The sequence below is a fragment of the Netta rufina genome, assembly GCF_964035555.1.
Source record: "Netta rufina genome assembly, chromosome: 1".
NCBI classification, from domain to species: Eukaryota; Metazoa; Chordata; class Aves; order Anseriformes; family Anatidae; genus Netta; species Netta rufina.
In genome coordinates, this window is record NC_140123.1 from 17,151,939 (window position 1) to 17,261,833 (window position 109,895).

At 39.9% G+C, this 109,895-nt stretch overlaps 1 protein-coding gene across 1 annotated transcript; it reads right to left on the reverse strand.

The window, feature by feature from the left end:
* Positions 1 to 20,547: 20,547 nt before the first annotated feature.
* Positions 20,548 to 88,285, reverse strand: CWF19L2 (CWF19 like cell cycle control factor 2). Its single transcript, XM_084307036.1, has 18 exons — positions 88,179 to 88,285; positions 78,692 to 78,802; positions 77,862 to 77,981; positions 76,355 to 76,462; positions 74,308 to 74,427; positions 72,736 to 72,829; positions 71,468 to 71,583; positions 69,234 to 69,931; positions 64,390 to 64,486; positions 61,387 to 61,476; positions 44,224 to 44,349; positions 42,891 to 43,028; positions 31,212 to 31,424; positions 29,554 to 29,670; positions 25,864 to 26,019; positions 24,408 to 24,488; positions 21,990 to 22,091; positions 20,548 to 21,100 (listed from the first exon to the last, which is right to left on the reverse strand). Exons 1-18 carry the CDS (start codon positions 88,260 to 88,262, stop codon positions 20,960 to 20,962), a joined length of 2,712 nt encoding a protein of 903 aa, XP_084163162.1. The 5' UTR covers positions 88,263 to 88,285; the 3' UTR covers positions 20,548 to 20,959.
* Positions 88,286 to 109,895: the final 21,610 nt, after the last annotated feature.

Below are 109,895 nucleotides of genomic sequence, written 5' to 3' on the forward strand. Positions count from 1 at the left end.
GAAAGAAAGAAAGAAAGAGGGCACTCTGGAATACACTTAGACAAAACGGTGTCATTCTTGTCATGACTGCCCCCAAAGGATTTGCATTACCTTTGTATTATTATATCACTTTCATATTCCTCGTTCAATTAAGTATGTTGCTGTACACATCACTGATCCTTTACATGGCATTAAATATAAAACAGATGCTATGTCTGCATGGCAGGTACCTAAAAAAGCACTAGTCTTAGAAGCTATTTCTTGGCCATTCTGACTAGCTTTTGGCCCTCCCCATTAATAAAGAAAACTCTTAAATTGGCTGAATCCAAATGCAACGGAATGTCTTCTTGAATAATAAATAACCCTGCTTCTGGGCTGTGAAGATCTAGCAGTGAAATCCTGGGAGAGAAATCCATGCCCATTACTCCTTCAAATTTATTATTTGACTAATGTAGGATTTTGTACTGTGTATGCCCCTATTCTACAACTCTGAACCTTAGAGCTTGTTGGGGTCCACCATATAGTGACAAGGCTCACATCAGCTTCTCACTTTCTATCCATTCACACACACCATCCCTTCAAAAAGCAGCTGTAATTCACAGCTGCATGTGGTTCTCTCTTCTTAGAAAACCATGAATTAGATACCAGATGGAAACCCAAGACTTTACAGTAATGGTTCTGTTTCTTGTGCAATCCTTTACCCTGTTGCACAACAAGAGCTTTTCAAAATGTTTAATCTTACATTCCTGAATTCATGCCTATTTTGCCTTTAAGTCACCTTTGAAGTCAAATAGTCAGCCCCATCCACTCTTTCCCCATACCATTGCCTCTGTGGCACCATGTGGAAGACAGGAGCATTGATGTGACAGCCACTTAGAGAAACATTCACACTATATGATTTACATCTGAGAGTCCTTGTATTGATGGAGGAGCTCTGTCTCATATTAACTGTCTATTCTGGTGACAGACCTAATAAGTAAAAACCCCTTTAGCAGACCAGGGTCCCCATGGTGCTTGGCTTTGTGCAGCCAAGGAGCAAATGGATATTCCATGTTCTAGTCTTTTTTGCAATCTGAACACATTCATATCCACATGTTTGCATGCATAGAATCACAGAATGGTTTGGGTTGGAAGATCACCTAGTTCTAACCCCTTCAACACCCTGAGTTTTTGACACCTTCCACAAGATCAGGTTGCCCAAAGCAGGTTTTGTTTCATCAGTGCATTAAGCAGCCTTTGGACATCACTCCCAACTGAAAAAAAAAAAAAGCAATACTAGCCATTTGCAAATTCTGAAAGGAGTGAATTTAAATCTGCCTATGGATCAAAGAAGCTTAAATAATTAATATTAAAGCTGAAAAATAGGTGCCTTCAACACCTTGCAAAATGCTCGTGTCATGCAGCATGACCTCACCTCTGGGCATTTCTAACAAACTACCTCCATGACAGCAGTTACCTCCAAAAATGCCCTAGAAAGTTTCTTGTTTCCTCCTTCAAATCAACAAGTGTTGGACTCTAATCTGAACTGGAAAATAAACTGCATCAGAAGACACTGCAGTCTAGCAGCTCCTCTATGGTTAATGGCATTCTTCTTGCAACCCACCACATTCCCTTTAGAAACAATACAATGCATCTCCAGCACTGCAAAGTTTGAACTTGGATCCTCATTAAGCAAATGTCACCAAAGTTCAGAGCTCTTACAAGCCAGCTTATTTCCTCTGAGAACATTTTAATGAAGTACTTATTTATATTTTCCCTGTAGTAGAAATATTGTATCTGATATTATCTGTTATTTTTTATTTTAGTAGAAGTTTTGTTTTTGCTTCCACAAGTGTTTCTTTGACCTGTAATAAAATCCTTACTGAAGTAATGTCTAATTCTGAACAACCAAGTAATTATTCCAGTAAATCCAAAGGAGGGTACAAACAGCTACATCCCTCTGACCTCTTTGTGCCTTGTTTCAGAAACGAACATGTACTTAGCATGGTAGAACAAAATTTCTTGTGTTGTGTGGTTCTGCAGGGTCATAGCAGAGTGCTGCCTATATTCATGCAATTAAAAAGGAGGTTAATGAATTGCTAAAATGCGTGTTTCTAGTGGGTAAAACAGATAGAAAACATATTTAAATGGGCTGAACGCTTTATTAAATGAAATTATAATAGATACTTGTCCATTGTCATTTCAAGATGAATTGCTGTAATTCCTCACCTCTGCAAAGTCCATTAGTTAAAAAAGGGCCATAGTCTCTGTGATGTAAATCAGTATCATCTCTCGTTTCTTTTGACCTAAACTATTTCTCTCTCTCTCTTTTTAATCCTTGTCCTTTGATGTTTCACATCCCCTTTCTGGTTTTTCTAGCAGAAAAAACAATCGGCCTCAACCATGATTTCATATATGCGCTTTCCAGTGCCCATTACTGCATCTGAGATTTCGTTGTTTTGCCCAGCTTCACTGCAGTGTTTGCACAGACATTTCCATGGAGTGCAGCTGCCTTCCCTAAGCAGGCTTCGGAAGCTGATTTAGGAAAAAGACAGTCTTTGGGGTAGCTTTCAAATGCTGCTGTCCTGTTGGACAGAAGATTGGAGGGACATCATAACACCCCTGCCAATTTGCCATATCTGGAACAGGTTCTTTTGTACATCTGTGAAGGAGGCCTATCCTATGCCAAGGTCTGGAGCCCTTGCTGAACAGGACCAAGCAAACAGCATTTACTCCAGCACTGCTGCTCCTTACATCCGTGTGAAGCTTTCATAACATTTTCAACAATGCATTTTACCCAGGGCATTCTAGCAGTGGTGATTAGAGTTTTTCTCCTTAAGTTATGATGTCTGTATAACCGGATTTGTTGAGGGAGAATGAGGTTTCCTCTTCCCATTTCAGAGGATAAGGATATGTTTTGAAAGAACCAAGCTGCAGCGGTAATTCAGCTTGGGGAGAATCTAAACGCAAGGAAAAAACAGCACCTAATCTTCTTTCTTCTCTAAAGCGTGATTATGAAGGATATTTTAAACAGAAAAAAAAAAAAAAAAAAAAAAAAAAAAAAAAAGGGTTGTATCCAGAAAGCAGATAGCACCATTCACTGTTCTCACAATACTTTCAAGCCTCAAGTATGTAGAAGTAACATCTGGTTTTACAAGAACAAGTCTCCAAAAAAGTGCTACAATTTTAACACTTTGGTAAAATCTGTGTCTTGATTGTAGTTGTAGTACAATCCAAAGCCTCATTATGCATCTTTTTTTTTTCTTGGTTCATCACAAAGGCCTGTCAAAAAACAACTACTGCCTAAACACCCAGTTCCCCTTCTTCTCTAAATGTTGCTTGTCTGCTGTTTCAGTTGTCTAAATGCACCTCTGTCATCTGTAATAAGGTAATAGACCTAAAAATTACTTAGTGTCATCTTGTGTCTTCCACTTAGGTACAGAAGATGTTTTAAACCTAAATTGATGCCTTTATTGCATCTTTTTCTTTCTGTTGCTTGTAGCACTTTTAGATATCAGCTCCCAAGGACTACAAGAGAGAGAAAGAACATAAAACCACTCTAACGTTAGTGTTTATTTCTTGTGGTGAAAAATCGCAATACAGAGTTCAGGTTCAGCTTGTACTATTTCAGTTCTATTTCAGCCTAACTTGTCATTTGTGTTTGCTGTATTAATTAAACAACACGCAGATATTCCACACGATGAGGTCCGGTAGGAGCTGGTGTCCAGGCCACATTGCCTGGAGCCCAGATAATGAAGCAGCCTTGCTGGAATTACACGTTCATTAATAGCTTGTGTGCTGAAGTTAAGTGGAGGGGGGGGAGGCGTTGGGGGGGAGAGAAAAATAATATCATGGCCTGACAGGAAAGAAGAGCAGGACAAATTACCAGTATCCGTGTTATTAATTGCCCTCAGCAATAAAGACAAGGTACCCTGTGCTGCCCTGGCAGGAGTTACTGGCCAGCCAGGATCCTTTCTCGGCTGTCCAGTGCTGGCAGGCCTCTCTCCTCCAGCACTTCTCTGCTCATATGAATATGATATTGTGGTGGTTTCACATCAAGGGCTGTCTAATCTCCCCCATACTGCTCTCTCATTCCCCCTCCACCAAAGGCCAGGGGGAGAAAATATAATGAAAAAAGTTTCAAAGGTTGAGATAAGGACAAGATCACTCACTAATTACTGTTACAGGCAAAACAGATTCAGGATAGGGAGACTGACAGAATTTATTGCCTGCTGCTAACAGACTGGAGCAGTGAGAACTAAAAGCAAACTAAAAACACCTTCTCCCTTGAACCTCCTTCTACTTCCTCACACCATGATACACAGTGGAACAAGGAACAGGGGAATGGGAATGGATCAATCCATGGCGTTTCATCTCCGCCGCTCTCTCATGGTCCCTCTCTGCCCCTTCTCCCCGTGGGGTACCTCCCATGGGATGCCATCCTTCCCGAACTGAGCCTGTGGGGGCTGCCCACAGGCTGCAGCTCTTCAGGAACTGCTCCCACACGGCTCCGTCCCACAGGGTCCATCCATCAGGATTAAGGGCCACAGGGGAACTTGTGCTGCCTTGTGCCTGGAGCGCCTCCTGCCCTCCTGCTGCACTCACCATGGGGTTGCAGGGCTGCTGCTCTCTCAGCTCTCACCCCTCTCTCCCAGCTGCTGTAGCACAGCAGATTTCCCCTTCCTTCAATCCACTCTCCCAGAGGCCCAACCAGTGTCACTCATGGCTCGGCTCTGACCAGCAGCAGGTCCCTTTTGGAGCCGTCTGGAGCTGGCTCTGATCTGACCTGAGGCAGCTGCTGGGCTCTGCTCACAGAGGCCACCCACGCAGCCCTCCTACTACCAAACCCTTGCCTCATAAACCCATTACCTATATCCCCCAAATTATTTCCTTTTCATTGTCTAGAACAACTCCCTAGAAAATAGTAAAGTTTTAATTCCAATGCACTTATCTTCTATCCCCCTTACACCGTACTGCCAGTGTAAATGGACTTTTTTGTTTGTGGAAATGGACTTTCACTTAAGCCAGTTTTATATATATCCTAAGAGATGCAGGCTTATTTTGCTGTCCAGTAAACATAAAACACCAAGTCAGTTTACTGAGCACATTTTCTATGGATAAACTCAGTTAAAAAAAAACACCTGTTTGCTATTCACCCCACTCAAACTATGCTTGTGTTGCTTAAACCTCTTAGGATCACTTACACAAGGCCTTTCTTGAAATAGGCACTACAGACCATTAGTTCACTATTTGTATACCAGCAGAATGATGGCAAAAAGATACAAGTACCTGAAATTTCTCCAGGTCGTCAAGAATGATTCTGCAGCTGGACTGGGAGGACTTGGTCTGGTACACACAAAGATCATTTTTCCCCTGTCTTTTTCTTCATCCCTCTTTATGTCTGTAAGCTGTTTGGGCTAGGCTCCATATAATTACATATGTAGGGTGTCTTCTGTAAGAACTAGAGCTTCAAACTACCTCAAAGAGCTGTTGGGTTTCTGCTCTTGCCTCCCTCCCAGGACTTTTCACATGAACTTCAATAGCTCTGAAAAGAAGAGCTCTTTTGGGAGAGCTTATCTTTGAGTGAGATAACTGCACTAATACAAGGGTTTTTTTATTTATTTTTTTTTTTTTTAATACTACTGAAAAAAAATTCTAACCAACATCCTGAATACTGAATGTTAGTTTGATGATGCTATTTTCAATGAGCAAGTTGAAAGTACCTTGAAAAGACAATACGAATAATGGGAGTGAGCCAAAGACTACAAAATGGCTATAGAGCAGTCATGTGCTTCCAGCAATATTTTTTCACATAAAGCGATTAATAAATTTTGTCAACCACAGCTACCAAAACCTGGGTCATAATTATATTAGAAATCAAAGTGTGCTGAGGCTCTTAATGTAGAAATGTAATTGATGATAGATTAACACAGCTCCTCGTTAGATGATGCTGTCCTGAGCAGCACAGAAAGTTGAGAGCTAGTGTTGTCCATGGACTAACCAGAAAATCTTTATTGTTGAGTGGTAGCGTATGTGTAAAGTAACCCATACTGTTGGAAAACATGACATCTCCAGCTCCTAGGGCTGAATGTGCAGGAAGTTAGCTATTTCTTACTGCATTTTTCACTTAGGTGTCTAATGAAACTCCTCCCAGTAGTTTCACAAAGAACAATTTAAAGATCTTAGGAAAAGAAAATGGAATTTGATTTTCTTTAGGAAAATCACCTTAAAAGTAGCTAGAACATATCCTGTGCCAGGGAAACACAGCCTTTGTTGTTCCTAACCACAGTGTTTAAAGTACTAATTAACTGAGAAAAAGTTTCCAGAGACACTATGATCTGTAGGTTCAGATTAATTAGGATAACACTCTAATTATTCAGTGGTATGACGTGTCACCTTTGGAACCAAAATCAACAAAAGTGGGTGTTTGCAAGTTCAGCAACTACCCCAAACCCATTTCCTTCTGGCAGCACTTAATGCAATCACAATTTTCTCTGCAAAGCCTAAAACCACCTCAGTTAGGCAGACTAATTCCCAGACCCTGAAGCATACCCTCAAGAGGAGAGAAGACTTTGCAGAAAAATAATTCACCCCCACATTAGAAGAAATGACTCAGACTTGTTCAAAACTCTTTTCAGTCTCTCCTAATCTTCACACTGCGCAGGAGTGAAAATAAGAGAGGAAAGCACTCAGTCTCAGCCTTTTCTCTCAATTGCTCTTCCATTTTTTCCCTTTCTTTCGTATTCCCAAACACCATTTGTGTACTTTCTCTAAGCAGCCTCAGCAGGTTGCCCAGTGTATTTTCAGGGCTGCCAGAGTCACTTTGTCATCCTCTCTGATCAGCTTTCTCAGCACTCCTAGACCAGCTTAGCCTTTTGTGCCGTGACTCTCTTTTGGGGTTAGCTTCTCCTCTGGCTGGCAGATCTCCTATCACACCATGACCAAAACCTATTAATCATGGCTCTGCCACAGGTAGGAGTGCACATTAGTCTAACTAGAGGCAGTCAGAAAAACAAGGTTATTTTATTAGCAAGATTCAGCTGAAGTTTGGACATCGCTCAACTGGATAATTACAACAATTCCTTCCGGCTTCCAAGATGCACAGAGTAAAACAACATTATTTTCAAGAGGCCATATCCCTGCAGCAAGGGAAGCAGAGGGGCAGGCGCTGAGCTCTGATCTCTGGGGACAGCGACAGGACCCAAGGGACCAGCATGGAGCTGGGACAGGGGAGGGTCAGGCTGGAGGTTAGGGAAAGGTTCTGCACCAAGAGGGTGGCCAGGCACTTGGACAGGCTCCCCAGGGATGTGGTCACAGCACCAAGCTGACAAAGTTCAGAGAGTGTCTGGACACTGCTCTTAGAAATATGGTTTAATTTTTAGGTAGTTGTGCGTGGAGCCAGGAGCTGAACTTGATGATCCTTATGGGTCCTTTCCAGTTCAGGATATGCTAGGTTTCTATGAAACATGCCATGGAGCAAAGTCATTATGGAAGCGATGCCAGATAGATCTAGTGCCATAAAATCGAGAGAGTCACATACAAACTTTGTAATTAGGAAATAAAGGGAGGCAATGAGTCATTACATTCAAGGCTGTGAGAGTTTGAGGGAAGGTTGTTTTCTGTAACGCATGGAAATAACACATGACCTTTGACCTAGCTAGGGTTTTTTTATTATTATTTTATTGTTAGCAGATGTCATTGCAGTCAAGGGAAGCAGGATACCATATGGACACAATTTTGTAAGAGTAATTCATTTAAGTCCATGTCCTTGATAACATATAATTAGAGTTTTCAGGAATGCCAGTCAACTACAAAGCAGACTTCAAATATCTCAGATGCAAAGATTCCCAAATTAGCTCAGCTTTACTAAATGTATTTAGTATTGCTTACTGTGGTCTTACACTTAAGCAGATATCATCACCAAAGAAGGATTGAGACGGCTTGACTCAATGGAAAAATTGAATGAGAAAAATCACAGGAGCAGTCAGCAGTGGGACAGGTACTTTAATCAATGCTCTTTGACTCAACATCCTTGTATATTCTGACCTAGGTTTAGCCTAGGTCAAAAGTCAGTCCTTTGGGTACTGTGCAGGTAATGAAGAGAGGCGATACTTCCTGAGGGCAGTTCCTACAGCAGCCCTTGGTGCCTTTCAGGGTGGAATGAATCATTCCTGTGTTAAGGATGTTACCGACTGCCAAATCCAGCTAGCTCTGGTCTCAGAGGACACCTCCTGCCTGGCCACTGGATCTGGGGACCTGAAGTCAACCAGTGAGAATATGCAGGCCTTCAGCCTCCAGGTTCACAAGCACACCCACATTCACGGAGCCCTCAAATAGCACAGCTCCTAGGTCCACCTAACATCCATGCCTGTCCCCAGGACCCTTACCCACCCACTGTCCCAGACCTCAAGCCTTTGCAGGGGCAGGTCTCTTCCTGCAAGTCCAGCCAAAGTTAGCTGGCAGATGTGTACGTATGCACAATGGATTAACCTAACTGGGGAAACGTTAACATAGGCAGTTTATTTCCAGTCACTGCCGATTAGGCTTCTCACATACAAGCTGCTCTCTCCACTTGCTGACATCTAGACCTCCAGGCCCTGTGACCTGCAGCCCCTCCACCAGCTGCTGGCGCTTAGACAAGCAGCATTCACACACGGCACAGAGAGATGAAGGAAAGAATAGTCAAGAAAAGCCTTAAATAGGAAGATAGGATAGATTTGTCCATCAGGCACAGGGCTCAGCCAGGCGAGCACACTGACCAGCAGCTTTTTACAATTGACCCTTTTTATCCCTCCTTCTCTCGTGTTTGTTGCATGAGACGGAGATTTCCTATATCAAGTGTAATATAAGTCCACAAAGCCCTTCTGATAGCCCATGATAAGCTTCACAGAAGCACACAATCCCCCTCAAATAACCAACAATATTCACAACAATCATGTTTTCCCTCTTTGACAAAGCTGAGGCTGACACCTTCAAGGAAGTGCTATAGTTTCTATACTGGCCCATTGATCACCCACCAGAGAGTTTGCATTCACTGTTGTCTCTGCTACCACCTGCTCATTAATGCTTGTGTGCCCTTGGGTTTAATTTATCATTTTCCTTAAATTATTTTTTTTTCCAAACTGAATAATCCTTAAACAAATAAGTTAATGAACTAGATGTTCTTTTGTTCCACCTACTTTATGTCCTGTAAGTACCTTTCACTCATTGTTGGCTGTAGAAGCCTGAAGAGCTCTTTAAGCAAGACAAAGCAAGGCAGATTGCTGGAGCTCAGATAAGGTTAAAGGAACCCAATCTGCCAGGTGTTAGTGCACCAGCCAGGTCACAGGGTATTTTGAGTGTCCACCATTTAGAGCCACTGAAGAGTCTTTAGCACATTTCACAGGAGGTTTGATGTGAGCTTTAAATTCTACCCAAATAAGTCACCAAATGTAAAGTAGTAAAAGATACCACAGTGTTAGATAACCTCCAGTCCACCCTCCTGCCAGGGCAGGGACCCACCATTTTCTGAAGATTTTAGCCTTTATTAATCCAGCTTAGCCTAATTCTAATTGGCAACTGCATTTTGTCTAAAAAGCAGTCTGCAATGCTGGTACTGGTGATGACTCCAGTGGTGACTCCAGTTGAATCACTGTCCCTGGGGGTGTTCAAGGAAAGGTTGGACGTGATGCTTAGGGACATGGTTTAGTGGGTGATATTGGTGGTAGGGGGATGGTTGGACCAGGTGATCTTGGAGGTCTTCAACCTTAATGGTTCTGTGATGTTACGATACTGCCTCAATTGAAACAGCTGTTTGTCTTACCAAAGGAGGGACCTATAAAAGTCACTTTGTGTGACCATATTAGTTGCTTTGTGTGACCCTTTATGTGGGACCATAAATCCTTAAGTTTAGGAGTTGAACAAACCCAACAATCATGTTAAACACAACAAACATCTCTAATCACAGCTGCAATGTCACAGGAAATGTTATCTTTTTGTACCTCGATTTCCCATCTGCAAAAAAAAAGCTCACAGTCCTTCCTTTCCAATGGATGATGATTTTGGGGGGACAGAAACTATTCCGCTTCACTATATACATGATATTTCTGTTCTAGTATTTTTGGAGACCTAAGCAGCAATAAAATAAAAGTGTGGTTTTTTTTCCTCAGTTCTTAAAAATGACTTTGGTTTCATCAAGGAAATTACTAGTAGATAATAAAGTCATCATACCTGTGAAAAATATGGATTAATAGGCTGAAATCTATCTATTCAGGAATGATGAAACTCAGACTGGAACATTGTCGTGGTTCCGCTCGAGTGGGCAGCCGAGCTCCACCACAGCCACTCTCTCACTCCCCCTCCTCAAAGAGGAATGGGGAGAAAATATGTGAAAAGGGCTCAAGGATTGAGATAAGGACGAGAAAATCACGCAGTAACTATTGTAACGGGCAAAACAGACTCGGCATAAGGAGATAGTAAGATTTATTGCCTACAACTAACAAGCGAGAGAAGTGAGAAAACAAAGGAAAAAGCAAACCAAAAGCACCTTCCCCCCCATCCACCCTCTTCCACCTCCTCCCTCCGAGCAGTGCAGGGGAACGGGGGAATGGGCGTTATGGTCAGTCTACAGCACTTCTTCTCTGCCGCTCCTTCTCGGTCACTCTCGTCCTCTGTGCTGTGGGGTCCCACCCACGGGATGCAGTCCTTGATGAACTGATCCGGCGTGGGCTTCCCACAGGCAGCAGTTCTTCCAGAACTGCTCCAGATATGGGTCCGTACCACGGGGTCCATCCCTCAGGAGAAAACTGCTCCAACCTGGCTCCCCCACGGCCAGCAGCTCCTGCCAGGTCACCTGCTCCTGTGTGGTCTCCTCTCCACGGGCTACAGGTCCGGCCCGGAATCTGCTCCGGCAGGGGTCTTCCACAGGCGGCAGCCTCCGTCGGTGCAGGGCCACCTGCTCCACCGTGGTCTCCTCCACGGGCTGCAGCATGGAACCCTGCTCCACCGTGGTACTCCATGGGCTGCAGGGGGACATCCTGCTTCACCATGGTCCTCACCACAGGCCGCAGGGGACTTCTGCTCCGGCGCCTGGAGCACCTCTCCCCCTCCCTCTACACTGACCTTGACATGTGCAAGGCTGTTCTCTCACTCCCTTGACTCTCCCGGCTGCTGTGTGGCGCAGCGTTTTTTCCCTGTCTTAAATATGCTCTCACAGAGGCGCAAAACAACATCGCTTATTGGCTCGGATCTGGAAAACAATGGGGCCCTTCCCAAACATGGGGCAGCTTCTTTCTCACAGAAACCACCCCTATGGCTCCCTGCTACCAAAACCTTGCCACGTAAACCCACTACAAACATCACTGTGTATCATTTCCAAATGCCTGAACAGTTCTACCAGAATAAAGTTCTTTAAAAAAATAATACAAAAAATAAACCTAATTATACATAAACCTTCATTCTTCTGATACAGTTGTAATCACAAGTGAAGACAGAGGCCACATCCTGGGCTCCTCAGCCCAGAACCAGAGGTTCTTCTCATCTCTTTGACCAAAAGTTAAAAAGAAGAGAGTTTAGTTTTTTAAAAACATAGGCAATTGTGATGCACAACCAAACTCATGGTTTCTACAGCTGCATGTTATTATTTAAAATAATAATAATAATAATCTATTTCCTGCTGTATTTTTACATGGTATTAAACTGCTGAAATTGGTATACTAAAAACATCTTCTGCAAGAGTTTATTTTTGTTGTGGTTCTTGCAGTGCCTCCAGAAATACCAACCACAAGGAACACTAGATCCTTCAATGATATATTTCATATCTGAATTAAGGGGCCTGCTGTCAGCTAAAGCATCCGGAGCTCCACACCTGCACGGCCTCTTCTTGGCTGTGTTCAGGACAGGAGTGGAGGATCGAGCTCTGCGCCTGAATGCCTGCCGGTACCTGATGACCCGATGGAAAACTCTGTCAGCATTCTCTGTGCAACCACAGTGGTATGAAGCGAGAGGATTTCACCCATCCCTGGGCAGAGACCTGTATCAGGAAGATAAAAAACGTCTAGATGATGTTGTTAAACTAAATGGTTTCTAAAAGCCTCCTCAACAGGAGGACTGAGTCAGTCAAACAAAGAGGCTATGGACATAACCTATGGAATAGCAGCACTGTTTGTGTAAGAAGGATGTGAGAAATGGAGCTCAGCAGAACACAATTATCATATAAAAAATAGGCCTAACTTAAGGGGAAAGACATAAAAATGTGAGCTGCTCTTCCCATGTTCTTTTCATTGGGGGTAGGAGAACAAGGACTGTGGGGAGGGACTGCTTCTTTTCATGAGTTAGCCCAGACGATGCATAAATATACGTGTAACCACAGCTTGTCTCATTCCCAAGGGGCATTTTCCTGTGGTGCTGAGAAAGTACTGTAGGAGTCCTGTCTGGTTACAGTAGCTCTTAAATACAAACTCTACAGACAAGATTGGTTTTCATTCCAGCAGTGGTAGAGGACTGTTGAAGGACAAAAAGTTTTAATAAAAAGTTATAGTTTTTTTGAATATACCACTTCTGAAATGGATGTGTGTTCTTTGTTTGTAGGGAAAGGGCACACGGGTGCCTTTTGGGATCGAAACATGTTGCTTCTAGCCGCGATGTGTTTACCTACTTCAGGGGATTTGGGACTGGAAAAGGAGCCTGATGGCCACAAGAGGGTGCAGAATAGCCCGGTAGAAAAAGATGTGCACTTCCAAACAACCTTTCTGCTGCACAAATCGTCAAGAGGAAAGTGATTTTCATACTCTCTTTCTTGGGCTGTAAAGCTCCATCTGAAAGAACTTTTTCACAGATGAACTTTAACGGGCCTGCAGAATTAAAAAAAAATAATAATTAAAAAAAATAGTAGAAATATTACAAGCTTTGCTTGGAGTGAAAGGTAAGGTCTTCCTTTGGCTTGAAGGAATGTGAAGACTCCCAGGAAAAGAACTTCAAAAATTCAATTCTTTTTGAAACCTTCCTTAATTTCTTTTTTAAAGCAGGTCTTTCACAAGAGGAACAAAGCTATGGGACATAATTGTAGGTAATTGTATGCACACTTTAACATTATACTGTAATTTATAGTCTCTTTGTAAATATTTAATAGTCTACTGTAACAGTATTTTTACATTCCCCAAAGTACTCCAAACCATCCAGACAGTTTATTGCCGATTTTTCAGAGATTGGCATGCATATAAGTTGTTTAACATTTTGTTCAACCTCTTCTTTCCTTACTCTTGACTTGACTATTATCTACTTGGTAAACTTAATTGTATTATGCATCTGGTCAAAACTAATCTTTTTTTTTTAAAAAAAAAAAGTTAAAAGCAAAACTTACTTCATCCATCCTTTGCACCATTGATTAATTGTTCTCCCTAACTCAGCAATGATCCCATGCTCCCATTGCCTTCTTCTTAGCGTGCACGTAGAAAACTCTTTCCTTATCTTTTACGACTGTACAAGTCATGAGGTCAGCGTTGCATCTTAAATCCTCTGATTTTGTCCCTACACATTCCTTCTATGTCCATGCATAGATCTCATGATCATTTTTCATTTCCATAAATTAGAAGTGGATTATCATCTTTCCAATTAAATGTTGCCCTGTGCTGACCTCCTCTGTGCAGGAGGGACTGCACTGTGTCAAGTGGCAATTCACACAAGCTCTCATCTTTCTGTGGGTCATTGCTCATTAGCAAAATGGGAGTGCAAAGTTTGACTTCTCTGCTCTGAGTTTTTTAGCCAAAGCTTAACCTCTTTATGACATGGCTGGCCTGGTTATGTGACTACGTAACAGCCAGCACAACAGCTGAGTTGGTCTGCAAGGATACCCGTGGCAATACAATATTAATAAATTCTAATTTATAATGTATTTGTTGTGTTTGAAAAACAGTTTCAAAATACTAATGCTAATACAATTCATTTCCTATTCTAATGACAGAAGTCATTAGCCATGACGGTATTTTTCTGTTAACAGCTCTAACTTTTCACTAGATGCTGTATATATGCAATTCTTCTAAGCAACCAAGTACCCAGAAGTTCAAATACTGTGGTTGAATATTTGCTACTTCAAGAGGACCTTGTTCAATTCTAAAAGTTCATTTCCCATCTCCAAGCTCTGTCTCCACACCTTTGGAGCCCCTCTTCCAAAAACATCCATCAGGAAGACAGCCTTCAAGGGGATCAAGCCCCTCTTTATGACTGCATTGGCCATTCATGGCTGTTACAGATCAATGCAGTCATCTTCTGGCCTTTAAGCAATGAACTGGGAGTAGATCTTCAAGCACAAGGAGACCAGGCATCTGCAGCCCAGCATGGCAGTAAGAATTATTTTGCCCAGAAGTGTGATGGCTTATTACATTTACCACAAAAGAAACCTATCCAGTTTCAATGGACTGGAGAAAGAATGAACCATGCTAGTGGCTGTCAGTGGGAGACAGACTTTAATAACTCTAAACAAAATAAAATTCTGTATTAATTAAATTCTTTAATCAAAGAATTAAAAGGAATCAAATTTTTCTGTCAGGCATGCTGTCAAACTGACAAAGTGACTCAGCAAGCAAAATAATCGGTCTGTAATGTGATTATATTTGGGGATTCAGGCTGGGGTTTAGACATGCTATTAAAGACTAAACTGAAATAACAGATTTAATGCAAAGTTGTCAGACCTGCAGTTTTAAAAGGTCCTGCTGTCTGTCATTAAACAAGTAGGAACATAGCACAAAAAAAAAAAAAAAATAATTAGCTGCTATGTCACCATGCTAGGGTTTCGTTAGTAAATATCATTAATGCTGATCCAGATGTGGAACATGCTCCCTGAGGAATTGGGAGCGATCACATTTAGATTAGTCCCCAGTACCTGTCTTCTTGCATAATGCAAGAAGCTCTCCAGAGCTTGGTGAGAATCGGAACCGCACCCCATCTCCAATAAACAGATGCCATCTCCAAAAAAACCACCTGTCAGGAAAGGAAAAGGTAGAGGTCTTCAGGGACTCCCCAGGATCTGGATAGGCCAATCTACTTAACTAAGTGGAAGTCAGATACAGGTGATAAGCATTATACCACTCAGAAAACACTTTAACCAGATTAACCAAAGTGCTGGTGCTACCTGGACAAACCATAAGCATGTCTCTTTTTGTACCTTCGTTATTATGCAATAGTAGCAAACCCTCTTCACCACCCATGGGAGAGGTTGATTCAGGCAAAAATGCGGTGTGTTTGTGCAGACTGGGCAACCTTAGTGGCTCACTGGCAGGACTTGCCAGTGCTGGCAAATATTACTAAGCCTTACCAAGTATCACTAAATCAATATAATCAATTGAAGATTGGCTTGAATACAAAAATGAAATCCTACTTCATCTAATAGCAGCCAAGAGAGAAGAGAAAGGGAAAAAAGAAAACAGGGTCACCATTTCTGGTTGAATTTGTTCACATTCATTCTAAACTCAGCCTATATAGTTCCAGTCAGAGATGCTATCATAGCCACTATTACTGACTGTTGCCTTCTTCCACCTCACGGGGAAGTTGTTGTGAGAACTTGGACCTGCTGCTGGGGTCACAGATTCAAAGAGCTGTTCTGCACTAAAGGGGAGAACTCTGAAAGAAATGGAGGCGTTATAATGGTCTCCAACAGCTACAAAGCATGGGCCTGGGTCTAGCTATGACAGGCACCTAGACATGAGAAATCAGTTGGCATCCCTGAATGAAATCTTGTAAACCTGTGACAACAGCAATGGAGAAGGCGTACAGTGATAACTGCATTAAAGCAACACTTAACATGCCAGCTTTGTTACGTGTTCATGTCTTGTCCTGCAAGTGTTGTTCTGAGCCATTTTAAAATCCAATACCAATATTGAAGAAGGTAATCTTAAAATCAACAAGGAAAGATCTGGGAGGGCCTTTGAGAAGTCATGTTGTCCTATCTCAAGACAGTACAAAGTATAACTTTATCATTCTAGATCGACTGCTGGTCAGTGGTTGAGCATCAGTGACCAAACAACACAAATCAGAAAATCTTGAATAAAAATACTGACCCCAAAGACACTGGTCTGTGGAGGATGCCTTCAACTTTAATCTAAATGGCTAATATTGTGAGTTCTTTTCTGAATTCCTATTTTACTGTGTGCATGCTCTAAGGTACTTTCACAAGAGTTTTAAATTGAAAAATAATGAATCAATGTATTTTCAGTTCTAAGAACATAAAACTGGTTCATGAGAGCCATTTCGGGCCACGAGCCTCCACCACTCATACAAAGGCACATGCAGCTTGGGCATTGCAAATTAACTTTTTACATTTATCCACACTGGAGGAGTTCGGGCTGTGCTTTCTCTCATGAAAACAACACGCTCGTTTTGTGTTACGTGATGTGCCTCTGAGCTCTCTGTGCAGTGCTCAGGCCACACCTAGGAGGCAGGACACCAGGGAGGGCAGAGATGCTTGTAGTTAAAGATGCCCTGCAGTTATGCAGTCCTTCCAAAATGTAACTCTACTACTTTACCGACCCGTTACTGTAAGCATCAGAACAAAGGCACAGGTGGGCAGTGGTGCAGGACTGACCATCTTAGCAAGATACAATGCTTAAAACAACAAATTCATGAATGTCTACAATCATAGATAACTATTTTCCAAAGATTTCCTAGGTCAATTCTGGGGCTGTTGTATTTCCTTTCAAGTGTGGGACCCAATGAAAGCTTAAATGTTCTCTTAGAACTAACTTGCAGTGGTTCTTAATTTGAGAGGTTAAATTTACACTGGTTTCCTGTAAAGGTGTAGCAGCATGATTTTCTTGAACAGAAACATATTATCCTTCCTTCTCACTTTAACTACAGAACAAAATACATAAACTAGAAAAGTATTGTTTCTGCACAACTCTATCAATACGCCCATGAGAACTATGATGTTAGTTGGATTTGTAAAGTCTGCTCCTCTGTGCTGGATTAGGCTGTCTTGATTTGTAAGGGTTAACGAGTAAATAAATGAAGGGCACTTTTAGATAGGACATTAAGGGTCTTGCTTCCAACACAGCTATGCTTAAAAGCAGAGTACAGCAGCCTATGTGGTTCCAGCTGGAATTAGAGAGAGAAAACATGCTTTAACAACAAAAATACAGATGCAGAAGACAGGAAATACTGAAGAAATTTCGACCAAAGAGAATCCCTAAGGGTCACGTCAAATTGCTGCTTCTTTCAAAGATTTGTGATTTCTTGCTATGAGAGTTACCATTTATTTTAACATTTTAATTTCCAGTCAGAACTCATATGAAATTTAAAACAAGTTGGTTGAGCTCAGTATGCAAAAACCCAGTAAATCTCATTTGATTATGACCCTGGGACTAATTCATTCTTTGGATTCATGAACAAAATGAAAAAAAAAAAAAAAAAATCAGTCTAACCAGACCTGAGATTGAACGTTGCTATATTCACTTTCTTGCAAAGCAATAAAAATCCACATTGTATTCTTTCAGGTGTTCTAACAAGAGCAAAGCAGCAGTCCACCAGTGCTGCTTTAGACCAAAACTGCACAGAAGACAGCATCTGGTGGTCTTACCCTGGTGGAAAATGCACGAAAAGAAGGGGAAAAACAAGTGGAATATGGATTCCACCTACCTGGAAGAATACCAGTACTTGGCAGAAAGCCTTGCTTTCCATTTTAGCCCAGTTTAACTATGCCTTCAGCAGATGACCTCAGGCAGTCACCTTGCTATCACCCACTGTGGTTATGGAGAAGGATGATGATACTGAGGTAGCTTTTGAGCTCCATTTTGTAGTTAATGGAGGTGTACAAATTCACAGTGCTTTCCTTCAACAACTTGAGCATAAGTAATAACCTCAAAACATGGGCTCTTAGTAAGCAGCCAACTGCCTCACACTTCAGGCAGCCTTCTACAGCAACCACGTGGGCCCAGGGAATATTCAGGTTGAGAAAAAGAGATGGAGAGAACATCCCTCAGGAGCGTGTCAGCTCGTTTTCCCCAAGGCAAGGCACTGAGGTCAGAGGCAGATGATCCCCTGGACTGTATCACCCGTGCTGGTTCTCTGTAGGGAGCTTAGCAGCAAACGTACCTGAACAAAATCTCTGGAGCCCAAGCTCCTGCTCAGATCTCACCTAGGGCACGAGCAAGCTGTAGCAACAGTGCTGTGCTGGTGCAGCACTCCTTCCCCGAACTGATGGAAAGCCTCAAATGCCGGTGAGAGGATGCAATGCCTTTAGCACAGCAAGGAAATACAAATACAGGGAAATGATCTCTTGTGCCCTCTCCCTCCCTCTCTCCCTTCACACAAGTCAAAGTGACATGGTAGCAGGGAAACGTTGCATTTTAGGCCAGGCACTGAGCAGAAAAGCAGGAGCACACAGCATATTGTAGGAGAATCTTCCTCTCTTACAGGGATAGACACAAATATGTTCCAACACCTGTTAGGATATACATATAGATTCACGTGGTGAGAGAAGTCCCTTTTTCTCCCTGGTTACACCAATAAGCACAGAGACACACTTTTATAGCAATGTTAAGAAATCCAGATTCAGATCCTTGTTCTCAAAAAACTTACATTTTCCACCTCAGCATCCCCAGACAATCCAGTTACTGGGTATTCTTCAGAACAGAGTCTACTTAAAATATTTTAATATTTTTAGGAGTAAGGACCAAAGTCTAAGTGTCCCGTTCCTTCCAAATAAACGTCTTAACAAGCTGTGCTCACTCTCACAACCTCATGAATATTTCAGAGGTATTTATGAAAAGGAACAGCCTATCCTGAAGCTGTCTGTGCCTGGTCTGTGACCAATTTCAACCAGATACTATTGGTGCGTGTGGTAAGCAATCTCCCATTCTCAGGACTTCTAACAGACTAAGACATGCATCTTCCAGCATTACTACATTAAGATAGTTACCCTTACTCACATATTTCAAAGTCCTTTCTGGTCACAAGAAGATTAGAAGCACCGCTGAAAACAGAATAATAAAATATGCACAGATGATGAGTCAGAGAGGAAGATGTTTCTATGTATGAGTTAGATATCCTTTGTGCAAACCATACAGCTTCCCTCGAGGAAGGCAGATTTTCAAGCAGAAGTGACACTATTTAGAAAAATTGCATGTCAAACACAGCATTTGATAGACTTTTCTACAACCTTAAAATACAATCACCTCTGCTGCTTCATGGCTATCCTCCGTGGAGCAGATGAGACCAGAGGCAACATGTGCTTTCAGAGAAAACAATTTTTAGTCATGCTTCATACACCAAAGACTGTGCTTTACCTAAATTTGCTTCAGCTTTACCACATTGTAAGCAACTTCTAGCAGCTACTATTTCACATCCTATTTGCTCCAGTAGCCTAAGAAAGATCAAAACTGACCGGAGAACAGTCGACATGGTTCTTTCATCCTGGCTTGCTAGTTCAAAAAAAATAATAAATCTCAGAATAAATCACTAAAATAATCAAGACAACTTATTTTTAAGCTATTTCTCTTATAGTAACACAAATTTACAAAGATTTTACAGAAAATAATTTACAATGTAGTAGCTTTCTACCTCTATCAGACTTGCAGGGCAAAATGAAAAAAAAAAAAAAAAAAGCTTTGGGGTACGACAATAAAAAAGTATTAGTTCTTCAGAAAAGTTGCAAAAGACCACCAAGGGACTAGAAGTGAACAATCTTTCATCCCTGCAATATTTAGTGATCTATTTCTTAATCCGAGCTCTACAGACAAGTAGTTAAACAGGAAAAGAGCGGCAGCAGGTTGGGACACCTGCACGCTGCTTTAGCCTCTGCTGTGCTAACGTCCTTCCACTTGCCTTTCTGGGGCTTTTCCATGCAACACTCAGTCTTTCATTTGCAAGTTGATTTCTTCTACCCATGCAGAGGATGCTGTGGCATCATCTTCATCTTTGTCCTTCTGTTTCTGTGCTGTTCCACTGGTCTGCAGCCTGAGACTGCTGCTCCAGCTTTCCCATGCACAGCGACTGATTGCTAGTGATGCGAGAATCTCCCCTTCCCCCTTCACCTTTTCCTCACCTCCACTTTTGTAAAATTTTACCCAGGAAAAAACGAACACAAAACCTAGTGAAGAGTAGGCCTTTAAGCAACTGACAAGCAGTCCCCAATTACGTAAGCAGGAACAAGTGAAAACTATGTATTCTTTATCAGGAAAGTATAATAGCAGACCACCTGCCACCTGAGGATGCTCAGGGAGAAGAGTTATTCAGGGAGGTCCCTGTGATGATTTTCCTTCTGGCTGGCCATCAGAGGTGTGGGGTTTTTTTGTTTTGTTTTGCTTTGTTTTTTTACCCCTTATGTTTCTTTCCCCCTCCTCTCTTTTTCCTTTTCATTTTTTTATTGTCACCAAAATTAACTGTTACTATTAAAGCCGAAATTTGCTGCCTACTATGGACAATCTCATCATTCTCTGTGCAACAAGTCTGTTTAAAAATATTACTTCATTTTGAACGTACAGAAAATGACATTAATTCTTGTGCAGAGGGCCAACAGGAGGTTTATCACATCTTAACTGAACATTTATATTGCAATGGCTTCAAGCAATTTACAATGCAATTGCTTCAACCAACAGAATACAGACTCAAAGCAGTGCAACAATATGTTTGTTTTAATCATGTTCATAAAATTTACATCGTTTTCTAGAAAAAGTTGCTGCAATAATTAACTACTGGTCCTATGCTACAAGATAAAATTTTTTGTCGTTTCAATTATTATAAAAAGCCAAAAGTAAAAGGTATACCTTGAAGAATTCCAGCAGCCACAGGGACATTATTATTTTGGCTCAGATAAAAAATGAAAAAACAGAAACACTGTGCAGATCTGGTTTGTTGGGCTTGCAGGTTCACATGATACACAAACTATCCAAACCAGAAAGAGACAATCGGTTAAACAATATCCCTGGGTTTAAAACATCCTAGCAAAATATAATATACTGGTGTCCTATTTAACATATGAAATATCCTTTAGTATAATTTATGGCTTATGTAGTCCTTGACCTCAAGGACGTATTCATTCTTTCTTTTTGGTGAAATCATACGGCTTCCACCACTGTGCAAACTGCAACACTTTCTTCCTCTGCTCCTCAAAGTTCTGCCTCACTCCTTTTCTCCAGAGCCGTGGTTCCAGGTCCAGCATGCCACCAATGATTTCCTTTGCAAGTAGAACAAAGATAGATAATGGTAAGTGCTAAAATACTGTATCACTTAATGCTATTTTAATAAAAAATATAATAGTTTTTTTCCCCAATTATGAAATCACTTGTCAATGTTTTTTACTGAGAGCTAGTTATAAAAACTGGAAATTCTGAAAAATATACCAATTCCAAATTACAAATGTAGTTTGCTAGATGATTGCCTCAGCAAAATTCTTTTAAGTACAACACAGCAACACACAGCATAAATGTCCTAACATTGCAAAATTGTTGATGGAACATTTGTGACTAAAAGAGGGAAGTTGAGAAAAAAAGCTACCCATCTTAATTCAAGCAAGTTATATCATTCCCCAATCCCTCTTAATATTTTTGCACTACTGACTCTTTTAATAATTGATCACTGTGACAGAATAAGAAAAGGAAGATTTTATTGCAGCACTTCCTGCATATACCCTCTATTCCACATGGGGTAATTTAACCACACAGGTATTACCACAGGAGTTGTCTGCGAGCCTGTGTGTGTATGTGCCCTATTTTATTCAAGCAGGAGTCAGTGTACCTATATGAGGACACCACTGTCATTAAAAACTAATCTTTTTTCCTTCTTAAACAGCTGCAAGTATTTTCCATCTATCAGACTACATGTCAAATCTCCAGAGTCCCTATTGATTCAAAAGAAAAATGGATCTATAAGTCTGAGGACCAACCAGTGAAGAAATCAGCTATTTCTTTATTCACAAGCTGAGTTATAATGACTCACCATGAAGAGATAAGCAATGAACTGTGATAAGGTACATCAAAGTGACTGTTCTGGCAGCAACTGGTTTAATTACTTAAAATTTACACAACAAAGTGTAGTTGGTAAATCGATCTTTTACACAACAATACCTTTCCGAAGTAATGGGGGAACTTGTGTTGATCTTCAATGACATGAGCAAATCCTCCTTGAAGGCCAAAGTCCACTGAGAAGTATGGCAATCCTTTAGGAACCTATACACAAAAAAATGCATTTTTAGATGTTTAACAGACTGTAGGTATTTAATTCATCTCCCCACAACTTCCTGAATTTGAAAGTGGTTTTACAGTTGGCAGTATGACATTTTATTTAAAACTACTTCTGTAGTTTCTGTATACTACATGTATGTGTAGTATAAAACTGCTACCGAGTAACAGTAAAACCAACAGGTATGGGGAAAGAAAATACACGTCAACTTGATAAAAAGACACCAAAACCAGAAGTAACAGTTTGCCAGGTGGCAGAACAGAGGACATCTACAGAGGACACCTTTGAATATCAGGTAAGAGACTGTGAGGGACAGACACAAGAGAAGAGCCAGACAGCAGCGTGCACACCAAGCAAATGTCATCCTGACTTCACAGCTCTGAATTATATGGGACGAGTAGAAATTTTAAGACCGTTACCAGCAAGCTACATTTATTAAAGATCAGGTGATTTATGGTAAGAATAAAAATTTACCCACAGGAAATATTGATACTCTGGGTGAAGGGGGAGGAAGGAAAACGCCTCTACAGAGAATAGGTTACTGGAAAATCCCACTACGTGACTATAAGTCATGATTAACCTGCCAAATTGGATAATTTCATAATTCGCTCGGTTATTTTCCACTCTTAATTGTTGGAGATGTTCCTGTATAGATAAGACTTAAAAAGCCTCAAACACAAGCACCTCCTCTGCTACAACCCAAATAACTGCAATTTCGACAAGCAACGTTCCTTATATTACTTGTGGATGGAGTTCATTTTCTTCTTCAGAGCAGCCCATCTGGAGCTGTGCTTTGGACTAGTGACTAGGAAAACACTGATAACAAACCAGCATTTTAGCTGTTGCTGAATAGTGCTTGCTGCCAGGTCAGCTGTCCCAGCTGTGTCCCTTCCCAGCCCAAGGAGGAGAGTAAGAAACAGAGCAGGGTTTGATGCTGTGCAAGGGTAGGCTGCTTAGGCTCATGTACTAGGGTTCTGCCTCTGGACACTAGTCCCAATTTCTGCACACAATTAGCCCATTAGATGTCTCAACCGTGTCTATTTTTGTGCCTGTTCTGTTTTCTGTTTTCATTCACCCTGCATCTTCCCTAAGTCTTTGCTTCAAATCAACTGAATTCTTTCTTGTCTGCACCTAATAGAGCTAGTGAAAGCGAACAGCTATGCATTATCATCCTTAAAACAAGCTCCTATATACAGGAAACCATCATATCACAGAATCATCTCGGTTGGAAGACCTCAAAGATCACTTAGTCCAACCTCTGACCTAACACTAACAAGTCCTCCAACTAAACCATATCTCTAAGCTCTACATCTAAACACCTTTTAAAGACCTCCAGGGATGGTGACTCAACCACTTCCCTGGGTAGCCTATTCCATCCCCTTTCAGTCTTTTCTTTCTTAGGCTGCCCAAACCCTAAACCACTTTATTTAGTTAAGTTCTCTAACCTACACTCTCCTCCTCTATAACTGTCTTAGAACCAGAGCCGAATTTTCCAGCCGAGTCCTCACAATATATAAAGCCTCTCATACTGTGCAGCCACCCAACCTCTTACTCTTCTGCATTTAATTTCTCGCTATTGTATTAGGCTTCATGTCCCACTATTAAAACTCACCTCCTCTTCTTTCTCCTTCACAAGGATGTTTTAGCATAAAATCACTATATTTACTAAAAGATAGTTTCAGAAATTAGGTATTATTACTACACAGTAGTAAACTATACATGGTAAAAGCTATGCACCAAACAGCATTCACTTTCCTATTAAAAAGATGAACTAATCTTTGAACCTAAAAGTTTCAGGATTATTCCTTTAAGATTTGTATACAAAGATGTTTCCATTTGGTATCCAGGAGACAGACGTAATACTGTTCCTTTCTTTTAAAAATAAAGATTTATAATACTATTTATATCTTCACTTCATAAATTTAGCAACAGAAAAGGCTGTTCCAGGTCAATGCAAAAGAGACACCGTATTTTTTTCTGGACAGTAATTTGCAAGCCTTTTGATCTATCCTAATTCTTAAAGTTAATCAAGAAAATTATGCTGGTGCATGGCCTCAGCATGCCAGCTTTGTTCTCAACCAATGCTTGCAGCTCAGTCCATCTGTTGTTGAAATAAATGGGAATCTTTTTTAATGTCAATTAGGAGTTCAGTCAGACACTTTAATTCTCATCACGACTATGCCATCTCCTGATCCACTAATTTAATTGTTTTCCCTTTCTTCTCTCTTTGAAACAGTTAATAACCAAAATAGACGAAAATAATTTGCTGAGAAATTCAGTGTTCAATACATTTCATTACTTACAGATTTCCGAATATCTTTTGAAGAAAGATCAATTAACTTCTTGTTCATGGACCACTCTTCATCAGACTCCATTATAGCTTTCTGTAAAATCATTTTTATCCAAATGTGAGAATAGTCCCTTCATACAGCAAGCAAAGTATTAACTTTTCAATGGAGTAAAGTGAATTGTAAGTACTTTGCACTGCAAGTACCAATTATTTCTTAACAAAGTAACTTCAATTTTGGCAACCTTCCTGATTTCAAGAACTTACGTACTTGATAGAAGTATCGTTTAATATCCTTAAACTCTCTTAATTCTATTCCTCTTTTTTTTTCCTGAAATTTATCTTTTGCCTGACACAAATTATCTTTAACAAGAAACTTTCAAATTATTAGGGACTAAAAGGTCACACTTTCTTTTTACTAAGCTCATGTTAAACCCACTGTGATTTTATTACACTATATTAGCATTTTTTTCTCCCTTTCCTTTAAGAGAAAAATCCAGATCAGAAGCCTGATTACACTCAAATACTTATAAAGCTGCCTCCGTATCTTCCATAGTATAGAAGTGGGTATAGCATAGGTACCTTTTAATTTTCATTTACTGTATATTTTAATGGTATAAGCTTGTACTTACATCTTTCTCTTTGTATTCCAAGAAAACACAAGTTTTACTAGCACTTAAAGCATAACCAATGATTTCAAACGTGGTAAAAGTTACTGCATTGCTATTTGTCACACTAACTGTTCCACTTCATCAAAAAACAATCACATTACTTATTTCCAGAAAACACAAATAATTTTTCAAAGAACAAATAAAATAATTTACTTATAAATATTAACGTGTGTGTGCACCCAGCCATATTTACCCTTATAAAAGTTTTTTCAGATACTAAATCGAATAAAGGCAAATCACAATCCAGTTTCTGAAAGTCAAAAGGCCTTGTAGAAGCATCAATGACATTTTCCTTACAGGGTTAGTTGAAAGAGACCAGAAAACCTATAGGAGAAATATTTATCATGCTATCTAATGCTCAACAGAAACCTAGGACACGTGAAAATTTGGCCTACTGAAATAAAATGAAGATGATATAATGATATTTGTTAGATCAGTAGATTATTATTTTCTTATTTTATATGTCCCAAGGTACATGCATGGTTTTTCAAATTTATACTAAAGGACTTAAACGAAGAGTATTGCAAACCTTACAGCTCTTCAACAAACTATGAATCTCTCATCTGTTTCCAGAACTAGTCAGTGCAGTCAGACTTGAGGCAAGCGTGACATACAGCTCTTCCACTGACTACTTGAAAAACAGAATCACCTTACAGGATTTGTTTTAAGATCAAGGAATATTTCTTCATCAATAATAAATCCATCTTTTTGATATACTTGTATATCAAAAATAGTTTTTCAAAAATAGATGAATTATGATAAACACATTCAAATGACCTAAGAAATAAAATTTTCATATACCTTAAAGTAGATTGGAGCCGTATCTCCTACTTCTCTTGGAAGAGGAATGCATTCGTACACCATGTGATATCGTTTCTTCATACTCATATTTGTTTCTATGAAGACACAGTCCAAGTCTCTTGCTTCAAACATTTTCACCAAAGCTGTTCTGAACATCTGTTTAAAGGAAAAGAATGTATAATTTGAATTAGGTTTTCAAACTTTCAGACATATTATTTTACTTACATATATATATATATACATGTATATATATATATATATATACATGTATATACACGTGTATATATATACACACATGTATATATATATATATCCTTAGAAATCAATAATAAAATGGAACAGCAGCAATCATAGTAGGAAAATCCTGTATTCTTCAACAATTTAATAAGAACTACATTTGTTATGGCACAAACATAGGAAGTCTAGGAAAACAGCCCCCAGCTCAGGCCCTCGCTTCAGTCCTTGCCTGAGCAAAGTTTCAGGGATGCCTGTGCCTAGCTGTGCACCCAGCTGCCATCGTTCCTGACTTGCTCCTGAACCTCACTCATCACTGCAGATGTCTGGCCATCACTGGCTGTGGCTGACCCCGTCCACCATCATGGCAGTGAGGAGATGCTCCCCCAGCTTGCTGTCACCTTCCACCCCATCTCACCTGCCACCCGTCACATTCCCTGCAGAGCAGCCTGATCTTGCTGCTCCCAGACTCTGGGCAGTTGGTATTTGCATCTAAGAGATACAAGAGCATAATGGTACAGCTTGCAGTGTAGTTGCAGAACTAAATTACTGAGTACAATAGATGATTTCAGAGACCCATTCAGACTCATTTTCAAATGCATAAAAGATTTTGACTTTGTGACAGGGTGGATGTTTCAGAAAGAGTCTCAAGTTAACATCCTGAAAACTGATGTTTTAAATGAAGGCCCTTGTATTACACCCACTCCTTAACCACTTCCATACTATAAGCCAGGAATTCACAGAAACTGCGTGCTTCATAGACCACAAGTACCACAGGTCCATTACTTATGTAAGTCATAAATTAACCTTTTCGCATTGATTTTTTTTTCATTCTTGATAAGTAACAACACTTAGAAGTACAAACACCACAATTAAAAGGCTAACCCCATCTGAGGTTTAAGATTTCCTATTTTGATGCAATTGGAAAGTTGACAAATCAAACATAAGCAAATGAAGGCATTCATAAATTTATCAAGTACTACAATAAGAGATGGAAAACGAGCCACTACCACAAATCATTACAACAACAGAACTAGAAGTTGAGGTCTCTTCTCCCCACCCCTTTGTCATCTTCCACAGTATAATAAACCAAAAGTGTAAGAAACTTGATCAAATCTCTGCTTCTTAACCAAGCTCTCCAAATCAGACACATGTGCCCTGAATTCTTCCTTGTAACTAAGTTGTTCCACCCTGTGACAAAATAGTGCTACACCTTCCCCCCATAACAACCAATGAAACACAGCTGGAAGATACTTCCTACTAAACAGATCACTGTGCCCAATGCACAGATCACTATGCCATGACAGATATGGGACCTTAATGGACACAGAGACAGGTAACCAAACTATGAGTTTGCTATCTTCTCCCCCCTCCCAGACCTGTACTGCTGAAATGCACTGAAGCAGGTAGCTGTGGTGAGATAAGAGAAACATTAAACCAAAAGTTGAGAATTATTACTACTTAAAGTTGCTACCCTGCAATAACAAGTGAAATACAGATCCACTGAAAAGCCTGGAATACCTACAGATGTTAGCTAACATTTCCCAGACTGCAGTTTCTTGTTTCTAAATGCATTGCACTTTTCCTCCAAATTCTGAGTGGGCCAAAATACCAACGGTAATCAGCATTGGAAAGGACAAAGCTGCTCGTAAGAGCAAACAAGAGGGCATGGCCTATGTTCAGATGCAGAGGATGTTGATACATGCCACTGTTCAAGCAACTGAACATGCAGATTTATATCTTTTCATATTAAAAAATTACATGTGTATTTACTTTGGCAAGTGAAGCGCATAAAAGTCTAAAACATGAATCATGTTAAATTCAAGTGCCAGAAGCCAAACAGTATAAATGAACCTTTCCTGCTTTATTTGAACACATCTTGAAAAAAATCCCAGCAAAAATAGTTAGCTAAAACATGTGCTCAATCCAGTGTAACAGAGATGTTTTTTTCCCTCAACCGCAACATCAGATATGGCTCTGGCATCATTAAGTTAGCTTAGCCAGTGACTAAGTGTATGTTTATACTCCTGTGGAAGCCTTCCAGACTCCTTCTACTGAATTACACAGGAGCTGAAAAATATCGTGTCCATCACCCCCTAAGTACTTTCCTACAAATAAACGTTTAAACTGAAAATTATTACATTCACAGCATTGGTGGGTTTACCAATGAGCTGCATTTTCTAGCAAGGAAAAGTCATGGGTTGAATACAGAAACTGCATTTGCTCATCTTTTCTTTATCCTATTTTCCTTCTCATATACACTTAGGAAAGTGGTCATCTTTTACTTATAACTGTTTCGTCTACACCCCTACTTAGTTAAAAGCCAGCAGAATAAATAAAGGATACAGGATAAATATAGTTCTCTCTTCTCTCCAGTGCTCTGTTTTAACTCCTGATCCTACTCATCACACTTATTTGCTTCTTATACAACTTTCTAAGTCATTTCTGTCCTATGAAAAAGTTCTTTTCGTTCCTGCTTGGGAGGAGCATAATTAACAAAGCAACACTGCATAAAAATTACACCAGCCATGCGAATCAATGCTGGGAGCAACCATGGAAAGTACGAGAATCCATCTGCCAGGCTTGAGGCAAGATCAAAGTTACTTAAACCATTTCAAACTCAGGGATTAACCTGTTTTTAAATCTAAGCAACTGTGCAAGCAATGACCTTTTTCCATAGTCTGAACTAGTCTCCAGTATTTTGATGTAAAACACAGGTTGCAAGTTATTTTTCCCTTGTAATAATCATAAAGGTGGGGCTGGGAGAGAGACTGATCCTTGTCAATCTTTTAGGCGTAAGTTTGTTACATTTCTCCCTTGATTTTCATTTTCCAAGGAAAACAAAACTCAAAACCTTCAAAATGTCTTCATATGACAGTTGGAAAGCATGAACCACTGTGCCTGGCACTTTATTCTAGTAATTCTTTTCAAAAAAAGTAGGAAATTGGATTCTAACAGGGACCTGACTTATATGAAGAAGAATGAAAATAATTCTGTCTTGCTATCCACCACAAAACCAGATTAGCTTAAAAAATTTCATGTAAACAACACATCTTTAGCCATTCTTTTATTATAAGTGATCTTTCCGTCCCGACAACCTTTCTTAAGACAGTTATTCCACTTTCTGTAAGGGATCAGCTGTACCTATGTTGTTCTTAATATGTTCCTCTAGCCTGCTTCCAAAGACCTCCAAGGATAGAAGCTCTGCAACTTTCTTAGGCAACATTTTTCTAGAGCTTATAAATGGGAATGTTTCTTCAGTGTTTACCCTGTGTTTCCCTTTACCAAGTTTTGACCACTAATATCCAACCACAGTGCAAGAATGTTCTGCCCCTTAGTAGAACCAAAAAGAGCTGACAAGCTGAAATTACGCAGTTACACATGACAAGTACAATATTATTCAAAACAACATTTTATAACAAAACCGTTAAAACATGAGAAGGTATCTCAGCTAACCTGGATTTCTTCCCAGATTTCTTCATCCAAAAGTGTGGCTGCAGTATGGTGCTGTAAGGGGGCTATCAGGCAGTGTCCTTCAGTAAGGGACTCGTTGCTCGGTAGAGACAAGTATACCTACAAAGAGTAAACAAAAACTGAAGTGCCTATCCTTCTAGTGTTAAAAACCTTCCTGTCACTATGGCTAAGAATTACATTATCTAATAGATTTCAAACCAATAGAAGCCATTAACTTCTACTTACAGCAAGGTATTTACAGCAAGGACTTTAAACCAATTCAGCTTTCTCTCTGTTATTTACCTAACTCTTCAATAGCTAATGAACTTGACTGAAAAACACAGAACCATAGAATGGTTTGCACTGGAAGGGACCTTCAAGACCACCTGGTTCCAACCCCCTGCCATGGGCAGGGACACCGCCCACCAGACCAGATTGCTCAAAGCCCCATCCAGCCTGGCCTTGAACACCTCCAGGGATGGGGCATCCACAGCTTCTCTGGGCAATCTAGCCTTTACACCTGCTGAATAAAGAAATTTCTTCCAAATATCTAATCTAAATCTCTCCTCTTTTAGTTTTAAGCCATTACTCCTTGTACTGTCACTGCACTCCCTGGTAAAGAGTCCCAACTACTGAACCACATTCAGTAAAAGCCTAAGCGAGTGGGAAAAAATGATTTTTTTTTTCTTGTGCTGAAGTTTGTTTTGGGCAAGCTGCTCTTGGTGGCCTTGCATGAGCAGGGAGGTTGGACCAGGTGACCTCCAGAGGTACCTTCCAACCTAAGCCATTCTGTGATTGTGACAGTTGGCATTATCCATCAGTAGCTCCAATGAAGTAGCAGTATCCAGACAGCAGCTCCACTGAAAAGGCAGTAATATCAGGCTAAGAGACCAACCAGTTATGAACCAGTTTATTATGAAATCACACTGGTTTTGTCCATTAGAATACACATGCTTTTTTTTTTTAATATATCTTTTATATATATATATATATGTACATACAGATATGTATATATACATACAGATCCATACATACGTATAGGTATATGCATGTGCATTTAATTCCTTGGTCTATAAAAAGTTTATAAAAATGAAAATCAAATGAAAAATATCGATAATAAACGACAACCTTGCATAATGATCAGAAAAAGCCTATATTAAAGCATTTCAGATGTTATAAATCCAAATATTTATACATATTTTAAAAGCATTAACAGAAACAAGAAGGTTCACTGTACCAAACTTTTCTTCATTTCGAAGGATTTTAGGCTTAAGAATGGAATTCTCCACTTAGTTGTCTTTGACATCATTGAGATACAGTTCGTAACCAGTTCAAATTTCCTCCAGTGCAGTGTGATTTAGTCTTTCACAAAACCACCTACAGTCTGATCTCTGCACTCCAATCTTTCATTATTGCATCTGTCTTACACAAATCAGAAGTTCTGATATCAAAGACTAGCTTTCTAATTCATGACAGACTTCTGTCCCCAACCCTCAAGAAATTCTTGAAATCAATAGGAAGGTCTGGGAGAATAAGATGAAGAACAATAAAACATTCCAAAGCAGCAATTGTGTTCTTAAACTTAGGCACTCTACCATTAACACTGCCTTCTTTTATTTCTTTTTTGTTTTTACTTTTGTCCTAAATTACTATTTTCTTACCTTGGTACCAATTGCAATAATAAGATGTTTAGAAAGTTCACTGCTATCAAAGCAGTACGGGCACTTTTCCATGCGTGCAGCAAGCAGTTGGTGCTCACGTATTGCTTTTCTTCTTTGTATTTCTTCCTCTTCCCCACTGCGTGCTCTTTTTGCTGCTTTGGAAACAAACATATCATCCAGAGTGTAGTACTCTCTGTCAGTTTTTTCCATCAGCTGAAAAGATACACACAAAAAAATGCATTTTTATACAAATAGGCAAGGAAAAAAAAAAAAAAAACTTAGCTCTTAGGAACATCCTTTACTGAGAAAACGATAAAGTATGTAGCAGCAGTAGCACTGCTGCATTCCATTCAGCACCTGCAAAACATGCTATTATCAGATACGTCTCCTGAGAGCAGTCAGACACAATCTCAGACAGCATAGATATTAAAGTATAGATGTGTGACAGCAGTGAGAGGAATATATTACTATATTCCATCTCAAGTTAGGGGCTAGGTATTTCAACATTACCCTGACATAACTCCAGCTTTAAATAGATGCACAATTTTTTCTTCATCACATATATCATACATTTTATTTCAGTCTTTCCTTTCCTCCTCCTCCTCTCCTATTACAACTATCACTGCCCATTAAATCATCTGTTGTAGAATAGCTACACCATAACTCTGCGCCTCCTATTCATACTCTGTGGAAACATGCCAACAATTGTTCTTCTCAAGTGAACAATACTAAGCCATTTTGTGAAGAAAAGTCTGTCTTGAAAGTACCTGTTGCTAGATAGGCATAACCAACACAACATCACCAGAAACAAGGCTGAATAATTCACATTTTTGAATGTTTGTTTACTAATTGTTACACTTTAGTTAAACACCATACATTTAAAAGGAAGCTCTGAAAATATTTAGTATTTGTTACAAAGATGTGCTTAAGGGTCAGTGGTATCTTACAGGATCTTTATTACATGGAAACCCAGACAAAACGGCTGTGTCTCACCTAGACTTCGAAGGAATGGAGTCTGTAGCTAGGAACTGGAGGCGATGACAGGGTGACAGGGTGACAGCAGCAAGAGACAGCGAATGGAAAGGAGAGGAGGGCAGAAAAGCATGTATGTGGGTCACAGGACAAACTTAAATGACAGAAGATTTCACTAAGCTTCACCACTCAACACACACATGTAGATGTGCTTATAACATTAGTCTTTATCAATCTTTGGTGACAAATAAATCCCATGTTGTCTTGCCTAAATGAAGACTTAACAAGTCTTGATTACCAAGACTGTAAAGGATTTAGGAAAGTATTTATCCACTTACTTTTCTGGCTACTCTGTGTACCTTTAAAATAATGTGCCAGTAATAGCCTAAACATTCAACATAACTAAAGCAAAGGTAAAAAGCTTTCAAAATAATTTTTCCAAGTTTTTCCTCACTAAACAAAGTCCTTATGCTATGATACTTTTATGCTATACCTGACTGCAATTTTACCTTGAATAGTTTCAGTAATTTCCTTATCAAAATGACAGGGGAAAAAAACCCAACACATTATATAGATCTCTTGATGCTGGAGGTGCTGGACCTTCAGAGCACTGGCAGATTTATGTATGAGTAGCTTTCCTTCAAGAATTAGCTATAGCATTTCCTTCAAGAAACAGCAAAGGTGTCTTTGCAACAAATCCTAATACATATTAAAATACAGACTGGGGTAGCATTAGTCCTTTGCTAGAGGTAACTGAAGACATTTTATTCAATAGGTAGATCGCTTTCTGTGACTGTGTAAATGACATGTCTTTGTCAAGATAATGAAACAGAACCTCCTGAAAACTCTCTTAAAGCAGTTAGAAACATCTACCCAGGGAATAACTGAAGACCTGTACATCCATTTTCTCTTCCTTTTCAAGACCTGAAGTACTGTCCTCGCACGGAAAATAACATTGACATGAATGACGTTGTTCACTAGATATACTTAGACTAGCTGAAGCTTATTCTGCCTGCAGAGACAATAAAGTTGTATGTTTTCCCACAAAGAGCAGGTTTGAAAATTAAAGACTTTACATTTGATATTTTGAAGTAAAATATTAATATCTAGTGCGCATACACAAAAAAAATTCTTTGTAGTCAACTTGCTAAATATCTCTTCCTTTGGGTATAAAGGGCTCCTGAACCTACAGATACATATTGTGAACATTCAAAAGATTCAAAAAGGTCTAGCGTCAAGGGTGTCGTTACAGTTTTATTACTTGCTGAGGTCTGATCTAAGGGGCTTCTCTTCAAATACAGTCTCTCAGATATTTTGGTTACAGGCATTTCATTTCATTACAGAAACAGTTATTAAATCCAATCGAACAACATTAAGTTAAATGTTTGATATCTAGACTATAAAGCTAAATAACAATGATTCAGCAAACTAACCCTCTGAGTTACAGACCCTCTGGAACCATCTCCTTTGTAACCTACAAAAATCCTGTCACGATGGACTGTTGATTTATATATGTGCGATTTATTTCACATAATTTGCCTGCTTCATTCAATTTTCTTATACAAAGAACATATGGTGCTCGGAGTGGTCTGCCTTGTTTAATGTTCAAATGTAGCCACCATTTAAGACAACAGCAATATTAAAACCAACTGCCATAAGTGAAAAGTTTTCCTAATAAAAGAAAATCCTATGTATATCCCAGGAGTAGTCTGTTTAGATAACATAAGACAAAAAGAAAAAAAAAAGGGAGGGGGGAACACTATTTTGGAGGGTAGGTAGGTAGTTTTCCACCCCAAAACACAGACAACAGCTCTTACTTTTCCTGAATACTGAATGAAGTTCCCTAAAACAGATCAACAATTTCTTTTGAAAAGGCTCAGTACTTTCAGTACCAAACAACTGAGTTAATTATATAATACTAAACAGATAAAGTTATACGGTTATATATTAAGAGCCACCTTCCAACTGATATTTTAACTGAATTGAATAATAAAAATTATAAAACTAAATCTGGAAAATACAATTCTGGTTTAAGATGTGACATTTTGTTCAACAGAATTGGATTAAGCAAAGTCAAGGAACTCAATAGCATAGACACAAGACTACTTCAGAGTAATAAGGGAACAATACAAAGGTAGGTAGCAATTCAGCATTTCGGCAATAGAAGCCACAGGAAAGGGATATAAAGAGTATGCACAGATCAGGTTTGGATCACTTCTAGCAACAAACAAGATACTGAATCATAGAATATCCCAAGTTGTAAGGGACCCACACAAAGATCATCAAGTCCAACTCCTGGGTCCCCAAAGGACCACCCAAAAAGTCAGACTTTTTGTGTGTCTGAGACAATGTCCAAACGCTTCTTGAACTCCAGCAGGCTTGGTGCCATGACCACTGCCCTGGGCAGTCTGTCCCAGTGCCCGACCACCCTCTGGGTGCAGAACCTTTCCCTAACCCCCAGCCTGACCCTCCCCTGTCCCAGCTCCATGCCGTTCCCTCGGGTCCTGTCACTGTCCCCAGAGAGCAGAGCTCAGCGCCTGCCCCTCCACTCCCCTCGTGAGGGAGCTGCAGGCCGCCATGAGGCCTCCCCTCAGCCTGCTCTGCTCTGGGCTGAGCAAACCAAGGGGCCTCAGAAGCTGCTCCTACATCTTGCTCTCTAGACCCTTCGCCATCTTTGTAGCTCTCCTTTAGTAGAGTAACTCTCTTAATAGTTTTATGTCTTTCTTATATTGTGTTGCCCAGAACTACACACAGTACTCGAGGTGAGGCCCCACCAGCACAGAGCAGAGCAGGACAATCCCTTCCCTCTCCCAGCTGGCAGTGCTGGACCTGCTGCACCCCTGGGTATGGTTGGCCGTCCCAGCTTCCAGGGCACACACTGAAATATCACTACAGATCCCACTGCAATAACAGAAGACACAAAAGACTGTAAGGCAGTTCAAGAAACCAACACCCCAGTTTCAGACATTAAATAAGTGCTTGAAATAAACAAGATCTAAGAAGAAAGTTATTTCAACTTGCTTGTGCAATAAAAAAGCCTAGCCACTAATAACAACCATGCAGGTGTACGCTCCTCAAGCACTATATATACTTTCCCTTGCTGAAGAACAGGCAAGGGGGAACTGGAAAAATAAGGGCCTATTATTTTTTCCCCATTTTCACACATTTAACAAGTTTACAAGACCTTTATTCAAGTAATAAATCTAGCACACCAATGTACACTGCCATTATACTGCCGTTTTGAGACAAAGAGACCCAGTTACAGATGGTCAGCCTGTCCCTGAATCTTTGTTTCTCGTCATGTTTTTCACATCCTTTGGATGACTTTAAAATAATGTTAAAATGGGACATACATTTGCTTTTAAAAACAACCGTCATGAAAGGAATAACATTTTCTTTGCAAATTCCCTATTATCACAATGTCCCTACAACATACCTGAAAATACTTCAGCAAGTTCAGAAACCTAAAGACAAGCACAAATATTATCCAGCAAGAACTGTGTATTCCTACTGAAATAAGATATACTACAAGTTTATGTCAGTTAATCTATTCAGCAATGTTTTTGCTGCCTTTATAAAAAAAAAAAAAAAAAAGTCTGCAAGACTCTGCAATACTGGAATAGTAGCAATGAACATCATTAACACATTCTTTGTCAGTAGCAGTTAAAAGGCCTCTGAGGGCATCAATCCTTAAATATCATCTTCCCTCAAGTGCTACAGATGCCAAGCACCCACGTGTCAGCACTGAAATGCAACAAAATGCAGCTGCTGTTACACCAAACTAGATAGTACTCTTCAATTACTACTCTAAATATTAGCTTTTCTTTTCAAATAAGTTATTCAGGAAGAAAATGGAAATTCTCCTTCCAAAAATTTATACTCTTGCTTTTCCAATAAGGTGTCCAGTATGTTTTGCCAATTGCATGATTTAGTTATAATGAAATCTCTCTGAACAAGGTACTAGGGAATTGAAAGAACAACAAGAGAGTTCTCAAAATATGCTAGAAGGGAAGCAAGGAATAAAAACTGATTTATTTCATAAATATCTTCTTTAGTACAAAAGAGAGAGCTAGTACAAATCCAAAGAAGAAACTGTGCTGCTGTATTAGAGTTGCTGGAAAGCCCCTGTGCTGCATCAGGTGAGGTATCACACCTGTTAGACGTGGAAGGAACTGCATTCTGGAAGTTGTGCAGTTAGTTCCCTGGCCACGCTTGTTGCTACGCACACTGTATATCAGGTGCTGCACAGCAAAATAGGCAGTCACCTATGTATCACTTCTAAGTTTGGATGTCTTACTTACATCTCTGAACAGCCCAAAGTTTACATAAGAAGTTCAGACATCTATAAAGATGATGTACCTGAAGTCATAGTTCCTACCAGACACTGGACAATAACAACAGCTGACTCAACACCCACATCCAAGGCAGCATCTTCTCAGTTCCTTGCCTTCTCTTTCCCATTTCACTTTTTAGTTCTGGGCTCATCTGACACATCCTTCTTTCATATGTGCCCTCTATTTTTCAACTTCGCCTTTGGCAAGCAACAATTAACCAGAGAATAAACAGGCAGCTTCAGTATGCTTAGCACCACAGCATCCTACACCTCACGGCATGCAACAGTCAAGTTTCTACCACCCATCTGATGGGGATCTGTTTTCCAAAACCAGGCTGCAGCTTTGGTTTAACCAACAGAGACGGCATCAGAATTTTGCTTGTCCTGGCCAACAAAGGTCTGCAATATACAAACATTTAGCAATAGTCAGGGAAGACATCCAAACGTCTTTCAAGAGCGCACAAAAAGCATCCTTTGAGCTCCCATTTAGACAGCTTTACTACAGTGCAAATGTGCAAATGTGGCAGACACCCAAAAAAAAAGAAAAAAAGATCTCTAACCATTCAGCAGAGGAATTCAAGAAAGGATTAGCATCTGACTGTGCATAAATGAGAATAATTTGAGATGGAAAAGTTACAATGTTGTATTTGCTGATGAAATCCGTAGCATATCCTTATTATTCATGTTAATTATCACATTGTGTAAGTAATTATATAATATTCATTTCATATTTTTTTTGTTATTTTTATTTTTATTTTTCCAGCGTTAACATTACTGAAGCCATTAGGCACCTTGGCATAGGGCCGCTTCTGAAAGTAACTTTTGTAGATCTGTATTCAACACACTCCAGAGTCAGCCTCATTTTTCTGCCAACACTTGTTCAGATCACTGGAACTGACTCTCAGTTTAATTTTACACTGATTCTGTTTTTCTTATTGCTACAGTAAAACCCCTGGAGTCTTATACAGTGCTGGCTGCCTCCATATTCAATCTGAAGCATGCTGCATCTCTTATCTCTCCCTCCGCTGCTATCACTTGCTCTCTGGGTACATCCTATGGAAAGAAAGCCCTACTGAAGAATTTAATATCGTCATTGAAGTTAACCTCAAGAGACAAAACTCCTAATCAATGGGCATTCCACCTACATAATACACCGAGTGTACCTTTTCCTCTTCAGATTTCCTCTGAAATTTGGGGATGAAACAGGAAATTCCATTAAATGCAGTTAGCATGGTAACAAAATATTCCTGCATTTTTTTCAGGTGGATTTTCAGCTTATTTTCTTGTTCTATTTTTTATTTATGTGCTGAACTTCTGCTGCTTCTGTTTTCTCTCTAACACAATCATATTTAAAGTTACTTCCATATAAGCTAATAAAAGTAAATCTGCTTGGAAAATCTGTGAAAAAACGTATATAGATTGTATAAAATGTACCATTTTGATTTTAAATTGTCATGGCAACACTGACGTCTTCAACCTTAAATGACAGAGTTAATATCTATGGAATGTTGTACTCATCATATATTTTGGGAAGCTGCAAAAAAGAATAAACTATTTTTTGGGGGATATAAACCTGAGTGACATAAGAACACATCTCACCACATTTAAATTTAGTCAACATTTAACACTTATTGTTTAGAACAAAATCACCTCAGAAAAAAAGCCTTTCTGACCTCAAACTGCATTTGTTCAAGCCATATCAAGATAAAGTTTTATCATGTTAATTTTATTATTATAGCTCCAACCTCCCTACAACAAAAGAAACTGATTTTGTAGGTTTTATTCCACAAATAATTCAACACATAGGCATTTCCCAAACCGATCTTCCCAGTGAAATCATACACTAAACACATAGCATCAAAGGATTTTAACATATCAGTGCACAGTCTTTTTAAGTCCTATGTCACTGACAGGAGAACATTACAAATCATGCTGTGAGCAAGGTAGCTCGGGACCACCTTGGAGCAGCAGAAAGTTAAGCAAGAAGCAAACAACAGAGGATTGTTCAAGGGTTAGGGGCCACACTCCTTGCTGTTTCTGTTATTTGAAATGAAAATTGCTCATTTTGCTTCAAATAGTTACCAGGACAGATAACATTTTATGTAAAAGTCAACTGAATTTAATGTAAGCCAAACAAAATACCTTCAGCCACAGACTGTTAGAATTTTAACTTTACAGTTTTAGCATTTAACTTTACAGTTATCCCTGTCTATGCCTCGAAGTCATAAAAAAGGGCTGTCCTGCATAAGTCTCCATTTGTAACACACCTGGTACTTCTAACCTAATTCTTAACGAACACGAAACACTTATGCAGTCATTTACTATGAGCTGCATCCACACAGTTCCTCTTTTTCCCAAGTTTTCTTCTGTAATCTAGCTCTCGCAGCTGTTGATTCAGTTCCACGCACAGGAACAGCTTTAATTTTGCATCCACACAATATACACAGAAAGCTGTCTACTGTATTAAACTGAAACCTAGTGGAACACAGGATAAGATGCTTGAAACTATCTGTCTCAGGTTTTTGTGTTAATGTTTCTACAGCACACCACTCACATGCTTAGATCATTAAGTAAATGTAAAAAGCAACAGTGCACAAGAGCTTTGTAAGAGTTTTATCAGGTGTATTAAATGCTGCACTAGAAGGGCTTCACCAGGTAAAGAAAGAAGAAAAACGTTTATTACATAATAGTAGAAGCAGCAGCAACATCCTGCATTTTTTAGTTTAGCTTGTAAAGTGCTTGCAGACTTATTTTGCTTTATGGTGATGGAAATGCAAATATGTACAACAGGCAGGCTTGCACAGCAAGTGAAAATGATAAGGCTGAAAGCAATTTTCCATTTTACAGACTTCAGAACCAAGGAAAGGCAATGTGTAAATGCCCTGTTTGCTAATCTATAATACCAGCATATCTCTTTACTAAATCCGTAAGTGAAGGAAGGCCAGCATTACTAATGTACTTTTGTACTTATAAATAATTGTCTTATATGTTTAAGTTCATGTTACAGATTATTGCAGAGATTTTGAAATGAAATTAGTTTATGGGCAAAATTTAAATGGTCTGATGAGCAACAATCTTTCTCACTTGCTTTTTGTAAAACAATCAAAGAGGAAAAAAATGCCTTAGTAGAATTTCTGCACACAAATAAAAGGTAATTTCTATTGAAGTAATGTTCTAGAAACCAGTCTCCATACACCCACATGCATCTACTGATGAAATGAAAGGATTACATAAGTTTTAAGCATGAATTTGGGAAAATTGAACAACTTACTCAGTACTACTCACAGACGAGGGCAGAAGAAACTACAGACATGTTACTTAAAGCTAATAGTAATAAAAACTGAATACTTCACATATATTTTGTATTATAAAACTGTCAGTAAAAAAAAAAAAACAACTCAATTTTCAACTTTTTTTTGTATCCTATAGTCATGCTTCTGTAGCAATGTGGTACATGCACAGTTTAGTTTCACTCAGCTTCACGATTAGCACCATTTTGTGTTAAGAATGCAAACCTGGCATTCTTCTGAATTTACTGCCTGGATACCTACGATCGGATCTCTTTCTCCTTATTTTAGAGGTCTGCAACACAATTTCCTGTGTCTGAGCTAATTCTCTTAATTCCTTTTATAGCCAAAAAAATCCTTTAGCAGCCATTCAAAATTGAACAGATGGCTCACACCACCAGAATACGTACTTGTCTCCAGTGACTCTCCAAAATGAATCTTGAGAATCAGTTTTATACAGGTTTTATAATGTTAGAAGAATCCCAGCTTTTTGTTTTGAAATTCTACCATTCTTTACAGTGAGCTCTGGTTTTGACAGTCCTGAATAGTTATGTAACAGTAACAAATCGTCAGGTTATACTTTCCTCCAGATGGTTTATGTACCTGTTAAGCAGAAGAGACTCCCGAAGAATCTATTAGTAAACTCCTTTTATAATAAAAACTAACCATTTATTCCTGTCTTCTATTTTCTTTTCAGATTGCCATTATACTTGCTGTACTCTGTTCCCCAGCAGCATGGATAAATAACGGTTGCACTCACCAGCTCGTGAGTTTCCATACTACTTAAGCAGGGACCATTTGGTTTTAGTGTTTGTTATTATTCATCTCAAATTCAAGTTTGGATTTAAAATGATGGATTTTTATAAACTGAAGCTAACTTTTATTTCACTGACACTGTTGAGACAGTTCATCATTTATTCTCCATAAATAATAGCTCATGCATAGGAATCTCTCTGACCTCATTTATAGTTAATACTAGAACCACTGAATAACTTAGGTTGAAAAGACTTTCAAGATCATCAAGTCCAACCATCAACCTGACCTACCAAGTCCCATCACTAAACCATGGCCCTTAATGTCATGTCTCAAATACCCCCAGGAATGGGGACTCCACCGCTTCCCTGAGCAGCTTGTTCCGATGCGTAACAACCCTCTCCATGAAGAAATTCTTCCTAATATCCAATCTAATTTCCCTGGCATAACTTGAGACCATTTCCTCATGTCGTGTCACTTGTCACCTGAGAACAGAGACGGACATGCTCCTCACTGCAGCTTCCTTTCAGGTAGCTGTAGAGAGCAATAAGATCTCACCTCAGCCTCCTGATCTCCAAGCTAAACAACCCCAATTCCCTTACTCACTCCTCAAATGCAAATACTTCATTAGTTCTGTCAAGCACTCATCTTTCCTAAATGCTTTATTGATATCATTATCAGTTTTTAGCAACACAACATTCCTGCAGGCTTCTTCCAGTGAGCTTAATTCCTGATTTTATTGTTTTAGAAAACAAAACATCTACTCAATATAATTCTCTCTAGATCAATTTTCAGTCTTTTTTATCAAAACCTACTTTCAGGCTGCTAGGCTCGGGTTCTGTTCCATTCTCCTTACTTGGACATGTCAAGCACTTTTAAATAACTGTTAAGTTTTGGATTTGATTTTTCTTTTACCCTCCAAAAGTTCTTTATTCTTCTGTTCACTCATCCTTGGATTTATTTATATAATAAAGTTTTATCCCATTTGTGGAAGGTGTTCTCTCCCTTAGAATGTTTTTGTCAGTAGCATACATTTGCAGTCAGCACTTAGTACTAGAGATTCCCAACAGCCTGCAAGCATTTTCTCTTTATGTATTCTTTTTCCAGTACATAGATACTGCATTTTTTTTTTGTAATTGCTTCTTTTTAGAAGATAAACACTATATTACATTTTCCTCTATAAGTATTCAGTAGTTCAGTTGCCAAGGTTCATGATCTTTTGAGTAGAATTTTTACACATACCGAAGCCAGGCCATTTCTACCTGGATTGAATTTCAACACTATCCCAGAAAACCTTATAATGCAGGTAACTTAGATCTTTGAGGGACTGCCTGCAGGTAGAAGATTGCAACCAAAGATGCCATGCACACAGGGTTCATTTTTTTTTTTTGTTTTCTTCAAATCAAATAATTATAGCCCATAGCTTTTAGCAGTTGGTACAGATAATAGAATGAGATTAGAAGTCACTGAAAGGAAGTAAAAGGGGATATTCAGTCCAATCCCCAATTACCTTAACAATCCATAAACCAAAAGCAGAGAGAAATACCAGCTATGGAATTATTTTTTTTTCAAATTGGTAATGGCCAGAAAAGCGCACAGAGGATGCATCATTAGAAATGTGACCTGCTTTTATACTTTCACCTAAGCAGTCACAGTCTAGAATAAATGCGAGTGAATCACTGGTAGGGGTGCTCTTACATGAAGTGTCTCAGTCATCAGAAACTTAGAAAATTTGTATTTCAAAGTTGAACAGAAAAAAATACATTTACATGAAAAAAAAATACAAAGAAAAATTACCAGAATTTTCCCTTTGAAGACTTAGAAAACTAAATATCATAGAAGCCTTTGATCTCCGTTCAAGTTTGCTATGCTTCCCTGCATACAATCCAGTCCTTGCATTAAAAGTTACTTAGTACAACGTCAAAAATACAAAAAATGAAAAAGGGTAACTGAACACACAATAAGAATCTTTCCAGTTTGAAGCAAAGAAACTTGGAATCAACAAATATGGAAAGTATCTTTTGTGTATTCATATAAATTTTAGAAACTTCAGGGGTAAGCTAAGAAGAACGCATTTATAGCATGAAAATCTATAGGCAGAAAAACAGCACAATCAGTTCATGAAGGAGCTGAATGCACCATATTTCCTGCATGCATGTTTCTGTCTCTTTGATGTCAGTAAAATCATCCAACAGACTTGAACATTATTCAAGACAATCAGAATTCTCACCAAAAAGCACCATACCTAGCACAGTGAGAGTCATTGCCTCTTATTCTTTTGATTTTCCTTATAATAAAATGCAGAATCAGAAACCCATACACATCACACCTTACCTTTGATGCCATACGCATGAACAGTGCATTTTGATCCTCTGCTGTTCTTGTCTTCTCATTTTTGACTAAATCCTGCAGGTTCATACTGTCATCATCCGGAAAGTACCTTACTCTTTCTTTATCTACATGAGTAGTGACCTGGAAACAAACATATTGAATACAATAAAAACCTAGTGAGAAAGATCTAGAATGGAATTCAGACCCTGATAATTTCAGCAAGTTTAAAGAACAGAGGATCAAGCTAAGCACATCTGAAACAACAGGGCTTGCTGCTTCATTTGACCTAAGGAAAGGAGCAATGAGCATTTCCTATTCCTTCAATTGTTTCAGTAGGCCTAAATAAAAATATTGCCTTGTTTCACAATCACTATCTCTCTTATATCCTTAGGCTGTCAGAGCTCCAACACTACCAATTCAAGTCGCATAGTAATTCACTAAAATGGTTGATCAGTTCACAATGATGGAATATTCCAAAAAGTAATCTCCATTATTTACAGAAGTTTTTTTTTAATTCTCCAACTAAGACAGTTAAGCCAGGAAAGAAGGAAAAAAAAAAAAAAAAGGAAAGAAAAGAAAAAGCAATCAAACACATTATTGAAAACTTAGTAAATGTGGTACCTCTGCCATCTTAAGAGTACACAACTGCAAAATCGTAGGGTATGGTAATTAACGTAACAGAGGTGGCGTTTTTCCAACATAGAAAGAACAGGAAGATGACAACCAATACCTCACCTCTTGTTCTTTTTACTCCTCCACAACGCTATTACAAACTGATCTGTTGTACTAATCAAGCATGTACTAGAAATGTAAGGTATTGTTTGCTCCTCCAGCCCCAAGTTCAAAACACTAGTTTATTTATTGCTGCAAACAAACATTAGAAGAATAAAATGTTCCTCCAGCCTCCAAGCTTCTCCATGTTCCCCAAAAGACTTTGCTGTAAAAGTTGGGTCATATTATCAGCAGCAGTACTTTTGATCAGAAGAAAAGTGAAATTACCCACAGATATTTTAGAAATATTCAGTTCAGATAAACTTTATGCAGTATAAACTGCTTTGCTAAGAGACTGATAATTTGAGAAAAGACTTACTTTTCCTTGACTGTATGTTTAAATAAGCCCTAAAACAGTCCAGAGGTCAACATAAGTCTGAAAATAAACTTAATATATGCTTAATATGTTCTCTAACACTTAATTACAATCATCTTCTGAAGAGCACTTTTTAACTACCTATCGACAGTCTGATAAGTCACACACATTAATTCATGCACCATAAAAGTAAATTTACAAAATCATTTCTGAATTTCACTCCTTAGCACTCACTTCTGTAAAACTTACCATCTGTCTCTTTCTCCGTCCTCCTCTAGGCTCCTGTGGTTCAGCTGATGCAGTCACAGGCCATGCCCTTCCACTTTGATCTGTTCTGACAAGGATCACTTGCTCATCGTCTTGACGGCTTGAAGCCTGTGTCAGAAGATGTATTTTAAAACAGAGGTTACAGACAAAAACAAAAGCAGCACCTAATCTCACACTGAATAAAAGCATTTATTTAAAAGATTATTTAAAACATTTAAAGCTCTAAAGATAAAAGAACAGATTCTTTACATGTTGCATGTTTGTTATAATTCAAAGCAAGTAGCATTACATTACACAAGTTCTTTTCCACATTAAGAAGGGACAGGAGATTGAACACATATCCAACTACGCAAGTCCAGAGCGAACATAAATTTCCAAAAAGAACCAAGCTTGTATTTCTTGTTCTTTGTCATAAAGGTTCATCCCCAGAAGAAATACTATGCTTCTGAATACTTCAATAGATAATACTGAATAGCTGGTGAAAACTTTGGCTATGGCTTTTGAACACATTCCATTAGATCAGACTCATTTCCTACACAACTGGCACTGCAAGAAAGAGAATTTTACAGAGTGGTCCTTACTATCAGGTTAATTCCAAAACTACTGATGATGTTGGTTTTACTGTATCAGAATCCATGAAACAAGATGCCAATTGCCTGGTTTCAGCTCATTCTGTCAGCCAGCTACAGGTGAAGTCTCTATCATTCATATGAACACACGGGAGACCCCTTTATTTTTTTGCCAGATAATATAATTCCTTATTATATTGGACATATTCAGACTTTAAGGTCAGAAGCAAACATCTGCCTCAAGGAATTACCTACAAATGAGGTCATCTTAGCTTGGACAGAAAAGTGTAATCCCCAAAATCCCAGTTTACCCTTCAGCACCTAAGAGTTTACAGGCCTGTAGATCTATCAGTAGAGTTCCAGAGTTGTATTGAGTTATTCCTCCATGCATTCTCAAAACCTCTTCCATTTTGCCAGAGATGGATGGCTTAAATCTATTCTACATCCAAACCCAATCAGAATGCCTAGACTAAGCACCTTTATCCTTAAGTTTTATCCCTGGTTGGCTTAGTTCACGTCCAGCACTCATTAACACTTGAATTGCTCAAAAAAGGCTGCAAGACAGATTCCATGCAGAAAAACATGTCTTTTGGTGAAAATATTCTGAAGGAAAATCATTCATTTATGTGGGAGATTTAACTTCAGGGCAGCTCAAGAAATTGCAAATCCACCTCCCATGATTTCTCTGCCCACCAAGCAGGGAGTAGAGGAAATAGAAGAGGCCTGGAAGAAGCAAGACTGAAGAAAAGACATGAAGGACTCACTTGACCAGACAGAATTTATCAGTGCACCTGAAAAGTAAGGATTATCACATAGCCCAGTGATGAAGGCCCTCTATGGATCCCAGTCCTGTTGACACAATACCAGGGAGATGAACGAACGTATTCATTTCCCAAATGGCTTCTTAAATACTTCCCTGCACTTCAGCTATTGCAAATTCCATGTCCAGGTACTCAGTCCTAGCTTACGCTACCACAGCCAGCTACCTAGAAGGAAAGCACAGGAGGGCGAGGTACTGCTTCACATCACCCCTTTTATGAACTCAGCCCTCAGTCTTCTCATACCTTCATCAACTAGTGTAACTGCAAAACCTTCTTTATCAGTTTATGAATTTATCTCCAACCACCCAGGTCCTCATTTGGGATGGAAGTTACCATCTTTACAGCTGAGCTGCACAATGAACGTCCTGTCAAGAGCCAGGTCAGCCCAGCTCCCTCCAAAACTTTCCCACTACATAGGGGTGCATCAGATTCAAATAAAGATAATAGACAGAGACATATTTGCACATATAAACAAAAAGAGAAAAGGTGAGAATTGTTCACCAGAAAAATAAGTATTCAACTTCATGGAAAGTTTAAGAATTAAAAAAAAAAAATTAAAAGAAAGCCTGAGAGCTTCTTGATTACTCTAAAAAACAAAGATGTTTAGGTAAGTCAGATGATTAAATTAGAGCAAAAAGGAGGACATCACTAAATCTGGTGATATTAGGACAGCTTTTGTCAAGTCTTATAAACAACTTTATTAATCTCAATTTGAAGCTATTTTCCACCAAACAACTGACGTGCCTGCTTTACATCTGCCATCCTTGCCTAATGAAAGCCTGTCCCAGAAACCCCAATCAAGTCTAAAAGTTCTGTAGATACTGAAGTGTGCTGACTCTGATGGCCTAATCATATTTTTCAGGAAAAGTGACACAAAGCTAGAAGTTACAGAACAAAAAACTGTCTAAGTAAACCAAAACTCTCTTCTGTATCAAAGGCAAATCTCATTTTTGCAGAGCAAACCAAGACGTCCAACACTGGTCTGGCTCCAGTAAGAGTATTCAGGGAGGCATGTTGCATGCACCACCACTTGATCCCTGTATCAGCCAGATTATCTGCCTCGGTTGTTCCTTTTTCAGAACAGAAGGTATTTGCTCTCTCCTGGGAGAGGGTAGGGGGAGAAGAGGTGATTCACTGAAACAGGGAAAAAAGGCTGTGTCCTGCACTTCCCATACTGTGAAGTTCAAACCTGCCTGATAATAGGCAGGTTTGAGACAGGCAACCAAGGCAGGAGTACGCTGTGTTTTCACACCATCACTGGGCTGTTCAGACAGACGTAAGAACTAGTTATCATCCCTGCACAAAATCAGCATTACTTTGAAAACATAACAGCAACAAAACACTCAGTATCAGATGCGCAAAGACAAAGGATGAGGGTGTAAAAGAAGCAGGACGTACACACAGCTTAAATGGGATATAAATGCAAGTGGAGTACTCTGGGCATAATGACAAACAGGTAACCAGTGCAAGTTGCTAGGGCATTTGTCATTTCTTTCTGTGTGTCAAGAAAACAGGGAGACATCTGTGAGTACTGTAATGCTTAAATGGCCTATGACTTAGCACAGCTCAGCCCTGTGGTAGCAGAAATAATTTTAACAGTTGAAAGAACTGAAGAATGGAAAGTCAAAGAAAAAAATAAGTTCTAAAAAACAGGATTAGGAGGGAAATTTTGTGAGGAACACTTTGCTTGACAACAAGAAACTCACCAATCTGAAACACTTGAGTGAAATAACCACAAAATTTCATTTGAAATGGTAGAAAAAGACAAGAGAGATGCATGTGCTGGCTAAATTTTACCCCTAATGCACACGCCGACTAATTTTACCCTTACTGCAAGATAACCAGGTACAGGAAAAATCATAAAAAGAGCAGTATTAAAAAGTAGGAAGGGAATAACTGTAAAAAATTATGCACTGCAAATAGGGAAAGCAAAGACAGAGAAATAACATAACATATCATAGGAAACATACAGCAAATGCCTTAGTTCTTTAAAGACTTGGGTAACTCTACAGGTTTGGAAGCTGAAAATGTAACAGCTGACATTGCAGCGAACATTCAAAACCCAGAGATTGGTTTACTAGTCTGAAATGAAAATGACATTTCTAAAGGAAAAAAACGTACTGTCCTAAACCTGACAAACCCACCTGGCCAAGCAGGGACAAGCAGCTCTCCCATAAGGGCAAGTCAAATCCATATGCAAAAGGGGATGCAAGTAACATGAGGCAGGTGAGTAGAAAGATACACCTGACTAGGGATTTCATGTGAAGAGGACTCTTCAGAAATGGTTGCTTGTTAGATTATTACCTGAGAATTGTGATGGGTCCTGTTGCCTTCAGCAGATGTTGCTATGGAGTTTCTAAAAAAGATGCTTATCTTAAGTCCCTCTCTCCCCACATCTTTACATTGTCAAGAAAAGGGACGAAAATTTTCCGTAAAGAATGGCTGCATCATTTCCATTCCCAGTCTCTAAGCTTTCACCTCATTATATAAACGACTTTTCAGAAAGATTAACCATGAAAAACAACAGACATTACAACACCAATGTTGGTTTGCTGAGGAATTGCACAGAATGATAAACAGATTCTTCAACTTACAAGCATCTAATTCCTTCTGAGAACACCTACCTCAAGATTTACGTGTCTTCACTACAAATTTTAAAATGCTGCCATGTCAAAAAGGAAGCCATTTCAGCAGCGATTATTTTCCCAGAATGAAGGTTTACAAGGTATGCTACATCTCAGAAAAACAGATGTTACATGCTCCTGAAGACAAGCTACTAACAACAGTTGCATTCTGGTTTTTTTTCTGATTTCTGCCTGCTGTCACAGTAACATACAGGCAGAAGAACAGGCAGAAGTGGGAACACTTCCATTTTTCCACATGCAAGACTTCAGATGGCCTTCTGCCCCATTTGGGGCACTACACTTCCAGAAAAATGCAAATTTAACAGGAGAGACACTAGAGACACACAAGAATGACTAAAGGCCTAGAAAAAAAATATTTTTTAAAAAGTTGAAAGAAAAAATTAGACATAATTAAGAATATGCTAGTAAGCTGCAAAAACTCAAAAGGTTTTGGCAAATGAACTGCATGATGAATAAAAAGAGGAAAATAAAAGGGTTTTAAATCGCAGAAGAAATGCAAGTTAGGTAGCAGAAAGGTTCTTCTAACATTAAAGAGTGTAAAACAACAACAGTACGATTACCTAAGAAGAATGTGGAATCATCATCATGTTTGGTTTGGTTTTAAAAAACAAGAAAGGCTAGAAAACTGCTAACAACCCCAGATGTGTACAATGGAGCTAGAGATGAAGGCAGCAGGGCTATAGACTTCAGCAGGCTCCTGTTCACACATGAAATGCTGCAGAGGATAAACAGACGTAACACATACTCTGAGCCAGTACCCTACAGAAATCAGGGTTTTTGTTTGTTTTGTCCACAGAGTCCTGGCACAAGACACACAAGAATAACCATATTTAGATTTAATATTCCAGAAGAATAGAAAAAGGCACAAAATAGAGTAATCTTTAACTTTAGAAGAGAAAGTACAAAAAAAAAAAGAAGTCGTCCATCAAAGGGAATTTAAAATAAGCAGATAAAAGGATAAAATAATTTTGGACAGCACAAAGGCTAATGTGTAGTCATGTGAAAGACTAAGAGTAATTGCATACTATGAACCAAGATGAATCCAACAGATCAAATATGCCAGGCATGGTTATTCAGAAGATTAAAGCAGTTAGTAGAGGTAAAAACACCCTTCAGTAGCCAAAATCCTATCTAAATATAAAATATAACTGAACTACAAACTGCATAAATTTGGAAAGTTTATTGTAAATTTAAAAAAAAAAAAAAAAAAAAAGTAAGGCAAAAGTTAATATTGAAGAGGATCTCCCTAAAAATAAACACTAAAACTATTTCTAAACACACCAGAATCAGAAAGCTTTCTGACAGAAAAATAAGAGATGATCAAGCAGTTACTGCAATATCAAAAATGATAAAAATAAATTATTTGCATTCTAAATTTAAGATGTTGCTATTCCACATTTTTTATTTTATTTTAGTAAATCATGGAATAGAACTTAGGAATCATCTTCAAAGTAAAATGTCAGTAAAAGGTTTTCAAGAAAGCTGCCATGAAAAATGATTCTCTCAGATTCCGAAAAACAATTCCAATAGATAACATCCATACTCTTCAGTACACATCCTGTCATTTAAATAGTCCACCAAACAAAAATAGTATAGCGTGACGAGTACAACATAAATATTTTAAAATGTGCCAAAGGCTGATTCTGGGAATTGCAATGTATTTAAGGTTTGCAATGGACAAACTCACACAAGTATAAGTCACTTAAGCAAGTGTGGTATATTCAGGAAAAGCCTCTTCAAGGAGAGGTCATGACCGCAGCACTATTAGACTTTTCTGAAGGACTTAAAGCTATGTGGTTACCCATCTAACCAAAAGAGAGCACTCAGAACTCTCATTTATCTGCTGAACTACTGTCAGGGACCGCAATTAATTCAGAAATGCACCATAAAACCTCACATATAAGAGGAATTATCACGCCTCTCTCCTCATTTTATCGGTTGTTGTTTCTAAAACAACTCTATAGGTTTGCATTCCTATGACTATATGACACAGTACCTGGTAATATCCATTCAGCATAGTACAAGAATAGAGTAATGACTTTCTTCCTACTAATAATCTCTGAAATCACCCATAAGACCTTACAAATATTCCCTAGAACTGTACTATCTTTCAGAGAAGAGGCACCAATTATCTTCTTGTGCTTTAAACAGAGATTCCAGAGAGTCTGGATTCTGCTTCTGTTTTAACTTGCTTTTATTATCTGGAATATGGATTTATTTCTTCACACAGTGGCATGGCATTACACAGCATTGCAAAGCTTACTTTGAACCTTCTCGAGCTGCCAAATTAACTACTTCTATTAAATAAACGTTTTATGCTATAAATACAAAATTGATGATATTACTAAATATTTTTCTGATATTACTATAATGGTGATACTGGTTATAGTAATAATGTGATTAAATTACATAATAATGTAATTAAATATGATACATATTATTATTATATGTTAAAATTGAAAGTGGCGAAGAGGCTCAGTCACTATCCTTGAACCCTGTGATGACTCTTACACAAATATTATTCAAAGTCCTAAAAAAGCAAGGATTGTCTGAATTCACTGAACTAGACTGGACTCATTTGTTGTCATTAGTGAAGGAACATAAATTCCTGCTTCAGGCCAATTAAATATGCAAAGTACACAGTAGTTCTCACCAAACATACAAAATGCTATAGAGCGATTAACACAACTGAACAAAACAGAGCAGACACGTCTGCTTTCAAAAGATAAATGCTTAAATTAAATACATAAATAAAATTCAGTTCTGAGAAAGATTTTTGAACTCTCCAGAGATTGTGTCTGTTCCATAATCCTGCAGAAGGAAATAAAAAGGCTCTGCCAGCACATGTGCAGGAACAGACATCCGAGTACCTAAGCAAACATGAAGTAATGAAGGAAAAAACAAAGCTTGGTGACAGTCTTCAGCAAGGACAAACCACAACAACTAAACACTAGCTCTGATCTCAAACGAATTAGGTGCTGGATTAAGAATATTTTTTTTCCTTTCCTTTCTGTTTCCTTTCTCTTACAGTCTATGGCAAATGGAAATGTTTTGAATCCATTGCTCTCTTATTCCTCTACTGGTCTAAGTGTCAAGGAGACACGTGGCACTAATCAGCGGGCTGGACATAGCAGAAGACCTATCTTCCATCCTCTGTCTCTTTTCCTCTCGAGGTGTTTTCTTCTCCCATTTCAATTACCTCTTACTCAGTTCTGTGGTTGCACTTACACTTGAGTTACCAGAAGGAAGAGTCAACCCCATTCAGGATGAACAGCCTGCCTCCTTCAGCGCTAACCATTTGGAAGAGCAGGTCTCACCACTGTACTCACTACCTTGAGCGCCCATGAAAGGTAAGTTTCAAAGCATCTAAGCATCTAGATGCTTCGGGGTCTGCCACTGAATAATGTGTATAATGGCAGAAAAAAGAAAAAAAAAAAAAAGCAAAAGGTTCAGCTTAGGTCAGAAACTTAGTATTTCAAGAAAGACCCAGTAAATATAGTAATAGCCATCACTGTTACAACTTCAAAAGGGATTAGGCTAATAGTGAAAGAAGATTGAAAAAAAAAAAAAGTTTTTACAAGATCAGAAAGTTAATGTACCATAATCAACACCCTGCATTTAACAGAGGGGAGGTGATTAGAAAACCTAATATGGGCTGTAACACAGCAACAAAGTACCAACAAGAGTATCTTCACCAGGTAGTGCTAGGTTTATGTAGATAGCATGAGACTCAAAAAATAAATAGAATAGCTTCAAAAAAGAATAGCTTCTAATTAATAAGTGAAAACATTCATTATTACAAAAGGATTAGATATATATAACTACTAATTGTTTTGTCTCTTTTTTCCCCAGTTAGAGTGACATTGATTAATAGCATGTTATGTAAAAATGTAATTTTGTCTTATAGATATAAAATTGGTTGCCCTCTAAATTCAATTTTTTGTTCTTATATTATGAAAAAGAATATTTTATCTAAACTGCTCATTACTCAGAATAACTAACCTTATCTTCTTATTCATCTCCTCTTTACATTGAACGCCTCCAATCAACCCTGCATTCAATAATTTTTGTTTGCTCTCAGTACTTATTTTCTTAGAGTATCTCTGAGATGGCCGTACAGCCAGCCACAGGACCAATACTGTGCAATGCACAGCAGCTTGTGGTGTGTCCAGTAACAAGGAAATATCAGCAAGCCACATATCTCAAAAATACAACTTTAGAAGAAGGTTTGAAGATGCAATCTGGTATTTCAAATTGCTACCTACATTTTGAAATAGTCATATAACCATAGCACAAATAAGCCACTGTAAGCATGTGAAGCATCTGTAGGAAAGGAAGAAAAAGACTCAATAGCTTGTTTTTATAGCAACAGCATCACATACAAACTAAATTCTCAGACCATAAAAAAGAAAGGTATTGCAGCATATTGGTTCTTAAGTCCACAAATTCCTGTTTCATCTTATCAGACAGAAATGTCATATAAGACCGACAATGTGATAAGCAGAAGTTTGGCATGTGTAAACAAAAATAGTATTTAAGTATATGTTATTTCCTTAAGTAAATATGAAGATTTAGTAACAAGTACGTAGAATTCTAAGCCCAGTAAAAATACTTGAACAAATTTCTCTGTTTAGAAAAGAGATTTTCTCTAGCTCTGATGCAAGAGGTATTTTCAGACTATATATCAGAACAGATAGCTTTAAAAACTGAAAGCATCAGAGTATCCCAACTAGCAAACAGTCATTCAAGCTTATGGGGGGGGGGGCTTAATAATGCATCTTCATCAGCAGGACAGGTAGTTCAACTTGAAAAATCATCATTAAAGGGGTATATGTAAAATAAAATTTAAAACAAAAGCAAACAGGTTCCTCCTTTCCATATGAAATCAGAAGTGTGTGCTGTATCACAAAGGCTTTCCAGGAATAGTTTTGCTTTTCTTTTTTTCTTTTGAGGCAGGGGGAAAGGAAATTTGTGAAGAAAGAAAATTTCTGAAGAAAAGTAGAATTCATTATGAAGAAATTTAGTGAAGGTGCAGACACACAGCAATAAAAATATGCAGAAATTCTGCTTAGTATTAAGAGAAAAACCGACCTAGAACTATGGCACCGCTGAGTGCAAGTGCTGCATGGCACTTGGAAAGTGCCATTATTTCTAGTGTTAGAACATACTCCAAAGCTTCACATGATCTGCTTGAAGTTTTATTCACTCTGCTCTTTTATCCCTGTTAATTGTACTGAAATCAGTAAGAAATATTTCTTTTACTTGCTAATCCAGTTTCTTGAGTACTTCTTAAATACAAAAAAAAAAAAAAAAAACAATTTCCTCTAAATTACATTTAGGAAGTTAAGAAACTTTGTCTTAATATGTTTTTGTCTTATAATTGTTTAATCTTCTCTAAATGACATGAGCAAGAGTTTTCAGGAAATACTCTCACAGAAGCTGCACATACCTATTATTTCTGAAAAGTAAGTACTAATGCTATTAAAGCTGTTCTGCAAATGGATGCCCACTTTATTATTCCTTGTTTTAGTTAGAGCGAGTCATCTCTCTGAATGGGGAAAACAGACTTTTACTGAAAAAAAAGAATGGTACAGCCATCCTGCAGACAAGATTCAAGTGTGATGGAACAGCAATGATTAGAAATTATGATGCGCTGAAAACATTTGAGAGTAATCAGGCCAAAACCCATCTGTTGGAGTATCTCCACACCATCCGAAGCTCCAAACAAAATCACAGGTTTTCATCATGCATTTAGCAAGGACCATTAACCCTCAACAGTCCAGCTTTTACACAGGTTTTTTTTTTTTAACAGGTGTTTCAGGTGTATTCTTCCATGAAAGTTTTAAATAGTTTTTAAATAATGTTTGATCTTTCTCCTAAGTCTTGGAGACTTACTACAACCGTACTTAGGTTCTGCATTGGGTATGGCACAACGAAAGGCCACTCAACCCTGTAAAATTAAAACATATTACAGGTAAGTTTTGACAACCAAATGTTTTTATTGCAGAACAACAATCTGCTTTTATATTCTCATTTCCAAAACCTAGAATGTTGGTACACCTGCAATTTTGAATGCCACTTTTCAAGGGCGGGGTTGTTTCAGTTTTCTAAACATTTCTAAACATTGCATTTGAGGTATTGACTATATTTCTTCTTTCACTTCTTGTTCCCAAGTATTAACTACTGTCTAATCGGAGTTATTTCAGTTTTGTTCCACAGCTGATTCCTCTCACCTACTCCTATTGTCATATGGTTTAGTTGTCTCAGGATAAAAACTGTACTGCAAAAGACATCTGGGCATGGTCCTGTGCAAACTACTGTTGATGTCCCTGCTTGAGCAGGGAGGTCAGACCGGGTGACCTCCAGAGGTCCCTTCCAGCCCTTACCATTCTGAAATTCCGTGAATTTCTTCAGATAAAGACCCATTATGTTCCATCCAGTCTCTGCTCAATCGTAATTGTACGTAATGGTATGTAATGGATTTTTGCATTTGAAGTATACTAAGTTCCTGATGTTATAAAGGTTTCCACTAAAAGATGAGCCCTACTTATGCCATAAAACTGGCTAAATTAAGAAGCAGCTTTTCCCTCCACTGTAACATGCCCTCCATCTGAGAGATGTACAAGCAATGGACTGGAGAGTGTTATCATTGTCTGGAAAAAAGAAAATTCACCCTTAAAGCATTGTCATGTTAGTAATTTGCATGCTCTAAAGTGAAATATATTGCCTCCCAAAACTGAAGCCTATTGTTCTACACATACCTTGCCCAAAGGACTTTACAGAAGCACTACACACGCTTCATTAGGAAAAAAAAATAAAAAATTAACAGATTTCTTCTGAGTTTTTTTGCTCTTTGTTGTGGAAAACATATATCAAATGCCGTTTTATTTGTTATGTTTTAAGAATATTTATTTAATAAGTCCTACTAGATTGAAGACACCTGCATTGTCACAGAAAATTCAGTTATTCAAATGAAGACTTGCTATGCTGTAGTCATTCATATTTTCCTTACAATTTACCTCAAATGCATAACAGAAAAGCCTTTATTGTTTTTTCTACTTTTCAGAACTGTACTCTCTTTTAAATACACTATGACAGTATATTTTCTACCATGTTATTTTGCTTAAAGTACCGCCTTTTACCTTCCATTCAATTTTGTATTAGTTTTTGCATTTTAAACACAATTCATCATTATTAAGAATTGTCTCCAGCAATCACTCAGCACAGACTACTTTTTGTTGTCTGCATACTGATTAAGTGCTGTGGAACCCAATAATAGGTTTTAGGTTGAGAAGGGTGATTTTTGTGTTTTGTTTCAGTTGGTTGGTTTGGTTTTGCTTTATATTGTTTTTCCCCCTTTAAAATGTATCTATTTTCAACTTTGAGTATAAAATTGCATTAACAATTTTTATAAGATTCATACATTTACATTTAATCCCCCACCATGAATAGAGTTCTAGATTTACCCGATTCTGTACCATGTCAATATATTTCCTGATCAGAAAACACAATTAAGCCAGTTTTTAGCAACACAAAGGCAGACTGTTTTTCATTTAACAGATTTGACTATTTCTTAGAGGACAACTGCAGGGAGCATTGAAGGAAGTGTGAGAAGAAAATGGAAAAAAAAAATCTTAAAAAAATCAAAAAAAAAAAGAAAAAAGGTAGGGGACACAAAGCACATTGTAAACTATTTAGAATCATCATGAAGAACACCTTCTACCTCCAAATTAAAGCATAAATGCCTTCTCTAACAATGGCAAAAAGTGAGCACCTAATTAAGAGTATAAGAAGAAAGGATGCCTCCAAGCATTTGTGACTTGGTGACTTAAAGAGCCAGATACCATTTCTATACAATTCCCAAGGGGTTTATTTTTCATTAACTTTTTCAGTCTCTTCTTGAATTTATTTAAACTTCCTGTATCTACAACATTCGAGAGCAACCATTCTGCAAAGAATACTTCTGCATTTGTTTCCAATCTGGCTTTTGCTCATTTAATTTGTTTACTTCCTAGGCTTTGTACCACTAAAAACCATGGCAAACAAGCTGCATCAACAGAGTGGTAATGTTTTAGACAGATATTGTCAAACAAAAATTAAGAATAAAAGCATAAATTACATCAGTTATGACTGGTACTGACAATAGCAGAGATAACATCCTCAAAACTAACACACACTCACATCGGGAGTCATGTAGCACTTTCAGACAACAGAAATACAAATTATGCTTAGAGATAATCCAAGAACAGGTAGAAGTTATTTTTTAAATGCTGAAGCCTCCACAATTTTCTGCTTTCTTGATACCGAGCCAGAAGGACATACGGTTTCCTCCCTGATAGAGCAATGGAGCCAAATTCAAAATGTTTTACAAGCAGATAGGTCAAACATTTACTATGTTTAGTTAAATAGAAGGAAGTGTAGAAACTTTGTATCCCTGATCTTACCTTACTTAATAATTCGTCAGTTTTATCCATAAGAAAATACAGACTTGTATCTCAAAGTGAGGACAAGATGACTCCAGCTTTGAGAATGTTTAGGAAGAAGATTAGGTGGGGAACTCATGGTATGCACATGTCCTTGGATGTGTGAATGACTTAGTTTAGTATGCATGCCTAAATTGAAACTGTAAGGTAAGAAAGATCAAGATGACCTGAGCATGCACAAGAGTTGGGTTCAACCAGGAAACACACTGAGGAAGACTATCAGTGACCACCAGCAGATCCCAAAAGACCACCAGTAGAAACAAATGCACATGTGTCAGGGACATTTACATGTTTTAATGAGTTCCAGGAAATAGTACAAATACATTAACTGTTCCTTGGAAATCTAATGAATACGTATATTTTGACTGCATGTAGCCTTTGTAGTTGGGCAACTCAGCGTGCACACTAAGTGGAGTGATCCCCTGTGCGCCTGCTGCCGCAATAAAAGACTGCCCGCTCTCTAAAACTCCAAACTGAGTCTTTGAAAGTTTTTTTGACCAACTTTTACAGTAACACTCTCTCCTTCTATTCTGTAAGTACTCATTTTTGTTACCTATGCTAAAAGAGAAACACTATGGCACAGCAGCCTTCTCTTACACAGATTCACTAGGGCACAAAGTGCATCTCTGCTTTTCTCAACAGACCAATAAACATTTACACATAGGCATTTGAACATGAGCATCATTTAATTCCACCTAAAATTAAATTCAGGGTTAGTCCAAATGCTTCTTTTGCACATTCAAACTTTTTTTTTTCCATAGATTGAGAAAGTTGCCTTGTGCCCAAAGACAAAACAAGCACAATCTACACTTTGAATTCACTTTTTAAGAAGGTTCACTGCAAATGCATTCACTGTAATTGTATAAATGCAACACAAGTATTGTCTACCTGTCTCTCACTGGAGCTGACCATGCACAAGCAGTTGAAACGCCTGTGCATTTTGCAATTAGTACTTGAATCACAGACTTCCCATGTCTAACAAACCCACAGTCTCTATCCCAAAAGAGCTGTTTAATCCAATGCACCAAACGTCAGGCTTGTTCAGTGTTTAGAGTGTTTAACCATGGGCTGTCCTGATCTAATTCCATGTTTCAAAGTAGAAAAATAGCATCAGAACACTTAGTAAATATTACTAATACAGAAAATAATCTGGGGAGCACTTAAGGATATCAGATGCTGACATATTTAGAGGTGCAAAGAGAAGAAATATTAATAAATTACCTTGTACTAACAGTTGTCTGCTCCTTTGCTAACTTAGAGCAGCCTGAGAGGCAGCGGTGTGACAGCACTGGGAAGTTGTATCTTCATTAATGCACTTTCAGGCATGAAGCCTGACACTAGCAGTGCTTAGCTCTCCTAACACAACTGCCATAGCACACCAGTTCATAGGCTATTGAAAATAATTCATTTTCTATTTAAGTGTCTGATATGGATATAGATAGATATTTAGATATATTATCAACAGCATAAGGTACAAGAAAGAAGTAGGAAACAGCGTAACTGAGAAATGAAATATTTAAGATCAAAAACAATGTGGAAAAAATTAAGTAAGTTCAGTGAGCCAATATCCCCAAACAACATTCTCTAGTATTTTTCTTGAAGTACCAGAAAAGCAAGAGAACAGCTACCCATGCATTCGAGAGGAATACATATAAAAACCAACCTCTCTAACCCTATAAAAAGCTATTTAAAAATTCGTATCTCAGTTCAGACAAAATAATTTCTTCTATAAAGAGCCCCAAAACCTACAAGCAATTTAAGAACAATTCAACTAATAAAATTTTACCATTTCTGCACTTTGTACACATGGAAGGCTAGCAGTTGAAAACAAATTAAGTGCTAGACAGGCAAAATGAGGGCCACTAGTGCATAAAAAAAACACTTCAATAGTGCTGAAAAATAGTTTCAGACAAAGTCACTATTATTTTTTCTTTCAACATCAAGACAACCCAAACATGCTTTAGCCTGTACTGAATTTTAATCTGGGATACTTTCATACAACACAAACTTACGATGTTATCTGCGGTTTTTCACTTTGATAGAAATGTCACATTAACTACTAAGAACAAAAAAGAAAACAACAAGCCTCTTCCTCAATATAAATTTTAGCTACACAATTACCCAAATGGGCTTATTCAAAATGCAGCTATGGACTTCTCCCTTGCTTCAGTATCACATACAATTTTCTTGCTATTCTAGGTTCAGAAAGATGGACGCATTCGTGCTTTTTGGCTTCTTTCAGCTGGAAATCTCCACTTGTAACTTCTAAAGGCATTACAAGCAGCAGGTCTTAAAACTAAGCATGACTTTGGCCAAAAGGAACAAAGTAAAAAAAACAGTCCTACCAGGACATGTAGGTTTGAAACATCAGGATTTGAAAATCATGCTTAAAACCAACAATTTGGGGTCATTTGGGGGTAGAATTCTTGCCCAAATCAAACCAACTATAAAAACTAGGATCATCTCTATTCTCACTTAAATTAAATAAAGCAGGATTTAAGCCGCCACCTGAGAGTCCCTTCCCTCCGTAGTTTCCTGATCTCTTCAAAGCCAGCACTGTTGCCAAAAGAATTGATCCTGTCCTCTCTACAAACCCCAGCCACCCGTGCATGCCCCCTTACACTAGCATGAGTCTTTATTCAGTCACACAGTGAATCAAATTGGGAAATTGATCCATGTTCAATTAATCACAAAGGAAGAAAAAATAAATAAAAGACTAACTAGGGAGATTCATTCACTGCTTCTTGAATTATCTTCCCAGTCCTCCCAACAGAAATGAAAATACAGCAAAGCCATGTTTTAGGACCTTTCAGCACAATGTTGGCCATGCTGCTTCAAGGAACCAGAGAGAAACCTGCCTGAAACCAGCCCTGCTGCATCTGGAGGGCACCATTTCCACTGGCAAACCATGAGAAGTCCATAACACTGGAATGTCAGCAGGCCTGGTTCTCACCAAGTAAAGATCATTTCCACAAGACAGCTGAGCTAACACAGAAAATAAGCATTCTGAGGTGAAGAGACCTGAAAACCAAGCTCATACATACAGGAATTATCTAAGATGCTGATCCTAGGCTTCAAAGAAAGCCAACACGGAAAGCACAAGGGTAAATGTTTTGCATCCAAGACACTTCAGAGGGGAAAGAGCCCTGTTTCTAAATCCTTTCAATCTTCAAATAAAGTTTAGATCAATCACAATACTAAGGTGGTCGTTGGAGGCTTAGCCAAGCCCCCGTGGACTTGAAGTATTAACAGTTTTTTTCCCCAATGTTTAAACGGAATACAGAAGGAGCAGGTGCCTTTTAAGTCTGCAGACCTGACTTAAGTCTATAAGCACAGAAGAGTGCAAAACTGAAGGTGGACAGGCACACAAAAGACACAAGAAAAATCAAATAGAATCGAATAGTTCAGTTGGAAGAGACCTACAAAGATCACCGAGTCCAAATCGTAATTATCTTATAGCATATTCTTGAATAGAAATAATAATTCCTTCAAGGCTTCAGGGCAGCAATCTGGTATGTTGTAGACTTTGCTATACTAGAAATATCTGTAATTCCTCAAAAAGACCCCTTCTGGACTACTTAGACATTTTTCAGATTCCAGTACAAAGATTGACTAAGAGCCATGACAGGCCTAATCAGAAGGATGCAAACATGTTCTTCATAAGTTTAATTTCTCGGTTCCCAAACCCTTGCATTTCTGAACTCAGTGCTTCTGCACATATGGAGAAATCTCCACATTGCACAGCCCCCATCACTTAGTAAAAGCAAAAGCTAGAAGATCAACCACTGCCAGGATGACAAGGGCTAGAATGGCCTCATGCTAAGTATATTTTCACTTTTTTTTTTTAATGACTCTCCCTTTAGAAAATTCAAGCAGTATTTACATCATGTACTTTTGCAATGACCACATGTTGCTAGTTTTAAAAATAATTTAAATCAAAATTAAGATAAAAATCAGAGTACGGTTAAGGCTTAAGGCCGCTCAAAATTGTTATTCATAACTCATTTTCCAAGGAATGTGTCTTTATAAACTTTTCTGAAGACCACCATAACCTCACCGTCTATTTCCAATTTTAAAACCTGAATATATTTTTCTGTCATTACACTACTCCAGTCTGCCTTTTTTTTTTTGTATATGCACAAAAAAACATGCCTAAGAATTGGTCTGCAGCAAAGCATACAGTTTATCTACACAGAGCCTTGGCAATACTAATTTCTTGTGAATTCAGGGACTGAGACTTAATACTTTAATATGACTGTCATGATGTAGAGGCTAGAGGTCAACCTCCATTTCAATCTGCCTTCTTAATGACAAGCAATATACTAGTCAATAGAAGAGGTCTGGGATTAACTCTTCCTGGAAAAAAATCAGTGGCTATTTGAACTCTGCTGACAACACGTGGATGAATTTTTTACTGTTGAACTGGGGTCAAACTAGACAAATCTGTGATGTTCTTGTCCGAGTCTCTTCTCCATCAATGAGGACCACAGCCCATAAATGAAGGTATGGACCCTTCCTTACAAGTCATGCCTTCTAATATTCTTAAGTACATTTCATGTTCTCTATGATTCATCTTCTACTTGCATTAACATTGTATTAACACAACAAAAAATATTTTTCCCCTTACCTCTCCACCAGACTTTGCTAGAATCTGCTGCTGAGTCTCTCTTAATTTGCGTGCATTGTCAAGTTCCTCTTGAAGTTTTGAAGCTAACTCCTTCAAAAAAAGTGGTATTACTGAATTAGTTGAACCATTTTAAACTTTTAGAAGCCTTTCTATAACAAGTAACTATTCATTTAATTTCTTTACATTTTGATATATTTTTTTAAAACCCTAGTAACAAAAAAGACTAAAGAAAACATCTCAATATAATTCACACAGTTCTTTACCAGAGATAAAACACATATAATCAGCCAGAACTGAAGTATCTGAAGTATAGAAACATATATTGTAATAAGAACGCCAGAAAAATTATGTTTAAACATTACAGAGTTAACAATAAACGTTTTATGTAGCTAAGCACAGATGCTACTTCTATTCTTCTTTTACTATAAGGATATTAGATAAGGAAGCCTGAACACATCAAGTGTATAACACACACATACACGCGCACACACACAGAGGAAATAGAGAAACGTCTCTCAGAGAATTCTGATAATGCAGTTCTACATTTCTCTACATCACATGTCCAACTTGGCACTTAAAACCTGACACTTTGAGTGTTAAAATGGAGAGGAGATGGAAAATGAGAGCGATACACAGTCCTAAGAAAACTGCGTTTGACACTCCTGCTCTCTTGCCCATCTCTTCATGAAGTAAAAGGCAATTTAGATGCTCTTGGTTTGCCAAAAATTATCAGGTGACAACCTATTAATCTATAAGAAATACAATCATTTATAGTCTGACCATTTTGCCAGTTTCATTGATTGGACTCCAACAATCATGCCAACACTTAGCTCCCCCAGAATTAAGTAATTTGATCAGTGCCATGCAGCGAGTCAGTAACAAAAACAAACTTGGATTTCATTTGTCCCACATGGTCAACCTCGAGCTCCAGCCACTAGGATGTCCTGTTACATAACCATCTGTTCCGATGTGTGGGGTGAACTTGTTTAAAGTTCAAGCTGCATTTTCGATCTGAGCAAACAAAATCCATTAAAATTATTTAAAGAGCAACAAGGCAAAGATTAGTTATTTTATGATTTATATTGTTGGGGTTGTGCTAATTTTTTCATTTTCTAACCTAATTCAGAGTGTACATGTAGAAAAAAAAATAAATACAAAATTAACAAAATTGTAATGTTGTCTTCTGCTACATGATTTTGGTCAAAACAAAACCATTTAATAATTAAAGAATTACTCTCTCCTCACACACCACCTGTATGTTTATTCAAAAGACTCCTATTCTGTTACTGTCAGGCTAAAAAGAAAGAAAATATACTTCTGCCCAAACTTTCATCTAGACCATGCTATTGAAGCACAGCAGATGATGAAAAAGTCTCAATTTTTGCTGGTCTTCATGATAGCCTTTGGAAAACTTCACACACACAGACACCCCACACACACACACCTTATAGGAATTAGTGTATAGATAGCTTCAACCATCTTCCCCATGGGAACACAGCGCTATAAAATAACATCTTTGAGTTGCTGGTACTAGTCCATCACAATCCTATAATATAATTACATTCATTCATAAATACACTTTTTCCTCACCAGTGTATTTCTATCCCTACATATTAACTAGAAAAACTACAGATTAAAGCATGGAGGCAAATACTTAAATCATTAAAATTCGTTATGTCTTAGTAGAAAATACGCAGCTGTAAGTTAGTTACTTCTAATTCACTTTTGCGATTGATAAGATTTTAAATGGACAGGATTTCAATGAAAAGTGTACTTGTTCAAATTTTATAAAGCTATATACATGCGTTTGTGTCTAAAGTCTGTGAAAAAGATCCACAAAATAAAATGTTTAAAAATATTTATGAAACACTTTTTCCTATCAAATTTGAATTGTGATAAGGGCTTTGTGAAAGACTAACACTATATACTAATCCAGCAATAAATGGTATGAAAACCATCCTAAAACTTCCTACAGAGAATCAGCAACCCTCATGCAATATTAGCCTGATACTTGAATTCATAACATGCCTTGCTTGTTACTTAGTGATGCAGATTTTGGTGCACAGGCTGTTACAAGAGGCAAACAGATGCACTGATAATTAATTAAAAAAAAAAAAGTCCATAGTGATAAGATTTACTTCTAAAAGTAGTATCCTTTGAGAATCTTCATAAGAAGTCATCAATACTTTAGAGCAGCTACTCAAAGCATTTGTAAAACATACCTTGAAAACTAAGAGTATGACCTTGTTATAACTGAAATTTTCAGGCAGCATTACTGAATGCAAATAACTCAGTATAGCCATCCTTAATGTAATAAAAATGTACTTCCAGAGCTCAGTGTTCAAAAAGAGTAAATTTGTGATCCGTCAGGTTGCTGTCTGAAACGAGCCTTCAAAAGCAACATTAAATGTGCAGCTGTGGATCTCGGCTCCCAGCCTCATGCAGATCAGGCAGGGTAGGCATTTTGCAGTGCTGTCCACAAAACATTACAGTTGTTCCCACTGCAGAGCTGGATGCAATAGTCTATGTGACTCTTCAGTTTCTAAATCCTAACCAATCCTAACCTAATGTGTTACGCTTATACAGCAGAGCTATGGATCACAAGCATCTTCTTATGACAAAATTAATGAAATAACAAAAAGCTCAAGACACTTTCTGTCATAAACACTGACTGGGAGCTTTGCAGTTTTCACCTGCTCCATGCTTAATAAAAAGACATTAAATCTTACAAAAAAAAAAAAAAAAGAACATCTATTCTGAGATATGCTGCCTTGTATACAAACCTGGCAACCTGATCCCTCTACTCTAGTTTATGAAGCATGGCATTTGAAGAAGTTACATTAAAAGTACTATATTTATTATCTTCAAGTCTTATCTGATCAAAGTTCACAGAACTTCTCAATTGCTTGAATAAACACTTTTGTTGCTGTTGTTGGAGACTAAAGTACTGTTAGCTTCAAAGAAAAATTCCAGTAAAGCATGACAATTTTTCAGAAACATTACCATGTTTCCCATGAGCTCAGCTTTCACAATCCTGGCTCCCAGTCTGTTCATCTCTTCTTCACTAAGCACTCGAGGTGGCTCATCCTTTGATGTATCCCTGTAAAAAAAAAAACAAAAAACAGCAGCTCTAAACTCATACAAAAACAATGCAGTATTCATCTGTATAATTATTATATACCTACTGTATTGGCATATAAGCTCCAACTGTCAAAATAACCAGTAACAACATACCATAGAAATGTATCTGCAGTCAGTAGTAGTTACTGCTTACAACACTTCTCTTTTACGAAGAACACTACCAAGGTGTCTGAAACCAAAAAAGCTTAAACAAAGCTTTCACAAGGTATGTTTCATTTTACTTTTGAGGTCATTAAAATGAAAAGCACTGTCTAATGAACACTTTCTCAGCATGAAACAATGGTCAAGAGCCACCTGCAGTTATAAGCAAATAAAAAGAAAGGAAAAGATGAGTAGAAAGAGTAACGTAAACCCATCCTGCATCCATCCTTTCTGGCTTTGGGCATGCTCTTTTACTTGTCAGCTCCAGCAAAATCACCCGTTTCCTAGTTCCTCTGTATGCCAAGTAGTCTGCCACCTCAAAGACTATTTCTATGCCCAAATTTATCTACTTAAAGCACAATCTTTGTTTATAACAATGTTTTGGCTGATATGGTAGAATTTCCATGGAAAATTAACTGATACCATTTTTAAAACACGAAATCTCCCAGGGAGACTATTGCTAATAGCTTCTTATAATAAATTACACCTCTAAGAATTACTGTAAAAAGGTAAACAAGTTTTGCTCATTTTCTCTAACCTTAGAATAGACTAAAAACAACCAACCCTGAAAATAAAATAGTTAACAAAAGAGACATAGGAATATAGTTATGATATTGGTCCCTGCTAATAAAATGAAGAGAAACAATTCACTCACTACTCAGTATGATTAAATCCTGTAAGATTTGAAGAATGGAAGAACTTTGAAGTGATGTTTAACTGCCAGATCTCTCATGGAGAAAGATTACCAAAGTTACTTTTATCTGTTTTGAAGATGTTCAATCCCAGAAGTCAACGAGAATCTTTACATAACTACCAGAAGGAGAATCTAGATGACGTTCTTAATTCTCCTTAACCTGTATTTTCAAAACAAGCCAGAGCACCTCAGTAAAAGGATCAAGAGATAGTTATTACTTTATGTATGTTTTTAAAGCAGCATGAGTGCTTGAATCATCCATCACCTAAAATTTTGAGACTAATGATGTGTTTTTCATCCTGTCTCAGATTTAACTCTGAAGCAGTCACGTTATTAAGTGTGATTTCCAGCAAACGCTAGCTGGATGGACTTCTCCCATAGGGAGATCCCTTGGGCATCCAATCAGCACCTTTAATTAACCTGTGTCATAACTGTCCAAAACACTTTGATTTATAGGTTGAAGAAACTCCCCATGTTTTAGAAGCAATAAAACCTAAAAGGTACATCGTCAGTGTGAGAGATGAGGAATTGAACCAGCAACACCTATTAATTCAAGTCTTCGAGTCAGTGAAGTTTACTTTTTGAGACTGACTGAACAACCCTGGAAGCGTACATGTACTACAACCCTTACAACTTTAGGAAGAGGAAGAAGAAAGTGGCAGCTTATAAATTGTTCCCCAGACTAACTGCCCCCAATAGCCAACCCTGAAAAATTGCAAGAGACAGAACAAAACACAGCTCTTCACTGAAGGGAGCAGGAACACAGGTCAGATGCTGTCTCAAACACTGCAAGATGAGGCACACAGGGAGCTGAGAGTCAGCTGAAAGGAGCTTGAAAATAAGTCAATAAGCAAAACTCCACTGTTTTCCAGACCTAAGAAATTTTCACTTTACTAATAAATCAGCTTGGTAATCAAATTGGTTAAGAAATAGAATTACGATATAAAAGCAGATGCACAATTGGGTTTAACAGTACTAAAACAGAAAACATGCAAAAGAAAGTATCAGCTAAATAGCTTCTATGCTTAATTCTCTTCTGTGAAAGAAAGAAGAAAATTACCTCAAGTTACCTTTTCTATCATAACAATTTAATTCAATGTACTTGAACAAGCAAACCACTTCCGTACACAGTCTAGTTTCCCAAATTTTCCATTCTGCCCAGCTACAATTAGCATTGCACTTACTACACGTGGTAACCAAAAGGTAGAAGGTGCAGCTTTTGTACTTGTCATACAAAGAAGAGAGTCACCATTACTTAACAAAATACAAAAAATATGATTGTAAAGCAGTAGTTGCTTGTTTTGAGACAACAATCAAGTGACTGGGGTGCCCAGAGCCAGGATGAGAGGCAATGGGCACAAACTGGAACACAGGAGGTTTGGGGATTCTGTGACAGTATCACTAACTACTACTTGTTCTTTACATACTGTACTGGGTCTGGCAAGGATGGAGTTTATGCTCCTCATAGCAGCTCGTATGGTGCTGTGTTTTACACCAGTAACTAAAACAGGGTTGGTAGCACACCAATGTCTTGGCAATTGCTGCACGTACAAAGACAACAGTCCCCTGGCCCCACAGGAACCGAAAATCCATGGAGCAAATCAGAACAGATGCAGGGTCTTCACAAGGTCTCTCTCACTATCTGTGCTCTGGACGATCACCAGAACTCTCTTGTTGTTAATTGCTCATCATTGTCAAAAGGTGCACTGGATGTCAGAACTTGAATTTGACACCAGCTGTATGGCAGAGGTGTTAGATCTTGCTTTCTCCCTTTCCTTTCTTCCATGACAAAAAGAGATAAGGAGGGTAGACTTTCTAAAGGACTGTATGACATTTACACAGAGTATTTGCTGCTAATCAGTGAAACATTAACAAGGTACAAGTTTCATATCTGTATAAAAAAGGGTACGAATTAAGACAAAAGGTAAAAACCTAACCACAAATAATTGTGCTTTTTTTTTTTTTTTTTTAAATCTGTGCACAAAAGCACCTATGGATCACTGCTCCTTAACACGTTTTTATTTTCCCCAGGCATACAGCTCTGAGTATATTTTCATTTTCATGCAGTCTGTGCCTGAACTGCAGTGCAGATGCACTTTGTGCTCTTCCAGCTCCTGATAGCACCATCCCTCCCTTACGCAAACACCAAGGCTCCTTTATGGAAGGCAAAACAGACAGAAGACAAGTGTGGACCATGCAGATCTGGCACTTGAATGAAGTCATGAACAAAGCACGACTCAGGAACTAAGCAAGTCTCACAGGTTTCAGCTGAGATAGGCCATAAATCATTCTAACCAGAAGTTTACAAACTGCACGTTAGTGGTAAGCCCCAGGCACTTCAGGGCAATAAATACTTCGGCAGTATCTGGAAAAACAAAAAGGATCGCTGGATTCCACCATCTAAACGTCTCGTACACTGCAGATGTAATGCTACCAGGTACTATTCTCAGAGTAACTAAAATGAAGATATATTTCTCATTTTCCATCGAAGGGAAATACTAAAACAAAACAAAAACAAACAAAAAAAGCATGACAAATACGAATGGGATTTCCCATAGTGTATGCAAACTGCTCGTAGCAGTATTGGGAACAACTCCTGCCACAATGCATACTCAAACTCACGTTTAGAAAATAACAATATACTATACATCATGCAATCTCTCTTCCTGCTATGAAAGAAAATGTAAATTTCATTAGCTCCCTTCAAGGTAGAAAACGTGGTAAGTAAAATCTAGAAAAACTACCCAACCTGTGCAATACAAAGAACCGTGTAGACACAGCCACCTGTTTCTGGTTGGCCACGTGGTATGATTTAATGCACAATTTTCCTTTGCAAAGATATAACGGGGTATCTGAAAGCACTATGTGTAGGAACAGTTGTAAGTAAAATAAATAATTTTAAGGTATTGCCTTGTTATTAGACTCCAACAATTACACATTAAATATAAATACATGATGTCACTTAATTTTTTTACACAAATAAGTGACAGGTGGTTATGAGAAACCAGGAATTAATACCTGATTGCATTTCATCAACTGCTATTTCCAACTAAATCATATCAGCCACCTTACATACTCAGGCTAAGAATAATTAATCGTCCAGTTTTCCCAAGCAGTTAAAGTCTATGTGCCAGCATAACACCACCCTGACTCAAACGCTTTTGCACATGCTTACCTACTATCAGGAAGATCTGAAGGAAACCATTCACAGTAATTACCACACTACTCCTACCACTGGAAGAGCCAGCAAGCTGGTAATAATGGAGAACAGGTGGCTTTGAATGGAGTAACAGCTTGGTTGTCTGCAGCTGATGTTTCTGACCACCCCTCCTTACTACTCTCCATTGTCTCTCAGTAAAGCAAGTCAGGCAGACTGAAATTCCCAGCACATTAATTTTGCATTTTCCTTCCCGTTCCCGTTCATTTTTTTTCATTTACAGAAAATACACTTTTCTAATCAGTACCTTCTACTATTTTTCATATGCTGTTAACTTAGCTTATAAACATATCTCACAAGTGGCAAATCTATCCCTTGCTGCAATAATTATGTCAGCTGCTACTCAGCATTTCCTAATATTTAATCTTTGTCTTCCCTAAATTAAACAACAGATGAAGCATGTATTGTTTCTGTTTTGTTTGTTTGTTTGCTTGGGGCAGGGGAAGTGCTAAGAAGCCAATTTCACTGCAGTGTGCACCAACTTTTTAAAGACGCTGCAGAATAATCCATCACTGGCAGTTCTCAAACATGCTGAGGAGACAGAAGTAGGGATGTTCATTACTTCTAAACAGATTCCAAAAAGCTAACCAAAGAGATCTGACCATATAACTAATACTACACAAAGTCAACACAGTTTTAGGTGTAGTAAAATACCTGGAACATGATGTTTTAGTTTCAGATGATGTTTGTTTCTTCTCAGAGGTATCAGCTTGGTACTCCTTTTGTGATTTCTCTTTTTCATCACTTGGAGTTCTTTCACCATCAATTTTTGCCACAGCATCTGATGACTTCTGATCAGATACTAATTGTTCATTGCTGTCTTGTGTGTGTGTTTTTGTCCACAATGCAGTATCCTCACTAGGTTTTTGAAAACGACTGTTCAAAGAGCTATGAGCATGCAGTTTTGAAGAGGACTGCTGTGGCTTGTAGTCCTTTGGTGCACTGTAAGATGACAAATCATCTTCAGAGGGTTTCAGAAATTTGTGTTTTATGTCACTTAGAGAGAGACTCTTTCCTTGACTTTGTTTTTCATCCCTGTGTTTTTCAGCTTTGGAGCTGTAACCTCCCAGTTCTGAGTCTCTGCTACTGTGTCCACGTTTTTGGTCTTCTCTTGATCCATCTCTTTTGTAACCTCTGTCTTCTTGCATCCATCCCTTGTCATACCTCTCTCTCTTATGTCTCCCAAACGTGTTCCTATCATCTTCATGTTGTGTAGTGCTTTTCATATGCTGTTCTTTCTTTTCACTTTCTGAATAATCAGTTTTCTTCCATCTATCACCTCTATAATAATTTTCCTTTTTCGACGCAACTTTTTCAGCTGCTTCTAACCGTGACTGAAATGCCTCCATTGACTGCAAGAAAGAAGAAAAACGTCATACTGCTTTTAAGATCATAGGGTATTGTAAAACTCTCTAAGAAGTATTACAAGAAAGGCACCATTCTGTGAAAATGAGTCACTGTGCAGAGCTATGAGCCATGGAGTGGAAAGGAAGACTAATACAAAAAAGAGAATTTATAGTCTAGTGTCTGAGGTGCTCTGTTGGGATGGCATTTTGATCCCTTCTCGTAGACTATTTCTAACTTCCATTTGGTGACTCTATAGTAAAGTGCTGAAGCACTCCCGGAAACAGGAGCCAAAGCCCCAGAACTGTCTCCTCCTGGTAACTTGGAGATGAGGTGCTTAAGCTAGAAGAAAAGTTTCCTCTTTCTCGCTCATGAACTTCACACTTCGGCTCACCAGATGCGCACTTTCTATAGAACCAACGATGCTCCCACTAAACCACTTTATGATCCAGTTAAATTCTTAAAAACACAGGCGAGCAGGTCCAAAATATTTAGCTTGAAGCAGGCTCTAAAGCTCAGTCTCTAGCTTTCTGGACAAGAACTCTATCCATTAAGCAATTATACAAAATGTGGAGTGTTCCTCTTCCCTCTTTTGAGCTGAATTAAATGCCACCAATTACACGATTTTGCTCAAAACATTGCATGCTGAGGTACATCAGGGAAGAATCTCTTTCAATCACTACCCTGGTACTGCAGCAGCTAGAACATTCAGGTTGTTTTTACCTAGTTTCTTGAAAAAGACTCTTAAATATAATATTCTTTAAAATCACTCATACCAACAAATTTCCACCAGTGCTGACCCTGTTCGTTTTATCATTCATATCATATGAAGTCATACATACTGTCTTATCCAAGACTTCCGCAATAAAGCCTACCTAACCAAAAAATAAAATAAAAAAATAAATAAATAAAATAAAATAAAAACCACCACCACAGAAAATTCAAATATATCACTATGGCTAACACATACTGAACTCCCCACACCATTGACCAACGCTTTTAAGGTCCATATTTCAATATGCAGGGGGACAGGCCTTAAAGAGTTAATGATGTTATGGTAGACAGTCATCTAAATTCATTTTTAAACACTTCAGATGCAAGCACCGTTCTCAATACATCTGGACGGAGTAGATCACAAGTAGTGAGAAGATTCATATCTGATAAAATTTGACAAAGTTCTCTGAATTATATTGGCATTGCTATTATCCACAAACTGTATGTGCAGGAGAAAAACGTATTTCCTAACAAACATAATTTTGAAAGTACTCTAGTACTTTGTAACTCAGATCATTTGATCTTCCCAATATAGAAGATAAGTATTTTAATATAAATTACAGAAAATCTTGATATTTAACAAAAGAGATACAAAATTAAGTTGAGTACCATTAAACTGTTTATCACTTGAGAGAAGCTCCGAAGGCTGCTTTCTCCTGCTTCTTTCCTGTGTCTGACACTGCTCATTAAGTACATATGCCTTCATATGAAAGTAACCTTTTCAAAGCATCTACTAATATGAAAAAATAATAATAATTAAAGAATCTTACCCCATATCTCTCAGCTACAATTTCCTCAACATTTCGTTTCTCTCTCTCAGCCTGTTCCTTCATCCTTTGATAAGATTTTCGTAACCAACTTAATCCAGCATCTTCTACCACCGTAACTAAAATATAAAACAATGAGAGGTTTTGTATTTCAGTAGTCACTTCTACTTAACAAATGTGCCTGACTTTAAACCTTCACTGGAAGTTACTGTAAAAACTGAAAGGATGCAGAAGAAATATAGAAGGAATATAGTAATGAAATTACATGTTTTTATAAGTCCATGCTGGATGTACCTCAGTCATATTTATGATTTAATTTAAGCTTCTACATTTTGTCATAGAACACAACATACACCTTCCATGACAGGAGGAGCACACGAGAATTTTTGGCATTTTTTGTTTTTATGTTTTGTTTTGGTTTGTTGTTTTTTTTTTTTTTTTACTCAAGTTAAAAAAGCTTCTCATGGTCTTCACCTTCTGTGCCCATTCTTTGGCCCACTCTTCTGTACAAACAAGTGCATTTTCCTTCTCATAAAATTAACAAGTAACCCACTGTTTTTCATTTGAGAAGATAGCACAGGTCTTAACACTCAGGACACATACTCACCGATGATTTTATAGATCGCTGATCTCTGCTACTCTTAAAAGTGGGCACGAGCCTAATGGTTTGCAGGACAGACTGCCCACAGGGAAAGGTTCCCAAAGAGAAATGTCAGGGATGCTATTGTTCCCTGTCGACAGAATACAAGGACCCTTCTTATCACAGAATAAGTGTTTCACGACATTATGAAAAACATTTTTCTAGATGGTCTTACTGGAAATAGACAGGATAACCCAAGAGTAAGGAAAGAAGGTTACAGAAATAATATTTTTCACAAATTGCATCTGTAATGTACTTCATTTTAATGTGACTCAGACTTCTGTAGTTGAGTATCTTAAAACTATAATTTGTATAATGGAATGAAAGGAACCAAATGAGATGACAAAAATTTATCTTGTCTTGGTTAAATGATGCTTCTTTCTTTTAATTAGTTCAAAATTGAGAATTTCTATGAAGATGCTGAAGGTTAAACCACTCAAGATTCAAAACCAGTGAGGATAAGCTCCGCAAAACAATATGATATTAACCCAATATTCATTACTGAATTTTATTTTATATTCTACTTTATTCATAATCCTACTACATCAACATTAGCGGTAACTTAGCTAGCAACCCAGAGACCACAGAGCTTATATAGAAATTTAAGATCATTAATGAAGTTGCTATTTACCTTTTTTAACTGAAGCTGATTCACCTTCCGTCGGTGGCAGACCTGTACCACCGTCTTTCCAATAGGGGTTGAGTTCTCTCTCAGAAAGCATAGCCTAAAAAAGAAAGAATTTGAATGTGTGTATAGCATATGGTTTGTATTTTCGAGAATATCTGATAAATTTTGTGACGCTTCTGTGGGCATAGAACAGCTTAGTCATAACTTGTGCTGGCTAAAGAAAGGTAGAAATAAACATGGCTCTCCACCCTGAATAAAAGCTCTCAAAGACATGCTTACTTGGCACCTATGTTACACAGAAGTTTTTCTGTTCAGCTTCACTGCCTGTGTAGCAGTAATGTGCACTTGTGTCTGAAGGAGGGATATAAGAGCTCTTAGTTTTGCCTCAAGTTCTTGTTTTTCTTTCTCAAACTAGATTGTTTATTGTGATTCTGTCAGTTGACTGCTATGGAAACACGCAAAAAAGTCCACGGGAGAAGAGTCTGAATAGGCAATTCCTGCACCAATAAAATATTAAGTTTGTCTGTATTGTATTTCAACTCATCACCACCACCAGCATGCTATATACACCTGTTGCACATACTGTTTTGGGGAAATACACCACATGCATTGTGGTGTAGAAAACACAAAAGTATAAACCTGCATGGAAAGCAAGTAGTTCGGTGGGAGTGGATATAAAAGTCATATTCTTCCAGGATCAGAAGAAGCACATATAAACTGTCATTAACCATATAATACATGCTGACATTCTGGTAATGGTCCTTCAAGGGGTCATAAAAAACGTTCAGCAAAATATGACCTCAAAAAAAAAAAAAAAAAGATTAATCCCTGTTCAAAACACGGTAACTAAAGTGCCATGGCACACAAGAACAGTACTCCAGGTCAGTCTAGTTCTTAACAACACAACTGGAAAACCTAACAGTACCAAAAAGCTGTGATCAGCCACTATGTTTTCAGAACAGACCATACTGCATTTATAGAGCTGAATGAACAAATGAAGCAGCTAACAACTGTATGTAAATAGAACTAATTTAATAACTGCAATGCCTTCCCCAACTGTGCATCAACACATGGGAGGTTCAGAGTGCAGCTACTGCATGAAAGGCACAGCAACTGTTCTGAATTATTTCTTAATGAAAAAACAGCCTCAACACCTTATGCTTTAACACAGAAACTTAGGTGAGCTTTTATCACACAAAACAACAGTGCACCTTTCACACACAACATGGGGAAGAACTGACCAACAGTCTGTAACTAAACAAAATATTTCAGAAGCACTTCAAACATTACAGAACTTAGTACTTCCTAAGTTCTTACAGAACTTAGTACTTACTGGCTTTTTTCTTACCCATAAGACAACTAAGGACTTTTCTCCACAAGGTAAGCCTGCTGTATGAATCCTTCCCATCCCAGACAGAAAAAAATATCTGATCAATTTAATAGAATCACTATCATACAGAATATCAGGCATTAATTTAAATAACTTATTAACATAGAAACCTATGTATTTGAACCAATTCATTATACAAAACGTAGTAAAAACGTAGAAAATATTGGTATATTAATTCCTCCTACCTGCTCAATTTCTTGAGCTTTCTGTCGTTTCAGTATTTTTTCTTTCTCTCTTTCACTTTTGCATGATGCTAGTGGCACAGTTTTCAAAGATGCGAAGTCTAAATTCATCCATTCGTCTCTCTTAACAAAAAAAAAAAAAGTAGTAAGTAGTAGTAAAGTAAAAGTACCTAATACACAAAAGAATCAGTGTTTGTACTTCCACAAAAAAAAAAAATCCAACCAGCGCAACTAATATCAAAAGCTACAGACAGTAAACAACATAGGTTTTACTAATATATATGAAATATTTTGATGAAAAGCAAATGTGATTTTAACCACTTCAGTCTTTTAATATTCATGTATTCAAGCATGACTTCATATCTTTCTGTAATTGGAAATAACTCTTCCCAATTTATGACACTATGCAAACCATATAGACAGCTTATTTTTTGCTTAAATAAACTCTGTACATCTAGACCAGTTCCCTTTCCATCATTATAGAATTTCATTTTGCTGCTTTTGTCTTCATAAACTCCTACATCTCTTCAAGCATATACAAAGCCTACCATCAGTCACTGAGCATAGTTCATACCTGGGATATCTAGGCACCTAACAGCACCCTCAAATTAAACAGCTGTTCATCTAAATTCTGTGAACTGTACCCACAATAGCAGGTAGATGCATTAACAAAATCTAAGCCAGATTGAGGGCATTTTAAAAATAAGGACTACTGTCTATAGAACAGCAGCATATAAACAACCTACCCAAATTTCAAGCACTTCTTTATACACACAAAACTTCAAGTCTCAAAAGAAAGCAGTGACGTACACATTATTAACAACTACTATGCAAAAACAAATGTTTGAAACACTTCTATGTACACTATAGCAATTATAATGATAAGCCTACACCTATTTTGAAACATGTCCTTGTAGATGCGTCTTCATGTCTCTTCATTAAAGTTCAAGTCTGAGTTATCAATCTGAACAGATGCTGTATGGTACTATTTCTCCATTGCTCAGAAATGGTATTACGTCGCTGTGCTGGGCTCCGTCACCCGCCCAGCACAGCAGTGCTGCCTGGTGCTCAGAGGGAGCCTCCTGGGTGCCCGGCTGTGCCCATGGCCTCCTGTCCTGGCACTGGGCACCACTGAGCAGAGCCTGGCTCCAAATGCTTCCATAAATATGAAATGGGTTTACATGCTCCAAAACTGTTCCATGAAGTGATCCAAAACACAAAAGGTAGGAATGACATGGAAATTCACTCCTCACTCAGAAGTAGACATACCCAGAATGAACAGGGCAAGTCACTTTATATGAGAAATACTTGGCAAAAATAGTGGCTTTACAGTATAAATTACCATGACATACTTAAGGATTTATATTTTGTTACTATATCATTTTAAAAAAATGATTCAGAGATCCTTTTTATTTCTCTTAACAACATATGCAACTGCAGAATGAGAAACAAGAATAGAATTAGACACTAAATGCAAAATCATCATTTTCACACAACTGAAAACATCATGACACCACATTTATGCAGCTAAGATTACAACAGTTCAACTCTGTTAACAAGCATAAACAGTGCTTACTGGGTACAGAATTCAGCTAGGGAAATCAAGAGGCCTTGATTCCATTATTATTGGTGGTGAAAAGTTCTGCATTTCCCTTCCTTAGATCTGTATCACTGTAATTACTGTAGAAGCAAGAATTCGTTCAACTGTAGAACAGAGACCTAAATTATGTAGAAAAAGTTGCGTCTCTAGTCAATACCTTTGAGTTGACTTTTTTGAGAAGATCAGGCCACGTTCCTAGGGCTTGAAAACTGGATGAAAAGAACTGGTACTAGACAACTGCAAGTGTTGCACCTTGTTAAATACTATGTAACTATTAGGTAGAGAAGTCTTCCATTGAATGAAATGTAACATTTACCCAGATAAACACAGACATTTGTCTATCAGATAGTTTTTGTTCAATACACTGCAAAAGAACTGGAAAGAAACCTAAGCACGTTTCACATTTGGTCATGCTGAATCCACTTCTGGAATAGTTATCAGACTGCTCACCTGCAAGGAAGGTCCTTTCACAGCATCTGATTCCTTGTTGACCTTCCAAGCCTTTTCTGTGTTATCTGACTGTGACACATTTGACTCAACCCATTCAACTGAAGAATCCTAAATACAGAATTTAATATAAAGAAGAGTATCTTAAGATACATCGATAAAATTTATGATACTTAACAAGTATATAACTAGCCAAACTTGATGCTGATTGCTAAGCATTACTGATGTAATTCTGTTTATTATTTTAAAATATTGATAATAAAAATGTAATCTTGATAGTCCCACAAGGAAATTGTTCCCTTACAATCAAAGCATACTGCTAGACTTCATGAGTATGTATGTGTGTAACACAAGTTCAGACCAGCAGTTGACTAGCAGCATAATGCTACTAAAGTTAAAACCATCAAAAAAAATTCAATAACAAATGTTTTCACGGCATTACGAAAGCAAAATTAAAGAAGTCTATGTTCATTAATATGTTTTATTATAAAAAAGTAAACCAGTAACACAGGTAAATCTAAACCAGTAATCTAAAGCTCTTTACATGCTATCTTCTCCCATTTTCCCACCTGACCACCTACGCTTGCAAACTATGCACTGCGATTTTACACTTGAAGCAAAGAGCGCTTCATTGAATAGCATTTCTTTGCTATTCATATGAACCTGTTATCTAAATAAGAGACTCTGGATCAAAGGAACCGGGATTGTGCTGTATCCTGGGACTCACTGATGTGATCTGAGCAATTTTGATGACTCCCACTGTAAACATGGGACATTTGTGGCTTACTTCCCATACTTAAAGCATAGTTGAATTCTGATTGCCTGTCCCAGGAAAATAAATCTCCTCACACTGCACGTTCATTCACTCAGAAAATTTTTCATATCTGAAAAGATAAATCTTTTTCAGATTCTCTGAAAAGAACAATTACACTGCTAATGGACTTGCACCAAAGCACTGGGAGGGATGTTTTACACAACGTGGCCAGAAAGCAGCACCCTGATTTGTAATGCAGTCTCTGTACTGTTTTGCCAGATGCAAAATCTGTACTGACTACAGATGCAAATGCACAAGCCTAAGCCTTCCTTTAGAAAAGTGTACAACTCCCAGCTGAATATCTATGGAAAAAGGCAGCAGTAATTCATGCTTAAAATCAAAGTCAAACATGCAATTTTAGACACATTGTTTTATCACATACCATTGACTGCAGAGAATTATGGATTTTTCTACTCTATCCTAGAAGTCACCAAAAATCAAGATTTTTTCCCCACATTTTCTCTGCTGAAAAACTGTAAATTTATTTCCTAATAAGTGAATTGAACATTTTAAAGTTCTGAGGCACTCACAGCATCTTCTGAATTGATTCAATACTTGCTATATTAAAGAGAGAAACTTTGCCACAGTTTTTCGCAATAGTCAGTCTTAGTATTATTAACTATGTGTACCCATGGAGAATAAAATGGTGCAGGTTTTTAAAATATCATTTGAAGCACTTTAAAGTTTGTTACTTACTGAAGAGCTATCACTGAAGTCATCCTTCTTTTCAGATTTATGTTTTTTACTTTTCTTCTTTTCTTTCTTAGATTTTTTTGAATGCTTATCCTTTTTCTTTTTTTTCTGCACAGAATGTTCCTACAAGTAAATGTTTGTAAATGAGATTCAGTAAACCAAGTCACCCACACACGAGCGGAACAATCACAACTTACTTACCAAACCGTACTGAGAAAGGTAAAACACATGGCTGGTCATAGCTACATTTTACTTCTAATACCCTCCCCCTCTCTTCACCTTGGGGTGGAGGGGAGCAGGAGGAATATGCTATGCCTCACACCCATAACCAGCTCCCCACCCAGCAGTACCTTTTTCACTGGAACTAAGGCACTACAATTCCACACAGAAGACCATCTACATTATGTTTGTTTCAGTCAAATCTATTTCCTCAGAAATGACTTCAATAACACGTGCCCTTTGTTGAAGCACCTGTACAAGTTTCTAAACCAATACTTAAGGTTGTGGTATCTGGTGGTTCCATTACAGCTTCTCCTGTGAATTACCACACATGGACTTAATACCAAGCCTTGTGTCCTCCAGAATTCTTCTCTATTCTTGTCTGGTAGGGCTTGCTCATCTGCATGTGGTAGAAATTAAAGCTGGAACTGAATGACTAGGTTTTTTTCCTCGAAGTGAAAGATTATTTCCACTTAAAATAACCTAAATTTGAAGCATAAGGAATTCAGAAACTGGAAGGTTTTCTCTATCACCTTAAAGCCCTCAAAGCTTCCTGTTCATGTGGACATGCTGCAGAGCCAACAACACAATTCAATGACGTACAGTTGCATCACCTTTTCCAGTTGTTCCACACGTTCATTCACTTCAGGAAGCATCCACGTATCTTCACCTCGCAGATGTTTTTTCAGCTTGCGCCTCTCCTCCTTCTCATAATTAATTTTGGCCTAAGACAAACAGAGAAGAAAGATAACCAAATGGAGTTAATAGCATTAAGTACAGACACCTTTGTAAGCCACGTCGACACAATCACACACCATTTTAAGGGCTGTACTTGAGAACTTCTCCTTTCAGAGGACAGCAATAAAAATACTTTAGGATTATGTTTTAGCTGAGTTTCCCATTTGGCATATTATGCACACTCCTTCCTCAAGTTACAGCTTTGCAGCTCCTCTAGCACTGATTTCCTTCTATCACACTCAGTAAGTGATGCAACGACATTCAACTTCCATTCTTAATTCAGTGAAATCTCCTGTTCTTACAGCCCTCGTGAACTGCATACTATATGTATACAATACAGTGGACTTACCTTCTGATTTTCTACTTCAAAAAATTAGCTGGGCAGTTATACCACTGCCAAGCACAGCTCACTCTCTATTAATTTTAGAAGTAACCGCTAGCAAGCCTATTTTTGTGCACATTCAACCTTAGAAGTATCTCCGCCAGGTGCAAAATTTGGATTACAGAAGTGCAGGCTCTCAAGAAGCATGTAAGTACTGGCACTGTGAGCTGCCAGATGTTCTACCACTTCTGGTTATGGAGAGAAAAATGGGAATATTTTTATTGCTAATTCCGAAAAATTAATAATCACTGTAGCTTCAACTCCTGTAAAGGATTCCTGAAAACTATGTGAATAAAATAAGGACCTTTCCAGCCACTGAAGTTTCCTCTGTTGCATTCAACACAAGCCTGGTTTTCACAAACAAGTTCCTTCTAACATGATTAGTCATTATGAAAACTCTTTATCCCAAAATGCAATCATCACACTTGGTTAAGCAGGAAAAACTTTAAATTATTACAACTTGACTTCTGCAGTGTCTTCAACTGCTTGAGATAAACCATGCGAGTTTTACTGAAGTCAAAGCAAAAGCTGAAAGCAGAATTTGGTTTTCTTCCTGAGTTGCTGAGTTTACCAGACAGCCTTTGCAATGGTAAACCAGGGGACTGCACACAGGAAGAGTGACAATGTTACATAGTGGGAAGCGACTGTGTCCTTTCACACATTACAAAAGTATCAAACCACAAAATCATTCTCCTGATCCTTTCCTGTTTCCTCTTCAAGTCTTCCTCCTGAGCATCATTCACTGTTCTCCTTCCTGTATTTACTCCCCCAGCACCCTCCCAAGCCCACCTCTGCTTCACATTTCAGACATTTTCTTCTTAATTTGGAGCTGGAGAGGGGCTCCCTATCAATTAGGGCTCTCATTTATTTGTTGTTGTTTTTGTTTTTGTTTTTTTTCCTGTGATTCAGGCTCATGCCCTCCTCTGTAATAAAAAGCATATTTTAAATGAAATTACTATTTTCCTCATGTTGCAAAATTTACAACTATACCTTGAGTTACGTGAAGCTAATGTTACAAATAAGGTACAAAGGAAACTTTTATCCTTCTGATTAGGTCTACAAATAAGAAAAAAAAAACACAGGCAGTATTTATGCAAAGGAGATACGTGATCCTAATAAAAGTGGCTGATCACAGCTTTGGCTGAAGTGCACAAATCCATATTCAGGGCACAGAGAGACTTGAGATCAGCATTAAGCTGCAGACCGCTGTCTCCCGAATTCTGGCTGGAACAGGCTTGTGTGAGATGAGTCTGTGGCGGCAATGCCACCGGACTGCTAAAAAGCGGGAGGCGCAAAAGCAGCAGCCTGAAGTTGGATCTCCTTACACAGAGATACTACAGAAGATTTGTAACAATATCCTAACTAAAAACAAACGAGAAAGCTGCGTAGCCATTTAGAAAGACTCCAGAAGTTACATTTTCACATGAATTATCAATTTAACACCCAGCAAGAAAGGCAGAAGCAACAACCTCTGGTCCTTCCAATCGCTAAAAACTATTTACCTCCCTCTACCATCACATTACAATATTTATTTTTATAGCTGGTGAATGTTTTTCCCTCACAGCACACCCCTAATTATTTAAAGTGTCACCAGGGAGGAGGAGGAGATTTGTCTGCATTACTTTATTAGCTCCAAACGTCCTTCCTATTCCACTTGCCTTTTATAATCAATCACACAGGGCTTACTAGCATCCATCTATTTTTTCTTCCTTTTCTACATTTTATAATTAAGTCTGCTGTCAGCCTTATTCTGTGCTACGAAGGCCAACTAATAGTTTCACAGCTCCCAACCCACAGCAATTCAAGCCTTTATTTCAAATGGAAGTTCATTAATACAACTCATCCTTTCACCCTTACAGACAAGCTCTTAACATTTGGTACATTTTAAGTTGCCACCACAACACCATTTGTGAGCTTCCTTCTGGGGGCTGGAACTCGATGGCCTTTAAGGCCCCTTCCAACCCAAACCATTTTATGATTCTCCATAAATAGAGGATGTCTCATTTCTGAAATAACTCTGCTGCCAAGTAATGAATTAATTCTGCAAGTGGCAGAGCACACCAAACACAGAGGACCACTAAAAGCAACTAGCAACTTCTGTGGTACCCTAATAAAGTTGCTCGGTCCCATTTGAGGCAGGCATGAGGTGAAGTCTAACGCTGGCAAAGCTCTCTGCGAGGTCTGTTGGTGTCACATAAGCAATCACTTCAGAGCACTAGGTTAGTACTGCTTGCCACGGCAGCACAGCAAACTCTTTACAGCCTTTACCACACGCAGGCCAAAGGATCTTGGATTTCACAGTCCCATCTGAGAGAGGAAGGAAATCAAGCTCAGGGAAATTGCTTTCCAGTCTCATTACAGAGCTGAGGCAGGTCATGAGTCCCAGCCTGCAGGGCCACTAACCACAGTAATTGCTGCGTGAAGTAAAAATCCTGTTCCCAACAACTTGTAAAGCACAAAACACCAAAAGCTGCAAAAATGACAGCACATCACTGTAGGATCTAGCAGAAAGGATCAAACACCCTGCCAGTGGGCAGAATCCACAGGTCCCCAATAATTAGAGGTTGCTACAGGAGAGTACCTCACAGATGTCCAGAAGTGGGCATGCCTGCAGCACACCAAAACCCTGACCACCAACACCCTTTCCCGACTCTGTTTACCATTTCAGCTCTCACCAAGGCCACTGAAAGTTCTCCATACCACAACAGAGACCTTGCAGTTTCCCACCTTTCCGTGTGGCATTTCAGGGTAAGATGATCACCACCACCACACAACAGTTAACTTCTTCATTCAAAAGGAAGAAAACAATCACTTTTCCTCCAAGTAACAATCAGAAGATCCACAGCACACCACCAGATCAGTACAGCATGACAGAGACAAGCGACAAAGAAGCCAAGCTGCTCTCAGGGCCAGCTGCCGTGGAAGGGCAGGGCTCCACTCCCACTCCTCCTCCATGCTCCCACCCCATATGTTCCCAGCATTTTCCTTGCATTTCCCTGCCTGTCACTGTACTCTGGCCTCAGGGGGAACTACCCCAACAGAAAATGCATCCCACCAAGAGCAGGGTACAGCTTCGTGCACATCAAGCTTCTAAGCTGGCCCCCAGGCAAGGTCTTGAAGGCTACCAGTTTCCATGCAAGAAAGAAGAAAAAAGATGTGTACTTTGGGTCCTGGGAGGAAGGAGCGTGGAAAAACTTTTGGCAACAGCTTTCTGTTAGGCAAGTTCAAAAGAGAAAACTCTTAGCCCAGTCCTTAAGATATCAAAACGAGGAATCCAAAATCCAGACACTGAGCTTCAACTCATGATTTCAGAACTATCTCCTGTCCTACCATAAAATCGGTCCCACCCATTTGCCAATTCTGATATTAAGCTATCAGAAAGGTCGCTGTGGGCGGTGTTGCTCTCCCAACTTGCACCACAGCAAAGCTCAGGGCTGGGAAGGCCTGGTTACCTGAGGGCACATCTCCAGGGAGCCCAAACAACCCCTTCCTACCATCCTGATGCTCCTACACCAGTTCTCCACCTGAACATGATGATTTTCCTGAACAGTGTCTGCTTTTCCTACTCTCAGTATTCTGATTATCCTTACACCCCTGAAGCTTTACCAAGGAGGACCTGCAAAAGGGCTGAGCTTCCACCCCAAGCTGCCACAGCTGAGCTGTGCCCGGCCGCTGGTAACCTCCGTCTGCTCCAGCCGTGCCAGCTGGAACATCACTGCTCTCTGCCACCTCCACCTGCCAAAGGGTGCAGAACACAGACCACTGATAAGATTGAAACCATTTAAGCTTATTGTGATTGGTACTCATTACAGAACAGAGTTTAAAGAAGAGGCTAGAGAACTCACAGCCAGGAGCACCCAAAAGGAAGGACTCACAGAGCCTAACAGTGAAGGCAGCAGCAGGGCTCTGAACGACCTGGCTGTTCAACCAGAGGCACTGCTTGCAAAAACGTATGTCAAAGTGGTTTAAAAGAAGTCTGAAAGCCTGTGGAAAGGCAGTATTCCTTTCTCACTGCTGTAACTCTTCTAATTTCAGTCAAAAATGTGAGTACAGTACCACAGTACCACCTTCCTGTAAGACAAAAATTATTTTTCTGTTAAAAACTGAAGTGTCAGATGCTGCCGAAGCATTCCGCTACCTCTGCAAATCCTAGTCACTCCAACAACCCGATGGCTTTTCTAAGGAAACACCTACCCGGGCCTCAGGAGAACATGCTGATTTCATGGCTTACCTGGAGGTCAAAGGCTGTGCATTCTGTGATATCACTGCTTTTTATTTTAGGTTGTATTTTCAAAGAAAATAAATAAAAAATATAAAACAAAAATAAATGTAGATTCCGGAATCAAAAGCAAACACATTCCTGATTATAACAGATTGTACATCTCAAAATTATTTCAGAAATCTAAAGGACTAAAACTAATACACACAATTTCTTGTTTGTGCCGTAAGCCTGTTCCAAAGAATCATTTTATTTATATTGTTTCCTGAACATCTTATTTGTTTAAAATACTGAGTTCTCATTTACTTATACTTTTTTTTTTTTTTAAATCCCTCTGTATTGCTACCAAGAGAAACTCACAATCTCTCAGCCATCCCTAATGATTAAAAGACAATTTCTGAATAAGCAATGGCCAAATCACATCAGCCTTTGAGACCAATGAGTGAAAGACTCGAGGTCTAATTCACAGAGCTGTAACACTGGAAGACAAAAATACACGTAGTAGCACAGATTCAGGGACTAATTCAGGATTGAATTATTGCCAGTATTTACCAAAAAAAAATGTACTCACATCTAGGAAAGTACACATGCCTGCACTTACCCAAACATCTATCAAATTATCTTCTCCTTCTAAACTCGCAAACTGAAACAGTAGTGTCATGAACATATCACACTCATCAAAACAAGATGCTATTTCTGGAGCTTGATAACAATTTGCATGTCAACACTTAATTATTTGATTACTGATCATTATCCATAAACATTACCAGCTGCCAGGGTTTGAGCAATGCAGTTGGGAGGACAGACTGCACAAATAAGATACATTTCCAAAATTTAAAAGAGAAATCTCAATCAATGGGTTGGTTTGATTTTCATAAGAAGTAGGATAAAATCAAAACCAGCAAAACCAGGAAAGTTTAATTAATAATAATTAAAAAAAAAGTCAGCAAGAAGCAACTTCTGGTCAGCTTGTTTTAAAAATAAAGGGTAATAAGTCAAGTCTACTTCTACAACTGTTGCAAAATTTGTAATATATTTAAATCTCTTTTTACATATGTGGATGTGCAATTTGCAAATAGAAAAGGGTGAGCTGATCCTAGCACCTTATTGTGAGTTCAGAGATTTTGGCAGAATTGCTTCTGATAGGTCAGAGGTTGGACTCGATGACCTTGAGGTCTCTTCCAACCTAGAAAATTCTGTGATTCTGTGAATATAGAGTTCCCTTGGACTCCTCACTGTCCTAGCCATCAAGAAAAGGATGGTATTGGTGACCAGGTTTAAAGGTTTCCTTTTCTTCATTGCCCTAACTACATTCTCTATAGAACAGAAGACAGACTAAAATTTTTCAATATTTTATAATCATAAGCTGAGTAATTATATTTATAATAAGTAAATTTATATTTACAAATACAGGTTATATTTTATAATTAAGGTGAGTCAGTTGAACATCTCATCTTTCAGAAATGGAACTGAAGTGTTTATGTTCATGTCCATAAACCTCTAAGATTATTAGGAGTGAATACTCAAAGACATACACAGCCTCCCAATTCCTTTCCCAAAACAAACAGCAGGAGCTTCCAAGACTGCAACCATCAAATAAATGCCCTTAGAATATTAGCCAAAAGCTAGAAGTCACCGCTATTCTACTACCCTGCCACACAGTGCTCCCAACCTCCACCTGGCCTCCTGCTCCTTTTTTTAAGCCACACATACTGCAGTAAATCCGTCAAACTAAGCCCATTTCTTTCTTGCCTTCATGAGCAACAGGGTCAAAGTTCACAAAGATGAAGTCTTGCAGTAGTTTCCTCCCAATTCTGTTCTGCTCATACAGCAACATGCAGTCTGACCATAATGAGATTAATCTAAGTAAAGCAGAGAAAGTCAACACATTTAAAATATTAATCAATGCTCACTTGTCAATATTACCAATTATGTATACATTAATCAACAGACTGACATCTTTAGGAGTTCGGAAAACCAGAAATACTTTGGTTTCTACAAATGAGGACTGTTTACCTTCCCCAATAAGAGAAGAAAAACCAAACCACCGATCTGTCATTTGCAGTTTTTCCTGCCTAGAACTTCAGGCAGAATACCACTGAGTTCTTTTAATTTGTCTCTCTCCTGCTTTCTTCTTTCCTGAGCAGGCAGCGAAAAGAAAAAAAAAAAAAAAACTAAACTGCTTTTAACATCATTCAAAAGAGAGTTTATTAAGAAAGTGCTAAAAAAAAAAAAAAATTGAGTTCAAACTCCACTGAGTATTGGCTATTGCTAGATGTAATGTGTAATGATTTCCTTTGTTCTTCATTCCTAATAATCTCTACCACTTGAATAGCTTTTGAATGAGCAATGATACAGCACCTTTATAGATCAATATTTTTTCCCCAGTTATTACTTTTGAGTGATAAAAATTAACTGTGAGCACTGATGTATACAGAAAATTAGAGTTGCCTTCCTTGCACATACTGCCTTACTCTCACCTACATTTAGGAAGGGGAGAGATGAAATTCAATCAGTCAATGCTATCTTGAAATATCCTTCTGGAACACAAGTCCTGTGAGGAGCGGCTGAGGGAGCTGTGGTTGTTTAGGCTAAGGAAGAGGAGGCTCAGGGGAGACCTCATTGCTCTCTACAACTCCCTGAAAGGAAGCTGTGGGGAGCTGGGGGTCGGCCTCTTCTTGCAGATAACCAGTGATAGGACTAGAGGGAATGGCCTCAGGTTGCACCAGAGGGGGTTCAGGTTGGAAATGAGGAGACATTTCTGCTCAGAAAGAGCAGTCAGGCACTGGGACGGGTTGCCCAGGGAGGTGGTGGAGTCACCGTCCCTGGGGGTGTTCAAGGAAAGGTTGGACATGGTGCTTGGGGACATGGGTTAGTGGATGACAGTGGTGGCAGGGGATGGTTGGACCAGATGATCTTGGAGGGCTTTTCCAAGCTTAATGAATCTACGATTCTATCACATCCTTCTGCAATTCTTTGCTGTGTGTTTTTCGTTAATAAGAGGCAAGAGTATTTCCTCCACTGAAGTCGTGATTTAGAACACAAGATAAACACCTCAAGTAGCACAAAGAGAGGTGGAATTTGTGCATTTGGTTTTATTTAGCATTGCAAAAAACTGCAGATACTTTTTTTTTTTTTTTAATATTTCCACATAGGAATAAAATGTATTCATGGCATTTTAAAAACAGGCTAAATAATGTAATGTACTGTTTCTTTGTCAACTTGAAGAAAAAAAATAATGAAATTCGACACAGCATATCTTGTAATATAGCACAACTTACTGGTAAGAAAAGAAAAATAAATTCAGATTTTGTTCCAACCTAAAATCTCAAAATCAGATTTTCTATTATTCTTCAGCAAGGCTGATGAGCAGCATCTAGATCTAGAGGAACGTGTCAACATTTAGAGTTAGGACCCATGAAGCTACATCTACGTTACCATCAACGACCTCTTGAGACATATCCCAAGAGCAAGAATCACAGCCATTACAGCCAAAATATCGTGCTTTTTAGCACCAGCTTTGCCTCTGCCAAAGCCACCTTCACCCCTTTCCCCCCTACATCCCCATCCCTTTTCCCCCATCCTCTGTACGAGTAGGAGCCCTCATCACCAGCTTCAGCTTTTTCTCCATGGAAGCAGCTTTAGTTTCACTGCCATTGTGTTTCACTGCTGCAACCCAACCTTTCTCAGCTTTACTGTGTCTCCTGGAATTTTGAGTTATTTTAGTGATGACAGGTTAAATAGAAATTGGTTGAGTTTTCCACAGACTGCAGCATATTTAATATCACCATCCAGTTACTACGAAAACATCACAGAAGTGTTTAATGCTCTCTCTCTTACTTACAGTCAATAGTATTTTAGAGATATTTAGAAGACATAAAAGGCCATCCACGGACATTTGGCAAGACTAAGTCATGTCAAAATTTTTAAACAACACCCTCACAGAACAAGAACACTTCTATGTCACACTGCACTGCTGATGCAAGTAGAAGCAAAGAAGAGAAAAATGATTATTTGATATTGATAAACTACTCTGTCAATGCCTGACAGTGTAAAATGTTTGTACAAACAGAGCTGCATGTTCCCAAACAGCTTGCTGCATGAGAAGAGGTAAGGCAGGATAATGGTGCCCTACCTAAGTTTCACTTTCTTTAAGAATGTTTTGTGCACATCCAAGAGTTTCAACCGGGCGGGGGTGCACTCCTAACAGTATTATTGCATAGTGGTTTAAACAGAGCAGGAAGCGCAGAAAACATTAATAAAACAAAAAAGAAACTTCTGCAGGAAAATACCATCTGTTGCTAAGTGAAAGGCCACTCCCTCCCGCTGCTGGTAAGGGGGGAACACGCAGGGCAGAACTGTCCCAGAGCCGTGCAGTCCCAGAAGGGAAGCTGTGATGCTTAGGAACAGCTCCCTGTGGGCTCAGGGAGACACCTGCCTGTACCTAACACCCCCTCTGTGCCCCCTGCTTTGAGAAGTGGGGAGAGACAGCAGCACCAGCCCAGCCAGGACACTGCCACTGCTCCAGAAACACCTCTGTGCGGCAGGGTCTGCCTCCTCCCATGCCCTGGCGTAAAGCAGGCAGAGCCCCGGCCCCACCGCCCAGCACAACCCCCCTGAAATCACTCGGCGGCCAGCCCCTGCCCTGCCCTGCCCTGCCCCGCCCTGCCCCCGCTCCCCACGGGCTCCCCCCGGCTCCTCCACCCGCCCCCAGCCCGGGGCCGAGGGGCTGGAGGCTCCCCGCGGGGGCCGGGCCGCCCACCTCCGCCAGCAGCTCCTCCCGCTGCTGCCGCCGCTGCTCCTTCAGCGCCGCCAGGCTCGCCTCGCTCTGCCAGCCCGACGCCATTGCGGGCCCCGCCGGGCCGGGAGGGAGGGAGGGAGGCGGGCACAGCGCGGCGGAACGGGAACCGGGCAGCGGCGGGGCCCCGCCCGGAGACAGAGCGGAGCGGAGCAGCGCCCCGCATGGCTCGGAGCCGGGCGCGCAGAGCCTCAGCCACACAGCGGGAGCTGCAGGGGTCAGGGTCTGGATCCCGCCGGCATTCGGCCGCGGCACCTTCAGGCTCGGCGTGGTCTCACCTCCGCCGCTCCCTCAGGGTCCCTCTCTGCCCCTGCTCCCCGTGGGGTCCCTCCCATGGATGCCGTCCTTCCCGAACTGAGCCTGCGGGGGCTGCCCACAGGCTGCAGCTCTTCAGGAACTGCTCCCACACGGCTCCGTCCCACGGGGTCCATCCATCAGGATTAAGGGTTGCAGGGGAACTTGTGCTGCCTTGTGCCTGGAGCACCTCCTGCCCTCCTGCTGCACTCACCTTGTGGGCTGCAGGGCTGCTGCTCTCTCAGCTCTCACCCCTCTCTCCCAGCTGCTGTAGCACAGCAGATTTCCCCTTCCTTCCATCTGCTCTCCCAGAGGCCCAACCAGTGTCACTCATGGCTCAGCTCTGGCCAGCAGCGGGTCCCTTTTCACAGAATCACACAGAATCACAGAATTTCTAGGTTGGAAGAGACCTCAAGATCATCGAGTCCAACCTCTGACCTAACGCTAACAGTCCCCACTAAACCATATCCCTAAGCTCTACATCTAAACGTCTTTTGAAGACTTCCAGGGATGGTGACTCCACCACTTCCCTGGGCAGCCTGTTCCAGTGCCTCACAACCCTTTCGGTAAAGAAGTTCTTCCTAACATCTAACCTAAAACTCCCCTGGCTCAACTTAAGCCCATTCCCCCTCGTCCTGTCACCAGGCACGTGGGAGAACAGGCCAACCCCCACCTCGCTACAGCCTCCCTTGAGGTACCTAAAAAGAGCGATAAGGTCGCCCCTGAGCCTCCTCTTCTCCAGGCTGAACAAGCCCAGCTCCCTCAGCCGCTCCTCGTAGGACTTGTTCTCCAGGCCCCTCACCAGCTTCGTCGCCCTTCTCTGCACCCGCTCAAGCACCTCCATGTCCTTCTTGTAGCGAGGGGCCCAAAACTGAACACAGTACTCGAGGTGCGGCCTCACCAGAGCTGAGTACAGGGGGACGATCACCTCCCTAGCCCTGCTGGTCACACTGTTCCTGATACAAGCCAGGATGCCGTTGGCCTTCTTGGCCACCTGAGCACACTGCTGGCTCATATTCAGCCGACTATCCACCATCACTCCCAGGTCCTTCTCTGCCTGGCAGCTCTCCAACCATTCCTCTCCCAGCCTGTAGCTCTGCTTGGGGTTATTGCGCCCCAGGTGCAGGACCCGGCACTTGGCCTTGTTGAACTTCATTTTGGAGCCATCTGGAGCTGGCTCTGATCTGACATGGGGCAACTGCTGGGCTCTGCTCACAGAGGCCATCCACGCAGCCCCCTGCTACCAAAACCTCGCCACGGAAACCCAACACAGCATTACACCAGAGAAAGGTCCCAGCAAACAGCATGTCATGGCACACATAACTCAGCAAATGCCTGTGCTGCTTGGCTCACTGGACCATGAGCATGGAGCCTGGAAATACTGAACTGCAGACTGAATGTTGGCCTGTCTGCTGGGCCAAAATAGCCTCACATCAGCCCTCATCCCCTTATCTGGACCAGGATTCATAAGAACTGAACAAGGGGAGAACATGGCCTGACCGACTCTCACATGCCCCCATGCTACCCGGTGCTTGGTGCTCCACATTGCCACCACAGCTCTGCACAAGGACCCGGCGGTTCAGAGCCTCTGGGCTCATTTGGCTTCAGTACCTGGCAGGTTGGCAGCCTCTCGTGATATGTCTGCATGAGAGAGGGAAATTAAAAAAGGCGCTTACAAGTTGCAGTTGGCCAACAGTATTTGACAGGGCTGGTATACCTCAGGTGAAACAAACATGCATCCAAGACATAATTTCTTTGGGATGAGATCAGAGCATTATTAATGAGTGTCTGACACCAAACGCATTCACAGTTGCCAAGTAATAACGTTATGTAGGTGAAGGTCTGAGTGAAGCATTTGGTAATTTGTTAGCTATTTGCATTGGACAATATGTTTTCAAAGTGATAACAGTAATTTAATCATCATCTTTGTGGTGGTATTAAGTGCGTAAATTGCATTTGCATCTTTATGCTGTGTTTGATTTATGCCGTGACAGCTAACAACATCTCAAGAAAAACTGTCATAGATCACCCCTAGGTAGAGAATGATAACTGACAGAGCTTCATAAGCATTGTTTGGCAAAGTGGTACAAGAACCCCCTCTGGGGAGCCACTTACAAAGGAAACAGATGGATACAAAAGACATTCCAGCAGGATTGGCAAATGCCATGCTCAGTCCATAGCTATCTGCAGCCAAGTACACTGGTTGTGAGAGGAGAAGCAAGGAAAGTGTATGTTTGGCTCAGTAAGGAAAGCCTCTTCTTTGAACGTGATGTGCTCTTTTTGCAGCCAAACTGATTTCTCTCCCTCCCAGCTCCAGACAACCCCAGGGCAGGTCAGGTGGGTGCTCCATAATTCACTCCACACAGTCAGGCATATTTACCAAATAGATTTATATTGAAGCTAAATTGATAGCCCATGAGTTGATCTGACTAGTTTTGACTGAATCAGTTTAGGAGGTACTTGGAAGAGCTGCAGGAGAAATGAAATCCTGGTAACTGACAGAAATGTGGTTAGGAACAGCTGTGGTCAATTTCTTCCAGCAGCAATAGTGAAAGTAGTGAATGTGTGTTCCACAGCAGAAGGTCACAAAGAGAACTGAAGGCAGTGTGTGAGCTTCTGCTGTATTTGTTGTTATTCTTGATACCCCTAATCCTCCATCCACATCGTTAATAAAGCAGCAGTGTAACTTTTCATTTAAATCCAAGTTTCTACTACTCCCAATTTTAGAAGAGAAACTGTGATACAAATGCATTCTGGAATCTCAAAATCTGAAGAACAATTGAAGATATTTTACAAATGTGATCATTCTGCTCTTGGTTTGTTTGAGAGATGACTTTAGTTCTGAGGTCAGCCATTAGGAAAAGGATGACATAATTTAATCTCATTTCTTCTCTTCATCCAAGGAAAGGATTTTTTTTCAGAGGAAGCAAGCAAAAAAAAAAAAAAATGAAACTTTAGTCTGATTTCTTTCAAGATATTACTGTCTGAGGACTTCTCACATATTCAGAAATCTCCAGTTCTTGGTACACCGCTTCTGATGGTCAGCAGGGCACCTCTGCTCAGTCATCTCATTCCCACTGCCAAAATTAAGCAGGCTAATAAAACAATAATGTTGTGGAGATACTGATCTTTGCTGAACTCCTACAGGGAGGCGCTGACCTTGCAGAGTGAATTATTTCCTATTTAATGGCGCATTTTATGCTTTCCCTGAAAGAAGCTGATGACTCTTCAACTGACCTGCTTAATAAACCTTCGTACTGATAACTTTCACTGCATGCCTTCAGTGCTCTGATATTTTATTTTCATATGAAAAAGGCTGAAAAAATCCTCTCTGCTCAGTGCAGTCCTGTACAGTTTTCTTTACGTGAAAGGCAATGGCTCAATAGTGAAAAGAGGCTCTATACTGTGAGAATATGGGAATTTTTTTCGGCAGAGGTGAAGAAGCTGCAAGCACGGTAAATCCAGCTTGCAGTTGGACAGAATTTCTTGCCTTAATTTTAACAAAACATTTTGAAGTGTTCATATTGAAGAAGCACAGCATCCAGCAGGATGGTAGGGAGAGCACAGAGTGGGTACAACCAAGTCAAAATGGTCTGAGTTTCAGTTAATTCTCATTCTGTTCATTTTTTAAACCACCTGGTTGCCAGTGGTGCTGCTGAGCAGTCATTTAGATTTGATTCTGAAAGATCAAATAGACCAGGATGGGAATTTTCAATGGCTTGTCTAATAAAAATGGCAGTCCCTTGAGAAATTATAGGAAAAAAAAAAATATGGGAAAATGCGTATTTCTTTTATAGAAATTTCATGATGTCTCCTCATCAGAAAATTAAAGTTACTGTGTCTAAACTCAGTGTCATAAAATGATGGACCACCTTGCCCAAAAATCAATGCAGTAGCCATGCCCAGGTTATTAGCTGCTTATGCCTGAATTGTGCAGTGAGGTCCCAAACTGAAAACCAAGACGACTTTCTACTGTCCGTCAAAAACAGTGTTCTGGGCAGCAGCAAAAGAGCTCCGTGACACTGAGGATCCTGACAGCCTGCTTCAGGAATAGGAGCTGGGTTTACGATGGAAATGAAGGAGACTGGTGAACCGAAGAATGATTCACCTTTTGTTCCATATTCAATAGCAAACCATGTGGGGTCTGCCCCGAGCAGCAGTTACTTCGTTAATTTGCTCAGCTACATTGAAAACAAGTGATCTCTTCAACTATAGTTCGTCAGACTGGGGGTGAGGTTTACAAACACATCCCCTTTCTCTCTCCCCACCCCAGCTTCATGACTGCGATAATGAGAATTGTTCATCTGGCAGATACTCTAGTGACAACTACTACCTAGTAAATGTTTTGTGAGGAATCCATATAAGCTCAAATCGCATTGTTACACATGCGAAATGATAACATGTTCAGTTCATTTCTTGCTTTTTTTTTAAATCTTTTGAGACTTGAGGAAACAAAGGCTATTATCAGCTGGCAAGCACAGAGTGGTGATAACACCTGTCCTGTCCTTTCTTTATTGAGTCTGATAACACATCTTCTTAAAAAAAACTTTATTTGAAGGAACGGGAAGGGCCTTTTCTATGCCTGCTCAACTTGGAGAGGTCCAGCAGTGCACATGACAAGGAGCTTCAAGTCAGCTGCTTCCAAAACCAGACATACATACTGACTCTGACCACCTGGCTGGGGCAGAAACGAAAGCCTCGGGGCTTTGGGCTATCAGACCAATGCAACAAGAACTCAAACAACCTTAAGCACAGCTTCAGTGCAGTGCAATGGGTTTTCCTGTTCTGTTTTTAAAGTGAGATTGAGGTATATCTTTGCTTTCTAAAGCCAGGCCAGTTGCATAAGGCAGTTTGTAGCCCAGTCCCACAGGCAGCTGTATCAGGCTGATAGTTACAAGAGCAGGAACACCTTAAGCCGGTATTACAGACACCTTGTACTGAGAAATCACAGCCTTTGGCTGCTCCTGCTGTTTCCACATCAGCAGCCACCTTCCAGAGACCTTGGGGCTGCCTGCCCTTTTCTCCTGCAGTGCTTTTGCTCATTCCAGTGCACACTCACATGGCCAGCACCCAGCAAAGAAAAGAAAGCTGCTGCCATGCTCCTGGCTGGACTCAGGGTGTGGCGTATCGTAGGAGAGTCTCCTCCTTTTGTTGCAATAGAGAATCAGAACACAGGTGGGGATGGCAGCTTGTCTTTTTCTAATGAGGTGGTGAACACTCCTGAAAAAAATGCTGAGACCAGTGAGGTCTTGCTCCATAGAAAGGGCTCCGAGCACTACAGCACCATAACAAAAATTGTAAAGAGAATTTGACTGCCACTGAGTGTGCCTGTAATTGTCTCTTTTGGCAGCAACTTGAACATTTTGCTTCTCTTCAATTTTCACCCCACAATTCCTGAAATTGCTTTTCACTTTTCTTTATTTTACAGTACTGTGTTAAGAGGGAAGGGTAATTTCATACCCAACCCTTGCCTCAGCCCTTGACCCAGAAATAGCTGTATACATCGAGTAATTCCTCTAGCTCAAAGGATATGGGTAAACTTCGTGATCAGCATTGCTTCATTAAAAGGAACTGATGTGAACGCGTTGCACTGCAGATCACTTTCTAATTTACATCCTTGCCACATACAGCCTGAGACCCAAGTGCACAATATGTAAGCGTGTCTTTTTACTATCTTCTTCCTAGCATTGCCTCAGAAAGATGGGTTAAAGATCTTTTATAGTAAAAACAAGAAGCAAAATTCAAGCCCATTTTTTTAAAACATGCCTCCTGTACACTGACACAAGAACTATTCATGCAAAGAAAGGTTCGGCTTTAATGAACAGTATGGTAAATCACTGCTTTCACTGAACGTGTTTGCAATGCAGAATAAGGTGACATGGGCTAGAGATATCTTAATATGCAACTCATCTCTTTTCATTTAGTTTTCATTGAATGCAGACAATATGACGCTCTGTCTCCCTTAGAAATTTTGTTTCTCCATTATAGGCTTAGGTTGATCTGGATGAGAAGGAGACCACGTTACTTTGCAAGAAAGCAGAGGGAAAAATACTGCAATGAAAGTTTTCCACTGCTCTGCATAAGCATGAAACCAAGTAAAGTCCAGGGACAGGACTCACATTCCTCTCAGATTTTGGGTACCAACAGAAGTGCTGGCTGCACTCAGCCAGAAAATAGGGACCATTTCCTTTCTGACAGGAACATCACATGGTGACCAGACTTTCTGTGACCTCCACCTTGGACGTTTGTACTAGGCACTGCCTTGAGGTCTACATGTAATGGTAAAAGTTGCAGGTGACAGCCCTCTCTTGCCAGTGCCGTAGAAGTTCTTGAGCCAAATTGCCTTCCACAACCAGATGCCTTTTAATGTGTCATCTAAGGCGCTGTCTGCAAAACCCTGTATCACAGAGGCCAGAGTATGGAGCTTTGTCACTGGAGATGTGTAATTCTTTTGATTAAAGAAGATATTAGACTAGTTGGAGGACTCAGAAATAACTCTTAGAGCCTGGATATGGATGTTAGTTTCCACTGTCTTTGCAGTAATTTAACTACAAGGCAATTTGAGAGAACACAATTTAAAGGAAGACAGGGAACCAAACAACTGGGCCAGATGAAATACACCCTCCAGTTCTGCTGCCCTGGTGAGAGGCAGTGATGAACTCTAAATAAAACATCCTCTGATTGTCCATCCTTAAAATATGAGATGCAATGTGAGGTAAGTGAGGTTTGAAGTGAGTAGAGAGCAGAAATCACTAGAGTAGCAATAAAAAATAAATAAATAAATAAATAAAATAAAATGAAATAATAAAAAGTATTCCACGAAGAAACCATGTTTAAAGAAGGGCATAAGGGGCATAAAGGGGCCTCAAGAGTTCAGCATCTCATTCAATTCCCTTACGTAGAGCCCTCTGCAGGATGGCCAGTATCCTTTCAAAAGCCACTGCTTGATTACAACAGAACCAAATAAAAGCATATGTGGAAACGATTGCATAAAGTCCTGCAGCAAGGAGCCAATAATCTGAGGAGAGGTTTTGAATGGGAAGTATCAAGTATTACGAGTTTCAAGGGAGTTAGACATGGCATTACTTGCTTTGTGAGTCAGAGGATCATTTTATTTCTTGTATATTAGGAAATCTGATGCAGGGGAGAGGTTATAGGCCATGAGGCCCAAGAGAGGAAACACGTACATTAATCAAGCTGCACAGATGGACAGTGCACACAAACAAGCCCTCAGACAGGGATGTTGTGCACAGAAGATTGATTTGGAAAGCAAAAACCATCAGATTTGTGTTGCTAGATTTAGAGAGAACAAAAGAATGTATCAAGACTACTGTGAAAATCACATTCAGCAACGAAGAAAGAAGTGGGGGGGGAATAGGAGAGAGAACGAACAACCTGGTTATCATCCTTGCCATCTTTAAGTAAGAGAATACAGCAGTGCAAAAAGCTGGGGAGTTTTGAAAATGGAAACCTGAAGGCAGGATTTGCCTTTCAATAGCAGGAGTACAGGATTCACTGTAATTATCCTAAGAGATTTAGATATTGTCAGATTGCAACTTGAGTGATTGCTGAAGAGAGCTGCAGCATCCTGTGAAGGACTGCCTCCCTGAGATGAATGCTTTAGCAGTTCCTCTGTTGAAAGTTTGTATTTTGAACTCATCCAAGGGTATGAGAAGTCTGACATTAGGGATTGATGTGTGTTTGAGCAGTGGAGTGTGATGAGAAATGTGCTTCTCCATCTTCTGCTTTGCAGAAGGCATCAAAGATGATCCAGCTGAGGAGACAGGATGGCTCAGAAGCAGACTATTTTCAATGTTAATAGTTTCTAAATTCTGTCTAGGACTTGGAATCTATTTCAGGTTTGATCTAGATTCTAAAACAAAACATCATGTGAAGAAGCACAAGATCATTTATAAAAATATATATTTTGCACTCATTTATTCTAGTGCCTTATGCTTCAGCTCAATAGAGTTTTCCTTTTAACTTAAATGTTAGTACAAATATAAGACAAAGACATAGCTAAGAATAAATATGCCATTTTATATTGTTGATTGCTGAGATAGAACACAGATACTCCTTTATTTTTATAGATACATGCTTTACAGCAAAGATCAGCTTGCCATCATGGTAGAGTGGTAATACAGGGTATTTCTGCATTGGAGAAATTTACTTGCTAATATTTCAACGACACAGATCTCCATCTTATTTGCTTGTGAATTGAATTCATTTTTTGCCTTTGCTGTTGCAAAATCAAAAGAAAATCAACTGCGGTCATTGGGGTTGCTGTTTTGTAATGGTGATACACAGACAGCCTGCTCAAGGGGAAGAAATGAGTTTCATGTCAGACAGCTGTCTGTGTGTGCCTGATCCAGTCCATATTTCCTAATGTACTTCCTTAAAGCTGACAGTGTGGAGGGGCTGCCCATGGTGTGGTCGTGGTGCCCTCAGACCTACAACCACAAAGTTGGTATTGCTGGCCTCTTGTATCACATAGGCTATTTTTCTTCACTCCCAGGACTTAAGATCTTCTTTATCTTTCACTTAACATTGTGGTTCGTGATACATCCCGAAGATCATGAAAACAATGAAAAACTGGGGTGAGACAAAGAGGGGGTCAGTGAAAGAACACAAGGAGTGTGTCAAGACAAAATGAGAATCTGGGAAGATGATCTGCAGTAGCACACCAGATACAGGTATCTAACCAGATATAAATGTGGTAACATTGCATTACTGAAGCCAAAAGAAAATAAATGTTGGAGCAAACCAGCCATGAAAATGTGCAGCCTGAGAGAAGGTAACAAACTTTATTTTAGCCACAGTGAGTTGTGTTTGCTCACTATCCGAAGGAGAGACCATGATTTTAATGTCACAAAGAAACAAGCCTGGAATGGAGAGTTTGACCTGCAAGTTGTCTGCATACCAATGATAATTACATTTGCATTTGTGGGTGAGACGACATCATGATAAGAAGAGATGAACAAGGGCAGAGCCTTATGAAGCCTATCTAAAGGATGGGAAGGAAGAAAAAACTCACTCAAGGACATGCACAGAGTGATTAGAAATGCAGGAGACTCAGGAAGGAAAAGCACCACAGAAGCAAGGGGAGGAGAAGATATCAAAATAAGAACATAGCTGGCATTCTCAAAGGTAAAATGAATGTCAGTGATGAGACTCAAGATCAGACTGCAACACTACTTCAAGTCGTGTCTGAGAAAAAGTCTTAGTTTTGTAACTCCGATGGGATTCAGCCTCTGACAGGAGACATATTGAGCATTATGTTCAAAATAAATTCAGTCAGATAAATAACACCGTCAGGTCCCCATTTGTCTCTGATAACTATTCAGGGTCTAGATGTTGACCTGAGAGGTAAGCATCAACACCAGTGTCTTTCAAAGTTAGATGAGGGGGCTCAGCCTAGAAACCTGTGGGTGAGAGCACCTTCAGGCAGAGGCTGTCTGCATTCAGCAAGCACCCCTGCAGCAAATACCTGGTGAGGAAGCAGGCACGAGACTGAAAATGATTCATTTTTGGCCACTCAAGCTGTCAGGTATGGCCTTTCAGAGCAGTTTGGACAAAGCCATGCAATTTTGATTCTGCCCCAGGAGGACACGTATTAGTCAATGCCAGGCAAGTTATTTGCATAATAAATTAGGGTCCAAATGCTGCTGTTGACAGCATAATCACTTCATATAAAGTGCATTAGCTCACATAAAAGAAATTTGCAATGATGAATTAAATGTCTTTCCTTCTTTTCTCCTCAGTAAATTATATAAAACCATAGTGACACACAAAGCGGTAATGAAGAAGTCCTTAATTGTAGTAGCAAGAAGAATACACAAAACAAAGCACACTGGAGACAGTAACTATTAATCTTCTTCAGTTTTTCTATGCAGATCTTTACCCTTTGCAAGTGGAAACTCTTCAGATGAACAGAACTGAAATTCTGAGACTAAATGTCATCTGTATTCCAGCAAATCTGAAAATCCTCTATGTACAGAAAACATTGTTGCTCTAAATCTCTCATTATAAAAGTGTTTGGAATGGCTCCCCATCCACCCAGTATTTCCCATACTTTGTCAGGGGAATACTAGCATAATTCAGAACATTTGCTATTTGCTATATGTAGTGACAGCTGTATGACAATAATTTCTGGCACGCGGTTCCCTAAACGTGTTCATCACCTTTTACTTCATGTGGAGCATGCCCAAGCTCTGCTCAGGAGAGATTTACCTGCACAGCTGACTTTCTGTTTTGTTTTTTGGGAGTTTTCTTCATCCTGTATGCACACTAGCAGCCTGCGATCACTCACGCTGATTGCTGTTTTTCCTAGCTTGTATTTAATATCTCTGATAGACATTTACTTTAATTGTTCCTGTTGGGATCATGCCATTTAACTGATAACTATTAGTCTCCACTCTCCACTCTCATGCTCTGTTATTATTAAGTTGTAGTTTCTAAGCTCCTATAAACTGTTCTTACAATTTCTTTGCTCTTTATCTCTTAATATATTAAAGCAACTTCCTGACTTCCTGACTAAAGACTGAAATGTACTCTAGTTACTTTATATCCAGTATCAACATAGATGTGATAGATGTCAACTCTCTCAGTCAACTTTAATCTCACTTGCATGTATGAAGCACATCTGTATTTGTATTTATGTGGACAATAAGGTCCAGCACATGGAAAAGTTTCACATGCTGTAATGGTTCTGCCAAGAGGAGATGACTAATCCTGGCATAAGTACAGGACATCATCATTTCTCAAGGCATGAAGAAAGATTATATCTCAAAGGAACAAATATTAAAAGTCAGGAAAATAAAGTAAAAAAGTGAGTAAAGGAGGGGAGATTATTTCAATGAGAACCAAAGCAAGTTCCAGGTATGGTTTAGGGCATAAAAGCATTGCTCTTCATGGTTCTTCACTCAAAAGGAAAAGCTCAGAAGAGCTCAAGTGGTCCATGGCTACATGAGTGAGGTAAACACCTCCAAGAGAAGAGGACTGAAACCCTTTACATCTAAATTTAGGGAATTACATTGAACATCATTTCTTCTTTCCAGTAATTTTCACAATACCCAACAATAGCCACCCTTTAGGATATACAGAAATGTAATAGAACGCACTTCCTCGGAGCTGCATGGATTATTTCAGGAACTGGTAATACAGTGGCCTCAATGGAAAAAGTTTCTTACTGGTAATCAGCACTATCAAAAAGCATCTCTCGTCTGCATCCAGGTTAGCAGAGAAATGTCCTCAGAAGTCATGGAACCTCAGTCTTTGGAAAACTTTTGAAGTTAGCTGGACAAAGCCCTGAGAGCATTTTCCTCTGACTTTGAAACTAAGTCTGGTTTGAGCACTACATTGGACTACATGGCTCCAGAGGTCCATGATTCTTTCTATGACCCCATGCCTGGCCTTTGGGCACATTGTAACACCCTCCATCAGCCACTTGCATTGCTTTGGTATTTCTACCTTCTGCCTTCCCAGCTACATGTGTTCCGTTTCTGCCTCTGACTCAGAGCATTCATCCCCATCTCCTTTTCACTCTCTGTCTCCCCGTTGTTACACTGCACTGGGCAAGAAGAGACCGGTAACATATGTTCAGCATTGCTCTTCACTCTCTGACCAACACCTTCCTCCTTTCCAGTCTCTGACTTGCAGCTTTTCAAGCATGAATTCAAGGTGCCCATTACACATAAGATAATGTTTTAGATCTTTCCACCTCACTGGCTCCATTGCTTGTCAATTTTTGAGGGAGTCTCTGCAGCTACCTTCTCTAAAACACACTTGCCTACACTTAACCACACAGCTCTCCCTCCTTGTCATCATTCCTCCTACCTAGGTCTCTTTCATACTCCCCCAGCACTTGGAATCTCACTAATGGCATAGGAAACAATTTCTCTCTTGGTTCCTCTTCCTTTCTTTCTCTCTCTCTCTCTTTTTTTTTTTTTTTTTTTTTTTTTTTTTTTACTGTAGGTCCTATCAATCATCGACCCCTTCAACATCTTTATTTTCTTTCTTTAGTGTCCCCTGCAGGCAGCTGATCAAGCAACACCCATCCTTTATAGGCTTACTGTTTTATATAGGGCAGGCCTTCCACCTGGCTCAGTGTGCATGGATCTATGGGGAGGGTGAGCTGAGAAGGATACTGCCAGATCATCAGTCATAGCCCAGCTGCTGGAAGGAAATCCCCCCTTCCTTGACAAGAACCACGATTTCTCTACACCTCAGCGTCCAAGTAAGCAGGAAAGGTGCCTGGGGAGAACAAGCTCTTAGTCCATGTTCTGGACAGCACCAGGACACGGCTCCTCAACCCGCAGCATGTGGCAGGCAGAAAGACGTAGCCTTTTCTGTGTAACACGCCTGACTCCCCCTGAAACTTGTTTGAACTGTTCTGGTGTTGAGAGGTCCCAAAACTAAATTGTATAACAAGTTCAGAGGTTCAGCAGAACAGGGGAGTCCTTGGCTGCCCTACCAGTTATGGCAGGGAATGTTGGAGTCAGGAGGAATCGGCATCACCATTTGCATTACCAAAACTGCTGCTAACCAGCATAATCTCCCACAGTCTCCTGGAGAAACTGACTGCTCATGGCTTGGACAGGCGTACATTTCGTTGGATTAAAAAACTGGCTGGGTGGCCAGGCCCAGAGCCATGGTGAACAGAGTTACATCCAGTTGGTGTCCCCAGGGCTCAGTACTGGGACCAGTTCTCTTCAGTAACTTTATCAATGATCTGGATGAGGGGATCGAGTGGACCCCCAGTAAATTCACAGATGACACCAAGTTAGGCATGAGCGTTGATCTGCTCAAGGGTAGGAAGGCTCTGCAGGAGGATCTGGATAGGCTAGACCGATGGGCTGAGGCCAACTGCACGAGGTTCAACAAGGCCAAATGCCGGGTCCTGCAAGTGTTTTGGGGGCACAACAACCACACGCAACACTACAGGCTGGGGGAAGAGTGGCTGGAAAGCTGCCTGGTGAAAAGGGACCTGGGGGTATTGGTTGATAGCTGGCTGAATATGAACCAGGAGTGTGTTCAAGTGGCCAAGAAGGCCAACAGCCTCCTGGCTTGTATCAGAAACAGTGTGGCCAGCAGGGCTAGGGAAGTGATCGTCCCCCTGTACTCGGCTCTGGTGAGGCCGCACCTCGAGTACAGTGTTCAGTTTTGGGCCCCTTGCTACAAGAAGGACATCGAGGTGCTCGAGTGTGTCCAGAGAAAGCCTACAAACCTGGTGACGGGTCTAGAAAGCAAGTCTTATGAGGAGCAGCTGAGGGAGCTGGGGTTGTTCAGCCTGGAGAAGAGGAAGCTCAGGAGAGACCTCACTGCGCTTTACAACTACCTCAAAGGAAATTGTGGGGAGCTGGGAGTTGGCCTCTTCTCCCAAGCAACAAGTGATAGAACAAGAGGGAATGGCCTCAAGTTGCACCAGTGAAGGTTTAATTTGAATACTGGGAAAAAATTTCTTCACTGAAATGGTTGTGGGGCATTGGAGCAGGCTGCCCAGGGAAGTGGTTGAGTCACCATCACTGGAGGGATGCAAAAGACACATAGATGTGGTGCTTAGGGACATGGTTTAGTGATAGACTTGGCAGTGCTAGGATAACCGGTTGGATTTGATGATCTTTGAGGTCTTTTACAACCTAAATGGTTCTGTGGTTCTATGAATTTAGCACTGACTCCCCCTAGCTGTGCCTTCACAGACAAAGCACGCTGTCCACAGCGTTGTGCTGACAGGTTTGCAGGCACAAAGACCCACAGCCACTGCACCCCAAGGTGGGCAGGCAGGAAGAGCAAAGTACAATATTGCCTGCAACATATCGGTTATTCATTTGTATTATTCATTTTTCTGGCCCATAAGCCGTTGACATTTGGAAAGCATAGCTCTAGAGCAACCTTGTAATTGATTAAAATAGTCCTTTAAAAGACAGGAGGGGGGATATTTGGCAGGGGAGAAGAGTAGTATAGCATACAGTTATCTTTTTCTCCTTTTTCACCCTCAAGTTGCAGTAATGCAGTCCTCTGCTGTGTTTCAGACACTATGACTATGTCAAACTGGCAACATTTTCACCCATTCCTTATTCTCCTAGTTTCCATTCAAAAATGTCTTTAAAAAAATCCTCCCTGGCAGAGCTTAATAGGAAGAAGTTAGCAGCAGCAACCCACAGCATTTTAACAACCTATAACTGCTTGCCTTAGCCCAAACCCATGCATGTATCTGAGTTATTTCATTTAGGTTTTTGAATCTCCCTGGCACTGCACAGAGAGCTTGAGAACCAAGTACCAGACTGACTCACCCAGCCCGGGGCACCGCTGAAGCGAGCAACTGCAGTGCACAGAGATAAATCAGCTGGCAGCAGCCAGATGTGACAGCAACTTTTGACACAGTGCCACGTAAACACCTCTGGTAAGACTTGCCAGAGATGTTCTCTCTCTCCAATTAAAGAAATGATACACACACTGAGAGTTCGCTTTTGCCTTAATCTGCAAATATGTTAAGTAAATGCTGAGGTGTTGGTTTGTTTGTCTCTTCCTTTGTTCTGATATTAGCAGGGAGGGTCTGGGGACCATCACACGACACAGATGCTGATCCCTTTTTATAAGCTGCTTGTATATTCAGGCATTTTTATTGTCCTGGTGGCTTCATGCAAAGCAGCACCTCTGTGTCTGTTCTTAGAGGAGGCAGAAACTGATGGCCATCAGCCATCGCAGAGCAGATCTGGACAGAAGGGAGGAAACAGAGGGAAAGAGCTTTTATTGCAGCTTTCCTTCAGTGGGATGGGAATGCTAGAATTGCCTCGGGAGCAAAACAAGGAATCAGGCCATAATGGGCAAATTTCTAAACACAATTCAGAGTCAGATCAGGAATGCAGAATAAAAGAGATAAGTTTGACTAGCACAGCAGGCTGCTTTTGATTGCACAGCAATGCATGCATCTCTGCAGAGCAGAAAACCACACTAACTGCACTAACTGTTCCTGCTGGAGCAGAATCTGGGCACTTGCAAGGACTTTGCCCTAAATTCTGAAAATGTTCTACAGCAGTGAAAGGACTCAAAAAAAAAAAAAAAAAAAAAAAGTGTATTTTTCCATCTGCTTCTCACATAACTCAATACCCCATAGGAGTCAAGAAATCTTTTTGAAGGCTGTAACCTGAAGTACCACACAACCCTGAAGAAAGGTGAATTGTGAAGAACAGGTCCTCACCCAGCCACCCCTAGAGAAGCATCCCAGACACAGTGACCCTTGGCAAGTGGCCACACTTTCTAAAGAGATATCAGGGACTCTTTTCAGATGATGTCTTGACCCCATGCTCGAGAGAAACAGTCATCTGACTTAATGCCATACAAGACACCTATCCCTGTGGGATTACCAGCCTTGTTCCCTCTCCTGCAGTTAAATCAGGCAGAAAGGGTCTGGCAGCTCACTGTAGCCACTTTCCTGGGCAGGAAGCAGTGGGGCTGCACCAGCGCAGAGCACAGAAGGCAATCCCTTCCCTCACCCAGCCAGCAGTGCTGGGCCTGATGCACCCCAGGGTATGGTTGGCCCTTTTGGCTACCAGGGCACACTGCTGGCTCACGTTCTGCTTTTGGGGATCAAAAACCCTAGATCCCTTCCTGTGTGGCTGCTCTCCAGCATCTTGTCACCAAGTCTCTATGGATAACCAGGGTTGATCCTTCCCAAGTGCAGAATCCAGCCCTTGCTCTTGTGAATCTTCATATTGTTAGTGATTGCCCAGCTCTCTAATTTGTCCAGATCTCTCTGAAAAACCTCCCCACCCTTGAGGGAGTCAACAGCTCCTCCCAGTTTGGTATCATCCTCAAACTTGCTCCAAGAACCTCAGTCCTTCATCCAAATCATTTATGAAAGCATTGAAGAGGACTGGTCCTAAAATGGAGCCCTGGGGAACCCCATTAGTGACAGGTCACCAGCCTGATGTAACCCCATTTACCAGAACCCTCTGGGCCTAACCCATCAGCCAGCTGTTCACCCATCTTAGTGTGCTTTGATCTAACTGGATTCTGGTTGATTTGTCTTGAGGGATACTGTGAGAGACAGGATCAAAATCCAGAAAGATTACACCGACTGGCTTCCTTTGGTCAACTAGCCAGGTGATCTTGTTGTAGAAGGAAATAAAGTTTGTTAGGCATGACCTTACCCTAGTGAGCCAATGATGGTTCTGACCAGTGACTGCATTGTCCTTTAGGTGTTTTTCAGTAACTCCCATAATAATCTTCTCTGTTATTTTACCAAGCACTGAAGTGAGACTGACAGGCCTGTAATTGCTAGGATCATCTTCCTTGCCCTTATGCCCTTTCCTTCTGTCAGTTTTGAAACACAGTGAGCTCTTTCTTCTGAATTCCTTATTTCACAGCCACTTGAGTCCAGAAGTTTTTTCTGAGGCCTTTTACTTGGCCTCCTCTGACTGACTCAAACATCAAGCTGGTCAAGGGCACCTAGCTCATATCAGGATGTTCTGCTAAGATGCACGCTTTGCACCTCGATTCCCAGCAACAAGGAAACAGGGAGGACGGGGATGGTTCCAAAATAACATGACTAAAATTGCACTGACAAAACCTCCCACATCACAGCCTTGCAGGCCTAAGCATTTGTACTGAGTAGCTTCAGCTCTGCTTTGTGTATCCCTCCTACCTGTAACTCAAGGCAGTGCTCTGGACCCATCATGTACATTCAGGATAAATAGTGCTATGTGCTCAGGAGGTCCTTTATTTTCAACACAAACTATAGCTGAATCCTCTCTGCCCCAGCACTGGACTACCACTCTGTTTGTCAAACCTTCACTAAAATATTGCCCCTCTGAACAAGCCTGTGACATGTCTGAGATAAGATGAATTACCCTCAGCTCCAGACATTTTGTTCCTGTACCTCTCGAACCGCTGAGTACATAAATTGGGAGTAAAGACCCTGACCTAAATATCTGCATCTCTTGTACAGATTAATTGCTTTGTCTGCAAGGAGCAGACTGATGTCTGTAGGATTAAAGGGGGACTACCTGGCAGCTTCTTCCAAAGTGCACATCTTCCTACGTCCTCATTTGGCTTCACCATTCCCTGTCATGCAGTAGCTTTTCTAGAAGCAAGAAAACGGAGTGTTGTTTGCCAACACAACAATATCGGTTTGGATTTCATTCCTTTGATGGTTCATAATTCATCTGTCACTTTTTGAAAAAGCTTATTATAAACGCATCATCATGCTTGCAAAACAAACAAATGGACAACAGCAACAAAACCCAGAGAGATCAGGCAAAGCAAAACCTTGGGAGGGGGACAAATTGCGTCTTCTGCTGTGGGGACCCACAGCACAGATCTGCAGGAATAACCTTCAGGTGGGGAATCTCTGCTGCCTCGGGTCTCTTTTCTCCTGTAGATCACATAGCTCATGCAGTTTTTCTCTGTGCAGCCCTCTCAAGCAGTTTTCAGCACAGCTGAGGGATGGGACCTGCAGTGTATCAGAGGACACACCTCAGTGGGCCTTTGCCAGCAAAGAACGTGCAACATGGAACCAAACCTGACGCACACAGCCGCAGACGAGGAGCCAGCTACACTCACACTACACAGAGAGCGCACGCTCCAGAGAAGGTACAGATCACGGCAGCAGAAAATACGGATGCAGATGAGAGGAGCAGTGAGTCAGCCGGCTGTGTGGCAGGGAATAACTATTCATAGCACCCTGTTCCAGTGTTTTCTAGTGTCACTGCAAAGGAGAGAAATAAGGGGACAAGACCGTACATACTATAACTATGCAGAAGGCAAGGCAGAGAAGTTAACCAAATCCCATTTTGGAAGCTTTCTGAAATACAGTTCCCAGTAAAAAAAGAAATTTGTACTTTTTGTGCATTGAAACCTCTCCCAGATTCACATAAAATGGGAAAAACAAACAAACAGGCTAACCAGCCAGTCCAAGGGCTGAAGAATGATTTGCTGAGGGACTGTACTTGGGATTTTTCTGTATCAGCTTTTTATTTTTGCATTTGGTAAGCAAAGAATTTACTTAAAATGAAAGCTTAATGTTTCTGTATTTAGTTTCTTGAGCGTGGAAGTGGCATTTTGTTCACATGTAGAACTTCTCACTGACTGCACCTTTCATTTTAGATTTCACTAAAACCATCTTGGAAATTATACACACAAAAATAAAAATCTCGAGGAACCTCACTAAAAGTATGGCACCAGTTTGTTTGGTTGTTTTTTAAAGCAACTAATACACTTGAGATTTCCATTGCTCAGTAAAGACCTGAACATTCTCTTAGAAAGCTCTTTTGGAATCACCAGAGATAGGTTCCTGAGTAGGTTTTGATGCTTTGATTAAGGACTGGCACATGAATCTACCAAGAATTCTTCCATCATACCAAAATTACCAGTGAATTTCCAAAATGGGGAAAACGCCTTTCCCACTGCCTTCCCCTCTGCTGAATTCATGTGGCCATGAGGAGCAGTACGAGAGCTCATGCGAAAGAACTTCTTCACGGTGAGGGTGACAGAGCATTGGAACAGGCTGCCTAGGGAGGTTGTGGAGTCTCCTTCTCTGGAGATATTCACGGCCCATCTGGATGCCTGCCTGGGCAGCCTGCTCTGAGGAACCTGCTTTGGCAGAGGAGTTCGACCCAATGACCGCTTGAAGTCCCTTCCAACCCCTACAGTTCTGTGATTGTGTGATTCATCTTCTGCTCACTCTGCTGAGGCCAGTCCTTCAAGCTCCCTGAGAAGAGGCCGAGGTCCCCACACAGCTCAGTGTGCCACCCCTTGCCATCTGCTCTCCTAAGCCTCTGCCTACAAAGCTGAAGTTGAGCACTTCAGGAGTAACCTGGCCTCCCTGAGACCTGGGGGAGTTTTGTCACAGGCACCACCACACCAGGACATGCCTTTGGTTCTCTGCAGGCTTCATTTTCTAGTCTGTCCCCAAGACAGCAAATGGCATCATTTGCACACTTAGCTTCCAGCAGGCCAATATTCTGCTGCCCTGGAGCACTTATTTTGCCAAGGACAGCACGAGACATGAATGGACAAATGCCATGTCTGATGGGGTGGGGTGGCCCTGGGGGTCCCAGGCACCAGAGGCTGTGAACAAGGGGGACAGCGACCCCCAGAACAAGCTGCCACCTCTGGTCCCCACACCAGGTGTTTGCCTGCATGTGCCAAGAGTGAAACAAACGGTGGTATTTGGGGCAGAGAGGAATCCCCACCTGCTGGGTGCACTGAGAGGCACTTCGAGGACGTCTGCCTGGCCCTGGGGGAGGACTGCAGCAGGAGACGCATTGGCATTCAGAGCACAGGTCGTACCCACGTGGAGCTCAGCCTTCCCTTTATCTTATCTCCTAGACCACAAATGAATAACCATTTAGGCGCATTTGTTATTTAAATAAGGCCAAAAAACGGATCACAGTTATTATGAAAACCACTGCACTGTGAAACCTGTAACATTTAAATCCAACTGTTGACCCAAAAGAGCTTCAGCTCATTACGCTCCCAGGGAGAAAACAGGGGTGAGCGAGAGCTGCAGAGGGCATCGGTGGTGGCACGTAATTCTGTTGGGTAACGAGCTCCTCAATAAACCTCCCCAACAGATTCTGTTAACATCTACCTGTCGTCCTCCCTCAGCATTTTCATCCTCTCTGAGCATCTAAAGAGACTGGCTGGCTATAATCAAATATAAATCTCAGAACATTTCCAAGCCTTGGAGGATGTCAGAGTCATTTCAACTCTTCACACGTCTTTGAAGAGCTGCCATGCTGCTGGGCCAGGCCTCCAGCTCGCAGCCAAGCAGCACCCTGCTCCCCATGCAGAACTGCACTGGGAATGCCAGGAAAACCCCTTTGGTAAAGAATTACACATGGCAAGTTTAACCCGCCAGCCAGCATCTCCCAAGGTGGCACTCTCCACGTGAGAATCTGCTTTCACAACCAGTAACATCACTTGGCTACACCAAGTCCATGCTCAACTTTCAGGGTTTGTTTGCTGCAGCAAGGCCCTTGATTAGGATAGTGTTTAAGCCCATGCCCAACTCAGCACCAGTGGTGAATACGGAGGCACCACAATGTGCTCTCATTCTGACTGAGGTGCCTGTGCACCTGCTTACGCCGTGCCCCAGTGCCAGCAGCATGCAGGGAGAGTCCTTCACAGCTAATTGCCACAACTCCTTCGGTTTTCATAGCTTGAACCTGCATTATTCGGTGTTTCTCTTTACTTGTGATGTAAATAACTACCAGCACAGCACACTCCTGTATGTCTTCCCAGCACTGCCCTTGGCCCATGGCATGTCAGCTGTGAGCAGAAGCAAGGCTAAGCAACTTCCCCTCTTGGCCAAGGGTCTGAGCTCAGCCCCTTGCCCTCTGTGGCTCTGCTGGGACACACACCGAGCTGAAACACCCAAAGACTGATGCTCCTGCAAGGGCAAGCCTTCAGTTTCCCCCCTGCACATCTCACCTGAGGACACCAGGACTTGCTCACATCACTCCTACAAGCAGACTGACCACAGATGTTACCAAGGAGCAAGCAAAGCTTCTCCTGCAGAAATTCACCATCCAGTCCACAAACACACATGAAGATCTTGCTTACCAGCTACGTGGTATGCACTGAATATATGGAAAACAACTCCTAAGCGTGCCCAAGAGGGCTCACCTGCCAAGGATGTGCCTCTTTGCCTCCACATGGCTCAAACAAAAGAAATCAGCTAGGACAAGGCTGCTGCTCCAGGGTCAGTACATGCAGCTGAGGAATGAGATCGTCTTCTCCAAGTGCTCTTCGGGGGGCTCACTAGGTCAGGTCACTCAAAGCCCTGCCAATCCCATTTTCCACACTTCCAGGGATGGGGCATCCATAACTTCTCTGGACAACCTGTTCCAGGGCCTCACCACCCTCAGTGTGAAAAGTTTCTTCCTGATATCCAATCCAAATCTATTCTGTTTCAGGTTAAAAGCATTGTCCCTCGTCCTTCACTACTGGCACCTTGGTTTAGATGCCGTTAATTACAGCAGCATTGACCTGCTTATGCTGTAGAGCTACCCACAGGCAATGAATCAGTGAAAAGGGCAATGAAGGCATAGCCCTGCAGGTCTGGGTTTCAGAGACACCGATAGCCATTCGCCCTGAAAAAGCGAGTCCATTATATTTTAATTCTGGAAAGTCACTGCAGGTGGCATGCCCCTTTGATAGCACGAGGGCTGCGTTAAATAAATCCTGCTGTGACTCTGCGCTGGTCACTGCAGGCAACGGCAGCAGCGGCTGCGTAACTGTGAGTCAGCCAGCTCAGCGTCAGTTCTGAAGCACAATAAATAAAACTCGTTCCAGCTACCAGCATTTATGGGTTGAAACAACCCTGCAGAAAATTTGCACTGCTTCTGCCCTTAATTTAATCTTTTTCCTGAATTTTTCAGGGCC

What these genes read in the sequence shown, in the direction of transcription:
- CWF19L2 (XM_084307036.1), bottom strand. Translation starts at nt 88,262, where the DNA reads ATGGCGTCGGGCTGGCAGAGCGAGGCGAGCCTGGCGGCGCTGAAGGAG. An exon ending in ACTTCAGTGATAGCTCTTCA is followed by an intron (nt 76,463 to 77,861) that starts GTAAGTAACAAA and finishes TTCTGTATTTAG; the next exon opens with GATTCTTCAGTTGAATGGGT. An exon ending in ATCAGCTTCAGTTAAAAAAG is followed by an intron (nt 71,584 to 72,735) that starts GTAAATAGCAAC and finishes TTTATATTTTAG; the next exon opens with TTACGGTGGTAGAAGATGCT.